This window comes from Littorina saxatilis, linkage group LG4 (assembly GCF_037325665.1).
Source record: "Littorina saxatilis isolate snail1 linkage group LG4, US_GU_Lsax_2.0, whole genome shotgun sequence".
NCBI lineage: Eukaryota > Metazoa > Mollusca > Gastropoda > Littorinimorpha > Littorinidae > Littorina > Littorina saxatilis.
In genome coordinates, this window is record NC_090248.1 from 30,123,803 (window position 1) to 30,253,802 (window position 130,000).

At 41.3% G+C, this 130,000-nt stretch overlaps 7 protein-coding genes and 1 long non-coding RNA gene across 11 annotated transcripts in view; 5 read left to right on the top strand and 3 right to left on the bottom strand.

Annotated features, from left to right (window-relative positions):
* LOC138964446 (uncharacterized) overlaps positions 1–5,707 on the top strand; it is a 69,389-nt gene extending 63,682 nt beyond the window's left edge. For all 3 annotated transcript variants that reach the window (XM_070336400.1, XM_070336401.1, XM_070336403.1), the window contains 6 exons: positions 1,744–1,796; positions 2,173–2,256; positions 2,785–2,900; positions 3,643–3,892; positions 4,315–4,455; positions 4,949–5,707. In XM_070336400.1, the coding sequence (XP_070192501.1) occupies positions 1,744–1,796; positions 2,173–2,256; positions 2,785–2,900; positions 3,643–3,892; positions 4,315–4,455; positions 4,949–5,144 (840 nt within the window). In that variant the 3' untranslated portion in view covers positions 5,145–5,707. The remainder of the gene's footprint in view (positions 1–1,743; positions 1,797–2,172; positions 2,257–2,784; positions 2,901–3,642; positions 3,893–4,314; positions 4,456–4,948) is intronic.
* Positions 5,708–7,750: 2,043 nt separating this feature from the next.
* On the top strand, positions 7,751–11,312 carry LOC138964452 (uncharacterized). Its single transcript, XR_011455107.1, has 2 exons — positions 7,751–8,426; positions 9,594–11,312. It is a non-coding gene; the product is annotated as an uncharacterized lncRNA (long non-coding RNA).
* A 963-nt stretch (positions 11,313–12,275) lies between these two features.
* LOC138964450 (COMM domain-containing protein 7-like) lies at positions 12,276–18,131 on the bottom strand. Its single transcript, XM_070336410.1, has 9 exons — positions 18,028–18,131; positions 17,709–17,762; positions 16,961–17,063; positions 16,544–16,600; positions 15,040–15,077; positions 14,599–14,689; positions 13,973–14,022; positions 13,588–13,636; positions 12,276–12,966 (listed from the first exon to the last, which is right to left on the bottom strand). The coding sequence occupies exons 1-9, from the start codon at positions 18,112–18,114 to the stop codon at positions 12,890–12,892; spliced, it is 606 nt and encodes a 201-aa protein (XP_070192511.1). The 5' UTR covers positions 18,115–18,131; the 3' UTR covers positions 12,276–12,889.
* Positions 18,132–25,800: 7,669 nt separating this feature from the next.
* Positions 25,801–53,972, top strand: LOC138965560 (cytoplasmic polyadenylation element-binding protein-like). Its single transcript, XM_070337745.1, has 11 exons — positions 25,801–26,007; positions 29,456–29,813; positions 30,073–30,279; positions 31,209–31,407; positions 31,659–31,905; positions 32,192–32,305; positions 33,793–33,855; positions 34,181–34,305; positions 41,632–41,830; positions 42,196–42,290; positions 51,280–53,972. The coding sequence occupies exons 1-11, from the start codon at positions 25,875–25,877 to the stop codon at positions 51,469–51,471; spliced, it is 1,932 nt and encodes a 643-aa protein (XP_070193846.1). The 5' UTR covers positions 25,801–25,874; the 3' UTR covers positions 51,472–53,972.
* Positions 53,973–64,637: 10,665 nt separating this feature from the next.
* LOC138964464 (mitogen-activated protein kinase 14-like) lies at positions 64,638–80,658 on the bottom strand. The gene is made up of 12 exons (XM_070336431.1): positions 80,378–80,658; positions 78,899–79,028; positions 76,595–76,653; positions 74,116–74,227; positions 72,201–72,230; positions 71,853–71,900; positions 71,187–71,301; positions 70,410–70,481; positions 69,698–69,777; positions 68,252–68,330; positions 66,045–66,218; positions 64,638–64,908 (listed from the first exon to the last, which is right to left on the bottom strand). Exons 1-12 carry the CDS (start codon positions 80,497–80,499, stop codon positions 64,838–64,840), a joined length of 1,092 nt encoding a protein of 363 aa, XP_070192532.1. The 5' UTR covers positions 80,500–80,658; the 3' UTR covers positions 64,638–64,837.
* An 846-nt stretch (positions 80,659–81,504) lies between these two features.
* On the top strand, positions 81,505–102,152 carry LOC138964459 (DNA repair protein complementing XP-C cells homolog). Of its 2 annotated transcripts, none has more exons than XM_070336424.1 (22): positions 81,505–81,619; positions 82,707–84,265; positions 85,445–85,538; positions 85,750–85,834; positions 86,412–86,624; positions 86,974–87,042; positions 87,416–87,514; positions 87,905–88,410; positions 89,049–89,191; positions 89,624–89,674; positions 90,972–91,064; positions 91,962–92,117; positions 92,458–92,515; positions 92,908–93,019; positions 93,576–93,620; positions 94,038–94,082; positions 94,596–94,691; positions 95,512–95,593; positions 95,965–96,058; positions 97,820–97,913; positions 98,835–98,924; positions 99,564–102,152. In XM_070336424.1, exons 1-22 carry the CDS (start codon positions 81,603–81,605, stop codon positions 99,726–99,728), a joined length of 3,966 nt encoding a protein of 1,321 aa, XP_070192525.1. In that variant the 5' UTR covers positions 81,505–81,602; the 3' UTR covers positions 99,729–102,152. The 2 variants fall into 2 exon arrangements, with proteins under 2 accessions (XP_070192525.1, XP_070192526.1); XM_070336425.1 differs by having other exon boundaries at positions 89,052–89,191.
* A 15,508-nt stretch (positions 102,153–117,660) lies between these two features.
* Positions 117,661–125,628, top strand: LOC138964463 (G/T mismatch-specific thymine DNA glycosylase-like). The gene is made up of 8 exons (XM_070336430.1): positions 117,661–117,809; positions 118,362–118,500; positions 118,974–119,136; positions 120,560–120,629; positions 120,941–121,073; positions 121,893–121,975; positions 122,611–122,687; positions 123,333–125,628. The coding sequence occupies exons 2-8, from the start codon at positions 118,397–118,399 to the stop codon at positions 124,188–124,190; spliced, it is 1,488 nt and encodes a 495-aa protein (XP_070192531.1). The 5' UTR covers positions 117,661–117,809; positions 118,362–118,396; the 3' UTR covers positions 124,191–125,628.
* A 383-nt stretch (positions 125,629–126,011) lies between these two features.
* LOC138964461 (acid phosphatase type 7-like) overlaps positions 126,012–130,000 on the bottom strand; it is a 5,944-nt gene continuing 1,955 nt past the window's right edge. The window contains exon 2 of the mRNA XM_070336429.1: positions 126,012–128,261. Coding sequence (XP_070192530.1) covers positions 127,367–128,261 — 895 coding nt within the window. The 3' untranslated portion in view covers positions 126,012–127,366. The remainder of the gene's footprint in view (positions 128,262–130,000) is intronic.

A 130,000-nucleotide genomic window follows, 5' to 3' on the forward strand; every position in this document is an offset into this window, starting at 1 on the left:
GTTTGTGCCACTGTTTGTCTGTCTGTCTATCTGTCTGTGAGTCTGTCCACAGTCTTTAGTGTGTCTGTGTGGGCTAACCTGCTGATGCAGGAATGCTCACGAGCCTACACATTTGTGTTTCTTCAGTGTGATTATTAAAATCTGTATGATTTATTTTTATGTCAGTTTAGAATTATCTCCCTTGATGCACAGTGGTACCTGTGAACAGAGCAAGATCAAAGTGTATTTTCTGTTGTGATGCTGGATGTATCTTTGTTTCTTCCCAGCTTGAGCTCTCCTTTTATCTGTATATTGTGTTTCTGGTAGGAGTAGAAACAACTAAGATACTGGTTCATGGTTTGGCAGTTTATTGTCTCCCCTGATATGAGAAAAACTTTCATTATGTCAAAATTATAAATCCTGTCTTTGTTTGAAAACTCTATGCAAAATGTACTTTCATCAATGGGTAATACTAATACTCAAAAAGTTATACATTGGTGCAGAACTCTGAATTTCCGTATGCATATACTGACAGCAACAGAGCAGGAATCTGCTAGAAAATTGAAATTAATTTTCCAATAATTTGGTGCACAACTAGGAGCATTCTTTTTTCTCGTTATGTTTGGGGCAGAACGAAAGAGTTCTTTTTTCTTTATGTCAGTTGACTATGTTCTCTCTCTCTCTCTCTCTCTCTCTCTCTCTCTCTCTCTCTCTCTCTCTCTCTCTCTCTCTCTCTCTCTCTCTCTCTCTCTCTCTCTCTCTCTCTCTTCTCTCTCCTTTTTCCCCCGTCTTTTTCTTATTCATTATTGCATTTCCTGATTGTATTAATGCTGCCCTACATGCTAACCAGCATAACGGGCAGTAAGTGATTGTATTAAGCTTAGTTTTGACATCTCATTCTGCCTCTTAAAGTGAAAGTAAATGTGAGATGATTCAGTTGATTTGTCACATCCTTGCAATGAAATTTCTTCTGTTTTCTAGACCGTTTAACAAGTTTGTTTTTTTACCTGAGCATGCTATTACATTTGATCATAAAGCACACCATGTACTCTATTTTTTGTTTTTCTTTACCTTTTGTTATTGTATTTGGGTTTTTTGTTTGTTTGTGTGTGTGTGTGTGTGTGTGTGTGTGTTGTTGTTTGTTTGTTGTTGTTTTTGTATTTTTTGGTCTGTATTTTGCAAACGAACGAACGAAACGAAAATTAAGGGGCTTATTGTCCGTCAGGGCTTGAAATGCCTATATTGGACATGAAATTTTATACGATAGGAGAAAAAAAAGAAAAAAAAAAGTGAGGGGGGCAGGCGAGGATGACGGGAGTGGGTGAGATAAATGGTTAAAGGTTACAATTAAGACTTCGTAAAATAAGTGTCATGTATCACCATGTTTTTCATAAGTTTCTTGGGGTCCACATACGTATTTTGAGGGGAGGGACGATAAAACAGCAGTTTATTTCAAGAATCACAATATTTTTAAAAATTGTAAGAGAAATATTTATAATATTTCCTTTATATACGTTGACTTCCTAGGGGAAGGACCATTAAAAACATGGACTTTAATTCAATTTTAGTTTTGTTAAAAATTGATAAAACTCAGGACCACCTGTTGAAAAGTTTAACAGCTGTATTTTGCTCTCCCTCTTTTCACTTTTGTACCTTTTTGTATGACACGTGTCGGTATTGTCTCTGGCTGACGCAAATGTGGTAAAAACAACAAAATCAGTTTTGAGGTTTGATATTTCACAGCAACTGTGTGTTATTTTGCAGGAACTGAAATCAGTGTTTGAGACAGCATTGCACCGATATCAGCAAATCCATGGGTAAGCATGATTTGAATAGTGGGTGCAATGAACTGAACATGCAAAAATATAAAATAGAAGGCACACTAAATAGTGCCAGTGTGAATGTGGCTGGAAAGGTAACAGGGGGAAAAACAAGGAAGGGGAAAGCAGCAGTGGAACTACTCGCTCCTTTTATTGATCTCCCTGTTTTGACTCCTTTAACATGTGTTAATTTATTTGTATTGTCCATTTTCTCTCTGTTTCTCTCTCTCCCCCCCCCCCCCCCCCCCCCCCACCCCTTTTGCACTTTTGTCTGTGATTAACATTCCAATAACTTATCTTTCTTGTCTTTACAGCAGATTTAGTATGGAAATGACTGTCACTGTTAACGTTGTGATGTTTCGTTTGTATTCAGTGATCTTCCTGGTGAAGGGGAGAAACTTTACCGTAACACAGGAGTCCACTTCGAAGACAAGTGGTATGAGAGAGTCTTGGAAAGGTAACGATCACCAGTCCTACTCTCTGTGTGTTGGGGGGGGGGATGGGGATGTGTGTGTATTTGTGTTAGTATGTGCACTCCCTTCTGTGTGTACTTGAATGGGTGCAGGGATAGTGTCTTTTGTCAGTAAATTTGAGGAAATTGGCAGAAACGCTGTGTCAATTTGTGGAGATTTTATGCAGTTCTTTGCATCACCTTTGCCATATCATGGGAAAAGTTTGACAATTCCGTTGAAATGACAGCAAACTTTTTGAGCGATTCAAACAAAGTTTCAGGGTTTTTTGACTGCTGATGCCAAACAACATCCTTGGTGTGTATGTATTTGCGTGTATGCTTGCAAAACTTTTTCTCCCTCTGACCCTTCACATGTAATTTATAGAGGGTATCTTAAAGCAAATAAACCATACATACATGCAACCAACCTATTCATTTTATGGTCACAGGTCAGTTAATTAATAAAGTTAAAACATTCTGAGCAGTATTTTAAATTTTGTGTGTGATACTTAACCTTTTGTAATTTACCAACAGGCACATGTTGCTGCGCATGCAGCGATTGCTGCGCGCCCATGCAGCACAGCAGCGTCGACAGATGCTGTTACAGCAGCGAGTCAAGTCTGCTCCACAGCACAAAGCAGGATTTCCAGGTATTCCACTCGTTCTTATTACAGTGAATACCCTCTTGCAAGACCCCTGACTTTAGACCTTTCCTTACACCCCGCGGGTTAGGGGGAAGAATTTACCCGATGCTCCCCAGCATGTCGTAAGAGGCGACTAACGGATTCTGTTTCTCTTTTTACCCTTGTTAAGTGTTTCTTGTATAGAATATAGTCAATTTTTGTAAAGATTTTAGTCAAGCAGTATGTAAGAAATGTTAAGTCCTTTGTACTGGAAACTTGCATTCTCCCAGTAAGGTAATACATTGTACTACTTTGCAAGCCCCTGGAGCAAATTTTTGATTAGTGCTTTTGTGAACAAGAAACAATTGACAAGTGGCTCTATTCCATCTCCACCCTTTCCCCGTCGCGATATAACCTTCGTGGTTGAAAACGACGTTAAACACCAAATAAAGAGAGAAAAGACCTTTCCTTTTCATGATGCGGCTTTCAAGCCCTGCGTTTGTTTTCTTGAGATATTTTCAAATAATTGTGTGGTTATGTCATCAAAGAAAAGTTGAATTTTCGGTTTGACTTATTTGATTATTATTTTAGTTTATTCAAACTGCTGCATGTGTGACCTGCCTATCTTCAAAACAGATACACTGCTACAAGTCCGAACCAAGAACCAAATAACAAGAAAAATAAATTAATGAAATGTTTGTTTAAGATTAAATGAAAACTTACGTTGGTTTCTTTTTTGTTTTTTATTCTTTTTCTTTTTCTGTCACAGGTGGACTGCAGCAGCAAGAGATGCCAAGCAAATTGTCACGCCCCAAAACAGCCCACCCGTCGATACTTCGTACCCAAACACCCACTCCTGCGGCACCCTCCTCTAGTCCTGCTGGCAGCCGACCCCAAACCGCAGCTGTTGGAGATCGCGTTCCGTCCATGAGTCAGCAGCGGCAGATAGTCCAGGAGACAAAACAACAGATGTTGGCCCAGAGAGAGAAACAGCAGCTGGGAGAGGAGGTGCCGTTCAGGTGTGTTCAAAAGATGAGAGTGTGTTTGTGTGTGAGTTTAGAGAGTTTGATTCTCTTGATTTTGTGTTGATTAGTGCTATATTATTTGAAAAACTTCTTTTTGAAAGGATGGGGTGGTATTTTGGCATTTTGCAATAATCCTCAGCTTTACAGAATTCATGTCTCTTTACTTTATTTGAAGATGTCAGATATTTTATTGTACCTTGCACCACTAAATATGAGCTTGGTTCCAGGTAATTGGCACTCATTTTGACTTTTATTCTAGGGATTTCTTTCTGTTTATTTTATCAGAAAATGCAATGTATAATCATATTTCTTTCTTCTTCATTTAAAGAAAAATGCTCCACTGAGAGCAAACTCAACATTTTTATATTTCAGAATTTACATGTTCTTTGATAAAAATGTGTATTTTTTTTATACAGGTTACGACTGACAGAACCTGAAGAAAATTCCCCTCGGACACCAAGGGAAAAGAAAGTAGCCATAGACCCATGGCTCCTAGACCCGCGCAATCCCTCCGCTGTGCGACCAAGATCCAGCAAATCTATACCCAGCAAATGCAGGTATGTTGTAACGCACCTCCAATTTTGAAGCTAAGATTTTTTAGGTAGAAGTTTGGTGATTGCAAAATACATGTATTCACTCAAAGTGTAGCAACATCCCACCTTGAGTTTTCCGAGACCTCCATGCAGGTATAAAACAGCGTTGAGATTTTCTTTTATACTTAGGTAAAATGTAAAGAAAGCCTGTTGGTACGGAAATGAGAGTTTTGTTTGTGTAAACTTGTGACAATAATCTTGAGTATGTACAAATATGTGTGTTTATATGTTTTTGTTGGGTTGTTTTATGTGTGTGTGCATGCGTGTGTGTGTGTGGTTAACCTTGCAGCAATAATCTGTTAGTCTGAGAAACAAACTTATCTGAACTTGCAGAAGTAAAGCCTTCATTATAGTCTAACGTGCATACGCAACCTCTCAATCTATCAAAATTTGCCGACATAATCTTTTTTCTCCCTCTGTTGAATCCATTGATCTAATTATTTGTGTGAACTTGCAGTCGCTACGTGTTGCTGAGCCGCCCTCGCACTGCGGCAGACGTACCAACCCCTTCACCCTTGGAGGAGGAGCTTCTGGCTACTCGCTTCCCGGAACAAAGCGTGCGGTTGCTGCAGAGTGCTGGTTCGGCCATACGACCCACACCGCCTCACACAAGCTATGGCATCACCTACACTCCCTTTTCAATGTATGGATGAAGAATGTGGCTTAGTTGAGTACAGTACACCATTTTCAACAGTGTACAAGAAAAGAACAACCCCAAGGCAGAGACAGTAAACTAGTGACTACTGCATATTGATTTGCCGTTTTTAACGTCCTCGACAAACCTTTAAAGCTATTGGGAACATTAACTGAGAATGACATTCCAGACGAAAGAAGGTTTCAAGAAGTGAAGGCAGAGACCAGCTTGCTTCCCCTACTATCCCTTAGATACGTCTAGAGTACTTGAAAGTGTAGCTGCTGGAGTATATAACTTGCAGCGTTATATCAGTTCAATGTGTGCATGCTACAACACCACTGATTTGCTGATGGAAGTATCATATGTGAAACTTTAAACACCTCAAAAATATGCTGAGGTATCATTCATCTATACTGCCCATGAAAATAATAGATGAACTGGTGAGCAAGCAACTCTTTCTCCATGAAATAGATGACATACACTCCATTGACAACGAATAGATGATGTCTGCCTTGTAACTGTTGACAGAACTGCTGTATTACTTAGGTGTACTATTTTAATAATGTATTATGTATACTACTGTATTTTAATAATGTATTATTGAATTGTCTTTGACAAACTGTCACCATTTCAATTTTGTATCAAGTGTTTTGTTCATATGTTATGACGCATGAGGAATTTGTTACTTCACAGAATGGTTTGATTTTTGATTTCCGTACTATACTGTTCAAAAAAAGAAACGCATAGTTGCTACTTGCCAAATTTGTTTTATTTTTCGAAAAAATTAACAGAAAATCCAATATTTAGATTATTTGTTTGAAATTTGGTATGGACACAGTTGAATGCACACACAGTTCATTTGCATCTTCAAATCAATTAGTCAATCAATACGATTGGGTGCCGAGTCAGTAGGGGGTGTGACTGCCTTGAGCAGCAACAACTGCCCGGCACCTTCTGGGCATGGACTGGATCAGATGCCGGATATCTTGCTGTGGGATGGTGTCCCACTCCTCCTGAAGTGCCTGCAATAGATCGCGGTGATTTGCCGGCGCTTCTTCTCGCCTGCGCACACGTCTGTCCAATTCATCCCAGAGGTGTTCTATCGGGTTCATGTCTGGCGACATGGATGGCCAGGGAAGCACCTGGACATGGTGGTCGGTGAGGAACTGGGTGGTGAGTCGTGCTGTGTGCGGGCGAGCGTTGTCCTGCTGGAATATGGCATCCTGGTCAGCCAGAAGAGGAAGGGCGTGTGGGCGCAGAATTTCCTCCACGTATCGCTGGGCAGTTATGCGCCCTTGGACGTGCACCAGGGTGTTCCTTCCAGCGGTATTGATCGCCCCCCACACCATGACGCCTCCACCACCATGAACGGGTGCCTCATCCACACAGTTGGGCGCGTAACGTTCGTTTACTCTCCGGTAGACCCTCCTCCGACCATCATGTCGCTGGAGCAGGAAGTAGGACTCGTCGCTGAACCACACGTGTCTCCAGTGATTCCAGACGGTCCAGCGAAGGTGCTGGTTGCCCCACTGCACTCGGTTCTGGCGATGGCGATAGGTGAGGACAGCTCCTCTGTGAGGTCTGCGAGCTCTCAAACCAGCTTCATGCAGGCGGTTCCGCACGGTCTGGTCCGATAATCGGTGTGGCCCGGGGAGAGCCTGGACAGAAGATGAGGCCGACAGGAAACGATTCCGGAGGTGGCGGAGCCGTATGAAGCGGTCGTGAGCAGCAGTTGTCGCCCTTGGTCTTCCCGCTCGTGGCAAGTCAGCAACGGAGCCAGTGGCTTGAAACCTGACCCACAGTCTACTGATGGTGCTCTGGGACACGTGGAAGTGCCTGGCGATTGCACTTTGACTTTGGCCTGCTTGTAAACGACCCAATGCAATTTGGCGGTCTTCTCTGCTCAATCGGGCCATCTTTCGTCGCTGAATTGTCGTCTGATTTCTTTGTGGCGAACAATCCGCTTTTATGGGTTTTGGAAGACATGGTGAGAGCTCAATATTCCCCGAGTTTCACGACATTACACTGAAGCATGACGAGTGGTCATGCCAAATGAGCAATTTTGACATTGTAGCCACTGATAACGCATGCGTCACGTGCAGAGCTCACTTGTGGCAATGGACGAAAGGTCGACGACCAGATAAACATTTTCTGCAGTTTGGTGGATATCCTTGTAGCCATATAACTAAATTAACCAAATATTACAAGCTATGCGTTTCTTTTTTTGAACAGTATAGGTTTTGAACTTTTTGCAGTTAACTGTAAACTAAGTGAAGTTGTGGTTTTGACGTACTTGTTAATCTACTAGGATGTGCCATCAGTAGTCTACCTTCGGTATTTGTTATTTCTTGAAGAGAAAGTGTGTGTGTGTGTGTGTGTGTGCACTTTCCTGAGTGCATGCTTGCTTGAATGACTGCATGCTCTTGTATGTGCAGGTATTGTACATGCACAAGTGTGCATGTATGTCTGTGTGCATTTGTGGTATTACACATTTCACTTAATCTATTTTTGACAGACTGGATATCAGTTCTTCACTTTATGATTAAATGTTTCAACTTGTTACATAAATTTTGCAGACAATACGGTGGAACCCCCTTTTCAGACCTCAACAAATCTGAGAAAATCAGGACTTAAGGGCAGACCGGGTAGGCAAAATGAGTTATTTTTGGTCTCATACACCTTTTTGGGGTTGTTGCATTTTTCACACCTTTGAACATCCTGGAATGCATTCAATAATCTGCTTTTGTCATTTTAGACATGTATTCATGTAAATAAAACCATTTTCAAACCGATGTTTTGTTGTTTTTGTCTGTGTTTTATCAAAAAAATCGAAAAAATGGTCAACTTTGGATACTCCGTGCTGGTAAATGTGCGCACATGACATGACCCTTCGCTGTTCAAACTGTGTGGAAATTTCCGTTCTTCAAGATGACGTCATCACCGTTGGGGAATTTCCGTTGACATAGGCACAAAGAGAGAGAATCCGTTCCAACCGAAACCCCGGAATTAATATATGCAAATATATGTAGGTCAAAGGCATTTGGCGCAAGCGCAGTAGACAACTTATCAGTCCCCCGGTGTCAACAAATCCATGACGTTTTCACCGATTCAGCAGCATTTTTCAAAGTTTTGAGCTGCGGAGAACAACCCTAACATTGGAAATGTTCGGCATAGTGGCTAGAAATATCAGAGAAAGATGAACTAGCAGCAGCGAACAGTAGAAGGAAGTAACAACACTCCGAAATGAACCAACATGATCGTATTTGAGCAGACGACATTCTAAGATTCTTGACTCGACGAGGTGGGTTTTGCTTCTTTCTCTTTTCGATCTTGTTTGTTTGACAACGTCATTTATTGCACATCGTTATGTTGTTGTTGTTGTAAGAATGTGTTAGGGTTTGCAGGTAAATGATAAACAGTTTGTGTCTGAAGTATTTTGCGGGTTTCTTGATCCAATTTACTGACCATGCCGCCGCCGCACACCCCCCCCCCCCGCCCTCCCTCGATCATCTCTGTGATATCGTCTTCACAACCCCTATTTTATTGTTCTTCGCTGGCCAGTCCTTGAGAGCTTACTATGGTGTAACATGTCATCAGTATTCTTTGTCTGGGGTCAAACTGAGAAGCAGCATCTGAGCGATGTACGACTGACACAGTTTCTGTTTCTGGTCATTGACCGTAGGAAAATAAGTACCCTACTAGAGAGCGTTCTCTAATTCTAAAGCCGTGTGGTTTACACCAGCATGGCTGACCAACCTATCATTGATAGCAATATTGTTGTCAAATCTTTTCCATTAACTAAGGAATAAAAAAAATAGATCCAATTTACTTCACCAAAGAAAAAAAAAGAGTTAAACTAAAGGACTGGGGATGCAACTCATGAATCAAAAGCATAAAGATCACCTGCAAACAGTGCTAGGTTTAGGAAATCTGAAAATGTATACACACACACAGAACACACACACACACACAAAACAGACAACAGACAAGAAACAAGCAAATACATAGCAAGTGTGATGAAATAAATTAATTTTAAAAGAAAAATATGAAAAGAAAGAAAGAAAGAAAATAATTCAGCTAGTTTCAGTATTAGTTCCTGTGTGTATGTGATTGTGTGGTTACTCAAATCCCATAGTAAACTTGACATGTACATTTTGTGATAGGGGCCAATTAATGAATGTCTTTTGTGTGTGTGTGTGTGTTCGTCAACCGACATATATGTGGGTACGAGCCGCTGAGGTGGTTGTAAGAAAACCCGCCTGGTTCAGTGGTTGGGGGCTGATTGGGATTTCTGATTTACCAGCCTAGCCAAAAAGTTGAGGTACACCCCATGTAACATGGTCATTTGCAAAATAAAGTACAAGCACTTGTTGACGTTTATATTGAGTCTTAAAATTTGCAGCTTATTACAAACAAAAACCATGGACAGTTGTATCAAATATTAAATCAGTGTTTGTGTATTTATTAGGTTGGAGCAAGGGGAGAGCCAGTCCTCCTGTGGTGGCATCGAGGAGAAAGATTGACCTGATGGAAAAGTTTGCTAAACCGGAACTACCCTCTTCCACAGCAGAAACATCAGCTTTGCCATCTTCTGACCAACCATAAGAAGATACAGATACTTTGCCATCTTCTGACCCATCACAAGCAGATATGGATACTGGTACTGTGCAACATCACTCCGCTGACATGTGTTGGGCTTTTGTCAACATTGATCAGCTCAATATATTGCTGAAAGGTTTATATCCTGTACTGAATGCTTGTCTGATAGCAGTCTGATTATGAAAGAAGGTGATGCATCAGCCCAAGGATTTGCACAGGCCCTGCATCTGGAGTGCATATGAGTGTCCATTCAAGTCTGCAGTTGTTTACTCTTCTCCCGGTGTTTGCAACGCTTCGGGTGGTAAAGTTGCATTTTAAATAATCCGCGTATGACCAAGTTGGTACATGGAAAGGGACATTCAGCTTTACAGAAATTTGCTGCAGTGTTAGGATTGAGCACAGAAATACTGTAATTAAAATGTTGCAACTTTTGAATGGCTTGATAGCTTTGTTCCATTTGTGTATATATAATTATGTAATGTTGTTGATGATTTGTGAAGCATCATTTCTATGCAATGGAATAAGAAATCAGTGCATCCGTTGGGTTTTTATGAGTCTGACAGTTTGGTTCTGATCAATATTTTCATATCAGCACAAACACAGATAATTGACTTTTTTAATGTTTTCATATACTTTTTTTTTAAATCAAAAAAATCTGATAATTTGATTATCAAATCATTTCCCCTTCATAGTTAAAGTGTTATTCTGGTTAAAAAAAACCAACACCCCATTAATTCAAGCTCTACTGTGGTACTAGTTTACCGGGGTACTAGTGAGACTCTCTTACATGCTGTTTTCTCTACATGTAATTTGAGACAAAATGTGGTAATTAAAATGTTGTAACTTTTGAATGGCAAGATGGATTTGTTCCAATTTTGTATATGTTGTTTATGATTTGTGAAGCACCATTTCTGTGCATGGAATAAGAATACAGTGGATTCCTTGTGTTTTTATGAGTCCGACAGTTTCGTTTTGATTCATATCTGCACTAACATAGATGAGTTTTCAAATGATTTTTTAAAAAAAGTCTGGATAATTTGATCGTCAAATCATTTCCCCATCATAGTAAAGTGGTTATTCTTATAAAAACATATCAATTCAGGCTGCACTGTGCTACTAGTTTGAGGTACTGGTTGGAATCTTTCAAATGCTGTTTTCTCTGAATGTAATTTTCAGACAAACATCTGTAATTAAAATGTTGCAACTTTTGAATGGCTTGATGGATTTGTTTCATTTTTGTTTATGTTGTTTATGATTTGTAAAGCGTCAGTTTTGTGTATGGAATAAGAGTTAAGTGCATTGGTTGGGTTTTTATGAGTCTGACAGTTTGGTTCTGATTCATGTTTTCATATCGGTACAAACAAAGATGGCTGTTTTCATATGATGTATATAAAAAAAATCCTGATAATTTGATTGTCAAATCCTTTTCCCTACATAGTAAAGTGGTCATTCTGATAAAAACATATGAATTCAGGGTGCACTGTGCTACTGGTTTTTTTATGTACTGGTTCAAATCTTTAAAATGCTGTTTTCTCTTAATGTAATTTTCAGACAAAACGCTACAATTAAAATGTTGCAACTTTTGAAAGGCTTGATGGATTTGTTCAGTTTTTGTATATGTTGTTTATGAGTTGTACAGCATCAGTTCTGTGTATGGAATAAGAGTTCAGTGCATTGGTTGGGTTTTTATGAGTCTGACAGTTAGGATTTCATGTATTTTTCTTATCAAAACTGAACCGGTAACTGAAAATGCTAAATTAAAATAATATATTGCTCAGAAATGCTTTTCGATACACAGAATTATTAAACACACACATATTGCTGCAAAGAAGAAAAATTGGATCAAAACATGCACTGGTTCACAAACTGCAACATTTTAAAAAAAGCACATTTTATAACGTTTTTCTCACATTTTGGTGAATAAAACCCCCAAAAATTGCTTTTCACTCAAAATTTAAAATGGTTTCCCTTAATTAGGTTATTCTGCTTGCAAAAATCAAACAAGCAGCAAGCTGTTTCCAAAATAAAAAAAAAAAGTGCTTGCCTACCCTGTCCCCCCTTAAAAAAGGGGATGTCTTAAAAGGGAGGTAAATTTACAGCGGCTGAACAGAAAATTTGAGAAAACAAAGTCTTAAAATGGAGGGAGTCTTAAATTGGGGAGGGGGGTGGGGGTGTCTTAAAAGGGGTGTTCCATTGTAAACGTTTGCTCTGAGAAGTGGCTGTGAGTTTCAAGGAACATCATAAAACTGTGATAAAGAAGGTTATCTTCGCATTGGTATGTTAACAGTAATGCCACATGTTTTTGACAATGCATTCAAATGTGCATGTATATTTTACACATTGGCAGGTTTTGTTTTGCTTTTCATCCATCAGCATTATGAATCAACGTTGTTATTTATTGTTATTTAGCTGAAGATGGGATGCTGGGATACATTAAATGGTTTGCTATGAAAAGTATAATTGAAACTATTTTCTGAACATGTTTGTATACTCGAAAAAAATTTGCCTTTTTTGCAGGGTGAATTATAGAAGAATAAACAAATCTCAAACATTTGTCAAGTGTGTCAGTTTGTATTAATTAGGATAAGCTGGAACACAAATTCATTGCTCACAATACAGTTGAGCTGAACCTCATGCCAAAATGGTGCAATGATCTCACAGTGTAGAATCTCTCTCCCTCTCTCTCACACACACACAAACACTCACACAAACATCCACATCATGCACAAATCTACACATAGATGATAATGTTTACAATGTTCATTCCAAAACAAACATAACCTACTTGAATCTAAAAATTACACAGTCTCTCCGATTCACTCACAAATGCACGCACACACACACCACCTGTATCAATTAACCGTATCAATCCTAAAAACGACTGTCTCACTCTCCTCTCTAGTCACACACACACACCAATTAACCATATCACAATCCTAAAAATTGCACTCTCTTTTAAACACATAATCATCACAGCAAACACTTCAACACCACCAATTCAGCTTCAGAATTCTAAACACTTGTTTGGTGGCTTTGAACCCTTACTCTCGCAAGATTCAAAGTAAATGATCTCACAAAACAAAAAGCAACAATGTTTTATAAAAGCACAGTATTATAAAAATGACACTGTAGGAATGCAAATGTGTGCGAGTATAAAGATGTCGACTAGCTGAGGTATTCAAGGCTGGCTTTGGCCTTTTCCATTTCGTGCAGGAAGGAGTAGAACTGTGGTAAACTCAGCTCTGGAACAAAAAAAATACAATGAGCGCTTCTGGGGTGATAACGAGAGACAACTCCTGTGATCTTGCCGGGAGGTTCCGCCTGTTACCATTGTCTTTTTACCGTATAAAATGCACGACTTACACACGAACTGTTAGCAAAGCGACATGCTATTTGGGACCAATGCACGTTTTTTTCCTTTCTCGTGTGTTCTTGCCGCGAGGTTCCGCCTGTTACCAGCCGAAAGAAAGAAGGGGCATAACCTCACCAGAACCGCCCATTGATCTTTTTTATTAAGTTGTTCATATGTTTAAACATTTTAACTTATTTTCATTTTTGAAACTTCAGCTTCAAACTCATTGCCACTAATAGTAAGAAAGGTGTGCGAAAGAAAAACCAAGTAACAAACTTTTATTCATAGATTACTAGTAAGGAGATCATAATTATGTGCACTGTAAACAATTTTTGTTTCTAATTCTAGAAGAGGCTTAAAAATGCTGATTTGTGTCCGAAAGTACAATTATCAACAAGTGATCATCCAAACCAAAGCCCAATCGAATTTAGTATTGGGAGGATTTACACAAAATATATTTGTTACTGTTTTCTATTCTTACTGCACAATGATGAATTCTGCTGAAGCTTACCCATGTAGACGTTCTTGGTTCCATTTCCTGTATTGATAACCAGCTTCAACTGGAATAAAACAAGAAGCAAATGTAGGGGAAGCTTTAAAATAAAAACACATTGAAGAACAAAAAAGCACAATTATGCCAAACTTGTAAACACTGATTACTAAGCAATAGATATACTCACTTATACATTTTTTAATAGCAGGTGCTTCAAAGAAAATGATGTATAAAACGGCATTAGTCAGAATCTTCACGAATGAAGATTCTGTGACAAAACTAATGTACTTAAAATAAGCACCACACCAATACAGACAATTTACAGCACTAAAAGTCTGTATTTTAAAGGCTTATCAAAATGTAACAAATTAAATTACTTTCAATCTGACAATACAGTTCTTACCTGCAGAAATGTATTGCCGACTCTGTCGAGTTCACTACTGGAGGCAGTCACTGCAATTCCAAACAAAAAAAACTTAGAAGGGTCTAAAAAAAAAAAAGAGTAAAAAACAGATACAAAACCTTTACACACACACAACACACACACATACACACACAACTGTGGGTCAGAATCAGTAAAATTGTATAACTCACTTTCAAAATGAATAGGTCAATCTATTCCACTCTTGACCAGCATGTCAAAAACTTGATGGACCTATTGACCAACTCTCAGACAAACTAACTGGTCAGTTCTAATGTAAATGCCCAATGGCGGACACCAGGGCCGAGGTCCACCTGAAAGTTACCATCCAGTTTGGAGCCGACTGCAGTGTTGGATTGGTTGAAATTCAGATTTGTTTGATTTCAACGAATCAGACCTCGCGGTTTGTTCTCTCCGGTTTGTATGGCACCCACTTTCGGTTCGTGCACGCTTAGGCACCCTATACATCTATAACTGCACACAGGTACAAGTGCATTTACCACTTTCGGTTCGTGCACGCTTAGGCACCCTATACATCTATAACTGCACACAGGTACAAGTGCATTTACACAAACCAACTCGCGTTCAAAGAGAAAAATATCACAAACCTCCAAATTTCCATTCCATGTCCACAAGCTGATTGACCATCAGCGTCAGGTCCAGAGCACCTTTGGACAGAGCTGCCTGGTTGGCCTGAAACTGACAATGGAAAAAAAAGACTCATCAGAACACTAAAAAAAGACAGCCTTCCCAGGTTTGTAACAAGAAATATGGGCCACCCTACAAGCACTTACAGCAAACAGAAGACACTCCAACAGCTGCTTATCTCTTACTCAAATCAAGTTCTACAGAGTGTAAAATAAAGGAGTAGGGTACATCATATTTCTGACACAAGGATCCTCACTAGACTATACTTTGTATATGCATTTACATAGAAGGGAGGTAACAACACACACACACACATGTAAACACACTTTATGTATATCCCAGGGAATGCATTTTCAGTAATTTGCTTGTTTTAGTCATGTAGCTGCTTTCAATGTACACACCTGCTCTGTGAAGTATGCTGCCTTGTCATCAGAGAGTCCTGACGAAAAAAAGCTCAAATAATAATGGACGAAACAATAATTAGAAACAAACTCAGTCTCACAGCTTTATTTCTTATCAGGAACAAACAATCATACATGTACATGTACTTCTTCTTCTTTGTTCATTGGGCAGAAACTCCCACGTGCACTTGTGTTGGTTTTTTTGCACGAGTGGGCTTTAATGTGTATGAATGCTTTTACCCCACCATTTAGGCAGCCATACACCGCTTTTGAGGAATGCATGCTTGGTATTTTCGTGTTTTCATAACCAACCCAAATAACCAACCCAATTCTGACATAGATTAAAGGATCTTTTCCATGCGCACTTGGTCTTGTGCTTGTGTGTTCACACTAGCAAGGCACTAGCAGGTCTGCACATAAGTCGACCTGGGAAATCAGAAAAATCTCCTCGCTTAACCCACCAGGCACAGCTGGGATTCGAACACTCCACATTCCACTTGGGAAGCCGGAGTCTTGTCCACTAGGCCATTGCGCCTGTCCCATACATGTACAAGACTTATTACTTTAAAATGCATTAATCACCTGAAACACACACAACAAAACCTGATGGGGTTTCCCCTGGTATTTCTTCTTCTTTTTCGTTCATGGGCTTAGACTCCCATGTTCACTCATATTTTTAGCACGAGTGGATTTTTACGTGTATGACCGTTTTTACCCCGCCATTCAGGCAGCATACGCCGATTTCAGGGGAGGCATGCTGGGTATTTTCGTGTTTCTATAACCCACTGAACTCGGACATGGGTTACAGGATCTTTTCCGTGCACACTTGGTCTTGTGCTTGCGTGTACACACGAAGGGGGATAAGGCACTAGCAGGTCTGCACATAAGTTGACCTGGAAGATTGAAAAAATCTCCACTCTTAACCCACCAGGCTGCAGCGACCGGGATTCAAACTCCCGACCTCCCGATTAGGAGGCTGATGTCTTACCACCATGCCACTGCGCCTGTCGGCCCCTGGTATTTAACATTTGAAAGCATCACTAAGGCCTAAAAAAAAAATAGATGTGGTTACGGTAACCTGACGTACCCTATTTTTGGGGGCCGACCCAATAACTTTTTATTACATTTGTCATAAAAAAAAAAAATGAAAACAAGAAAACGAGTGCAGAAAACGCAATGAAAGCGAAAGCGCTCGAGTCGTCATGCAGACGACAGACGATGCAAGGGAAATAACTCCTTCTACTAAAAAGGCCCAACAGACGCTTGCCATGACAAAAATGGCGGCATCTTCTTCGGTTGTGAGTGCTACACGCTTGGTTGTTCTGCTATTATAGAAAAAAAGTAAAAATAAAAAAAAAGTGATTGCCTATCTTCCTACCCTATTTTTTTTGGCTATGTTACCTTAACCACACCTATTTTTGGGGGGGGCCTAAACTAGAAAGTTTGTCTGCTCATCAGAAGTATGCTGTTCCTTTTTCTGCAAGTTTGCACATGTTCTTCATACCTAGGTTTCCCAGGTCTTCTGAAAGTTGACCAGGAGTCAGACTCTTCTTCAGTGCATCTGAAAATAAAACCATCCTTTGTGAGAATAAGAAAAATACATATTTAGACAAAATCTCCTTGCTTATATGTTTATGTTGTGTATTGTAACTCGCAGTTTGATATTGTGAATTAAGCGTGGAGAGCACAAAACATTATTATTATTAAAAAAAAACTTTTATCAGTACACAACTAAAACCATCAATAAAATGACACGAACCTGTGAGAAAGGTCTGTCAACATACAAACAGATATTTAAAAGTTTTTGTAGAAATGCGGGGGAGGGGGGGAGGAAGACATTTTTAGATTTCAACTTAAACTAACAACATTTCAGTGAAGGCAACCCTTGACCTTGAATTTATAAAAGACTCAAAAATCTTACAGTTGGGAAGTGCAATGAGACTTTTGATGACATTTTTCAGAGGCCCCACACCCACTCCATTTTGCTGAGCAAACTCTTCCAGCTGTGTCATCAGTCGACTGGACTGAAAATGTCAAAAGATAAGAGATGTCATGAATCAGTCTAGCTGCTGGGTAAAACCAGTGCATAGACAAGATTAAAAACAAACAAACTGAAGAATACTTAGTAGAACAGTCCACTTCGTAATACTATAAATGGTACTTGCACAAAAATAATAATAATAAAAAGAGACAGCGAGAGTTTCTAATTTGTAGGCATTTTCTGATACAGAAGTTCATACACTCTGGCAATGATTAACTCTCTATTACTTAGGAGAAGAAAAGCAGTTGTTGATCTGTCTATAAAATTTACTTGTATCCACCTTTCCCAATTACCTACTTGAGGCTTGCAGGGCAAACTAACACAAATGAAGGCACACCCATCAAGTTATATCAATTATCGTGACAAGAAAAGATAGTCGCAAGGTATGCTGAGAAAAGGCCTCAAACAGTGAGCTTTGATAGTGTAACTGACTCTCACAAACCTGCACAATTGGTGTGTGATGTCAAATGACGGTACTTTGGGAGAGAAGTGTTTCTCCGTGTGTGTGTGTGTGTGCGCATGTGTGTTTGCTTGTTTGTGTGGTTGTTAACCATACATATAACGTGAAGTTACAGACTCTTTCTGAACAAAATAAAATGTAACTTGACCAAACTGTGTGCATGTTTACCTTGGATGGTTCTGTGAGGAACAGGAACACATACTGTGTAAGTTCACTGAACTGCTGCAAACACAAGAGACATGAAAAGATTAATATTTTAATGTACTCCTTAAAATCACGATTGATGAAATTAACGACAGTATTATATATATATATCAAAGAGGCTCAACAAGCTTCTGCAGTAGAAGTCAATTTTCGTGAGTTCAAAAAGTGCATCACATGACAACTGATGGGTACGAGCAATGGTTACTTTCGGGGCAACTGGTGCATGCAAACGTCTCGTAAAACATTAAAACAAAACAAAATATAGATCTTAAGTGTTTCAAACCTCAGTTTGAAATTTGTTCAGTGCCTGGAAATCACTGAACATAGAATCTGGGGGCGTCTCCCTGCTGAAATGGAAAGTGGTCGCCATTTTGACGCCGGAAGTGTCACGCCGTTTCAGAATTTCGCATTTTAAGGAAAAGGTGAAGTTTGAAAAGGCGGCCGTGCACAAAAAGCGGACACGAGAAACTTTCATTGCCCATTGACAAATATTCATTCCAAAAAGTAAAAGAAGTTTTTCATTCTTTACGCTTGAACATATTCAGTGGTACATGTAACAATGAACCCCGCTTTTTTACATTTAGTCAAGTTTTGACTAAATGTTTTAACATCGAGGGGGAATCGAAACGAGGGTCGTGGTGTATGTGTGTGCGTGTGTGCGTGCGTGTGTGCGTGCGTGCGTGCGTGTAGAGCGATTCAGACCAAACTACTGGACCGATCTTTATGAAATTTGACATGAGAGTTCCTGGGTATGATATCCCCGAACGTTTTTTTCCTTTTTTTGATAAATGTCTTTGATGACGTCATATCCGGCTTTTCGTGAAAGTTGAGGCGGCACTGTCACGCCCTCATTTTTTTTATAAAACGATCCAAATTTACGTTCATCTTATTCTCCATCATTTGCTGATTCCAAAAACATATAAATATCTTATATTCGGATTAAAAACAAGCTCTGAAAATTAAATATATAAAAATTATTATCAAAATTAAATTTTTGAAATCAATTTAAAAACACTTTCATCTTATTCCTTGTCGGTTCCTGATTCCAAAAACATATAGATATGATATGTTTGGATTAAAAACACGCTCAGAAAGTTAAAACAAAGAGAGGTACAGAAAAGCGTGCTATCCTTCTCAGCGCAAGTACTACCCCGCTCTTCCTGTCAATTTCACTGCCTTTGCCGTGCGCGGTGGACTGACGATGCTACGAGTATACGGTCTTGCTGCGTTGCGTTGCGTTCAGTTTCATTCTGTGAGTTCGACAGCGACTTGACTAAATGTTGTATTTTCGCCTTACGCGACTTGTTTACTAAATATTTTAATACTGATTGACTGGGAATCAGTCGAGACGAGGTTCGTGGTGTATGTGTGTGTGTGCGTGTGTGTGTGTAGATCGGTTCCGAGAAAACTTCTGGACCGATCTTCATGAAATTTCACGTGAGAGTTCCTGGGTATGATATTCCCGGACGATTTTTTCTTTTATTCGATAAATGTCTTCGATGACGTCATATCCGGCACATAATTTTGTGAAACTTGAGGCGGCACCACGTGGGCGGCACTGCCACGCCCTCATTTTTCAACCAAATTGGTTGACATTTTGGTCAAGTAATCTTTAACGAAGCCCGGACTTTGGTATTGCATTTCAGCGTGGAGGCCGCTTAAAAAATAATTAATTAGTTTGCTAAATAAAGTTGTCATTAAAATCAAATGTTCGCCGCAAACAGATTTAAATATGATTGCATCGTATTCTTCATCAAATCATGTTCTGAACCTAAAAATACATACATATGTCATGTTTACTCTTAAAATGTGATCACAATTAACGAAAATAGGTTAATTAATTAGTACTACGATTAAAATGTAAGAAATCGATCCAAAAGGGTTTCATCTTATTCTTTATTATTTCCTGAGTTCCAAAAACATATAGATATAATATGTTTTATTTAAACTAGCTGAGAAAGTTGTTGTTTTTAAGCGCGCTTTCCTATTTAACGCAGTACGCTATTGCGCTATTCTGCCTTGTCAATTTCACTTCGTGTTGCACGGGAAATGTGCCGCAGGGATTGACGAAGCTGTAGCCTATTGTCTCGGTGAAAAAAATGCAGTCCGTTTAGTTTCATTCTGAGAGTTCAACAGCTTGACTAAATGTAGTAATTTCGCCTTACGCGACTTGTTATATTTAGTCAAGTTTTGACTAAATATTTTAACATCGAGGGGGAATCGAAACGAGGGTCGTGGTGTATGTGCGTATGTGTGTGCGTGCGTGTGTGTGTGTGTGTGTGTAGAGCGATTCAGACTAAACTACTGGACCGATCTTTATGAAATTTGACATGAGAGTTCCTGGGTATGAAATCCCCGAACGTTTTTTTCATTTTTTTTATAAATGTCTTTGATGACGTCATATCCGGCTTTTCGTGAAAGTTGAGGCGGCACTGTCACGCCCTCATTTTTCAACCAAATTGGTTGAAATTTTGGTCAAGTACTCTTCAACGAAGCCCGGGGTTCGGTATTGCATTTCAGCTTGGTGGCTTAAAAATTAATTAATGACTTTGGTCATTAAAAATCTGAAAATTGTAAAAAAAAATAAAAATTTATAAAACGATCCAAATTTACGTTTATCTTATTCTCCATCATTTGCTGATTCCAAAAACATATAAATATGTTATATTCGGATTAAAAACAAGCTCTGAAAATTAAATATATAAAAATTATTATCAAATTTTTTTTTTCGAAATCAATTTAAAAACACTTTCATCTTATTCCTTGTCCGTTCCTGATTCCAAAAATATATAGATATGATATGTTTGGATTAAAAACACGCTCAGAAAGTTAAAACAAAGAGAGGTACAGAAAAGCGTGCTATCCTTCTCAGCGCAACGAATACCCCGCTCTTCTTGTCAATTCCACGTGCACTGCCTTTGCCACGGGCGGTGGAGTGACGATGCTACGAGTATACGGTCTTGCTGCGTTGCGTTGCGTTCAGTTTCATTCTGTGAGTTCGACAGCTACTTGACTAAATATTGTATTTTCGCCTTACGCGACTTGTTTTTCTTTTTACATTTAGTCAAGTTTTGACTTAATGTTTTAACATAGAGGGGGAATCGAAACGAGGGTCGTGGTGTATGTGTGTCTGTCTGTCTGTCTGTCTGTGTGTGTGTGTAGAGCGATTCAGACTAAACTACTGGACCGATCTTTATGAAATTTGACATGAGAGTTCCTGGTTTTTATATTTAGTCAAGTTTTGACTAAATATTTTAACATCGAGGGGGAATCGAAACGAGGGTCGTGGTGTATGTGCGTGCGTGTGTGCGTGTGTGCGTGCGTGCGTGTGTGTGTGTGTGTGTGTGTGTGTGTGTGTGTGTGTGTGTGTGTGTGTGTGTAGAGCGATTCAGACTAAACTACTGGACCGATCTTTATGAAATTTGACATGAGAGTTCCTGGGTATGAAATCCCCGAACGTTTTTTTCATTTTTTTTATAAATGTCTTTGATGACGTCATATCCGGCTTTTCGTGAAAGTTGAGGCGGCACTGTCACGCCCTCATTTTTCAACCAAATTGGTTCAAATTTTGGTCAAGTAATCTTCGACGAAGCCCGGACTTCGGTATTGCATTTCAGCTTGGTGGCTTAAAAATTAATTAATGACTTTGGTCATTAAAAATCGGAAAATTGTAAAAAAAAATAAAAATTTATAAAACGATCCAAATTTACGTTTATCTTATTCTCCATCATTTGCTGATTCCAAAATCATATAAATATGTTATATTCGGATTAAAAACAAGCTCTGAAAATTAAATATATAAAAATTATTATCAAAATTAAATTGTCCAAATCAATCTAAAAACACTTTCATCTTATTCCTTGTCGGTTCCTGATTCCAAAAACATATAGATATGATATGTTTGGATTAAAAACACGCTCAGAAAGTTAAAACAAAGAGAGGTACAGAAAAGCGTGCTATCCTTCTTAGCGCAACTACTACCCCGCTCTTCTTGTCAATTTCACTGCCTTTGCCATGAGCGGTGGACTGACGATGCTACGAGTATACGGTCTTGCTGAAAAATGGCAGCTACTTGACTAAATATTGTATTTTCGCCTTACGCGACTTGTTTTCCTTTTTTTGATAAATGTCTTTGATGACGTCATATCCGGCTTTTCGTGAAAGTTGAGGCGGCACTGTCACGCTCTCATTTTTCAACCAAATTGGTTGAAATTTTGGTCAAGTAATCTCCGACGAAGCCCGGACTTCGGTATTGCATTTCAGCTTGGTGGCTTAAAAATTAATTAATGACTTTGGTCATTAAAAATCTGAAAATTGTAAAAAAAAAAAAATTTTTATAAAACGATCCAAATTTACGTTCATCTTATTCTCCATCATTTTCTGATTCCAAAAACATATAAATATGTTATATGTGGATTAAAAACAAGCTCTGAAAATTAAAAATATAAACATTATTATCAAAATTAAATTTTCGAAATCAATTTAAAAACACTTTCATCTTATTCCTTGTCGGTTCCTGATTCCAAAAACATATAGATATGATATGTTTGGATTGAAAACACGCTCAGAAAGTTAAAACGAAGAGAGGTACAGAAAAGCGTGCTATTCTTCTCAGCGCAACTACTACCCCGCTCTTCTTGTCAATTTCACTGCCTTTGCCATGAGCGGTGGACTGACGATGCTACGAGTATACGGTCTTGCTGCGTTGCATTGCGTTCAGTTTCTTTCTGTGACTGAGTTCGACAGCTACTTGACTAAATGTAGTAATTTCGCCTTACGCGACTTGGTTTTCTTTTTGTCATCTTCTTTTTACTCAAGTGTTTGTTTGTTTGCTTGCTTGTTTGCACGTGTGAAAATGTGTGAGTATTTTGTTTATTTGTTTGTTTTTCTTCAGTTTTTGTGTCAACACGCAGATAAAGTTATTTCCCTTGACTTGTTCCCGCGATGATATTTGAAACGCAACAGGAGCCACCGTGGATCCAGAAACTCAAGACGTGACATGCGCATCGTGACTGACGAGAAATTTAATGTCAAATTTGCTCCTTCATTTTATTTACACCCCCGGTATAGGGGTGTGTATAGGTTTCGGTCGATGTGTTTGTTTGTTTGTTTGTGTGTTTGTGTTCGCATATAGATCTCAAGAATGAACGGACCGATCGTCACCAAACTTGGTGAACAGGTTCTATACATTCCTGAGACGGTCCTTGCAAAAATTGGGACCAGTCAAACACACGGTTATGGAGTTATTGGTGGATTAAGATTCTACAAGGACTTATAGAGAAACATATTCATGGTCAAAGGGAAATAACCTTCTCAGTTGGTGGCAGTAAGAATGGGTGCAGTGAGAATGGTTATTTCCCTTTGACCAACGGGGGTGTTTTTCCTACCTCGAAGGAATTTCTTGTTTAGTTAGAGATACAATTGTTTAGCACCGTAGCTCTTTGCTGCATTGTTTTAATGACTATAATTGACCTTCGAGAATCTGGGTTTTTTTTAGATTTAAAAGATAATGGCGGGGGGGGGGGGGGGGGGGGTGGGGGGATGGGGGTTGCGGGCTGTGAAAGCATAAGGTTTGGCCGGTGTTCCACACTCTGTCACGGAACGTTGGATCCGGCGTAACTTACTCGGTCAATTTGTTCGGAATTTTTATTACGTATTCGTTCCGGCCAAACAAGTAGGCCTACCCTTTTCTGGGTTTTTAAAATATGTGTAAGGTAAAGACCTATTTACCCTCTAATTTGCCAACCACTTGATGACGGTTTAAGTTATATTTTGGAAAGCTCCTTCAAAAACAGAAAGTGAAGAACAAGGTTCAGTCTCGGATTTCCAAGATACTAATGATTCAACTGGCTGCCACGTCAGTGGGAAAAGCCGCTTGGTTTCATCCTGTAGGCGAGGTGCAGGTAGTTTTACCGAAGGATCACTACACCTGCTGTTCACTTTTAACAAAGTTACAAGCTTTTTTTTTCCGTCACGGACGATATAAGTGTTACTTTTTTTTCTTCGTCTGCTTTTCTCGGCTTTGCCTCGCTTGTCCGTGTACATTTCTCAGTGACTCAGTCTAGATGTTTAAGTTTATTCTCAATGATCAGTTACATATCGTGACGAGTATTTGCGTGAATGTTATTAGTCTTTTCAGTGGTTTTCCGTTTTTAAATTCCGACATTTCCCTTTTGTTTTCTTTTGTGTATACCCGTCCTTTACTCTTCCTTTCATTCATGTTTTCAAAAGCGCAGTCAACTGACTTACACAATGTATCCGATTACTTCAACGAGAAAGAAAGAAAGGAAGAAAAGAGTGTTGTTGTTTTATTTTACTAGAATTCAAAAAGGCCATACACAAATTCAAAACAAAAACACGAAAGATGTGTCGATTTCAAAAAGTTCACGAGTCAGTCGTTTAGTTTGCGGATCAGTGCATGGAGGCTGATATCAGTCAGAGGGGGGTCTTTTCTTACTAGAAATCATGAATTTCATGTTATTCAATGAGTTCAAGTTCATGGTCAAAATGTCTTGATATTTGTGTTTGTTTACATACAATCAACAACAACAAAGTCCAAAAAAACTGACACAATTTCTACTGCACGTGCTTTACACACGGATCGTCTGTGACGTCACCATTTCTGTCGTCTGCTTTGTCAGCTGGGCTAGTGCATTGCAAGGTGCTCTCAGATTCGGTTCATATGCAAATAGCCCGTGCAAAGTTCGTGATTCGCAAGGTGGTTTTGCTTGAGTTGACAAGGATGACATTGATAAGGGTAGCATCCTGTGACTATAGTTCAGTCAGCGCTCGGACAGCGCTCGGTAGAAAAAGACAGACAGAACTTGATTCATATGAGTTTCCGTCAGACGATAGCTTCTACAGAGCGCAGACGGGTGCAGACGACAGCTACTACAACAGTCTTCTTCTACTAGAGCAACACAGACTGTTGAACGCGGACGACCACATGGCCACTGCAAACGTAAGGAGTTTTTCGTTTTCAGTTCAATTTTCCGTTCGTTTTTCACAATATTCTGGGTTGGGTTGTTGTTTTTCCGGAAGAAGCTATTTCACTAGAGAAACTGTCCATTTTCAGCGTGTTCTACTTGTTTGTATGAAGGTGCGGCCGTTGTATTGTGTGCAATTAAAAAACAACACTTTTGACCCCGAAATTGAGCCGAGGCCGTCGATCGACGTAAACTGTCAAGTTTCACGATGGAATACTTTGTTGGGGTTTTGTGAGAGGGCAATGCACATGTATGCATAATTGAAGAGAAGACAAAATACACAAAAGGGGAAGGCATTTAGATAGTAAAACAGTAAATTCTATTAAAGTAGGTGATACTAACTGTGATGTTGAAAGAAAAGTTTCCGTACTTGTAGAAAGTAAAATAAAATACAAAATATTCAATGTCTGTTTTATTTGTAACCTGTGAACATTTGTAGATACATTTTTGAGTCACTTGAGAAAAAGTGACTCTATGTAATCGGTCAGTGTTAGTCTGTCCGGCCGGCCGGCCGGCCGTCCGGCCGGCCGTCCGGCCGGCCGGCCGTCCGTAGACACCACCTTAACGTTGGACTTTTCTCGGAAACTATCAAAGCGATCGGGCTCATATTTTGTTTAGTCGTGACCTCCAATGACCTCTACACTTTAACGATGGTTTCGTTGACCTTTGACCTTTTTCAAGGTCACAGGTCAGCGTCAAAGGAAAAATTAGACATTTTATATCTTTGACAAAGTTCATCGGATGTGATTGAAACTATGTAGGATTATTCTTTACATCAAAGTATTTACATCTGTAGCCTTTTACGAACGTTATCAGAAAAACAAGGGAGATAACTAGCCTTTTCTGTTCGGCAACACACAACTTAACGTTGGGCTTTTCTCGGAAACTATAAAAGTGACCGGGCTCAAATTTTATGTGAACGTGACTCCCAGTGACCTCTACACTTTGACGTCTGCTTTGGTGACCTTTGACCTTTTTCAAGGTCACAGGTATGTCTTGAAGGAAAAATTGCCTCATATAATATTCAGAACTGCGAAAGTGACTCGATCGAGCATTTGCTCTTCTTGTTTCTCTAAGTACTGTGTCAAAGTTTGTGTTGCATTTGTCTTTTTTTCTCCATTTCTAGCCAATCAATGTCCCCCCAATGAAGGTGGAAGACTATGAAGCCAGCCACTACCCAACTAACCCTGACATCTTCAAACACATCAATGCACTTCTGGATCACACACTGGACATTGGGATGGCACAAACTCTACAAGGGCAAGACAGAAAACAAGGTACAGTGGAACACCCTCCCCCCCCCCCCCGGTTTTTTTAGACTCCCCAATTTAAGACTCCTTATTTTCTGTTCATAATCTATGTACATTTACTTCCATTTTAAAACTCCTGCTCTGAGAGCTGATTTTTTTCTCAGATGTTTGAATTAAAGGGGGTTCCACTGGACAGTGCAGTATGTTTCCCTTACATACTCCAGAATTAGCTCCATACTGAAAAGAGAGGGACAGTTTATGAGATTCATTCAGTGCGATGACTTTAGCTCACAAGGATCCCCCGAGGGTTAGGGGGAAGAATTTACCCGATGCTCCCCAGCATGTCGTAAGAGGCGACTAACGGATTCTGTTTCTCCTTATACCCTTGTTAAGTGTTTTTTGTATAGAATATAGTCAATGTTTGTAAAGATTTTAGTCAAGCAGTATGTAAGAAATGTTAAGTCCTTTGTACTGGAAACTTGCATTCTCCCAGTAAGGTCATATATTGTACTACGTTGCAAGCCCCTGGAGCAATTTTTTGATTAGCGCTTTTGTGAACAAGAAACAATTAACAAGTGGCTCTATTCCATCCCCCCCCCCTTTCCCCGTCGCAATATTACCTTGAACGGTTGAAAACGATGTTAAACACCAAATAAAGAAAGAAAGCTCACAAGGGGCTTAATCTGAATATTGCATTCTTGATGTGGCCAAAACAAGAGCTTTTCTGTGAAGTCCTGAAAAAAAGATCATGTGAAGTGAAGCCAGTTTAGGATACTGGTGCATTTGTTTGTTATACTTCTTCTCTTCTTGTCGTTCGCCTAAGTTACACTTGGAGTTCAGCTCTGGTTATGAAGCTGGTGGTCTTATGTAGAGCCTCCTCAGGTCCATGCAGCTTGTTTATTACGAGACAACAACCATGCAACACAAAACCACCCTTGGCATCACAAATGACATTCTATCCCAATCACTATCCTACCACTGATCCTCCAGTTGTGGTCTCACACATAACCTTTTTTCAACTGGGCGATCGCAGTTAGGATACCAATCCAAATAACCGTTACAGTTATGCTGGGCCAATTATACTTTGTCAATGCAATTACAAAAGTGATGATCAGCAATTCGCTCTACTATGCCAAGGGAGGTAAGTTGAAGACACAAGAGGTATGAACAGTTCAATTCACATTTATTCATGTTTTCCACATGTTGCAATCTTTGTATTATACATATTTGGCATATGAATGGGCACGGATAGGTAGCAGATAGACATGGTTAAAGTGAACACTATTAGCAACCCCTTCCCCCCCAGTTAGCTGGCCCCAGATTGACTGACCAGCAACAGGTCTTTCTGACCATCCTAGCACTACCTCAGCTAGCATGTGGGTGATGTAAACCAACCCAGTGCTTTCTTTAGGCATACATGCTGCTGCTTTTGTAAGTGCGCTGCTCCCAGCTCCTCACAGAGGAATTCTAGGCTTTCAGGCTATCTGGAGGTGACAGGACCCCGAACCGCACCACATCCCGTGGCTTGTTAGGGCTCACACTGGGGTCCTGCAGTACAGCTACGAAAAGCTCTAAAAAGGTTTCATTTTCACTAGAAATTACATGTTTTAAAACTTTAACAAACTGAAATAGACAGACATGTAAAGTGTTCCCCTTTTCCATGCCTATCTTCCGCCATTCGTGCCGAGCAGACAACATACACACACGCGCGCACGCAAAAAACATGATGATACGCTAAAGGACGACAAATTATACATTTCTACAACACGTGTTAAAGCAATTAAGTAAATATTACCACCAAGACAAGACAAAGGGGATGGAGGGTGGGCTTTTTCATTCAAACTATGCATATTTATCCAAATGAGTGTTAAACTAAGTACGCAACTCTTACACATTACTACATGACAAAGGGGATGGAGGGTGGGCTTTTTCCTTGTAGCAAATTTGTTTAGCGTTGTTCTCTGTGTAGACTCAGGATCCGAAGAGGCTAAAGCTAGACTCTTCCCACGTGACACTGAGTCTGCATACAACTGAACCGTTTAGGGATAAGTGTGTTCTTTAGCCTCCATCGAATGTTAGGCTAAAAGATGGTTGTAGCTCGTCATAAAATCATTTATGGCAGAAGCCGAAATGTATTTATTACGAGACAACAACCATGCAACACAAAACCACCCTTGGCATCACAAATGACATTCTATCCCAATCACTATCCTACCACTGATCCTCCAGTTGTGGTCTCACACATAACCTTTTTTCAACTGGGCGATCGCAGTTAGGATACCAATCCAAATAACCGTTACAGTTATGCTGGGCCAATTATACTTTGTCAATGCAATTACAAAAGTGATGATCAGCAATTCGCTCTACTATGCCAAGGGAGGTAAGTTGAAGACACAAGAGGTATGAACAGTTCAATTCACATTTATTCATGTTTTCCACATGTTGCAATCTTTGTATTATACATATTTGGCATATGAATGGGCACGGATAGGTAGCAGATAGACATGGTTAAAGTGAACACTATTAGCAACCCCTTCCCCCCCAGTTAGCTGGCCCCAGATTGACTGACCAGCAACAGGTCTTTCTGACCATCCTAGCACTACCTCAGCTAGCATGTGGGTGATGTAAACCAACCCAGTGCTTTCTTTAGGCATACATGCTGCTGCTTTTGTAAGTGCGCTGCTCCCAGCTCCTCACAGAGGAATTCTAGGCTTTCAGGCTATCTGGAGGTGACAGGACCCCGAACCGCACCACATCCCGTGGCTTGTTAGGGCTCACACTGGGGTCCTGCAGTACAGCTACGAAAAGCTCTAAAAAGGTTTCATTTTCACTAGAAATTACATGTTTTACAACTTTAACAAACTGAAATAGACAGACATGTAAAGTGTTCCCCTTTTCCATGCCTATCTTCCGCCATTCGTGCCGAGCAGACAACATAGCAAATTCGTTTAGCGTTGTTCTCTGTGTAGACTCAGGATCCGAAGAGGCTAAAGCTAGACTCTTCCCACGTGACCCTGAGTCTGCATACAACTGAACCGTTTAGGGATAAGTGTGTTCTTTAGCCTCCATCGAACGTTAGGCTAAAAGATGGTTGTAGCTCGTCATAAAATCATTTATGGCAGAAGCCGAAATGTATTTGTTATACTTATTTGCCTTGAATTTCACCAGAATACCTTGAATGAGCGGTTGAAATCTTTCTGTGTGTTATTGCATTTCATGACATATATATATGCTATATGTTGTTGTTGTTGTATATGTTGTTGTTGTTGTTGCCCTTGATTTAAGTCAAGATTTTCCGTAAGTCAAGACTGTCCATTTTTACACAAGTATTCTGTGATGCCCCTGAATTCAGCTGAGATTGTTTGTTTAAACAAGTGAGCTTTCTTAACAGGATGCTTGAAGGACATTTATAGAAAATAGTCTTTATCTGTGGGTGTCATTGCATCAAAGGGTTCTATGCATTGATATTTTTTGCATACATGTACTTCCTCTCCAGCAGATGAGTACGCCAATCAACAGCGAGCTTCAGGACAACTTTCCCACGAGCTCCAATCTGTCCTGAGCTATGCGAACGTGCCCTTATCACAGTCGGCTGCCTACAGCAACCCTAACGGCAATATCTACAATGCCGCCTCAACTTCAGCGTATGGTGCACCAGGACAGGCTATGAACGCTGCATCTGGATATGCCAATGCCATGGCGGCTGGCCATTCTGGGCAACAGATTTATTCTGGTGAGTTTGAGAAAATGAGGGTTCTTTGTGTGTTTGAAGGGGCACAGATTGGTATTGACAAGAAGAGGGATAGAAAGGACACTGTGGCATTAGGAAGATGGTAATGATTGCGTGGAGAGAACACAAATTGACAAATTGCATTTATATCTACAAAACAAGACAACAGTTTAGCCAAAAAGACAATCTGTTGAACAAACTTTTTTTTGTTGAAAGAGCTGAGGTTGGTGAGACTTATTTCACAGAAACTGTGCAGATTTGCAGACAAAAATAATTGGTGAGACATCACAAAGAAAAAAGCATTGGTGAGACAAGATTTCCTTAGTCTTTTAGGCTCAAGTTTTCACTTGTACATGTTACAGGCTTTGCACCCTTTATTCTGTGATACTTTTCTGTCCTTTTCCAGGCTTTCAGCTGTTCTCCCCCACCAATGTAAATGGGAACCACAGCACCTCAAGTGGAGTGAGCTCCCAGCAGTGGAACATGTTTGACAACGGCAGCTACAACACTTCTCCACAGCGCCAGGCTCGCGCGATCAAGGGGGAGTCGCCTGTGCATCTCCACTCTAGGTTTGGGACTATATTTGTGTGTAGATTTTAAGTGAGTGGCAGGTTTTTTTCCTCCAGCATCAAGTGCTGGAAATAATGCGTTACTTGTTAATGATCCCTATTGGTATGTAGCATTCCATAGAGGATCCTGTTGCATGTTGCGGATCCTTCTCAGACCTGTTACTAGCTTTTCTCAGTTTTTTTTCTGCTGTGAAATCAATAATCAAAGATGCAGCTTCTGTGGATGTTTCTAGAAAATAATTCAGCCAAGGGTAAATCTGTGCAAAAAAGTGCCAACAAGCGGTGCCCAGTCCCTGGAGATGTCATTAGTTAGAACTGAGGTTGAAGGGCCAGGGTGCAGTGGCCTAGTGGATAAGACATCTGCCTCCCAAGCGGAAGATCGTGTGTTTGAATCCTGGCCGCACCTGGTGGGTTAAAGCCTGTCGTTAATTGAGCGAAGTCGAATATATGTGAAGTATACTTCGTGAAGTTGACTTGGGGCTCAATTAAGGACCGTCTTAAGGGTGGAGATTTTCCCCATCTCCCAGGTCAACTTAAGTGCAGATCTGCTAGTGCCTTATCCCCTTCATGTGTACACGCAAGCACAAGACAGAGTGCGCACGGAAAAGATCCTGTAATCCATGTCAAAGTTGGATGGGTTATAGAAACACAAAAATACCCAGCATGCTTCCCCCGAAAGCAGTGTATGGCTGCCTAAAGGGCGAGGTAAAAACTGTCATGCACGTTAAACCCACTCGTGCAATAAACATGAGTGTCCGTTGGAGTTTCAGCCCATGAACGCAGAACAAGAAGAAAAAGAAGTCTTTCATATAGTCCTGTGCAAGAATGTTTTTATAATGTAAATTGTTACATTGTATGAGTGTTTTATATGTCGACAAAACAAAAGCTTGGATGTGGGTCCTTGATCACTTTTCTATTTCTATTTTCAGTGATTATAGCTCAATGTCACCAGTGAGCCCTCTCACGGATTCTTCGCTGTCTCCCATTGAAAAGATCTTGTACTCGAACCTGCTCCAGCGTCAGTCTGCTTCCCCTGTGAGGCCCACCTCAGCACCCCCTGAGGTGGAGAGGCCAGGTGCTGGTACTCCATATGAAACGGTTGACAACAGTGGACTGGACAATGTAATGGTGAGCTCTTGAATTTACTTTTATGTTTTGAATACAGTGGAACCCCCCTTTTAAGACCTCCAAAAATCTGAGAAAATCAGGAAAAAAAGGAAGTCTTAAAATGGGGGTTAATTTACAGAGGTTATGATCAGAAAGTGTGAGAAAATATAGGGTCTTAAAAGGGGGTTCCACTGTTTAGCTGAATAGACTTCTGCTGACCAGAATTGCACTGAAAACTATATTCCTAAATTCCATAATGCATTCAATTTCAGCGAGCTCTGAGCCTGACAGAGCGTCAGCAAAGCAACGCCACAGAACTGGCCAATCAGCTGTACCAGGCCTACCAGTCAGGTGCACCGGTGTACCAAAACGTTGGCAACATGGAGCTCATGTCGACCGCTACGGGGGAGGTCACACTGGGTGATCGATCATGGAACGCTCCTGTCGGACCCCACTACATGACTAATGTGGACCCCTACGCCATTGACCGAGCTGCTCGCCTCCACAGAAATGCTGCTTGTAAGTGCTTGTGTGTGTGTGTGTGTGTGTGTGTGTGTGTGTGTGCTTGGGTTGTGATAATATTGTGTGTGCGTGTCTTTCTGTCTTTGTGTGTTTGCATGTTTCTGTGTTTTTATGTGGCCTTTGTGTGTGTTTGTCAGTCTGTGTGTGTGTCTGTCTGTGTGTGTGTGTCAGTCTGTTGGTGTGTGTCTTGTCTGTCTCGCGTGTCTGTGTGTTTATGTGGCCTTTTGTGTGTCTGCTGCAAGTTTTGTTTAGTTTCAATAAGAACTGACTTTATTTCATGCAGCTGTGAGTGAAGCAACCTGTACATGGAGCGGTCAGCTTCCCCCTCGCACTCACAAGAACCCAGTCTACTCGCAGAAAGTCTTTGTTGGTGGGGTGCCCTGGGACATCACTGAGGGTGGGTACATGTGCAACGGATCTTTGGGCCTGCTGGTAGTACAGGGGTACCTCTGTTTTAAAATCTCCCAGAATTTAAGAAATGTGGGTCTCTAAAGCATAAGGCCAACAAAAAAAATAGGTGTGGTTAAGGTAACATAGCCAACAAAAATAAGGTAGGAAGGTAGGCAATCGCTTTTTTTTTCTAAATAGCAGAGCAACCAAGCGTGTATAGCACTCGCAACCGAAGAAGATTCTGCCATTTTTGTCATGGCAAGCGTTTGTTGGGCCTTTTTAGTAGTAGTTATTTCTCTTGCATCGTCTGTCGTCTGCATGACGACTTGAGCGCTTTCACTTTCATTGGACATTGCGTTTTCTGCACTCGTTTTCTTGTTTTTTGTGTTTTTTTGAAATGTAATAAAAAGTTATAGGGTCGGCCCCTAAAAATAGGGTAGGTCGGGTTACCGTAACCACACCTATTTTGTTTTTTAGGCCTAATGAAGGTAAATTTAGTGACGCTATGAAGAAAAGTCTGAGAGAATGAGGTCTTATCGTAGAGGGAGTCTTAAAAGAGGTTCTACTGTATTGCATTTCTTTGTGGGTTGGAAAGATTTAACTCGGAAAACCAAAAGATAAGATTTTTTCCATTGTGTGTCTTTGATGAGCTTAAAGTTTGAGCAAGTATGCAACACGCTGAAGCAATTATTATATTTTTTGAGTCACTTGAGAAAAAGTGACTCTATGTAATCGGTCAGTGTTAGTCTGGCCGGCCGGACGGACGGCCGGCCGTCCGTAGACACCACCTTAACGTTGGACTTTTCTCGGAAACTATCAAAGCGATCGGGCTCATATTTTGTTTAGTCGTGACCTCCAATGACCTCTACACTTTAACGATGGTTTCGTTGACCTTTGACCTTTTTCAAGGTCACAGGTCAGCGTCAAAGGAAAAATTAGACATTTTATATCTTTGACAAAGTTCATCGGATGTGATTGAAACTTTGTAGGATTATTCTTTACATCAAAGTATTTACATCTGTAGCCTTTTACGAACGTTATCAGAAAAACAAGGGAGATAACTAGCCTTTTCTGTTCGGCAACACACAACTTAACGTTGGGCTTTTCTCGGAAACTAAAAGTGACCGGGCTCAAATTTTATGTGAACGTGACTCATTGTGTTGTGAATAGCAATTTCTTCCTGTCCATCTGATGCCTCATATAATATTCAGAACTGCGAAAGTGACTCGATCGAGCGTTTGCTCTTCTTGTTTGTTAGAAAGGGAGGAGTGTTTTCAGCAGTTAGACCCTGTACATTTTATGTGATTTTCATTTAGAAATGGCAACAAATTATGTCGGTTTGTGTGTGTGTTTGATTGGGGGAGCACTAATTTCATTTTGTTGTGCATTTGAATGTATGCAAATGAGGCAATATTCCTAGCGACTATTGCACATGGTTGAAATAAAATCTTTTTTCATGTCTTGTTAATTCTGACTTGTTTATTATTTTTTTAGCTGGACTTCAGGCTGCCTTCAACCGATTCGGAACTCTCAAGATCGAGTGGCCAGGAAAAGATGGTGAGAAAGGTCAAGTGACATGTCTGTCTGTTCACACAATTTGTTCAGCTCAAGTAATGGGGGTAGAAGAGAAGACATAGACAGCGATAGAGAAGTCTCCTTTACTTTCATAAGTTATGATTTCTGATGACAAAGCCCAACACAGCAAATAATGCAAGTTTGATTTGTTTTATGTGGTTTGTTGCTTCTTTACAGTTTCTTGTGATAGAAGATAAAGAAAAGAAAAGAGCAAAATATCGGCGGTTTGAGTGTCTCTTATTTGTATGGTATGATTTTCTGGTCTGCATGAGCAACTAGTATTTGATGCAACATGTTTTTCTTCAAGGCTACGTGTACCTGCTGTTTGACGTTGAGAAGTCAGTGCGCTCCCTTCTCCAGTCCTGCACCCATGATTTCAGCAGCGGTGACTACTACTACAAGATCTCCAGTCGCAGGATGAGGTCAAAAGAGGTATGTGCTGTGGGTCGGTAACTGTTAGCTCAAAGCTAATTTCTGTTGTGTTAGTGTTTTCAGACATTTTTTTTTTCTGTGTGTGTTATTTAAGTACAGTAGAAATCCCCTTCTAAGACCGCTAAACAGGTGGATTCCAGTGAACAAATGAATACTCTTACTGTGAACCCCTGTGCAAAGAGTTTAAGTTCATTATTTGCATCACATTATAGGAAAACAAATTTGAGGATGCTCGGGAAGTACAGACTAGTTCGCTATATGATATTACTCTGTTAAAGTTTACACTAATTGTGTTCACAGCTAGTCCTCACCGTGATAGCCTCCCTTACAGAAAAGAAAAGTCGCTGCGACCTCGCTGCGACCTCGTTGCGAGGTCGCAGCGATCTAAACACATCGCAGCAACTAGTCGCAGCTGGTCACGGCTAGCCGCGATGTTGGCGCGAGCCTCGCAACAACATCGCGGCTAGCCGCGACCTTGGCGCGAGCCTCGCGACAACATCGCGGCTAGCCGCGACCTTGGCGCGAGCCTCGCGACAACATCGCGGCTAGCTGTGACCCTGGCGCGAGGCTCGCGACAAGAGCGCGGCTAGCTGCGACCATGGTGCGAGGCTCGCGCCAACATCGCGGGTAGCTGCGACCTTGGCGCGAGCCTCGCAACAACATCGCAGGTAGCTGCAACCTTGGCGCGAGCCTCACAACAACATCAAAGTTAGCTGCGACAATTGGCGCGAACCTCGCAACAACATCGCGGGTAGCTGCGACCTTGACGCGAGCCTCGCAGGTAGCTGCGATCTTGGCGTAAGTTTCCGAACAACATCACAGCTAGCCGCGACCTTAATGGAGGCTTTTTCAACATCATATGGAGGGGCCTGCTTATAGAGCGATTATTGTGTCTGACTCTCTGAGTGGCCCTATTTGCAAATATTCTTACCATCTTGGCACAAGAATGAGACATGGTGGCAGCAAATATTATTCAGAAACATAACTCAGCTTGCTTCATGTTTTAAAAAACTGTATGAAATATGTTTCATATCACAAAGAAATATTTTCTTTTGTTTTTAAGCAAAAAGTGTATTTTGGCATTAATTCTTCTGTTAAAGGGATGTATAAATCAGCAGCCCGAAATTCTTGTTTGTTTACCAACTGCCAGAGACTTTTATTCTGTAGTTTCACACAAAATGTTGTTGAAGCAAAATTCAAGGCTTAAAGGTCGTCTACATTTCTGCTTTTTTTTCAATAATCTTATGGTTAGATTTCGCTAAAAAGTTATGTCAGATGATGAAGCATGGGGAAATTTTGTTATCAAAATAAAAATAAATGTAAAAAAAGTTTTTATTTTTGAGAAGTACAGTATAACACTTCCAATGTTTTGATTTCCATGTGGAGAGAGCATGTGTTTTAACTATAAATATCGACCAATCAAATTCATGTCACTATGCTGACAGCCACACCCACACAATCACAGCAACAGTTTGACACAGTGTATTAGATTTAGAGCGCTGTCCACGATGTTTTGTTAAACGCACGGAATGCATGGTATTTGAGAGGACTTTTGCCCTTGGCATTTGCCAAATAAGGATATCGTACTACGCTGCATTACTTTCATGAATTTTCAATCGGCTACCCTGGCTTCGTCCTTCCTGATCGAAGGGGAGTGTATTTTTGATATTTGTAGGGAATAGCTAGACTTAGTATTTGATGCCGATTTCTGTATAAAAATGTAGACAAACACCTTTAAACTCGAGTATTATATTTTCACAAAGATGGTCGCAACCGTTTATATGGCATGTTGCATTTCCATTTAAAAATCAGGTAAAGTGTTATCTTGTGCTTCTTTAAAATTTGGGAGCTAGAAAGTACCATGGTGATGTGTTGCTAACTGCATTTAGCTTAGGGAGTTTACTATTGCCCATTAAACTCAAAGTGTACAACCAGCCTATATTATAAAGACTTAACAGAAATGATCAGATTCAGAGCTATATGACAGCACACGAATGGAAGCACTATATATAGCTTGCACACCAACAAACAAGAGAAATTTTAACTTACTGGCAGTGTGACGTTCAAACAATTCCATTAAAAAATATAGCTGGAACCCTAGCTGTTTTGCGCTTGGAGTATTCTCAAACAAATTTGGCATATATTATATATATATTTTCAGGAAAAAAAAGGTGTACTCCATACATTTGACCGTTGCAACATTAAAAAGTTTAATTACCAAAACATTAAACCAAATGCTTCTTCAATGTGTAATGACAAAAGCGGTTACCATTGATCAAATGCAGAGTTGTAAAGTTGTTATAATCATTAAACCATACTGATCGTATTTTTAGACAAACAAGCATACATAGTCTAATACGGCAATAATTATGTGTTCCCAGGTCTTGATCACAGGCGGAAGGTATCGTCCACTGGTCAAACCTTCTTTGTATCACTTAGCTCCTAGCCGCAATCGGGATTTTTTCCACCCCATTTCAAAGGACCAGACCATGCTGTTTTAAAGGTTATTAGAACCACTAACCGATGACTGAAGGTTAGAGAATGCACCTGAAGATGCCAAAAATGTAAAATTCACGGAATAAAATAAAAAAAATGTATACCACATCAAAATACATACCATTTTCGTTAGTTAATTTGTGTTTACTATGTGATTTTGTATGAATATTTTATTGAAGTACCGTTCAGCTTCACACAGCCTCCGCGCGCTGTGATGCGCAACATTTTTCAGTTCGGTCGTCGTACTTTACGCTCTCTTGCTCCGCGTCAAAGAAACTACAATGGGTGTTTTGAAAGAGCAGAGCTAGCTCTATAATTTCGTATATTTTGAGAACTGGAAAACAAAGTGACCAAAAATTGCGGTTGAAGTTTTCAAAATCAAACTACCGACAACTTTATCACACTGCCAAATGAAATACACCATTCGATTCAGCTCGAATTTTTCTTTAAACAAGCAAAAAATGAAGTCAGTCCGACATGTGTCCTCCGAGCAAGACGCCCAAAACGAGGCTCGAATAGCTTTGCCTGCAGTTTTGAAAATGGCGCCCGGTGGCTCAAGCCGCGATTACCGACTCAACAAATTCGACCCAAGCATTCTTTTCGTCCGGCACATCGATTCAAGATGTTCTGTTCGGTAAGTTTAGACATATTAAAGTATTGATTGAATGTTTTTAATGGCGGATGTTGTGTTACGAACCGCTTTCGTTTTTTTCTCTAACCCAATAGAATCTAATGACGAAAATAATCATTGACAATGTATCTAAAGATATAAAAAAAAACTATTTCTGGTGCATCTACGAAATGAAAACATTGCATATTGTTCAAAAACTGATTTTATTCAGGTCACGTAACTTCTTCTTTTCTTGCACCAGCTGAGTGGAAACCAAAAGTAGAATTCACCAGCTGACTCAGTCTGAGAACGTTTTGCGGACTCGCAATGTTTCGCACATGTATGTCGACTTATTTCGTGTGAGAAAACAGATATTACAGATATATTTTTATAAAATACTGGTAGCTGCTTTTTCATTTATTGAAAATGAAATAACTGACTTTTCTTCTTTGAGTTTGAATGGTGTTTTTCTTTCTGCAGAAGTAGTGTTTGATGTTATTGTTATAACTTACTTTTTGTTCTTTTCTCCAGATGACACACATGCACCAACAACTTGCTAACTATTTTCTTGCCTCTGGCCGTGGCAGACCTCCAAATCCACCAAACAAGGTTTTGCTGCAGTTACAGAGGCAAAGTGGCAAGCCCTCTTCAGTGGTAAGTACTCGGTTGATCACAACTCTTTTTTGTCTTATAGATATGCTTATGTATTTATAAACAGGCTAGCAATCCTTTGCGTCTTTTCTTTATCCACTAAAATTAATTACAAAATAATAATAGACATTGATAATTTGTATTTATTTCTTTGGCTGTCCCTTTTACTATACTGCAGCATAGTTCATGCACTGGTATATTGCTATTTCATATGTTACGTGGATTTCCATTGGTCAATTGGGCAAAACTGAGCTCAGTGCAAAAGTGATATCGACGACATTTCCGTTGATATCAGTTTTGATATCGACGACCTCTTTATTGCTTCCCCACTTCAAAAACAAAAACACCTAAATTTTAAAACAAACAAATATATATAAAAATGTAATTATCCCAGAATTTAGTTGAGCAAGTGACTAAAGACTTTTTGAAAGAAAAAACATTTTGAAAAACTGAAAAGTACAAGAAAAGAGTGAACAAAAAGAAATGATAATCAGAGGGAGGGATATGGAACAGCCAAAACTGAGATAAATACTTTTGTAATTTCTTTACAATAAATACAAAATGTCCCGAGAATTAGCAATATATCTAACATTGACTGACTGTGTGTCGATATCTTCTGCTATTGGTCTGTTTCGACAGTGATATCAAAATCTCAACCTCCAGTCTCGATTTTGATATCACTGTCTCAACAGACCATAGCAGAAGATGATCATCACACAGTCCGTCAATATTGGGTAATATTATCTTTTGGAACACAGACTGATATTGACTTTTTTTCAGGTCCACTCCTGGTTTGAGAAGCTCTTCCCAGAAGTTACCTTTCCTGTGGATCGGATTGGTGGTGTCATTGATCGCACGGAGAAGCAATTCAAGGAGCACCTCAGTGGGGAGACAGGAACAACAGCATTTCTTCAGGTTGTCAGAGATCTTGATTCAGAGATGAGATTCCCAAATTTTGACATAAGAGGGTAAAGGAAGTTTGGCCCTTTGCGTTGCCCCTTGTGGGAGTCAGGGGGCTGAAGCTGATGCGTTTTTAGCATTTACATAAAAAAAAATTGCTCAGAAATGAGTCTTAGCAGCAGAATATTTTGATTAGAACTTTGGGCATTGTTCATGCATTTCTAGAATGAATCTCACAAATAAACAACAGTCACTGAAAATAACATCAGACTGACAAACACAAGTGTGCACACAAGGACAAATATGTGGTCAAATGGTCTTTCAACACGCTCTTGCCTCTCTATTTGTAGCCCAGTACTTTATTACACCACGTGCATTGTGCCTTCCCCGAACATTCAACTTTTGAACCGAATCTCCGAGACGGATGGAAAGTTTTCGTCCCTTCACTTCGGTAGTTATAATTTCGTCTTTCCACGCCCAAACCCATTTGTTCTTTAGCCCTTTATCAATCTCAGAAGCTAAAGCATGTTCTGTTTCTGCCAACAATCGCATTGACGACGCCATCTTGCAAAAGTGGCTAAAGTCAACAACTAAATCAGCCCATTTAGGAACTTCCGCGATGAAGACACTGATGATGAGGAGAAATTTGTTCCCAAATGGACAGTTCGTACACGGGTCTAAAGTTCATTTCGTAGATTTTTGGTTTTGAGCTCGGCGGAGATTTTTTTGTCGGAGGTATTGTCGGTCCGGACAATCAAAAACCGGACTAGTCTTTTGGGCGATTCAGTCATTGGCAGGTCAGATTTTTGATAATCAACCTCTACCCCCCCCCCCCCTTTTTTTTTCTCAAGGGATCTGGACGATTCAGGAAAACGGTCCTGGGGATCAACTTTTGAGCAGAATTCCGCGAAAAAGGGGAAGAATCTCATCTCTGTTGATTTTGTTTCTGATGCACTCAGCCACCTTGGGTTAAGAAGGGGAGAACTTCTTGGAGAGTGCATACACTACTTGGTAGGTATGCAACATATTATGTACTGGTTAGCCTGTAATGTACTGTCTTGATTTCATTTTTGAAATATAGTTTTTCATAATAACTATATCGCTGATAGCTCTACACTTTTACTTTTAGGGTGTATTGCAATTAACTTTGGAAAAAAGGTTAAGCAGCTGTTTATGTTTAAACAAAAAATTACTCACGAGACCTTTAGCTAAACCCATGTGACATTGGTAAAAAAACCCAGCATGAGCGATTGCTAGTGCTGGCGATCTTGTATTTCGGCAAAAAATTGTGAACTCTGATGAACTTGTTCGTCCTGATCGCAGGATACAGCTTGCTCTATTTAATCTGAATTTATGCCAAATGAGCTTTTATTAAATAATTTGAATTTAAACCAATTGTTTGTTTTACATTTGAGAATATGCGTCTGCATGTGTTGAACTGCTTCTGTCTCTAGTCAATTTAGAATGTATGTAGCACAATGGCCTGTCAGTGCGAAAGGATTTGCATGCACCCACAAGCTGGTTGCAGCATTTTTCTGGGAGGGTTTAGGTATATTTTAACTGGGACTTTAAACCATCTAAACAATGTTCAGGGTTTGGTAAAGCATTTCCTCCTGCATAACTGCAGTAAGTTATCACTCATCACTAGGTTGCAGCTCACTTGCTGTGAAATTTGAAGGTCGTTGCTTGATGATTTCATGGACATCGCAGTAAACCGTGACAACTGCACAGGTAGCTGCAGCTGGCTCAAGGAAAGCTTGTACGTGGTAAGAATTTGGAGGACAGGCCAGGTCGTTGCTAGCTATAGCTGTGACATGGTCGCGGATATATAGCTGTGACTACCACATATGGGTCCGGGTAATCGCGGCTAGCTGCGAGGTAATCGCGGCTAGCTGCGACCTAATCGCGGTATATAGCTGTGACTATCAGGAACAGGTCCGGGTTACCGCGGCTAGCTGCGACCTGGTCGCGGCTAGCTGTAACCTGCTTGGGTCTATAAGATAATAATTCATCGTGGCTTGCCACGACTAGATCGCAGCTAACTGCGACTAGATCACAGCTAGCTGCGACTACATCACAGCTAGCTGCGACTAGATCACGGCAAGCCGCAGCATGATCCCAGGAACATCGCGGCTAGCTGTGACCTGGTCGCGGCTAGCTGTGACCTGGTCGCAGCTAGCTGTGACCTGGTCGCGGCTAGCTGTGACCTGGTCGCGGCAAGCTCACAGTAAGGGGTCCAGGACATCGCGGCTAGCTGCTGCTAGGTCGCGGCAAGCTCGCAGGGAACATCGCAGCTAGCCGCGACCTCATCACATCAAGCTCGCGGGTGGGATCTCCATATAAGGATATATAACTACATCGCAGCTAGCTGCGACTTAGTCGCAGCAAACTTAATTTGCATGGTAAATTACGGCCTCGCAGCGACCTCGCAGCGAGGCTCGCTGCGACCTCGCTGCGAGGCTCGCCACAGGGCCTTTTTTTCTGTAAGGGCTAGTGCAGAATAGCTCAACGCACTTGTACCTTTTTTTGAGATGTTGGAAAGACTAAAAAAACAAACTTACACATGCAGACTTTAGAATCATCTTCAGATAAAAGTGATTGATATTTGTAGATGCATGATACAAGAATTGAGAGCTGGTAATATAATATTGTTTGTGAACATGAAACAGGTTCAGATCATCCCTTGGGTGTTGGCTGACAGCAACCATGTGCGACAACCCTCACAGCGCCTCGACTCGGGCAAGACTGTGTTTGTTGGGGCCCTGCATGGGATGATTACTGCTGAAATTCTGGGCAATATCATGAATGATTTGTTTGGCAACGTAGTCTATGCTGGAATTGACACTGACAAGCACAAGTACCCTATTGGTGAGTATATGCAAGTTGATCATTCTTTTGAACAAAATAAAATGTAAGTGCATGACCTTGATCTTATGATGGCTGATCTTTAACTTGGGTGCTTAAAAGCAAGATATGTTTGAGGCGAAAGCTTTTGAGAAGAAAAGTTCATGATCTCTATCTCTGCGTATGAATTAAAACTACATGGATTTTGTTTCCTTGTGAGTATAGAAATATTCTTTAAAAAAAAGGTATATGCAGGTCCTATAAACTCATGTCAAAGTCATAGCAGTTTTAGATGTATTTAAGTTTTGCACAACAGAATGATATGTATGCTGTACACAGAACAGTAGAAACTGAAGTCAGTTAATTCCTACGTTTTCCTCATTGAACAGGTTCAGGTCGTGTGACCTTCAGCAACAAGAAAAGCTACATGCGTGCCGTGCAGGCTGCCTTCATTGAGATCAAGACACCAAAGTTCACCAAGAAGGTGAGCCGTTTAAGCAAGTTTTGTTAACTCCTTGATAGATCAGTTGTCCTTTGAGAACACAAGATGATACCGCATCACTTCATCTACATCAGCCATTGTTATACTGTGCGAGAAAAAAGAAATTTGTTTCTCTCTACCGAAAGTTTATTCTACCTGAATGTTTGTGGGTTCCTAATTCTATTCAGGGTTGGGGAGATGTGATGGTAGCAATTAAGGGAGAGAAATTAACCTTCATAAAGCCAGCCCTTTTTGAACTTGATCTTTTCCCCATGGACAAATAAAAAACGCTCGCGCTGGACCCGAGTACTCTTCAGACTGGCTCGCTCAATAAATGGGTTGGGTTGGGTGATTTGTACATAAACGTCTTCCTCGCGATAGATTCGCTTATTATTTTGTCTTATGAAGCCGTCATCAACACGAACACAATGATTGCAGAAGCAAACTCTGTACCTACACGACCGAGACACAAGACTGATTATTTCACAGCTGCAATGAGAATAGAGAACAAAGACATTTTGGGTAAGCTTACTCACGTCAGGTCTTCACTGACAAGCTAGGAACAGACGGAAAATTCCGAACAAAAGTAAATGACGTCAAAGTCTCTTTTGCTTTGCGTGTAACTTTGTCATGACGTATTTTTGTGTGACGCGTTCGGCTGTTCTATCAGGTCAATGGCTGCGTGTTGCCCCGCCGGTGTGAACTCCTCCTACGGCCAAGTCGTTTTTGTGGTTTATTTCGCATTTAGGTCCCAGGTAACATTATGAAGTTTTAATACGATCAATCGGACCTATTATCAAGTTAGTGTATCACAGGGTTCGTACAGGTCATGGAAAACCTGGAAAGTCATGGAATTTGATTTTTAATTTTCCAGGCCTGGAAAGTCATGGAATTTCAATTCAAGTCATGGAAAGTCATGGAATTTTACAAAAATAAGAAAGAAAAAAAAAATTAACCTTTAGCACGCCAGCGGCGATTTTCGTTGCCCAGCCATTGCCCGCCCCCCCCCCCCCCTCCCTTTGCCAGCCAGCAGCGATTTGCGTCGCCAGCACAAGGCTTGTTCGTATGACCAACTTCTCGTTCGTATTTGCATACGAGAATAACGGTATTTTTAACGGCACTTGAGCCAAAGCCAGGCTCACTTCCTTCCGTTATCTCGTCGTGTTGTCTGCGCTGCATTTGAGTCGGTTTCGTCTAAGTTTTCTGCTTTTGTTTTTGCATCGATAAAGTACTTTAGCGCTTCGACAAGCAAGATGGAGGATGATGAGTTTGAAACTTTCTTTCGATTTGTTTCTTGACAAAAAAAAAGTATGCGGAATTGGAACGAATTACCGAGGAAGTAATGAACTGTGTATCGCGGTGAAAAAAATGACAGTTCGTCAAGTCACAGTGACGGTTACGAAACGGAATGTACGAAAGTGCAGATGGATACAAACAGTGGCTGGTCCAGTTTAGTGAAATGACAGGACCAGCAAACATTACCGATAATCTGACTGCGTAGCAAATGCTTGACTTGCTTGTCGAAGAGACACTGCGTAGAAACTGACTCAAATTCAGTGCAAAGCAAGCCAGTGTCAAAACTGGCAGTGACAAGACGTAAAAAGTTTGCGTGTTCGGAAATGGCGACCTGTGGATCTAGTCATGGAAAATGTTATTGAGGCTCATGGAAAGTCATGGAAAAGTCATGGAATTTTGTTTCTAAAAACCAGTGGGGACCCTGGTATCAACTTTTGAACGAACTGCGCCCAGTAGTTTCCCAGCAATAAGCTGTTAAGTGGAGAAAGACAGACAGACACACAATTAAAGTCTGCTGAGCCCTAGTACTAGCGTACTCAGGGATAAAGTTTTGAGACTACCTAAGTGAGCGTGTCATCAGGGGCAGTGGCCTGAACCAGTGTGTCACTATCGGCATGGGTTCGACTCCCACGGTCACCAAGGGATTAAATTACATATTATTACCCAACTCACATATAGCAATTAACTCTAGTTCAGTGCTGGTAACGCTGTACGCGTTCCCCTTGGTAACAAGGGAGACCACCCTAAAAAAGAGTGATCCATCCCATAATATCAGACCGATGTCCGGTCCAACATCCGTATGCGTGCGCATACGCCGCCATTTGTATCATTCTCTCTCAGCGGTTCAACTGGGAAGGACGCTTCTGATGTACGCTCCTGCTGTTTGCAGTTTTTCGCCTTAGTCCTTGGCTTTGGCATCTCCCCTTGGTCGTCGCCTATCTGTTCACCTTTACCTAGCTGTGTGGTGAGATCTTTCCGTTTTGTTATAACTTTAGCGACGTTTTCGTCGCTCGTTTTGTACTTGTGAAATTTTTCTGAAATTGTTTTTCTTTGAAATTTTTCGTGAGTTATTTTGCTATGGCGGAGGCTGCGCTTGTTGATAGCGTGAAAAGGAAGCCGAGTTCGAGGCAGGTGCCTGACGATTCGCCTCCTAAACGAAGCTCGAGGAGAGAGAAGGGCGCAGGAAAATCCGCGTCTGTTTCTTCCGATTCAACTTCTGTTAAATCTCCCGTGTTAGCAGACGTCAGTTTAACTTCCGGTCAGGCTTGTTTACGTTCTGGCAAGAGTGGTGTTTCGGGCAAAGCTTCTTCTTCTTCTGCTTCTGCTTCTGCTTCAACTTCAGATGGCTGCCCTGGGTTAGCGCCAACTGAAGTTGCGTCTTTATTGTTGACTTTGAGCGCTCAAGTTTCGACACTTGCGTCGGAATTATCTTCCACTAGGGAGGAATTACGAGCGCTTCCGTCTGGTGTTTCTGATGTTCTCTCCTTAGCACAGGTACGGCAGTCTCCTGCAGTTCCGGCTTCGACTTCCGCTAAGCCTTCGGCGACTGTGACTCGGGCGGATGTCCATGCTTCGCAGGATGGGGGTACCAAGTTGGTGTCTCTTCTGAATGTGACACCAGTTCAAGGTATGTCTACACCGCTTGCCGGTGTGCGAGCTCAGGGGGCTCTCTCGTGCGTTGGAGGCCGTGAGAGTTCTTATGAGCAGCGAAAGGACGAGCGCCTCCGTACGTCTCTTTATGAGAATATCGGGGACCGTTTTAGTCCTCTTCCGCCCGGGGGGCAGGAAGTGGTCGGTACTGCCGACGATAAACAGTCTGATGTTCTGCCTCCTGGCTCCGAGCTTGATCTCGAGTCGGAGGGTAGGGCGGAAGACGGGGATGCCTCAGTGGTAGAGGATTCCCAACTGAATTTGCCCGTGAAGCTGTCAGCCGCAGTGGCGCTGGCGGCGGAAACGGCGTTCAGATATTTTCCGGAAGGGGTGGTGAAGGACAAGGCTCAGCTTCACCCACCTCGGTCTGCTTTTGACGATTTCCGGAGTGCACAGGAGCAACGGCCTCGCTTCCGCTTCCGGGAATCGTCAACTATTGCCTATGAAATGGCGAACGTCTTGTGTGGTAAACGCAAACCGGCGGTGCCGTTGTTGGTTCAGCACGGCGATGCTCCGGAAGACGTTGTCTCTTGGCTGGCTCAACCTGGGGCCCGAGCAGCTTCCGGTGTTCCGAAGTTCAAGCTCAACCCTTATCCTGTGAGTCTGATTGACACTTTTGCTCTGCCGTCAGGGGCACTTCCGGTGACGCCGGAACTTGCTGCTTTGAGAGAAGATGGGTACAATAGGGATAGAGTTGTCCCATGTACTGACGGTTCTCTCTCAGCCTTGGAGGAAGTTGGAAGGTCTTTGCTGGAGCTCACGTCCTTGTCGGAGTCTCTGCAAAGATCTTTGTCCAGATCGATTGCCACATCTCTTGATCCTTTTGAATTTCGGTTTGATGCGTCGCCGACAGATGTTTCGACACTGCTGGCTACTCTGGGCAAGGTGACTAGAGAACAGGTTGCTTTGTCTGCCCGGCTGTATACGCACACAGTTCTTTCAAGGAGGTCAGCCTTCTTGACGGGGTCCAGATTTCGGGACACCGCGACTGTGGAGAGGCTGAAGGTCTCCCCTTTTGCTGAGGGGTCTCTCTTAGGGCAGGCGTCTTTCGATGCACTCCAGAAAGAGACGCAGGACGCGCGGGATGTAGCGATCGCGCGTCTGGCTTCACAGGGCTTCCAGAAGCCTCAGGGCAAGTCTCAGACTCAGGCGTTTTCTTCTGCTAAGCCTCAGACGTCTTCGTCAGGTGGTGGGAAGGCCCAGAAGCAGTCATTCTCCTCCAGGGGTAGGGGGCGTGGAGCTCCATACCCTAAGAGGGGTCAGTCTTTCGGGGGTTCTAGGGGGTCGGGGCGTAAGCCTCACCCCCAATGAAACTTCCCCGAACAACACATCCCGGTGGCCCCCGCGCTAGTTGTAGCGGGCGGCCCGTCCAGGGCCCTTTCTTCCTGGCTGCAACTGGTGGCCAGCAAGTGGGTCACGGGGATAGTGTGTTCGGGGTTCCGGCTTCTCTGGTCAGGGCAGAAGGCTCCCCTGGTCAGGATAATCCCGCCCTGCAGGGCGCCAAAGGATTTGGTGGCACGGAACGCGGTCCAGGAGGAGGTCTCGGCTCTGCTGCTCAAGGAAGCTATAGAGGAGGTCTTGGACGCGCGGTCACCGGGGTTTTACGGCAGACTTTTCGTAGTGCCGAAAGCCTCGGGGGCGTGGAGGCCGGTGTTAGATCTTTCTCCTTTGAACAAGTTTCTGAGAGTAATCAAGTTTACCATGGAAACTCCAACTTCGGTTCGGGAGGCCTTACGGCCGGGAGATTGGGCAACGTCGATCGATCTTACAGACGCTTACTTTCACGTCCTCATACATGTCGCGGACAGGAAGTGGCTTCGCTTCCCTTGGGGCGGCAAAGCTTACCAGGTCAGGGCTCTGCCGTTCGGCCTGTCTTTAGCCCCGTGGATTTTCACGATTGTGGTCAGGCAGCTTTGCGCTCTTGTGAGACAGGAAGGCATCCGTCTCAGAGCATACCTGGACGATTGGTTAATCCTTCACCAGAACAGGGGGCTTTGCGAGGCTCATACGCACAGGGTGCTGAGCCGGGCGGCACAGCTGGGTTTCTCTGTCAACCTGACAAAATCCGAGTTGGAACCATCCCAGACGTTTACTTACCTGGGCATGGAATTCGACACACTTCGGTGGTCTGTCCGTCCGTCTCAAAGGCGGATCGACAAGCTTCAGGGTCTGATTCGGTCTCTCTACGGAGAGAATCACGCCAGTGCAAGGGTTCTGACTTCGGTTCTGGGTCAGATGGAATCCATGGCTTCCCTCATTCCGTTGGGCAGGGTTCACAAGAGGCCTTTTCAGGCCTCCCTGCAGTCAAGGTGGGATCAGACATCCCAGGACTGGAGTGTTCCGATCGCTCTGGGAACTTGGTTTCAGCAGACCACAGGGGTTTGGCTTCTTCCGGATTTGTTCCGGGGTGTTCCCATTGTTCGTCCACCGCCGGAGAGAGAGTTGTTTACGGACGCATCTCTGACGGGGTGGGGTGCTCATCTGGACGAGCACATGGTTTCGGGACTTTGGGATTGCTCTCAGGCCTCCCTACATATCAATGTACTGGAGTTGGAGGCCGTTTCCCTGGCGCTTCTAGCGTTCAAGCCTTTCCTGGAGGGCAGTCATGTACGTCTTCACACCGACAACATGTCTGTGGCGTCGTATGTGAACAAGCAGGGGGGGACTCGGTCTCACAGTCTTTCCGACATTGCATGTCGCATTCTCAAGTGGTGTCACGCCCAGCACATTCTGTTGTCAGCAGTGTACTTGAAGGGCAGTCTGAACGTCCTTGCAGACACTTTGAGCAGAGGGGACAGGATTGTTCATTCAGAGTGGACTCTCACACACCAGTCCTTGCAGCGGCTTTGGTCGCAGATCGACAAGCCCAAGATAGATCTCTTTGCGACGAGGTTTTCGGCGAGACTTCCTCTCTTTGTGTCCCCCTTCCCGGATCCTCTGGCCTGGAAGGTGAATGCGCTGGAAGTGGATTGGTCAAATCTTCCGGCGTACGCTTTCCCTCCGTTCTGCCTCTTAGGCAAAGTCCTCAGGAAAGTGGACTTAGAGAAACCAACGCTGGTTCTGGTCGCTCCTCTGTGGCCAAGCCAGCACTGGTTTCCCGACCTACTGCGTCTAGCAGTTCGGCCCCCGATCCCTCTCGCCCTGAAAAGAGGAGATCTCGTGCAGCCTCGGTCAGGCGTTCAGCACGAGAACCCACAGATCCTGGCCCTCCACGCGTGGATTCTGTCCGAAGCGCTTTGCGTAGGGCAGGGGCCTCTTCCCCTACTCTGAGATTCGTTGGACATGCACATAGAAAATCGACGTCTTCGGTTTACTCATCGCACTGGGCCTCTTGGTCTAGGTGGTGCGCGCTTAACGGGGTTAAACCTCTTTCACCTAGGTCTATTCATGTAGCCAACCATCTGTCTTGGTTGGCTGATCAGGGGGCTTCTCCCTCTTCTATTAGGGTCCGGAGGTCGGCGATCTCTTCGACCCTCGCGCAATTAGGCCACAAAATTTCGCTCGGAGGGGTTATCGCTAGTGTTATTAAGGGGGCTGCCCTTTTAGCAGCTCGTTCAAAATCGCTTCTCCCTGCATGGGATTTGTTCCTGGTCTTACGTTTCTTAGCCTCGGATGAGTTCGAGCCTCTTTTGTCAGCCAGTTTGGCCGATTTGACGCGTAAGACTGTGTTTTTAACGCTTCTCTCTACTTCGAGGAGAGGTAGTGAGGTGCACTCTTTGTCGGGTTTAGACAAGGATATTGCGTTCGAGAAGGATGGTTCCATTTCTCTCAAATTTGTTCCCGGTTTTCTCGCGAAAAACCAGAAACCTGGCCAGCTTTCTCCAATCTTGCGCATCCCACCCTTGAGCAAGATTTTGGCTCCTGGAGATCCCGATATTGCAAATTGTCCTGTGAGAGCTCTCCGATGTTACCTGTCTCGAACTCGGCCTGTTAGGTCAGAAGGTCAAAAGCTTCTTTTCATATCTTTAAACACGGCTAGGTGTAAGGATATAGCTAAGGTGACTCTGGCCAAATGGATCTCCACTCTGATCAAACGAGCATATGCCTGGTGGCAAGTGCAGTCGGGTGATATTAGGGCAGTGTTGCCTCTCACCGCGGCTAGAACCCATGAGGCGAGAGCCTGGGCATCCTCAGTGGCAGTTCTTCGGTCCGGCAAGCTAGCCGAGGTACTGGAAGCTGCGTACTGGCGCTCTGAGGACATCTTCGTCAATTTTTACCTCAGAGACGTCGCTTCTGTAAGACAGGATGGGAGCTCCGCGCTGCCTGCCATGGTAGCGGCGGGACAAGTCCTGCATGCCTAGTTTTTGGTAAGTACCCACCACCTATAGTAGCAATCTGCTATATGTGAGTTGGGTAATAATATGTAATTTAATCCAAAATTTTAATAATAAATTTTCATTTAATTAATATACTTACCCAACTCACATCGTTTAACACTATTGTGACTAGCACTGCCACGGCGTTAACGTCCTGCCTGCCCAAGCTTGCCACCAAGAAACTTCCCAAAAATCAGTAACTGTAAAGAAATCTGTCTAGCAAGCTTGAATTAAGTCCAATCACCACCAAATTTTGTGTACTAATTCAAAAATGGATGCCCCGTTCAGTCGTGCTATTTATAAGTTTGTCACGCGATTTGTTTTAGCAAAGGGGGGTGAAAGGGGGGTGAAAGGGGGATAATTTGTGTTTTTTAACGTTTTTTTGTGTGTGTTTTATTTTCCACTGCTTTTTTTAAAAGTTATTTTTTAACAGAAAGTATTATTAATAATGTTATAACCAAACAAGGTGTAAAACCTATGAATTAGCTGAAATATTGTTAACATTGTACACAGAAATAAGGAGACAGTACAAAGAAAAAAACAAGCAAATCACGCATTCACTCACAGCATCCTGACTCAAATGAAACAAAACTGTAACACTCACCAAATGATGTCTAGGTAATCCATATTGAATATAAGTCACATTTTCACAACAAAGTACCAACTGTCCACCTATGAACAATTCCAAAAGGATTTGAAGGCTCCAGCCATCCATTGTTATCAGTGCTGCCACGCCCCCATAGCTCCTGCACGATTCCGAGATACATGTTCGTCTAGCAGTATCACCCCCTACCACGTGTAGTTGCCGACTCGTACTAGCAACAACGGGACTGTTTCTTCCTCAATATCACTGCTATTATCGCTTTCTTGAGGCTAAAACGACACGATGTATCATGATCTACAGGATCCTCAAGATCCAACATCCGGAGAATCTCCTCCCGTGACAAGGCTCGCCTTCGATTCATTTTTTTTGTTCGAAAACACCACGCAAATCTGCATTAATTTGATCAAGCCGGAAGAGAAAACCACGTGTATCAAGGGAAACAACTCAATTTACTGCAAGCTTCAAAAACCGGGAAGCAATCACGAGTCGTGTACCTTGTATGTCTAATACTAAAATAGTCGCTTCCCGTCCGTGGGCGTTGCAGCGTTATTACTAATATAGTCGCCTCCCGTCACGAAAGTGTTAAACCCTCCCGCCTCCCCGCTGTGGTGGTATTGGGTTCTAAAAAAGTAGTGAGTTGGGCTTCGTTCGAATGATACAAATGGCGGCGTATGCGCACGCATACGGATGTTGGACCGGACATCGGTCTGATATTATGGGATGGATCACTCTTTTTTAGGGTGGTCTCCCTTGTTACCAAGGGGAACGCGTACAGCGTTACCAGCACTGAACTAGAGTTAATTGCTATATGTGAGTTGGGTAAGTATATTAATTAAATGAAAATTTATTATTAAAATTTTGGATTTATTTCCTAGAGTCAACTTTGTGCAGACTCTCCTCGGTGTGTCTGAACATCTGGGTGTGCAAGCATATGCATGATGAAGATCCCAAGTTCACAGCTAAAGTCTCAAGGATTGGAAACAAGCTTGCAGAAAAAAATAAATATTTGGTAGCACTGTACTGTAAGGCAGCTCACTTTCCCCAGTGAGAAAGCAGCCCAAATTTCAGTGAGGATAACCTCACAGGACGATGCAATACCTTATCCTTATCCTGACCTACTCTGCAGATTCAAGTGGATCCGTACCTAGAAGATGCCATCTGCAGCCTATGTGCCATCCAGCAAGGGCCGTACTTCTGCCGTGAGCTGCAGTGTTTCCGCTACTTCTGCCGCACCTGCTGGTACTGGCAGCACAACCTGGACACCATGCGACACCACAAACCGCTCACACGCAACACCAAGAACTCCGTCCCCATGTGACGTCCCTGCTCTGGTGGCACAACTTCCTGGACACCATGCGACACCACAAACCGCTCACACGCAACACCAAGAACACCGTCCCCATGTAACGTCCCTGCTCTGGTGGCACAACTTCCTGGACACCATGCGACACCACAAACCGCTCGCATGCAACATCAAGAACACCGTCCCCATGTAACGTCCCTGCTCTGGTGGCACAACTTCCTGGACACCATGCGACACCACAAACCGCTCGCATGCAACATCAAGAACACCGTCCCCATGTAACGTCCCTGCTCTGGTGGCACAACTTCCTGGACACCATGCGACACCACAAACCGCTCACACGCAACATTAAGAACACCGTCCCCATGTAACGTCTCTGTTCTGGTGGCAAAACCTGGACACCACAAACCACTCACACGCAACATCAAGAACACCGTCCCCATGTAACGTCCCTGCTCTGGTGGCACAACTTCCTGGACACCATGCGACACCACAAACCGCTCACACGCAACATCAAGAACACCGTCCCCATGTAACGTCCCTGCTCTGGTGGCACAACTTCCTGGACACCATGCGACACCACAAACCGCTCACACGCAACATTAAGAACACCGTCCCCAAGTAACGTCTCTGTTCTGGTGGCAAAACCTGCACACCACAAACCACTCACACGCAACATCAAGAACACCGTCCCCATGTAACGTCCCTGCTCTGGTGGCACAACTTCCTGGACACCATGCGACACCACAAACCGCTCACACGCAACACCAAGAACACTGTCCCCATGTAACGTCCTTGCTCTGGTGGCACAACTTCCTGGACACCATGCGACACCACAAACCGCTCACACGCAACATCAAGAACACCGTCCCCATGTAACGTCCCTGCTCTGGTGGCAAAACCTGGACACCATGCAACACCACAAACCGCTCACACGCAACACCAAGAACACCGTCCCCATGTGCTTTAAAAACTTCTACTGGCAGCCCAGTTGGGAACCAGGTGACACCACGAACAGTGCATTTGGAAACCAATAACTCCGTCCGAATGTAATATGTCCCTGCTCTGGTCGCAAAGCCTGGACAATGTACGACCCCTCAAACTGTTCAGATGGAACACCAAGAACTCTGTTCCAATGTAATGTTCCTGCTTTGGTGGCAAAGCCTGGACACTGTGTGACCCCTCAAACTTTTCAGATGGAACACCAAGAACTCTGTTCCAATGTAATGTTCCTGCTCTGATGGCGAAGCCCCCTGGACACTGTGTGACCCCTCAAACTTTTCAGATGGAACACCAAGAACTCAGTTCCAATGTAATGTTCCTGCTTTGGTGGTAAAGCCCCCTGGACACTGTGACCTCTCAAACTTTTCAGATGGAACACCAAGAACTCCGTCCCGGTGTACAGTTACTGCTTCAAAAGCTGGTAAACTGTACCAACAGCATAAACCTGTGAACACTGACTGACAGCGAGAACTGCCTACACAGAACTCTTTAAGAACTCCTGCTCAGTGCAATAATGTCAATGCTTTTGTGGCCCAGCCTGGATATTGTGACAACAAAATCCACTCCCCTCAAGCATCAAGACGACTGTATGTGTGAAATGACACTGCTTTAAAGATGTGTGGCACTTAATTCCCACCATGGGACACTGTACCCTTGTAGTAACATTGCTCAGAAAACCTGAACAACTATTAGGCATTTACATCCCTTTGTGTTCTCAAACTCAGGAATTGTGATATTTCATAATATTTTGTTGCAACTGAATTATTGCTGTGTGAAATATATTCACACAACCGGATCCCAAGTGCCTGTAAAAGAGACTCAGTGCCATTATACATTTCAGAACTGCAGTAATACTTACGTTATACTCTACTTTTTAAATGGCATGAAGAGAAGTGTCAACCTGATGCTATAGATACAAATGGTCGAATTAAGTGCAACGAGTTTCTTAGTCTTCTGGCATGTTCGGTGCTTTCTAGTGCTTTTTTTCCCTGTAGAAGTTTCTGGTGATCTGCAAGAGTAAAAAGAAAAAAAAAGTAAAGGGCAAAATGTTTTTCACCCATTTACTACCAAAGTTGCAGAAGAAATCAGTGAGGAGGATAACTCACCATTGTTTTTGTAGTGTATAGCTCTGTTGCTGCAGCAGAGGGTTGTTTGTTACCTAGATTCTCCATGGATTTGTTCAGAACTGACAGAAGGAAAAAATATTCTTGTTTATGAGGAAATGACCGACATTTTTGTGGCCAATTTTGTGTTCTTGCCTCCATTGTGCATATTTACAGTTTGTGATAATTGACCTATTTTGAACTTTTCAGGAAACTTCCACTATATCACGTTCCACTACATAACAAATTCGGCTATATCGCAATGACATTTTTTGAACCTGCCAAAAAACGAGACTGACCGTTTTTCAATGTCAGCGATTTTTTTTCTTGTTAACTTGTCTACTGTCAAGGTTTCAAGAACCTGTCCTCCGTCACATATCAAACTTGACACTTACACCCCTCTGCCTGTTACTAGACTCGGAGGACAAAAAGTCAGTTGGAATCATCTCCCCCCCCCTCTCTCTCCCTCCCTCCCTCTCCCTTCCCCCCTCTCTCCCTCCCCCTAACGTGTATATCACGGTGCGATTCTTTGGACCCCAAATACCACGATATAGTGGAAGATCACTGTTGTAAAATTCCCTACTCATTGTTAAGTTCTGCTTTTGTTTTTTTTAGAGCAAGATGTTTATACCTTGTTAATGATTTGTCTTTCTATTTATTTTCTTTACAAATGTTATTGTTGGTCAATGCTCATTAGCCAACAGTGAAATGAAATCGAAAGCATTTACAATTGAGTATTTTTGAAGTGAAAAAAAGGTTTTCTTTGCAAATCATTGTTTTTGTGTCCTACATTGTACATTATTTGTTTTTACCTGATTCCTTTTGAATGCAATTGCAAAGTCTGTTTGAGGTTGGTTTATTCTATGTAATATTGTCCTCACAACTATCTGTGCAACGTAAATTGTCATTCCTGCTTTTTTTCTTCTCTTGGCGTATAGTGCCTACCTCTAAAAATGGAATTTGATAGTTTACCTTTTGATACAGAGTAAACATTGGACATTGTATATAATTTGATTCAGATTTTTTTGTCGGTGAAGAATTTAAAACAGCAAGCAAAATGAATGAAGTGCTGTTGAAGCTAACAAACCTTTCCAATTATTTATTTTTTAATGGAAAAGCTGGACTTTTTTCTTATATGCTTCTCGTATCTTACTCTTTTATTCTGTATGTGTCTCATTGTTTTACACTTTTGAACTTGATGTCTTTCAATTATTTATTTGTGACCATTAGGTTGACTACCTCCCGCGGGTTAGGGGGAAGAATTTACCCGATGCTCCCCAGCATGTCGTAAGAGGCGACTAACGGATTCTGTTTCTCCTTTTACCCTTGTTAAGTGTTTCTTGTATAGAATATAGTCAATGTTTGTAAAGATTTTAGTCAAGCAGTATGTAAGAAATGTTAAGTCCTTTGTACTGGAAACTTGCATTCTCCCAGTAAGGTAATATATTGTACTACGTTGCAAGCCCCTGGAGCAAATTTTTGATTAGTGCTTTTGTGAACAAGAAACAATTGACAAGTGGCTCTATCCCATCTCCCCCCTTTCCCCGTCGCGATATAACCTTCGTGGTTGAAAATGACGTTAAACACCAAATAAAGAAATAAAGAAAGAACCATTAGGTTGACTAATTTGTTTCAGTCTGTTTGATGTTCTTTTGCTTATTACTTTCATATGTGAAGAATTTGCAAAACGTACATGTTTACATTATACATGTACAGGCCTTTTTTGTTTGTGTGTCATTACTGTTTTGTACTTTTTCTTCCTATTCTCTTCCACAGTTTGTCATAAAAATGCACTTTTTTTTATTTTGTACAAAATAAATGTGTCTAGTTTTCAGTTGACTGCAGTTACGTGTGTTTTTTCCCGCTGAACTTGACAGAATTTGTCTTCAGTGCACCCCCCCAATCTCATTGACACCTGTTTCTTTGATTATAGTTCTGTGAGCTTTATTTCTTTTTCTCCTGAATGCAAGATAACTGAATCATAGTGATTAATATCAGAGATATTTGTGTTAAATTTGTTGCCATTTGACAACGAAATGGCTTTTGCACCAGTACGAGGTCCGAGTTCTTGGAAACTTTCTTTTAGAGTTGTAGTACTGCATGCTTATCACTACTTTTTATCTGCTTCGCTTCTGTTTTACATGTCATCTTGATGATTTTGCCATTTCTTTTTACATTCAAGAACAGTAGAACAGCCACTTGCTTTTACTCACGGAGCCTGCATGAACACATGGAAAATTTTTACATCCTACACTAAAGGGCACAAAAGGCATTGCACATTGCAAAATGTTTGCAAAATGTTTGCAAAGTTTACTGTAATAGTCATGTCTGCATGTAAATTTACAAGGTTTTACAGACTATCTTCAGTGCATGAAATGTACATTTATTACTGCAACGAATCAGCTTTTAATTTTAACTTATAGCGTCAGTATTTATTGCCCTTCAAATAAGCATTCCAAATGCTGTATTTGAACAGTTCATGCCCACTTTTTATTTATGAACCGTCAAAAAACGAATGTGGAATGGCCATTTTAATTAATGTTTTAAGTCTGCATGATCAAAGACTCCGACAGCCACAGCCTCTGGTGAAAGGAACTGAAACAGCCTTAGCCTAGTTGGTATGGCTAAGCTAAGTTTTTTTTAAACAAAACCAACATAGATTCTTATTCTGTAGGTTACTTTTGTTTTACAATGTTTAATTCAGTGAAATGCAATGAGCAGAGTTTATAATCATTTTCAGTTTTCACATGGGCAATAGACTACATTCTCATGGTAAATTTTCAGTTTTTCATGCAAGTAAAAGATGGTATTCTCATGATAAATGTGTGCCTAGTTTATAATCCTTTTGAGTTTCACATTGGTAAGGAGTACCTGTTAATGACTACATGTAGCTTACTATTTCATTTTAAAGATCTAGTTTGCTGAGTCAAGTCTGATCAGGCAAAGCTTCAAACTGTCCATGTTTTTTCCTTTCTTGGAATACAATGTATTTTGTGAGTACTAAATAAGTACACTGATTTGATTTTGTTTTGTCTTGGTTTGACAGTTTGTTGATTTATTTCCTTTGAATTTTGATTTGCTCTTTTTTGGCATTTGTACTCTTTGTTTGAAAAATAAAGCATCAGAAAACGCACAACTTTGAAGAAGTTAGATTTCGGTAAGGGTTCGCTCTAAAAATTAGATTAATTCCTGGTGATGTGAAATGGATGACAGAAGGTTGTGATATCAGCCAGGAGCTGTGCTATTCTGAAAGTCCTTAGAATCTCATATCGCACAGTTCACCGTTAATTTGATCACGCCATTTTCCTGAAGGATCCTTCCAGAGCTGCGATACACTTTGACCTTTTGAAGAAATCCCTTTCAAACACGTTGGCCAGAGTGTTTTTGCCGATACCCTAAATGAACCTCGCTAACACTTGGACAGCAGCATCCGGGCTCTCATTACAGGTTCCTTGGAGCTTTTTCTTTACATAAAAAAACCCAGGAAAACGTAATGGGCCAATTAAGCTGAAAATATGAAGCTGTTAGAAATTTGATTTGGAAGATATGTAAAATGGGACATTGCCATGGTGTTCAGGCATCAACCCTCAAGTACCCGTGTTCGGCACCAAGCTTTAAACACCATGGGCAGGAAAGGATGCATGTACATGTACATCTCTAAGGTAACTGTACGCTGCTTCCCTACTAGAACTGTGGCGATAGCTAGTTGTCCTTATAAGTGTTCCAAGATCATCAATATTTAATAGAGGTGGAGCTGTTCAGGAACATCCAAACGGCTGTCCGGGGGTCAGATTTGATAGACCCAAATCCCCATTGTCTGACAGCCTTTCCAAAAGCCTTACTCTCTATAGTGACACTTGGAGAGCATTTGTATGCACCATTCAAGATGTACCCTCATTTGTACACCAGGAAGAGCATCAGGGCACCCACCTTAGATGCTTGTGCTGTTTCAATTATCGATGTGTCTTTTACATGCATCAACTCTTGAAAACTTTTCAACAGCAGCAACATTTGTTGCAGTAACATCAATCCCCTGTCGGTCTGGGCGGGTGTCCTCTTTGAAGATCTGTCGACCCAATTTTATTTGATTGTACCAGTTCTAAGTACTCGTTTTGGAAGCTATCTTTACAAAACATTAATCCCACAATGTGCAGTAGATGTGAGAAACATAACAACCCTTTGAGATTTGTTTACATCATGGCTCTAAACTCCCTTTTTCCGAGCTCCATGACAGGCAAGTAAACATGCACGGGTACAAGTGTTCTTTAAAGCTGTCGTTTATTTATAACTATCCTGGGCTACTAGTTTGAAAATATAGAGCTGAGAATCCTGTACAGCAGAGGCGGCCTGAAACTCGACCTACGCTGCAAGGATGCCCTTCGCTGTACAGATATCTGTACAGGATTTTGAGCCCTATCTAGTCAAACACATAGCCCCGTATAGTCATAAATAGACGACAGCTTTAAGAGCTCTTTTCATTGCCGAGGAAACTTAGAGATGCATGGAATTCTGTGTCTTTGCCAATGAAAGATTGCAGTATGCATATGTCATTGTAATAGTCTCCTGTCCGCCCAGCGACCTTCCCCTTGACCCTGCTTGTGACCTCGATGTTTTATGCCCCCGCAAGGGGCACGGTACTCTAAGCACCCAAAACCTCGAAGAGAGATAACTGGCGGAAACCTTCCTATTGTAGTCTCCTGTATGACGGCTTACTAGTGCCAAAACCTCATTGTAATTATCAAGGGAAAAATAGTAATTTTCCCTTGATAATTACCATTTTCACGTGTTAATTACTAATTTTCCCGGGAAAATTACTAATTTTTCCGGAAAAATTACTAACTTTCACCTGTTAATTACTAATTTTTAGTTTTGGCTCACTTCCTGACGGATTGCTAGTGCCAACACTAAAAATTAGTAATTTTCCCGTGGAAATGAGTAACTAACAGATGAAAACAGTAACTGACAGCGTTAATTAGTAATTATCACGTGATAATGGGTAACACCAGGTTTTGGCACTAGTAAGCCGTCATACTCCTGTCCGCCCAGCCGACCTTCCCCTTGACCCTGCTTGTGACCTCGATGTTTTATGCCCCCGCAAGGGGCAAGGTACTCTCTAAGCACCCAAAACCTCAGAGATAACTGGCGGAAACCTTCCTATTATGAGACATTGCCAGAAGCTTGAAGTCGAAGCACTTCCACAACCCCCCTTGTATTTAAAACAAAGTGCAATGTACTTGCATTGTGTCACTTTCATGCCGGTATTCACACTTTACTTGAAACGCCAAACCAATGCACATTTTGAAAATATATTCTGTTTTACACTACATGTTTAATGAAGTAAAAATGCATTCACTCATGTCTTTTTCAATGCACAATGTACAAAGATATATGTTCAAAAACATTGCTTGATCCAACTAAAGTATCACGCCAACTTGTATCAACAGCAAATATGTACAAAGATGATCTGATTTAACAAAAATCAAAGGTACAGTTTAAGTGTTGAATACAATGAACTCAAAACGTTCCTCGCTCTGCATGTGTACACTCCTAATGCTGAATGAGAACATGAAACTGTACACTAACAATATACAAAACCTCTGTCTTAAGAAATATGAGTGTTTAACTCTTCCCCCAACCCCAATGAAGGAAGACCCCTTGTGATATGTATAACGAATATCTTGCTGAAAGGTGATTAAAAATAGCTTGGAAATGGGAACTGCGGTGCATGAAAATGACAAGTTTTACTTTCACTTTCAAAGATGCTATGGCAGTATCGATCCTTTCTAAAACTGAGCTCGTGAATACAAGAAATGTACAAGAAAATGGAGCTATCATCTTCTGTAATTTGTGTGATACTGTGTATTTGTTGAGGCAAGGAAGGATATGTCCATTTTTTGCCATTTTGTATTTAAGATCCCCATATTTTTAATGAGCAGAGGATGTTTTTTTGTGTTTTCTACAGCATTCCTTTACAGAGAGGTTGGGCAAGAGAACAAATATGTCACACCACCATCTAGCATAAGTACAACAAAAGTTACAAGACTCATTCGGGAAACATTTGGCTTTAGCGACAAAATAGCAAACAAGGCCTCAAAAAGATGTCAACAAAACAGCGCACCACTGCTTACAAATCAACCCAAGACAACAAAAGTTTCACACAACAACATTTTCCAGACCTGTTATTATGAGAACAGATTCTTCAAATCCACACATCCTTCTGTTTGCTATCACCGAAACACTGTAACGTTTTAATGATGCATGTACATACTATGCAAGGTGTTAATCTCACAAGCCTCGGACATTTTTAGCATCCAATTGATCCTGCTGAAATAATAATAATAATAATTAATCACTTTTCTATAGCACAAAGCCTGATAACGGCTCCACCCACTTGTAAGGAATGAAAAGACTATTTTTTCATAAGACTTCTTTCCTCTCTGTGTAACCCTTAACCCATCATGTAAGCTGTCAAAAATCTAATCAAATTTTTATTCACGCTACAGTAATCATTCAACTTAAACACAGAATCTGAACATCCTGGCTGCTTTCTGAGAGAGTGAGAATAGCAGAATTCTGGAAATAACTCTGGAGTTTTTTTTTTGGGGGGGGGGGGGGGGGGGGGGGGGGGGTGGAGGAAGAGGAAAACAAACCCTAGTAACATTGTAGGCCGGTCCTTAGCAAGCAGCATGTCTCCACAGGTGGACAGCAATCGGTCCACTGAGGGACGCAATCACATCGGCCATGGTAGTCAGCTCTGATTGTGCAAACTTGTGCACGAAAAAGCATAATACTGAGTGGACAGTGCAGAAAAAACAGAGCTAATTTTTACTCCGATGTCACACGATTTTACTGCCACGTGGGTTTGTTTGCCACAGTATTTCCAAGGGTGAGCAACATTACCATAACCCAACCGACAGTTATTTTTAAGCATCGTCTATTGACTAAATATTTCATCATGAATTTCTTATTCTTGAAAACAATGACGAGCTTAAATCACTACCTTCTTAAAAGATAGGCACTCAGCTTGAAATAGACGGAAGGAAGAGAACAAATGTGTTAAGACTATAGTTGTAAAAACCTAAAGAAAAAGTAAATTTTAACCCCAAAAAATTGGGTGCTTACAATCTATAAGGAATGTGAAACTATGTACCAAAATCTGTCAAAAATATGAACAAATGAACAGAAGGCAGCATGAATGCAAGAGTTGTCTTTTATCACTTCTGAAGGTGCAAACAAGCAACACAATAAAAATGATTTTCGCCTAACAACAGAACATACCATTGATTTGTATACACATCATACCAGTCAGCTTTATAAAGTGCAGAAGTTCAAAAATAGAGTGAAGAAGAAAACACACTCATACTAGTTACTACTAGTTACCATAAAACCTTGCAGCAGTATGTGGCCTGAAAAATGTATTATCAAATCTATCTACATTCCTTGATAAACTTGTTAATGCACAAAGTTAAAATGAAGAAACAAATAATTTGATAAATAAATCGGAGAAATTAAATATGTATTATAAATACAAGTCTCAGAACACTGTGTCTCTAAGCCTCTCCAAGCCAATAGGATAAAGAATGATATAGTCTGAAAAAAATTAGTACATGTGTATGTCTTATTTCACAAACGTCAAAAAACCCATACAGGTTTCTGTTTTTAATTTAATGACTTACACAGGTAGTATGATTTAAATTTTGATTATCAAGGAATTGTGATATTGACAATGTTCAGGTCAAGAAATGCTGAGTTAATTAAACACAGGTGAAACACTGTTACCAATAATAACTGTACACCAATGAAAGACTACATGAAAGATAATGAATAGAACAATACAAAAAGGCTTAACTCATCACGCATTGAAAAAGACACAGGCACATACACACATGCGTACACATACACACATTCACAAACTGTCCAACTGCTCAATTTAATGTTACGTCCAAAGTCTCCTTCTTCGTTCATGGGCTTAGACTCCCACGTTCACTCATGTTTTTAGCACGAGTGGATTTTTACGTGTATGACCGTTTTTACCCCGCCATACGCCGCTTTCGGAGGAAGCATGCAGGGTATTTTCGTGTTTCTATAACCCACCGAACTCTGACATGGATTACAGGATCTTTTCCATGCGCACTTGGTCTTGTGCTTGCGTGTACACACGAAGGGAGTTAAGTAACTAGCAGGTCTGCACATAAGTTGACCTGGGAGATCGGAAAAATCTCCACTCTTAACCCACCAGGCGGCAGCGACCGGGATTCAAACTCACGACCTCCCGATTAGGAGGCCGACGTCTTACCACCACGCCACTGCGCCTGTCACGTCCAAAGTAACTTCCACTGTCATCTCGCCAACAGCCCTCAAAAAGAATACAAAATTCTCACGAAAAACTCTTTCCTCTGAACTGTTTATATTCTGATATCATTTATAAATTTAAAATCAACCCATCATTGGTTAAAACATTTTTTAAAAAGGAATTAAAAGGTTGAAATTCTGATAAAATCTGTAACAACTTGACTGTTTGCAAATATGTAGATAGGAACTGAATAAGCCTAACAAGATGTTTTTTGTTAGTATTCTGGCAACCCTCATGAACAAGTGTGACATAGTTGTTTCAGCTTTTACCCCTCTTTTTACATTTAGTCAAGTTTTGACTAAATGTTTTAACATAGAGGGGGAATCGAGACGAGGGTCGTGGTGTGTGTGTGTGTGTGTGTGTGTAGAGCGATTGAGACTAAACCACTTGACCGATCTTTATGAAATTTTACATGAGAGTTCCTGGGAATGATATCCCCGGACGTTTTTTTCTTTTTTTCGATAAATGTCTTTGATGACGTCATATCCGGCTTTTTGTAAAAGTTGAGGCGGCACTGTCACACCCTCATTTTTCAATCAAATTGATTGAAATTTTGGCCAAGCAATCTTCGACAAAGGCCGGACTTCGGTATTGCATTTCAGCTTGGTGGCTTTAAAATTAATTAATGACTTTGGTCATTAAAAATCTGAAAATTGTAAAAAAAAAATTTTTTATAAAACGATCCAAATTTACGTTCATCTTATTCTTCATCATTTTCTGATTCCAAAAACATATAAATATGTTATATTTGGATTAAAAACAAGCTCTGAAAATTAAAAATATAAAAATCATGATCAAAATTAAATTTTTGAAATCAATTTAAAATTCGTATTCCTTGTCGGTTCCCGATTCCAAAAACATATGGATATGATATGTTTGGATTAAAAACACGCTCAGGAAGTTAAAACGAAGAGAGGTACAGAAAAGCGTGCTATCCTTCTCAGCGCAACTACTACCCCGCTCTTCTTGTCAATTTCACTGCCTTTGCCACGAGCGGTGGACTGACGATGCTACGAGTATACGGTCTTGCTGAAAAATTGCAGTGCCTTCAGTTTCATTCTGTGAGTTCGACAGCTTGACTAAATGTCGTATTTTCGCCTTACGCGACTTGTTTTGTCATAATTTTGACTTACTTTGCATATATTATTATATTGTATTATGAGGGAAAAAAATGTGCTTGCCTTTAAAACAATTTTTAAAAATATTTGCTGGACATACTGCATCAACAGACAATGGAAAAAAATTGCCGTAAATCAAAATTTTACATCGTAGATGTACCTTTCTCTTCTGTGATTGCATGGCAGACAAAATTTCCGCAGGAAAAAAAAAGATGTACACTGAAAATATGTGGTAATTATACAACGTGGGAATCATCAAATATTTGAAACAATTCAATAACACTCTACAGCTATCTCTTCTGTAGCACAAACAGATGAAGAGTTTCTCCTCACATAAAACAAATGCCGGAGTGCCTGAGCTCAGTAAGTAATTCATATGTTAAAAAAAGCATCTATCTCCAATAAAAACAAAGCCATTCGATTAACTAAAAATGCAGAATCCAGATTTCTATTAAAAAAGTCAAAATACGTTTATTTTTCAAGATCATGTTCATAAATCAAGATCAAAATGACTGGGTATGTTTATTCCCAGCAGTATGTTCAACTAAAAAAGGCAAACATGACATTTTTGAAACATATCAAAACCTTTGTCACGCTGACATAAGCTGAAGTGACTGGATTTGAGCAAAAGCAAGATTCGGAAAAGCACAAATTGCGACAACTTCTCAGGTAACTTAACCGTTTAAGGTATGATCATGTCAGAAACACCACAATCCAATGGTTGTGTAAACATATAAATCACATTTGCCTGTGTGTACAGGCCATGCAAAATGAAGCAAAAATGAGACAAAATCAATTAAACATTCCAAAGGATGATCCAGCCATTGAAGACTCTGATTAAATATACAAAGATGAATGAACCAATACAAAGAAAAGAGCAACCACAAAACAGCAAATTGACGATAAGGACAAGTTTGAACAATAACAAAAGTGATACTAATACCCAGGGCAGAGGAACATCCCTGTATAATTTTTTCTATTTTATTTTTAACTCATGGACATACTTAACCAGTCATTCTAATAAAAACAAACAAAAAAAGACAGAATAGCTGACCAATAGGCATGCAAAAACAGACAACAAAGCACATCATCACACATTCTTTTTGGTTTCTTTCTCTTTCCATTTTTTTTACTCATCTTCATTTCTCACGCAGTTGTCACAATTTTTTACCCTACTACGTTTTCATAGCAAGAACGCCCTTGAGTATGCAAGGCGTTGTACCATTTTGTCATTATTGCCACACTTCTGTATCTGGCTGTGCAAAAAAAGGGACAAGTGCATGTTGACAGTGGAGGGGGGGGGGGGGGGGGGGGAAATGGGCAGTGTGGGGGCGATAGAATTCAGGACGGAGAAAGGAGGAAAACTGAAGTGGTCAAGTTTACAAGCAAGAAAAGGAATGGAGAACACAGGTAGGGGTGGTGATGGGGGGTGGGGTGAGGGTATGTGATGGGAAGGCTGGTGGTGGTCAGGTGAGCAAATCAAAGAGAGGTATGAGGCAATGATAGTTTAGATTTAGTGACAAGGGTGGGGTGGGGTAGGGGTCGGGGGTATTTTTTTTCGGGGGGGGGGGGGGGGGGGGGGAACTCAGAAAGAGAGAAAGAAAGAGAGAAAGAAAGAGAGAAAGAGAGAGAGAGGGGAAGAAACAAAGAGACAGGTATGAGTTAAAAGAAGATGAGATTTCATGACTTTGTCAGCAACTGTGCGAAAGCTGCTTTGCCCAGGTGGGGAGGAAAAGGCAAAGGATGGGCCATGCTCTAAGTGAGGTGGGATGAAGGATAAAGGCAGCGATGTAGAGCTAAGAGCGTCAATCTCCACTTGGAACCATGCTGGGGTCAGGCAATGGGACGAAATTCACCACCTCATCGTACACCAGACCTGCAATGACAAAATACACAACCCTTCAAAAACCAGAACACACTTAACCCTTACAGCTCCAATGTTTAATTTTAATTTTTAGCAGCAGTGTATCTGAGCCCTAAACACTTTCTACCCCACCTATGTTGACCAAGTTTGTTTTCGCCGAGACCAGCTGTGCTGCAGCAGGTCACTCAGAATTGTAGAAACTGTGTAGTAACTGTGTATCAACACGCTGGAATGCAGGCGTTAGATCGACGTTACAGTAAGCGACTGAAGCTAACAGTCTGATCGGATATATCCGTACCTGGTCAGATAGAGCCATATGAGTGGGTACAGATATATCCGTACCTGGGAGACAATGAGTTGAGTCACTTGATTTACTTGTCAAACTAGAATGGCTTTTCAGCTTTCATTAAAAAAAAAATTAAATTGTGTGAAACAAAATTACTACATGTAGTCCACCTGTCGAACTCACAGCACTTTTTTAAGACCACCAAAATTCTGAGAAAAACAGATCTTAAAAAGCCTTAAAATGGAGGTAATTTTACAGACCATATGAACATCAAGTCTGTGAAAGCAGGATCTTAAAAAGAAGGGAGTCTTGAAATTGGGGGGTCTTAAAAGTGGGGTTCCATTGTTTTTTAAACAATTTATTCAGATAATTACATCAAGGGCGGGGATGTAGCTCAGTCGGTAGCGCGCTGGATTTGTATCCAGTTGGCCGCTGTCAGCGTGAGTTCGTCCCCACGTTCGGCGAGAGATTTATTTCTCAGAGTCAACTTTGTGTGCAGACTCTCCTCGGTGTCCGCCGAACACCCCCGTGTGTACACGCAAGCACAAGACCAAGTGCGCACGAAAAAGATCCTGTAATCCATGTCAGAGTTCGGTGGGTTATAGAAACACGAAAATACCCAGCATGCTTCCTTCGAAAACGGCGTATGGCTGCCTAAATGGCGGGGTAAAAAACGGTCATACACGTAAAATTCCACTCGTGCAAAAAACACGAGTGTACGTGGGAGTTTCAGCCCACGAACGCAGAAGAAGAAGAAGAAGATAATTACATATCTATCACAATGCCACATACAATCAATTTGATAAATGGAGCAAAGCTTATACACGTGCTCGGGTTTCATTGTCCTAAGAGGCATACTCACGTTTCCATTCAGGTATGGACAGCTCGTAATTCTCAAAGGACTGATCGTAAGGCAGAGCGGTGGGCTCGTCCTGTGGGTCAGCGTACTGCTTCAGGTAAGGGTGGGCCAAGGCCTCTGTGGCTGAGATGCGTCGCTCCGTGTCCAGGTCCAACATCCGCTCCAGTAAATGGATCGCTGTAACATAACACACACATAGTATTGAAGTTGGTAAAGATGCATGTGCTGGGTGTGCATGGCTGGAGTGCATGTTTCTTAACCGCAATGTCAAGACAAATTCCCAACCTTGGGCAACTAAAGATTCTGTATTCTGTTTCCAAGTCCAACATCCACTCCAGTAAATCAATAGCAGCACCAAAACACACCTATCATGTTTTACAAATATGACTAATCTTCTTTTGTACATTTGTGATGGCTTTTTTCTGCCCCAATCAATTTGCTTCTTGCTGTCTTTTTTCCTTTCTGCCTTGAAGTAATATGAAACCTTATTTTAGGTTATCATGTGAATAACAAATGTTGTCACTGAGGCTCTGTAATTGAAGGGAAAATGTTTCTTTAAAAATCCTTACCAGATGTACAGAACAAAACTACAGCTTTCACGATAAATCAGTTTTTACGTATAGCTAGAACTCTTATTCCTCATTAACTTTTCCGCTCATTTCAAGAACTGGGTGGCCGAGTGGTAACGCACTTACGCTCGGAAGCGAGAGGTTGCGAGTTCGACCCTGGGTCAGGGCGTTAGCAATTTTCTCCCCCCTTTCCTAACCTAGGTGGTGGGTTCAAGTGCTAGTCTTTCGGATGAGACGAAAAACTGAGGTCCCTTCGTGTACACTACATTGGGGTGTGCATGTTAAAGATCCCACGATTGACAAAAGGGTCTTTCCTGGCAAAATTGTATAGGCACAGATAAAAATGTCCACCAAAATACCCGTGTGACTTGGAATAATAGGCCGTGAAAAGTAGGATATGCGCCGAAATGGCTGCGATCTGCTGGCCGATGTGAATGCGTGATGTATTGTGTAAAAAAAATTCCATCTCACACGGCATAAATAAATCCCTGCGCCTTGAATATGTGCGCCATATAAATTGCATAAAATAAAAATATAAAAAAAACAAATCCCTGCGCTTAGAACTGTACCCACGGAATACGCGTGATATAAGCCTCATATTGATATTGATAAGAATGCGGTACACTATTCACCCCCTCCCCCTGCCTTTTTTTGTTTATTTAACTCATTCGCTGCGCGTCGGAACTGGAATTCCGACACCTGTGTTTAGCGTTGGCTGCGTGCCGGCACTTGAGTTCCGACGGATATCACGAATTTTTAACAGTGTAAACGGTCCTGCTGACCAAGGGAAACAACCCCTGCAATGAACTTCTATCTGTCTACAGTGGTACCATTCACTGTAAACAGTTCCTTCCCTTAAATTGTTGGGATTAATAAAAATTTTGTTGACGGTGTGCGACCCACGTGTTTTGACTTTTCCAAGATGGCGGATCGTTCTGCTGAGACGTAGTAACTTGAAAAGAGTGCTAGAACGTGTTATTCAGTACGGTTCTGATCTTGACCTCAGTGATGATGATAGTGGAGATGATATTTTAGATTCTGGTGACGATTTTGTGCCAATGGACGATCATTTGGGTGATGATTCGGGCAATGCAAGTGTCGATCATGACATTGTGTATGATGAACCCATGACGTAGAAAGTTTTTTTGTTTTGCTTCAAATTGGATATTTTGCGTGGATATGAAGACAACAAAAGGTATGTACTTTCAAATGTTTCATATATTTTCTAAAAGAGTAAGTTTCAAACTTTGCAAAAACATAAGGTATGTAAGGTTATCTTGTGTTGTTGATTTTTAATATTTTTTTCAAAATGGCTCTAAATCGCGCGTTGGCAGGGAACACAGGGGAAATTTAGCTGCGCAGCGAATGAGTTAAACCTCCACAATTCTGTGAAACTTACTTTCTTAAAAAGGAGAGTGTTAAAATGGAGGTAAAATTACAGGTTATAAACAAAATATCTGAAAAAAGCGAGATCTCAAAATGAAAGGTCTTTAAAAGGGGATCCACTGTAACAAAAAGGCAGCAGTTTCAACGCAAATCCATTGAATTTAAAAAAATTAAAGCATTAAAAAATCTAAGCAAAACTGCTTTTATGAGAAGGTCTGTGCCTTTGAAATATAATGCATATTTTAATTCCTTTACCTTCTGGGTTGGCGCCAGCGAAAACGTCTTTGAAGTCCTTTTTCCTCATGATTGGCATGGATCGAATGAACTTTTTGGCCTGCAAAACAAACATACAGATGAAACTCCATAATCAAAACCAAAGTATGGGTGGGGATGTAGCTCAGTCGGTAGCGCGCTGGATTTGTATCCAGTTGGCCGCTGTCAGCGTGAGTTTGTCCCCACGTTCGGCGAGAGATTTATTTCTCAGAGTCAACTTTGTGTGCAGACTCTCCTCAGTGTCCGAACACCCCCGTGTGTACACGCAAGCACAAGACCAAGAGCGCACAAAAAAGATCCTGTAATCCATGTCAGAGTTTGGTGGGTTATAGAAACACGAAAATACCCAGCATGCTTCCTCCAAAAACGGCGTATGGCTGCCTAAATGGCGGGGTAAAAAACGGTCATACACGTAAAATTCCACTCGTGCAAAAAAACATGAGTGTACGTGGGAGTTTCAGCCCACGAACGCAGAAGAAGAAGAAGAAAAAACTCCATAATCAAAAGCAAAGTATGTATGTACTAATAATGAAGCACAAATTCATCTTGTGAACTGACAGAACAGTTATCTCTGCATCAAAAAAGACAGTGACATTACCCCCTAATTCTAAAGACCCTAAATATTAAAAAATAAGTGGAAACTAACAAAAAAACAAGAGGCGAAGCCTTCAAGGCTCACGTAAGAAATCGACAAACAGTAACACAAACTCAATCACTCCGTCACACATACAGTACACACACACACACACACACACACAGAAAGAGCATCTAGGTGAAACTGTGCAAGAAAGCGAGACACTAGATCTAGATCTGTCTGTCTGCATGTAGCCTACTTACATGGACACGACTGCCAAATAGTCTCGGCCCGCTCAAAATAACAATCACCGAGACTTTCAGTAATTCCATCGCGTGACGTCTAACCCTCGTACGTCATAATGTGACGTCAATGTAATATGACGTCTTCAAATGTTAGAGTTTCTACCACAGACATACACACATACATACGCACGCACGCACAGACAGACAAAAGTTAGCATCGCATAGGCTACACTTACGTGAGCCAATTAGACTTGAAATTGAAAAAGGCATCCAATGATTTAAATCATTCGGTTTGAGGTGGGTGGGATGGCGAATATATTTCAGTAGACTTTTGTTGTTGGGAAATATCTTCAATAAAATTTGGTAGCTTTTTTCAATAAACAGTATGCAGTAAACCAATAGGCCGCCAAAATATTGGTTTCTGCTTAGCTGGAAAAATTATTTTATTAAGAGTAAGACCATACAAATCTTTTCTGCTGAAGTTAGGTGACCGGCTGAAGATTTCCACATACTTAGACGAGAGCGAGAGAGAGAGAGCGAGAGAGAGCGAGAGCGAGAGAGAGAGAGAGAGAGAGAGAGAGAGAGAGAGAGAGAGAGAGAGAGACTCACATCTTCACTTGAGATCTTGTCGAAAAGGTGCTCATCCGGTGACCCCACCAGCTGAAGTATTCTCGTCAGCTGATCAATGTCTTTATACCGTCAAGAATTCATAAGACTTGTTTTTTGTACTTTATGTTTTTGAACATACACAAATTAAAAGAATGTAATAATAATGGCACAGTGGTATCAGTGATATGAGGCCCTTCAACGAAAGATCACTTGTTGTCTCTGTCCTTTATGAACATGACAAGCCACATGCAATATAGGGAAGCTTTTGGGTGGTCCCAAGTACGGCTTTACAAGTTAATGATCATAAAACACACACTGAAAAACCAAAAAGTTGCCGCCACTTAATATGACTAAGCAAACCTACATGGATTTTGATCAGATGATGGCCATCCATCTTTGACGCATCAAAATGGGAGACTATTCTGACTGAAAGTTAGTCAAGTTCTGAAGTAGCCTACTGAATATCTGACCTGCTAAACTGACATTTTTGTCAAAATCTAATTTTAATCAGCACACTTACCATTACTTACTTATTGCCTTACGCAGGACGGTTGGGCCAGATCCCAACCCGAAAATTCAAATATCTGGTTATATTTCTGTACTTTTTCAGCATTCCAGCAGTAGGATAGCGTGCCAAGACTATCAAATTCTGATGTAATCGTCCTCTTTTACCTTTAAGTTAAAAATCCAAACAATTGGAAAGAAAGGATACGATCTGTGCCAGGGAACAGAGGTTTGCCCGTGATCATCTCCGCCATTATGCACCCAACTGACCAAATGTCCACTGAAAAATAATACACATAGTTCTAAATAAAACATTCTTCTTCAGCGCTTATCACCATCAAAAGACAGTTTCATTATGCATTAAACATGTACATTAAACAAGCAAAAGATGCAAATTTCACATTTCGACATACTGCACAAAAAAGTAATGTTTGAAATCCGCTTACTGTAGTGACCTGTCAAACCCAGACATAACCATAGACATATGTAAAATATGTTTGAGTAAAATAATTTGAGAAATTAACACACACTGCATTCTTTAGCAACAGTAAACTTGCACTCAAATACATATTTTGTGCTTGAAGTTGACTCACATTGCCCCATATAAATTATTTGTTTAGAATGACACGAAACTAACAATGTTGCCATGCAAAAGGACCCCAGACTGGTTATAAATTCTTGATTTAGTGAAAAACGAAATATCAAATCTGTAGCGCTATTACTGAAACAATTCATCCTATGTCTTTTCATATCCAGGAATACTACAAATCTTAAACCATGCAAACCGGGGGTGGTGTGCATGCGATAGAGCTCAACTGGGTGGGATTCAAGCACATGGTTAGATTGGTTGAAAACAATTTGCAGTTTCAGCCAATCTGACCCCGCGTTTGGTTCCCAAAGAATTAGGCACTTTCTCCCTCAGACCTCAGTAGTGACCACTCTTTATATGTTTATTCTACACCCTCAGTTACACAAACTTGCTTACCTGTGTTGTTGTATTTCATCCAGTTGAGCATGATTTCTGGTGCCCTGTACCACCTTGTCGCCACGTAACCTGTCATCTCGTCTTCTGCATGTCGAGCCAGTCCAAAGTCCAAAATCTAGCATAGCAACCATAAATGGCATTTTAACTGCTAATCACTGTCCCGAATATATATAATATTTATCATATACCATGGAACCTCCCTTTTAAGACCTCCCCAAAACAGAAGAAATTTTTTCTTATAAAGGAAGGAGTCTTTAAATAAAATTGAGGTAAATTTACAGACACCACGAACAGAAAATCTGAAGAAAAAACAAGGTGTTAACAGGAGAGAGGTCTCCTATGCAGTGGGGGAGGGGTTGGGGTTCAATCGTAAGCAATTAAGGGAAATACATATATATATATATATCAACACAAAATCCACTCACAAGCAAATAAAAATATAAAAATAAAATAAAGAACAAGATGCAGAAGAAGAGAAAGAAAAAGCAGAAGGCATGAAAGTTACACATACTGACTTGTATGCCACGACAGAAACCAAAAAACATTTTTCTTGTTAGTGAGTGGGTGTGCGAGATCTGATCAAGTCAGATTATGAAGGCCAATATTTTTTAGTTTTATAACAATGTACATTTTGTCAAAATAAAATAAAACATAAAGCATCCTCACCTTCAGCTCACAATCCTCGTTGACTGCAATGTTACTTGGTTTGAGATCCTGCAATAAAGTGCAAATACAAATTTAAGTAAAGTAGCATTGAAATAAATAATAGGCAATCCTTTGGTAGGAAAACGCCACGATGCCTGAATAAAACCATAAAAATACCCCTAAACCCCCCATGAATGCAAAGGAGAGCGTTTCAGTTAATGAATACATTTATTAGATCATACATTATTAAACAAATACAAAAAGTAAGACACACACTCATACCCACAACAACATGCACACACATACATATTTACAAACATTTTTACCCAAAACAAAGCAGATATTTCAGAAATTAAAATCTGTACTTACTCTGTGAATAATGCCCGCAGAATGAATGTACTGAAACAGAAAAGGCAGTAAGGATATCAACAAATCTTTTATTATATATTATATATATATAAGCACAGAACAATGAATTCAGTGTCATACAACTAAGTATGGGCAGGTTCATAGCATAGCAGACTTCTGTGATGAAAATATCAGTATCATACCAAGTTTATGCAGTGTCCACTCTAACTGATGACTTTCGTTTCCAAAACACAGTGATGTTCCGAGGCGTCGGTCATCGGTCATAGACCGATTTAGGTTGTAAAATGACCGATTGCAAACACCTCTGTCCCGTCAAATGTCCGATCCGATCGCGAAGTCAGCGGTCATTGTCCGATAGTATTACGTCTAGAGCGGTCACTGCAAGAAGAATCTGTACAAACTGAAGTATCAAACCCCGTTAAAACAAGTTCGAATCGGGGCCTACTTGAACTTTAATTTTCACTCTCGGTCGAACAATAACACAAGGGACGCAACTCTCGACCGAACAATATTACAAGAGCCACAACTCTCGCTACTTTTGACAGCGACACTTTACTTCCGCCGCCACATTTCTGCAAAGATGCCGCCGAAGAAAAAGGTTTGCGTGGGAAAAGGGCAGACACTTTTGAGTGGCTTTGTTAAAAAAAAGGACGACACGGACAGTCAAGTTGCAGGGCCTTCGGCCCCGTCGGAGACTGAAGCCTCAGAAGGTGAGCCAATAGATCTACAACCTCAGGAAGAGACGCAGGAAGAGGCGCAAGAAACGAAAGTAGGGGCGACCAGAAATCGCACTCGTCTTGCCAGTCCATACAGCTGATGTGGAAAGAGGCTTCAGTGCCCAGAACAATATCTTGACCGCGAAGAGAAACCGCCTGCTCACTGAGACACAGAACATGTTGTTGAAGCAGAAGATAGAGGGGGAGAAGGAGAGGGATGATCAATCCTTTTTGACATTGTTTGCAGATGGAAGTTAAAGAAGGATAGAAAGCTGTTCAAGCTCACTGAAAATGATCACGTGTGACATTCTGAAGTGTGTGAAAGATCACTTGTCACTTGTGACATTAATTCTGAAGCATAGTGTGTGTGAGTGTGAGTGAGTGTGTGTGTGTGTGTGTGTGTGTGTGTGTGTGTGTGTGTGTGTGTGTGTGTGTGTGTGTGTGAAAGATCACTTATGACATTCTGAAGCATGTGTCTGTGTGTGTGAAAGTAACCCTACTGAACACTGTTGCATTTAAAATATTAAAATAAATTTGGAACTGTTCAGTTTTTATTTGCCTTTAGGGCCTATTCATATATTCTCAGTCATCTAAAAAGGTTAGGTGCCATGATTGGTTCGCTTGATCTGAATGTCCTATTGTGTTTTTGTAGTCAGGACATGATGTCCTATTAGTTTTTTTTATTCAGGACATTTTGTCCTGTTGCCCTCCAGTCCTAGGAACATCACTGAAAACATGCTCATTGGCATGGTTCAGTTTACCAACCATAACATGTCATTGGCCCATAAAATCTGAAAATGACCCTTTAGAATCCCCTTCAAGAATACTTCTGCGCCACTCTTGCCTCTGAGATTAAAACACTCACACTATTTGTTAACATGATTCAATAGCATGCCCCTAGACTAGCTTCAAAAGTTTGACTATTTCCCATCAGACTTTGGTTGTGGGGGTCAAATTTCACTGTGACACCATGGTTGCTTGTCTTGGAATCAAAACACGCAAATCTTGCAGATTCCATAAAGAAATGACAGAGTTATTTAATAAAATTCTCTGTTACTGAGTCACGTCTTTGCTGTTTTACCAATACTTGTACTTTTAATTTAATAAAAATGCATGACACTTCTTCTAGCAGTGGCACACTCTACTTTGCCAAAGGGTTTTTAAGCACCATAACTGCAGGCCATAGAATCTATACCAACCTTTAGACCCCGGAGTATCTGATACACAAGGAACTGTACATGGTCGTCGCTAAGACGTTGTGTTTTGAAAATGTTGTTCAAGTCTGCGCCCATCAAGGATGTTACCATGTACCTGAAAAATAACACACGCATGAGCACACACATCGAAACTATCCTAATTTTATGTGCAACATTCTTATTGCAAATAAAAAAGTTATTTATTTTTTCCCATGATGTATTTGCTTACTATAAATGAATTTGCAAAGAATAGGAAGAGAGTGTGTGAGAGAGAGAGAACTAAGAACTTTATTAAACATAAATGAAGGTTTTAGGCAAAGCCTTATCTTACAACCTGTCCCTTATACAAACAGGAGAGAGAGAGAGAGAGAGAGAGAGAGAGAGAGAGAGAGAGAGAGAGAGAGAGAGAGAGAGAGAGAAAATCTTTATTATTGAGGGTAATCAGGGATGTTGCCACAAATTCATACCTATAGGACAATTGTCCTGAGCTCTTCGGCATCAACAGGACATTTGACTGCTTTCAGACATTTTAATACATAATAGGAGATGACAATTTTGTGCAAAACACAAAATTATGATCACACACACACACACATCAATATATGCACCAACATTGTGTGCGTATGTTGTTTTATTACTTTTGTTTCAAACAGGGCACACACAAAAAAGAAACAAACAAAACTAAAAAGCAACCAAACACTTCAGCACTCTTACTTTGATTGGCACACAAACTGCATGATTTCCTGACAGAGCTTTTTCTTGACATATTCGACAAAACAGTTTACCTATATAGATGGTCTCTTTGCTGTCAAATTCTAACCAACTAGTACTAAACAGGGTCAGCCATGAATAGTTAACATTATTAAAAGACCGTCTGTGCGAATGTCCTGTTGTACCGACACGTACATCTTCAAGTCACGAAACTTTACTTTCCGTGATTGTGGAGGTTTCAGCGGCGACACTGTCATTGGCGCTGTCATTTTCCGGAATGATGCTATTGCTAGCCGTGTTTTCCCATGTTCTTCTTGGCCCTTATGTAGCACACGATGCCGTTGAAACGCCAAACGTGTTCAAGTTTTTTGTTTGTTTGGCAGGCTTTAGTTTTTTTCGGTGGCATAATTCAGTGCCGTGCGCTTCAACTCTAACCGAAAGCAAATTAAAGCATACACGAGCCTTGGTCAGTTGGAGTTGTCTCCCGTACTCCTAACTTTAGTGCTGTAGACGGATGTACGCAAACAGCTCATACCGCAAACGGTTCGAAAAACCCAAGATCTGCACTGCACAACTTCAGTGCACCTGTACGCGAGAGCGCTTGGTCACTTTTTGAAGATTATTATCATGAAAGGAAAATTATCAAATAACGCGCTGTCCGAAGGAATGGAGTTCTTATCGGACAATGACCGCGCTCAGTTGAAAACGATAGGACATCTGACCGCCATGCGGCTAAGTGAATCGGACATTTGAGCCTTTTAATCGGTCTATGTCCAGGGTCCCCACTGGTTATTAGAAAAAAAATTCCATGACTTTTCCATGAGCCTCAATAACATTTTCCATGACTAGATCCACAGGTCGCCATTTCCGAACACGCAAACTTTTTACGTCTTGTCACTGGCTTGCTTTGCACTGAATTTGAGTCAGTTTCTACGCAGTGTCTCTTCGACAAGCAAGTCAAGCATTTGCTACGCAGTCAGATTATCGGTAATGTTTGCTGGTCCTGTCATTTCACTAAACTGGACCAGCCACTGTTTGTATCCATCTGCACTTTCGTAAATTCCGTTTCGTAACCGTCACTGTGACTTGACGAACTGTCATTTTTTTCACCGCGATACACAGTTCATTGCGAAGATCTTCCTCGGTAATTTGTTCCAATTCCGCATACTTTTTGTTGTCAAGAAACAACTCGAATGAAAGTTTCAAACTCATCATCCTCCATCTTGCTTGTCGAAGCGCTAAAGTACTTTATCGATGCAAAAACAAAAGCAGAAAACTTCGACGAAACCGACTCAAATGCAGCGCAGACGACACGACGAGATAACGGAAGGAAGTGAGCCTGGCTTTGGCTCAAGTGCCGTTAAAAATACCGTTATTCTCGTATGCAAATACGAACGAGAAGTTGGTCATACGAACAAGCCTTGTGCTGGCGATGCAAATCGGGGAATGGCTGGGCAACGAAAATCGCCGCTGGCGTGCTAAAGGTTAATTTTTTTTTCTTCTTTCTTATTTTTGTTAAATTCTATGACTTTCCATGACTTGAATTGAAATTCCATGACTTTCCAGGCCTGGAAAATTAAAAATCAAATTCCATGACTTTCCAGGTTTTCCATGACCTGTACGAACCCTGTATGTCCGATGTCCGACGCCTAACGACATCCCCGGGTAATAGATAAGCAAGAATATATATTACATCCAGCCCTCAATGAGAGAGAGAGAGAGAGAGAGCGCAGAATATTATAATTTTTGGAATTAATGAATGTCTACTTACACATCACTGAATTCCTCCAGTGTAAAGCATGGGGTGAAACAGTCTAGGAGATTTATAACCTGCACACAGAAACAAAAGAATCTGATGTATTCAAATTTCAACGTACCATTCTTTTAATATCAATGACAAAACTCTCCTCTCTTCTGAACAAAGGCATGTTGCTTCAAAGTGGTAGGGAGAGAGACATGTATACACACATACAAAGAGAGAATCAATCACTTCTCTGCATGATCGCGTCAGTGAAGTTTGAAGGTGAGTAGTGTAGTGAGCTGAATTACTCAACTCAGTTGACAGTCCGCAGTGCAATTATGTCCCTTGAAGGAACGAGTCAAGTTTCATCGTGAAAATTAGTTTTTCGCTACAAATTTACATCAGTTTCAATACATTGCCGCCGTTCTTTACATCTGCAAAGGGCAATAAGTTCCGTACCTTGCGTTTGGGACACTGTTCTTTGTTTATAACCCAATCTTTTATGGATATCGTATCACTATGAGTAGTAAAGTTCTAGTATCAGCATCAATGTGCATGCTTTCGTTTCAACCTCTGTGTCTTTATTGCAAACCTTAAATTTGACGACTAGTTTAAACAAGCAAAAAAACTATATGTTGGTAAACGATTTTATAGTCAACTGGTTAGTAAGAAAAGAAAATCATCAACATTTTGCAGGCGACATCAAGCAATATTGCTATTTCATATGTTACGTGGATTTCCATTGGTCAATTGGGCAAAACTGAGCTCAGTGCAAAAGTGATATCGACGACATTTCCGTCGATATCAAAACTGATATCGACGACCTCTTTATTGCTTCCCCACTTCAAAAACAAAAACGCCTAAATTTAAAAACAAACAAATATATATGAAAATGTAATTATCCCAGAATTTAGTTGAGCAAGTGACTAGAGACTTTTTGAAAGAAAAGACATTTTAAAAAAACTGAAAAGTACAAGAAAAGAGTAAACAACAAGTCGCGTAAGGCGAAAATACAATATTTAGTCAAGTAGCTGTCGAACTCACAGAATGAAACTGAACGCAATGCAACGCAGCAAGACCGTATACTCGTGGTCCACCGCTCACGGCATAGGCAGTGAAATTGACAAGAAGAGCGGGGTAGTGGTTACGCTATGCTGCATAGCACGCTTTTCTGTACCTCTCTTCGTTTTAACTTTCTGAGCGTGTTTTTAATCCAAACATATCATATCTATATATTTTTGGAATCAGGAACCGACAAGGAATAAGATGAAAGTGTTTTTAAATTGATTTCGAAAAAAAAAAAATTGATAATAATTTTTATATATTTAATTTTCAGAGCTTGTTTTTAATCCGAATATAACATATTTATATGTTTTTGAAATCAGCAAATGATGGAGAATAAGATAAACGTAAATTTGGATCGTTTTATAATTTTTTATTTTTTTTTACAATTTTCAGATTTTTAATGACCAAAGTCATTAATTAATTTTTAAGCCACCAAGCTGAAATGCAATACCGAACCCCGGGCTTCGTCGAAGAGTACTTGACCAAAATTTCAACCAATTTGGTTGAAAAATGAGGGCGTGACAGTGCCGCCTCAACTTTCACGAAAAGCCGGATATGACGTCATCAAAGACATTTATCAAAAAAATGAAAAAAACGTTCCGAGATTTCATACCCAGGAACTCTCATGTCAAATTTCATAAAGATCGGTCCTGTAGTTTAGTCTGAATCGCTCTACACACACACACACACACACACACACGCACGCACACACACACATACACCACGACCCTCGTTTCGATTCCCCCTCGATGTTAAAATATTTAGTCAAAACTTGACTAAATATAAAAAGGAATAATAATCAGAGGGAGGGATATGGAACAGCCAAAACTGAGACAAATACGTTTGTAATTTCTTTACAGTAAATACAAAATGTCCAGAGAATTAGCAATATATATCTAACATTGACTGACTGTGTGATGATATCTTCTGCTATTGGTCTGTTTCGACAGTGATATCAAAATCGAGACCGGACAGATCATAGCAGAAGATATCATCACACAGTCCGTCAATATTGGGTAAAACTCCCATGTCATTCTGGATCATTGACGGACCCGGACCTGGACATAAGAAACCAAAACTCTATATTACGACCCCATCATATAACGACCGAATTTTCAAAGTCCATAGACAGAAGTACCACTGTACAAGTAATTAACAACAGCAGAATTGTGTTGAAGTGATTGACAATACTGTGCAAATATATATAAAATTAATATGAACACTACAAGTCTGTATGCATAACATTTCATTTCATTGCATCAAACTTACGTTTTCATGGTTCATGTGTTTCAGCATCCTGAGTTCCCTGTATGTTCGTTTGGCGTGTATGGCTGTCTGGAACGGACGGGCTAGTTTCTTGATGGCCACCTTTGTATCACTTTCCTGGTCGTATGACGACCTGAAATAACAAGTCTCATGAAATATTTCCAAGTGAACATTCACAGTGATAATGTTCAACAACTAACCTAGGTACAGAAATAAGAAAAATGCTCTGGGTGACTCCTGATCAGATGTGCTGAACTGTACTTTATCAGTTTAACCTGCCTTTACCTTTTCTTTGCAAATCGATGCTTCACCCACTTAAAAAAAAAAAAATACCGTACTTGATGTAAGAGGAAAAGCTTGCACAGTATAGTTTCATTTAAAAGATCTGCACACACAATATGACATGCACTAGCATGCCCAGCATGTGCATTCATACTGAAGAGTTTGGAACCATAAAAAAAACATATGTAGATTCATACCATGTACATAAAAATCAAAGCATACTGCTCTCATTTGCGCAGTGCTTGATTAAGCTCTTCTCTCATTACATTTATCTTTACACTCGGTGTAATTTACAGTTCGAGGAAAACACTGTCCTCAAATCCAAAAACAATAAAGTTATGAACAGACACCCTACACATGAGTCATGATACAACTTGCAAGACTGAAAATCAGTTAAATGCAATGATGCAGAAATATCAAAGATCCTGAATGTTTAACTTAATTGACAATAAAACTAAAAGGGCTATCTCTCGATTTAAATAGCCTCATGGAAGTAAATAATAGTAATACAAACATCACAATTCACATGCTGAAAGAAGAGTGAACATCAATCAAACAATATGAGGCTTATATCGCGCGTATTCCGTGGGTACAGTTCTAAGCGCAGGGATTTATTTATTTTTATTTTTTATGCAATTTATATCGCGCACATATTCAAGGCGCAGGGATTTATTTATGAGACCTCTCAGAGGGCTACATCAAGAGATTCATTCAGTGTTCACACAAAAGCATGAACCAGGATCCAAAAATACTCAGAAGAAAAAAGGGTCATGTACTAGTTGAATCTTTTCCTAGAAAAAAAAAGAAGTTCCTCAGTCTGACTAGTTATTGATTTAGATAGAACAGAATGCACCATGGTAACTCTAACACTAGTAACAGAATGCAAGCATCTGATCCCACTAACAGTAACATCACTCTACCCTTGGATTCACTGTCTTTCCAAACCCTCGTGTCCCTTCGAGAATGATGCTTTTGTCTACTGTATGCGACTGTGACCGAGCAATTTACTGAGGGCAATCGCCTAACTTGAATAAGGTCAGAACTCAAAGACTTCCTCCCACAACGGATGCAGGAACACGGAAATGTGTCACTTATACGGCAATCGATCTATTTTACTGTCAATTGTGTGAGCAAAAAGAATGAAACATAAATCCAGCAATCATTTAAAATGCGTTCTATGCGAACAGGTCATTCACTCACACGACTTGGCCGTAAGCTCCTACACCGATGGGAGACAGCATTTGGTAGCGAGCAGGAACCTCCCATACTGTTTTGTTCAGCTCCACGCGGTGAAACCCGTCTTTCTGCTTGGGACCAGACATTTTTAGGTGGTGTGCATAGAAGACACGAGTAAAATGCAAACCAAACGCTTCTTCTTCGAGAAGCGTGGGCTGACGCCAGACACTTTCCAAATCGGTCACCAGGATTTTGCAAGTCGACTACCTCGATGTTTGCGAGGCGAATTTCCGGATACAGCCACTAGTGAAGAAAAAAGTAGGAATGGGAATTGAACGAAGCCTCATTTTGGGTGCTAGTGAACCAGTAAAAACAGAACTTTCCGTGTTGACGTCCGCTTATACCGACATCGCTAAGGCTACAAGGAATTAAAAGGTTGATGGTTATGACAAAATGAATAAAGAACAAAGCATTTACTGACTGACTGATAGTAAGCAACAGAATTTGACAACATTTTTTTGTATGAATCACCCATGTGAAAGCCTTTTGACAGAAGTGCTTTTGATCATTTAAAGTTGTGGAATGTTAATCGGTTTTTATTTTGCACCTTTGAAAAACAAAGAAATAAACAAACAAAACCAAAGAAATAAACACACGCATTGCAAAGAATGATGTTGCAAACCAGTGCAAGTATCAAAACGAAGTGATCAGTCTTTCGGCAGTACAATGATGAAAAATCCTAAGTTTGACCTATTTCAAATATAGGTCAAATGCATTTGCTTTAGTCTTCTATAAATCTCTCTATTCTAATACTTAAACAGATAATGGACAAATATTGTTTATAATCGGATTCGCAGTATTTCCGATTATCGTGACCCCCCCCCTACTGAAGATGCATTATGCAATCAGCTGCGGTCAAATCGCTGGCGACAGTGATCGTCTGCTACGTCGCCATGGCTGCCAGTTAGTATTTTCTCTCTTGTTTTTTCTTGTTTGTCCAATTGAAAATAGAAAAATCAAAACAACAAAGCAATTATATATTTAATTCAAATTAAGTTGAGAATTTATTTGAAAATTGCTGGTAGCAGTTTGATTGCTCTTGTCTGCGGTTTTGATTTTGGAGAGTATGTGCTCGTTTACGTAAATAGATCATGGCGGGAGTTCATACTGTATGCTGATGGTAAAGTACATCGCAAGGTGTGCATGCTGCATCATGGTTACTTCGTGACGCCAGACCTTTATATTGCTGATGAATGTCAAGATCAGGTTTTGAACTTTAGTTTTGTTTCTTAGGTTGGTTGCATATGCTTTTAGATGCGCCACAAAACTGCAACTGCAAGCTATATTTCTGCCAAAGGCAAACCAAATAAGGTACACGACTGTCCCTACTAATATAGTATTAGTAGTACTACCCTAATTCGAGTTTCTCGCCGATCTCGTTTTCTGTGAAGTTTACACAGTTATGCACTCAAACGCACAGACGCGCGTGGTGGGGACCCCCCGCGGGTTAGGGGGAAGAATTTACCCGATGCTCCCCAGCATGTCGTAAGAGGCGACTGACGGATTCTGTTTCTCCTTTTACCCTTGTTAAGTGTTTCTTGTATAGAATATAGTCAATTTTTGTAAATATTTTAGTCAAGCAGTATGTAAGAAATGTTAAGTCCTTTGTACTGGAAACTTGCATTCTCCCAGTAAGGTCATATATTGTACTACGTTGCAAGCCCCTGGAGCAAATTTTTGATTAGTGCTTTTGTGAACAAGAAACAATTGACAAGTGGCTCTATCCCATCTCCCCCCTTTCCCCGTCGCGACATAACCTTCGTGGTTGAAAACGACGTTAAACACCAAATAAAGAAAGAAAGAAAGAAAGCGTGGTGGGACGTAGGAATGGAGTAAGCGTTGGCAGGGCTGGGGGGTCGATCAGTAACTTACGTGCAGCTAAAAGTAAAACAGCAATATTTTTGTCAGTTAACGGGATCCATGAAAGAGTTAGACCATCACTGGGTTGTGTATCGGGATGCATGTGTCCCTTCATTATTACTCTTACAGTGCCTGGTTTCTGCAATGCTAGGCCCCTCTTCTGTCTCTGTGTCTCACTGTCTGTATACATTAACAAATCTTACCTTTCCTGTCATCACAGTTCACACTCACTTATAAATTGCCACCTGCGATTTATGTAGCCCTGGACACTTTCGCCTGGTCCCATGGGTTTCCTTTTGATCACAGGTACCATTGCATTGTGGTCTCAAGAAGAAAATTATATTCTGTACGTGCTCGAAAGAAATAAAAATAAAAAACACACACAACACAGGATATAATTATGCAATATGATGGTTTTCTTTTCTGTTATCAGGTGGAACAAGATGCCAGGAACAAGAATAACCAGGGCCCGGAGAAAAGCAGAGACTCCTGCTGAAACTGCAAACATTGAAACAGTTATCAACTCAGGATTTGTACCCATGACTAAAAAATCAGTTTCCAACAGATCAGGCAGAAATGGCTCTAAGTCTGGGAAAGTTACAGAAGACATTTTCTCAAAGTCAGAACCTGAGAAAGCTGATGTTGGAAGTGGAACCTACCTGAAGAAGACAGGAAAGTCAAAGGATGTTAAGAACCAGAGAAAAGTTCCAGCAAAGCAAAAATATACAGATACCCGTACTGAAGAAGAAACAGGCAACAACAATCAAGACAAGGATGGAAACACTGCAGCATCTGTTGCCATAGAAACATGCCTTGACCCTGATTCTGTCTGTGGGAAAAAGAGAAAGTCTGATGGAGGATTACCAGAGAAGACTCTGAAGAAGTCGAGGCAAACAAAGGAAACTATGGGAAATGGAGAAAGTGTAAGTGACAATGAAATGAAGCACCCATCTACAAGTGCCCAGGATACAAAAGCAGCCAGAACAGTACAAAAGCAGCACAAGTTTAGTGAAGATGAATTTAATAACCTCAGGAAAATACAGACCAAAGAACGTGAGGTGGAAATTCGACCAGATAACAAAATCAGCAGCAAAACAAGTGCAGAAAAATTCAGTTCCTTATCTCGCGTTACAACTTTGAAAAATGACGCACTCATGAGCCCTTCAGGGTATTCAACAGACAGCGTTTTGATCAAGACAGAAGAGTCTTCAACTTCAAGCTCAGATTCAGATTTTGAAGAAGTGCAGACTCAGTACAGAACACCAGAAACTTCCAGCATGTCTAACAAACTCTCAGACTCTGGGATTTGCCGCAAACTGGAAGAGAGTTTTTCAGACTTTGAAAGCTCACCAGGACCATCATCCAGCTTCTCCAGCAGTGGGAATGTTGCAAGTTTCAACAGTCCATCATTCAGTACTTTCAGGTCAGATTCTGGCAAGTGCAGTAACAAACGTACTAAACCCGATTCGGCTAAGTGTAAGAAATCTGAAAAGGTTAAGTCGAAAGAAGCAGAAGTGAATGCCCTTAAAGTTAAATCTGATTCGGCTAAGAGTAAGAAATCTGAAAAGGTTAAGTCGAAAGAAGCAGAAGTGAAGGCCCTTAAAGTTAAATCCGATTCGGCTAAGAGAAAGAAATCTGATAAGGTTGAGTCAAAAGAAGAAGCAGTGAGTGGCCACAAGACCAACAAAAACAAAGAAAGCAGCAAACGAGCTGCCTCTCACAAGAGATCAGACAAGAGCAAGGCGAAAGCAGCATTATCTTCAAAAAAAGAAACCAAGATGGAAACTAATGAAGATGACATCATGGCGTTGCTCATGCAGATGGAAGGAAAGCTACCCAAAACTGCAAAGACTGAGGAAGAAAATGTTCCTTCCACTTCTGGACAGTCGTCGTCTTCATCGCGAAAGAAAACATCGGGAAAGAGGAAAAATGCACCTGCCCGTGTAATGCACACTGACTGTAATGAGGAGTCCGACTGGGAAGAGGTTGAGGGTGAGTATGCAGTGCATCCCCCTTCCTCCTATTCATTTGAGTCCTTGAACCCTTCCTCTTAGTCATTGGCCCATGGGTGTGAGTAATGAAAGAAATCTTTCAGTCAAAATCAACATTATTTGTTTTGAATACATCTTTGATCATCAGTATTATAATTTGTGATAACTTTACCATTAATAATAATAGTTTGATAATTAATACAGACTAATACAGTGAACTGAATAGATTAAAAACAAGTCGCGTAAGGCGAAAATACAATATTTAGTCAAGTAGCTGTCGAACTCACAGAATGAAACTGAACGCAATGCCATTTTTCAGCAAGACCGTATACTCGTAGCATCGTCAGTCCACCGCTCATGGCAAAGGCAGTGAAATTGACAAGAAGAGCGGGGTAGTAGTTGCGCTAAGAAGGATAGCACGCTTTTCTGTACCTCTCTTTGTTTTAACTTTCTGAGCGTGTTTTTAATCCAAAGATATCATATCTATATGTTTTTGGAATCAGAAAACGACAAGGAATAAGATGAAAGTGTTTTTAAATTGATTTGGACAATTTAATTTTGATAATAATTTTTATATATTTAATTTTCAGAGCTTGTTTTTAATCCGAATATAACATATTTATATGTTTTTGGAATCAGCAAATGATGGAGAATAAGATAAACGTAAATTTAGATCGTTTTATAAATTTTTTTTTTTTTTTACAATTTTCAGATTTTTAATGACCAAAGTCATTAATTAATTTTTAAGCCACCAAGCTGAAATGCAATACCGAACCCCGGGCTTCGTCGAAGATTACTTGACCAAAATTTCAACCAATTTGGTTGAAAAATGAGGGCGTGACAGTGCCGCCTCAACTTTCACGAAAAGCCGGATATGACGTCATCAAAGACATTTATCAAAAAAATGAAAAAAACGTTCGGGGATTTCATACCCAGGAACTCTCATGTCAAATTTCATAAAGATCGGTCCAGTAGTTTAGTCTGAATCGCTCTACACACACACACACACAGACAGACAGACAGACGCACATACACCACGACCCTCGTTTCGATTCCCCCTCGATGTTAAAATATTTAGTCAAAACTTGACTAAATATAAAAACCATGTAAACGTTAAAGGCTGTTGATGCAATTTTTCACAGGTGTGAATTCATGTGAATGTTGACTTGTGCTGTTTCAGATTACAAGCACAGTCCCTTTAAGTCCCAGATTCCTGATGCTCCGGTGCAGATCACAATTGATGACCCAGGCATGCTGCTTAAGAATAAGAAAAGGTGATCTGACACAAGATATTTTGTTTTGTATTTAACAATACAGTAGAACCCCCCCCCCCCCCTTTTAGACCTATATAATAACAAGTTAATACAAGACCTGATTTTCTCAGATTTATTTTGAGGCTTGAAAAGAGTATTGCAAAAGCATCCATTTGAATGTGTGTTTTTGTTTTGTTTTTTAATTGTCTTTGCTTTCAACCATTTTGTTCAGGAAGAAGAAAGAGTTTGACTGGCAGGCATACGTCCAAAGAAAGATTAATAGGCTGGCCAGAGAAATCCAAGTGGATATGCACAAGGTAGGATTTCTAAATTATGCCGTTAATGAGGGATTGTGTCTGTGAGGACAAAATGTTGTAAAAATGTATTAGGAGCAGGGATTGAGGTGGGTGACAGAAACAGAAATGCGCATAAAGTATAATTTTGATGAACAAGTAGGGCGGGGATGTAGCTCAGTCGGTAGCGCGCTGGATTTGTATCGAGTTGGCCGCTGTCAGCGTGAGTTCGTCCCCACGTTCGGCGAGAGATTTATTTCTCAGAGTCAACTTTGTGTGCAGACTCTCCTCGGTGTCCGAACACCCCCTGTGTGTACACGCAAGCACAAGACCAAGTGCGCACGAAAAAGATCCTGTAATCCATGTCAGAGTTCGGTGGGTTATAGAAACATGAAAATACCCAGCATGCTTCCTCCGAAAACAGCGTATGGCTGCCTCAATGGCGGGGTAAAAAACGGTCATACACGTAAAATTCCACTGGTGCAAAAAACACGAGTGTACGTGGGAGTTTCAGCCCACGAACGCAGAAGAAGAAGAAGATGAAAAAGTTTTTGTTTGAACAGAAAACAGGACCTTGACTTTGCCAGTATTTTTGTTTCAGACGCACCTTCTGTGCTTGCTTTCCCATAGCATGCAGCAGAACTCCATTTGCTGTGATGAGATCCTGTGTGCTACAGCATTTTCCATTGTGCCTATGGAGCGACTGAAGAAGAACATAGCACGCTATGATCAAGCCAATCTACTTGAACTGGTGAAATGGTTCAAATCTGTAATTTGCTTAGCAAAAGCTCCGGCAGAGGAATCTCGTGCCTTGGTATGTCTTTTTACATTTAGTCAAGTTTTGATTTTATTTCGTGTTTGCATAAGCCTTGTAGATTATTGGAGAAGGTAGAGAAAGACCTGTTAAACTAAAGAACAAAGCTCGCAAAACTGTGCGACCCTGTGTAGTGTACGTACTAGAAGCTGAAAATAACGTACCAGAAGAGTCAAGTTGATTATCATTTTTGTTGTTACTAAATGTTAAATCATCTACTTCTTGCAAGGGTAGCCACTTTGCTATGTGCTGGTGTGGATGTTCATAGACACGCCTACAACACTCGGCATCTGAAAAGTTATTTTTGTTTATTTCGGGTGAATAATCCAGGATATATTTGTCTTCACAGGTCAGTGCAACCCAGCTTTCAGACGTGATCAGAGACAGATCAGTACATGAAGCCAGGCAGCTTGTAATGGTAAGGTGAAATCTGTTAAACAAGTAGAGAGAGACATTTTCAGTTTGTAGATACATTTGTATTTGTTTGTGCGAAGGAACCAAGATGCAAAGCTTTATATGGTTTACCTCTATCTGTGAGATTGCTACAAATCTGATTTTTTTTTTATTGTTGTACATGTAGTTTCAACAAACACTTTTTTTTAGCTCCTTGCACCCACAAAAAAGAGATTTTGCACATGTCATTTGTCAGTCCATGAGCGCAGTTGGTATTGTAAGATCTTCACGTTGTCACACCCTTAAAAATGCTTTAACTTAGTCACTTTGATGCACTTATTTTCTCTGTATACCCATTTCAAATATTACAAGGACTTTCATTTGTCTTCAATGACCAGGGTTTTATTGCTGTGCTGCGTGCAATGGGGTTCAATGTGCGTCTTGTGATGTCACTGCATCCACTGCCTCTCAAAGCCTCTCATGCTTCAGCAAGCAAGGTGAGCCCCCCCCCCCCCCCCCTCCCCCATTGTTTTTTTTTTATGACAAGGCCACAGAAATTAGGGTAAGGGTCAGTTACTTTAAAAAAAAAAAGTATGGAAGTTTTTATTTTATTTACACAGGCATCCAGTGGATGTTTATTAGCCGGAATGCGTGCCAGCTGTGAAGTTACATTTCCTTTTAAAGCTTGCAAGATTGAGTTTTGTTATTTTTAATAGATTTTGTTTTTTGTTTTTTGAAGGGACAAAAAATAATTCTAGGGTCGGGAGGATAAAAAAGAGGTGGCTATAAAGACTCCCTCCTTTTTCAGACCTGATTTTCTCAGATTTCTAGTGGTCTTACGTGGGAGGTTCCACTGTGTTAGTCTGTGAACCTATGCCCTTTTTAAGTCTGCATCAGCAGGGAAGAAGAGGGACAGCACAGAGACTAAAGCCACAACCTCCAAGAAGCCGAACCAGTCAGCAGAGAAGCAGAAAACCTCCAAAACTGCAAACCCCAAATCAGCACAGCCCAAAGCAAAACCTACAAGCAAAACCACAAAAGCCGCAAAACCTGCCGACAAGCCAGAAAGGAAAAGCAAACAGCCTCCGAAGAAAACAAAACCTGACACCGACTTTTCAAGCAGTGACAGTGAAAGCGAGGAAGAGGACAGAGGGCCTCGTCCTAAAAGATGTGCACCTGCCAGGCCGAAGAAAGTGGTAAAACCTTCTGCGTCCAAGAAAAAAGATGTTGATGATAATGATGAGTCTGGTGATGATGTCCAACCCAGCAGTGATGATGATGGAAGTAACTTTTCTGAAGAAGAGGAGGTTGTGAAGAAAAAGGCGAGACGAAGCAGTAAAGGAAAGGGAAAGAAGTCTTCAGAGAAGAGCTCTCCCAAGAGTGATGTTGAAGGGTAAGAGTAAGTAAAGAAAGAGAGTGTGTTCGTGAGTGTGTCTTTTCTGTGGGTTAGATATTTGCAGTCACAAAAGAAGAAAGGTTAATTTATGGAACGTTTTATTTTAGACAAAGCTCAACTTTTAGTTTTGTCTAAAATGGAATGTTCGATAAACAAAACTTTCAAACAAAAATTATTCCAGATTTTGGAATGTCAGCAGCCTGTCTGTTCCTGATTTCATTTTAAATATTCAGGTTTTTGTTTTAATCTTTTTTTGTAATACTTTTTTTTTCTACTGTCTTAGTGTTTCGACTATACATTCAGAATGTATACGCAGTACAGATCCCCAATTTAACTTTTAAGACTCCCCCTCCCCCAATGCTCTTAAGACCTTGCCTTTTTCAGATTTGTTGCTCACATCCTCTAAATTTACCTCCATTTTGAGACTCATTCCTTTACAAGAACTGGTTTTGTCAGTTTTTCAAAGTCTTAAAAGAGGGGATTCACTGTACCAGAGGCATTTTGTTATGTTAATAGATGAATGTGCATGAGTTCGTGTGTCATATCTGAGCGTGGTTGTGCATGTGTTTGCACTGTAGTGTAGCATATTTTACTATGTGCATAAACTCTTTGATTGTGTTGTCTTTTTTTTCTAGCAGATCAGATTCTGAATTTGACGACAGCTTCAATGCAAAGTCACTGGTAGTCGAGGAAGGAAAACACAAGAAAAAAGCCAACCGAAAAGTCCTGTCAGATGATAGCAGTGCTGAGAGAATGACAGAGCACAAGGTTAAGTCAGGTGAGGAAGAGTAATTCAACTGCATCCAATGTGTAAGGACAATGATATAAGAGTGACAGGGTGAGGCAGTAGTCCCCCTTTCACAGCAGCTGCTCTGCACAGTTGTCTGCCCGCCGTGAGTGTGAGCTTTTTATAGATATGTTTGAGAAGGGGTGGAGTGGAGCTGGTGTTTGCAGGGGAGCGGGGAGAAGAGAGGGTGTGATTGTGTTTGCTTATGTGAGGAAGCAGGAATGACGGTATCTGAATGAGGAACATAAGACTAATGCCTGTGCACTACCTATTCCCTGTGCATGTAGAACATTGCATTGTTTGCCCAATCTAGTTGATACTTTTTTGAAACGTAGAAACAATTATTTTGCCTCTTTTCTTTATGCTGTTTTTTTTTTATTAAAACACTATCATCACTTTTTTAAAAATGCAACTCTTTTGCAGGCAGGGACTATTGGCTTGAGGTCTTCTTACCTGCAGAGGGCAGGTGGATTTGTAAGTACTGTATGCTGCTGTCTTGTCTAATATGTTTAGATACTGTTGGAACCCCTTTTAAGACCCCCCTTGTTTGTTTGTTCGTTCATGGGCTGAAACTCCCACGGCTTTTACGTGTATGACCGTTTTTACCCCGCCATTTAGGCAGCCATACGCCGCTTTCGGAGGAAGCATGCTGGGTATTTTCGTGTTTCTATAACCCACCGAACTCTGACATGGATTACCGGATCTTTTTCGTGCGCACTTGGTCTTGTGCTTGCGTGTACACACGGGGGGTGTTCGGACACCGAGGAGAGTCTGCACACAAAGTTGACTGAGAAATAAATCTCTCGCCGAACGTGGGGACGAACTCACACTGACAGCGGCCAACTGGATACAAATCCAGCGCGCTACCGACTGAGCTACATCCCCGCCCTAAGACCCCCTAATTTAAGACATCTTCACTTTTCAGACCTTGCTTGTTCATATTTCTGTTCACAACCTCTGTACATTTACCCCCATTTCTGGCGGGGATGTAGCTCAGTCGGTAGCGCGCTGGATTTGTATCCAGTTGGCCGCTGTCAGCGTGAGTTCGTCCCCACGTTTGGCGAGAGATTTATTTCTCAGAGTCAACTTTGTGTGCAGACTCTCCTCGGTGTCCGAACACCCCCCGTGTGTACACGCAAGCACAGGACCAAGTGCGCACGAAAAAGATCCTGTAATCCATGTCAGAGTTCGGTGGGTTATAGAAACACGAAAATACCCAGCATGCTTCCACCGAAAGCGGCGTATGGCTGCCTAAATGGCGGGGTAAAAACGGTCATACACGTAAAAGGCGTGGGAGTTTCAGCCCATGAATGAACGAACAAACAAACAAACAAACAAACAAACAAACCCCCATTTCAAGACTCCTTACCTTTTAAGGCCTGGTTTTTTTTCAAATTTCTTGAGATCTTAAAAGAGGAGTTCTACTGTACAAACAAGCGTTCATTTTCTACAATGAAGTATTTGTTTCTGTTATCATTAAGAAAAAACTTGCATTGAACATGAATGCTTGTTAGTGGAAGTAGATGTAGCAAATGCAATGGTACCTGAATGGAGGATGCCTTGTGTTTGCAATGAATATAAAGCATACCCAAGTGAATCTTTTGTATTGTCTATAAATAAAATGTTACATAAGCTCAGCTTTTTTCCTTCTTTTTATATAAACTGACATGAAAGTGGAGCTGTAATATAGGGACACTTATGGCTGATCCAAAGCTTGTTCTCACGTCATAAGTGCTGCTGTTTTATTCTTTTCTTTCTTTTTTTGCAACAGGTGTGGACTGTGTTAGGACTGAGGTGAACAAACCCTACGACATCTGTGGTGCAGCTTCACAACCACTCTTGTACGTCCTTGGCTTTGAAAATGGTAAGATCTTTTCCTTTCGGAATTCTTCTTTTTTATTGAGAGGTTTGGTTGTCTGTTTATTATTTACTAGATGAATACCCGCTTCGCCGGGTACGGCTTCGCCGGGAAGAAGTCGAGCCGAATACCCGGCTGTGCCAGGGACCCGGCTGTGCCGGCGCACCGCACGAAGGAAGGGAGATAAACGCGCAAAACACTAGAGAAGAGTAAAAATAGTATAACGGGAATATGGATTGAGCGTTGTCGACAGTGACCTTCTAAAACTAGAAACGGGAATATGGATTGACGCCACACGAAGGAAGGGAGATAAACGCTGAAAACACCGGAGAAGATAAGGAAGAGTTACTGGGAATGGATCCAGAGAAAAACCAAAATCGGTTCAGCGCTGCGCGCTGAGAGCACGTGTTGAAATATCTCATCGAGCAGGTTGTGTCCGGGGTGTACCTGAATATGGGCACCAAATTTGAAACAGATCCATCGAGAACCTTGGGCGTGCATCGCGGACACACACACACACACACAGACACAAGTCGTATATATATATAGATAGTTCTGCAAATTTTTTTCTTGTGTGTCTTTCATCTAAATCAATCTAATTGATAATGAAGTGGTTTTGGGGTTGGCAGAAGTGTGTTGACATTCACATCAAGCTAACAGCTTACGGATGCATGCATTCGTAGGAAAGAACCACTAAGTCATTGAATAAACATGGAACGTTTACTGAGGTCGTTGCAGTAAGGTGCGCATGTCATAAACGTCATAGATGGGGTTTACACAAACACTGGCACGGGTGTCTATTTACAGAACACCATGACAAGAAGTGGGGATAATTTCATTGGTTAATCTATCACTCTGAAGTTACTGTGTACTTTATTAAAGCGGCCATTTTACTGCTTGCAGACGGCAGTGTCAAGGACATCACAGCCAGGTACGCGCCTCAGTGGTTGACACACACAAGGAAACAGAGAGTGGATTCTGAGTGGTGGAGAGAATCCCTCGAGCCGTTTGGTACCTCCAATGAAGCACGTGATGATCAAGAGAATAAAAGCATCAAAGGTGTGTGGCCTGTGTATCTTTGAAGGCTTTTTACACAGTGAATTACATGCTGTTCTGTGTGACAGAGATGAGATTCTTCCTCCTTCTGGAGAAATTTGTATCTCTTTAACTCCTCCTCGTTCTCACTTTATATATGAGAAATTGAGAATAAATGAGTATGCTGTTTGGTTACAATAGTTCAGAAGCTGTGTGAATTGATCTGGACATTCCGTCTATACCCCCCCCCCCCTCTCCCAAAGAAGTGGCTGGTATGATTATTTGAAAGGACATTTATCTAGTTCTTTGGTTAAAATTAGAGATGGTAACTAGGTGTATGAACTGTGTGTCATAATTGTTTCAGCTCACCTGACACAGCGTCCTCTTCCAACAAGCATTGGAGAGTTCAAAAACCATCCAATGTGAGTGTCTTTTTCATCTCTTGTTTTCATGTCTAGTTGACTGTTTCTGAGGGTAAAATGCAGTTCCATTGTGTTACTGTAGTGAGTTAGTTACAGAGTTTAATCCTGTTGCATTCAACTCAAGGACTCAACATTTCCACTGGTGATGATGATATACCTACCGTTTTAGTTCTTGGCAGAGAGTAATTTTTAACTTTGGTCTTAAAAGACAAGTAAATGGCTGGCATATTTGATGAAAATGTGAAGAAGTGAAGAGTGTTGGTACAGTGAAATCCCCCTTTGAAGACCCTCTGATTTAAGATTTTCCTCTTTGAGACATTGCTTTTTCAGCTTTTCATCTCAAATTGTAAGACCTGATTTTCTCAGATATTTACTGTTTTTCCTGTTCTCAGGTATGCTCTTCGACGCCATTTGTTGAAGTACGAGGCGCTGTATCCAGAAAGTTCCATCCCTGTGGGTTACATTCGCAAGGAGCCTGTGTATGCCAGGGAGTGTGTGCACACGGTGTGTTTTGCTCTGCCGTCAACTCTGGCTTGGTTTATAGTTCTTTTTACACTATTCTGTACATTTTGTGATATTTGTGTGTACATTGTAGCACTGAATTAGTGGTACATTTTGTAACTTTTGCTTTTTTTATGTACATTGTAGCACTGGATTTGTGTTACATTCTATACAGTTTCAGGGTGTGGTTTCCCAAGCAGAGTATGTTAACTAACAAATCTTTTACACTTTATGTACTCTACAGTTGAACCTGTCTGTAACGACCACCCAATGGGCCGGCCAAAAGAGGTTGTTAGAGACAGATGGTCACAATGGAAAGGTTAATTATTTGGAATACAAACTCATCAGGGATTCTTTGAGGAAATGGAAATATGGTCGTATCAAGAGGTGGTTGCTAGGACAGAATCGACTGCATTATATTTTGTGCAACTTGAACTGAATTTTATGCTATGGCTCTTCATATGGTAAGGAGGCATTGGAGCATAAGGAAAGAACAGGCTGTTGGAAGAATGCTCAAGTGATATTTATGTAATGTCTATGTGATTGTGTGTGTGTGCAGCTGCATTCAAGAGATAACTGGCTGAAAGAGGCAAGATTGGTCAGAGTAAGTATGCCACTGTCAGATTTTGATCATGAAAATACTGTAATGTTCACACTTCAAGGCGCTAACAGGGGGGGAGGGGGGGGGGGGGGGGGGGGCTTGGTATAGTAGATCAGTTGGTAGAGCGCTGGATGTGTGATTCTTGGGACTTACTTTTGAATCCAGGTTGGGTGAAAAAAGACTTGCATTATCTGCTTTGATACGTGAATAATTTGTAATGTATTGCTGAAAGAGTCTTTTATCCTTAGTATTTCTCTATGATGTATGTTGTTGGTCTAGTTTAAGGATAGGTTCGATCAAGGGTCTAGTAAATGTTTTTTGTTTTTGTTTTTCACTGATTAAATGTTCCATAAACTTACCTGTGTGCTTTTCTTTTAATGGTTAAAAAAAAAATCTAACTAATGATTGCTATCTTTTCAGCTTGGAGAAACTGCCTACAAGAGAGTCAAGTCCATAAAAAGATGGGTAGGTTTTTGTAATCAATTTTAAACTTATCAAAGTTTAAACTTATCAGTGTATTTAAAAAAAAAAATTCTTTTTACTGATATACATCATTTTAGTCTGAAACGTAGAGTTTGTGGGGTTGGCTATATGATTGGAGCGGGGATTGATGTGTTTACCTGAATTTTCTGCTTTCTGAGAATTTGATTTGGATAATTCGTCGTGATTAGGCTGTGTGTTGTTGTTCACTGTTACCTTTTTTTCTGAACTATTTACTGTCACGTTTACTTTTAGAAGTTTATTGTTCTAGTGTTGTTAGAATTTAGGTGCAATGGGTGTTGAAATAGTGTTGTTATTTGTAGGTGATAGGTACATTATGTAAAGCGCAGAGAGTATAGAACTGTACTTTGGGTTGCACTTTATAAGCTCTCATTTTTAATTTTCATTACTTTTATCCCTAAATCTTCTTCAATTTACTCCAAAAAGAGAGCCTGTCACTGCAGAAATAAATGTCGCAATTTTTTGTACTGTGTTCAGAATCGAGGTAGAGACATGATCAACCCTGAGGAACTGGATCTGGAGCTGTTTGGATACTGGCAGACGGAAGAGTACATCCCTCCCATTGCTGTTAATGTAAGTACAGTGTTACCTGTGATAAAAATACACTCTTGGGACCAAACGAAAGTGTTACTGTCTTGCAGGTGGCCTCTAATGTTTTTAGAATCATAAGCAAGTGGGGCAGAGAGGTAATGACAAGATCTAAGTCCTCCGAAAGCGGCGTATGGCTGCCCAAATGGCGGGGTAAAAACTCATACACGTAAAAGCCGTGGGAGTTTCAGCCCATGAACGAACAAACAAACAAACAAACACAAGATCTAAGAAACAATTTGTTTTTGATGTTTACTTGTCAAGATGATAGATAAAGGAAGACAAAAGGTGTCCTCTCATCAAAGGGATCCTCTATCAAGGGGATCACTGTATGTTGTAAAGATATGGATTTTTGTCATGTCTGTCTTCTTTCAGAAGCTGTCTTGAAAAATAGGATAAGTGTGATTCTTTGTATTACAAAAGCATCAAATTTGTGGGTGTGGCTTTTGATGATTTTTGTTTGGCCAGACAATGATTAGGCTTCAGTGCACTAAGCTGGATTGTGGTGTAGGATTGTTACTTTGACATGCAGCCTCCTCTGATGCCTTCTACACACACACGGACACACACACACACACAATCACGCATGCATGCATGCTCGCTCGCTCACTCATGCCCGCACACACACACATACACACACTCGCTCGCATGCATGCATGCACACAAACACACACACTCACGCGCACACACACTTCTGTAGACTGAAGTTGTTTGGATTGGGAATTCCCCTTCCGTTCCCCTGTGGAGATGTACCAGAATCAGTCTGATCTGTGCATTTGATCATATTGTTTTATCCGCTTTTCAGGGCAAAGTACCCAAGAATGAGTATGGAAATGTGGAAATGTTCCAGCCTTCCATGCTACCAGGGGGTACAGTACACCTGAAAGGTAAGTTTGAAGCCGATGGTTGTTACATACACCTCCATAAGAATGCAGTAGAACCCCCCTTTGATGACTTTTACGAATATCAGAAAATTAGGTCCTAAAACAAAGGTAAATTTAGAGAGGTTATGAGCAGAAAATCTGGAAAAATAAGGGGGGGGGGGGGGGGGAGTCACTATAATCAAACTGATCCCTGTCATGTTAGCATTTGGGGTGCTTTGATTTGAAGGCATGTGGGTTTCAAAGATGAAGCAATATTGAGGTTAACATTTTTGACGACTTGCTGGAAATTCACATTTAAATGTTTAGATGATAACCTCATTGTAGTTTTTAACATGGACCTGCATGTTCACAGATACCTTGTTTTACTTTTGCAGTCCCAGCCTTGAACAGAGTGGCCAAAAAACTTGGCATCGACATTGCCGCTGCTTTTACAGGATGGGACAATCACTGTGGATTCTCTCACCCCCTGTAAGTGTTTTCTGTATACAGATCTGCCAACCCTTGTGAAGCCTCAAGTGTAGCAATTTAATTTTTGTTGTTGAATTTTCAGCGCAGCAAATGGTGTTTAAGTTTAGCATTTTCTAAAATGTATTCCCACGTCCGCATTGATGCCATCTTGCATAAGAGTAGACATTTTAAATAAAGTTTCATTAGAATGAAGGTACATAAAATGCCCATAAGAGAGTATTTGCGGTGCCACTTTTCAGTGTAGACAATGTTTTCTGACCCATTTTGTGGCCACTACTCGGAATGGGAAGCAGAAAAGAGTACCAGGACTCACAGAAAAGAGGAAACTGCTTGAGATTATTTGTTTAAGCGAAGCAACCTGAAACTTGGCGTAGCAATTGCTCTTAAAACGTAGCATGCTATGCTGAAAATGTAGCCGTTGGCAGCTCTATAAACAGTCGAATCTGCTGTTGCGACCACCTATTGAAAGCGACCACCTGCCCACAAAGACCATCCCAAGGATCCCAGACAAGCTTTTCTTCTACGCAATTCACCTTTCCATAGCGGCCACCTTTGTACAACGACCACTTTTAGTTGGTCCCTTGGCTGTGCGTTGTTGACAAGTTTGGCTGTAGATTCATTTGTCCAGTCAAAGTCTTCCATGTGATGATGGATTCTCTAAGTCAGGGTCAATGTTTTTGCATCTGGGTTGATATTCTCACACAAAATTCATGCGATTTGTATGAAGATAATTCTACCACTCAAAGTCAGTATTCTGTGTTTGTAAGGGTTTTCTCGCCCAGTGTAATTGCTATGGATTATGATGGATTCTCTCATCTACTGTAGGTATTTTGTGTTTAAAAGGGTGGTCACACCCACCAAAAGTTTTGTACGTAGCAGGGGTTAAAACAGAGTAAGCAAACAATTGGCATTTTCATTATAAACCCCATGGGCCAGCCTTGGTCAGTCTTGACCGTTATGTAAAAAAGTTAATGTCACTTGACCGTTTCTTTCCAAATGATTGTTTCAAGTTGCAATGTGCTGAGTGCAGGTGGCCTGAATCCTGATGTAGGTTATGGTACTGTTAGCTAGTGGGTGTTTTATGTGCCATTGCAAACTTGCAGAGAGCTGTTCCTGTGCCTCGCGCCCCCTAATTGGCGTAGAGGCGCGTCCCCCGGGTGGTGGATGGGGGAGCCTTCTCTACTAACTTCTGAGAGAAGGTCGCATCACTCTCGATGCCGTGAACCTAATTAGGATCTTTTTCTTGTTTCTTCTCTATTTCTGCCTCCCCAAAGTCCTTTTACTTTCCTTTTCTCACCCATAAAATTCTTCACTTATTACCCTTGTTAAGTGGTTCTTGTATAGAATATAGTCAATGTTTGTAAAGATTTTAGTCAAGCAGTATGTAAGAAATGTTTAGTCCTTTGTACTGGAAACTTGCATTCTCCCAGTAAGGTCATATATTGTACTACGTTGCAAGCCCCTGGAGCAATTTTTTGATTAGTGCTTTTGTGAACAAGAAACACTTAACAAGTGGCTCTATCCCATCTCCCCCCTTTCCCCTATCCCATCTCCCCCCTTTCCCTCGTCGCGATATAACCTTCGTGGTTGAAAACGACGTTAAACACCAAATAAAGAAAGAAAGATGTTCCTGTGCATTGTTCAGGTTGTAAACAACATCCTTAATGAATTGCATGCATCTGTCTGTCTGTGTAGTTAACCTTCACAAAACCAATTCATTATATAAGTTGTTTGACCCAATGTATTGTTTCTCACTGACAGACTTGATGGGTGGATTGTGTGTGAGGAACACAAGGACATCTTGCTTGCTGCTTGGGAGGAAGACCAGGAGATACAAAGGCAAAAGGAAGAAGAGGTAGAGTAAATCATTGATAAATGCATTATCATCTGGCATGCATAAAGACTGATGCGCAGGTTAAAGATCCCACGTTTCCAGTTTGTTTGTTCGTTCATGGGCTGAAACTCCCACGGCTTTTACGTGTATGACCGTTTTTACCCCGCCATACGCCGCTTTCGGAGGAAGCATGCTGGGTATTTTCGTGTTTCTATAACCCACCGAACTCTGACATGGATTACATGATCTTTTTCGTGCGCACTTGGTCTTGTGCTTGCGTGTACACACGGGGGTGTTCGGACACCGAGGAGAGTCTGCACACAAAGTTGACTCTGAGAAATAAATCTCTCGCCAAACGTGGGGACGAACTCACGCTGACAGCGGCCAACTGGATACAAATCCAGCGCGCTACGGACTGAGCTACATCCCCGCCCCACGTTTCCAGTGAAAGACTAGAGACTTGGAAACAGTGTCATGCTGCCCAGGTGGTGGGGTAAAAACAAAATTTGGCACACAAAACTCTCACCATAAGGTGAAGCTGAGAGTGAAAAAAGCTCAGGAATGCAGACGAAGATTATTTAGCTGCCTTTCTTTGCAGGAACCTAAGTTTGGATGTGGTGTTGGTGAAAGACAATGATTGTTTTATCTTATTGCCTTTTATATTTTTCCTCTCGAGAGTTTTTTCTTCTGATTTCTCTTTGTTTTGTGGCAGTATCTAGAAAATTTTAGTATGTAAAGCACTTCACCAGATGAGAGGAATGTTGTCTGTATGTGTCTCTTGCAAAGTTTTCTCTGTGAGAAATTGGTTATGGCTAAGTAGATGAAAGAGTCGGAACAGAGTGTCAAAAGGGAGATGATCAAAAAAATGATCTGCTTTGATAGGGGACAGGTGGGTTTAAAGAAGTTTGTGGTAATTACAATATTCTACTCTGATGATTGCAGAAACGTGAAAAGCGAGTGCTGACCAACTGGACCACCTTGGTAAAAGGCCTGCTCATCAAGGAGAGGTTGAAGAAGAAGTTCAATCTTGAGGTCAGTTAATTAATTTCTAGGCAGATTGGTGCTTCAGGTGTAATTGCGACTAAATAAATACAAATATGAATTTGTACACATGTGTGTGCACAGTAACACTCACACACACACATTGACGCATGTGGTGTATGAAAAGTCTGCTGGAACATTAATCAGAGCCACTTATGCCAGGACATAATAGTTTCTCTTCCTTGCTTTAAACCTGTTGTTTTCTTTTTTCCTGAAAACAACGCCTGCCATTATACTTTTCAAATTACTTGAATTGCAGCTTCGGATGTTGCTATTTGTTCCTCTCATTCACACACATTCACATTCAAAACATATGAACTGCGTATGTTTGGAGTAAAGGGGTGTTGTTTATCGTCTGCAGTCGGTGAAAGACTGAAACTTACTTTGCATCGCCAAAAGATTTGCCTTCATTTGGGCAGAATTGCCAAATTTTTGCATGGCAAGGAAATTTGATGCCAAGCCAACATCCAAAATTTGCAGAAAATTGCAGAAACTTTTATCATTTGCTGAAGAAAATAAATCCTAACAACATCCCAGAGAGTACATGCAGTAAAGAGGACTTGTAAGTCAAGCAATCATTGTATTCTCTACGTTTCTGTTTTTGCTGTAAAGTTTGTTCCTGACTTGCAGGATAAGGTGCCGGAGCCAGAAAAGAAGAAATCGGTGAAAGAGAAGAAGGGAGAAAAGGCCACGGATGTCCAGCATGCCTGGCCAGCTAAACAGCAGCACGGGAAGAAAACCAAGAAAGACAACCCACCGCCTCCACCATCCCATTACACTGTTGAAACTATGTAAAATTTGATCTATGTGGACAACGATCTTAGAAATAAAGAGAAGTAAGCACTCTAAATGCATTCAACATGTGCTGTAGAGTCACTGAGAGGTACGCGGAACCAGTCTCCTGGCACCTGAGAGAATAACAAGCGACTTTCATTCTCAATGAGTGATGAAATGGCCGACAAGAAAAACAAAATGTGCATGAATAATCAGATGTGGTATATTCAAGAATGTTCAAAGGATATAGGACACATTTCTGTCTTTCCAAATTCAGGAATGCCTATGGAACACATTTTTGTCTTCCAGTCTTTGTCAGATAGCGGGTGTGCGTTTGTGCATAGACCAAATAGCCTGGACCGCCAACTCGTCACGTGAGCCTTCGAGGTTACGACTCTCGACTTTCAGGGGCGCGTCGCGTCCGGTTTGAAAGGCCAGCGATTCGAAGACAGTGAAAAGAAAGTACGCTCCAGTTATTTGTGACAATGGGAGGTGACAATGAACTGGATTTTCCAAAACTCCAAACTAAACTTAACAAAACTCATCGAAAAACATGTTCCATATGCACTTTTGCTGAGTTTATTTTAGCATTTTCAGAACTTACCTCGGCAACTTCGTCCATGTTTACAATCGACACCGGATATCACGTCCCCCTGATTTCTGAAAGGCTTGTAAGCGTAGGTTCCTAAATGCGAGAGGCCGCTACCTCGTAATAGAGAGAAAGAGCGGAGAGAGAGCTAGTTGGCGGTCCAGGATAAATGGTCTATGGTTTGTGTGAGTGTCCTTTTACAGACCTACACAGACTACTTTTCTTGAAGTACATTGCAGCATATACAGTTTATTAATGACAGGGTGTGGGGAAGGTATTTTACACACTTCAGGATGTATAGTTTAGTAAACTTGTTGCCCTGCCAGTTAAGTTCTCAGGAAAATACTGTTTATAGGAGATAATAAATGCTTGTGTATGTGATCCCAAAAAATCACGCAATAAGTAAAAGGTGTTTGTGCATGCAGTAAAATATTTCTACAATCTGTTCGATGGGTGGAAGCGAGAGGGTGTTCTGGTAAACATTTGTATTGTTATCCTTTTGTGCGAGTTGTTGAACAAATGTCTCCCTGGCGTATATTTTTTCCAGGGTTTGTAGACTTTTTGAATCTCTAATAGTGTTTGAATACCCTTCAAAATAAATTATCACTTGTGGAGATCACCTCCTTGAAAATACTTCAGAAACAGATGAGGGCTTTTGCATGTTTGGTTTTTTTGCTTTTGTAAAATGTGTGACATTTAAAATCGTTGTGTGGTTGAATGCATTAAATGTTGGCACTGAAGAGTGTAACAGATCCAGAAAGAAAACTGAAGTTTCATTCCACAACTGCAGAGAGCAATTTTGCTGCATGTGGTTTGAACATCAGATATTGAATTTCAACTTTGATGTTGCAGTTGTGCAAATATTTTTGCTTTCAGAGCACTTTTGTTTACAATTATTGTAGGTAAGCGGTGTTTTTGAGACTTTAAAATTACCTTTGAATTTGTCTGCTCAAATTATGTGCGACTCCTGCAAAACCTAAATGTTTACTAAAGCCAAACAATGATGTTTGAACGAACAGACATGAGACATTCAGGGTCATGGGACATACAATGTACCTACAACAGTCAGGTAAATATGTTCTGGTTACACATTGGTAAAATGTACACATTTGTGTTGTTATTGCTGTTCTGTGTATTTTGTTTTGAGAGTTTATGGATGTTTAACTTGTATCGAAAGAGCTTGTTTTACTGTAGGCAGGATCATTAGCTTGTGAATAAAAGCAGATCCAGTGTGCTTGTTGACAAACATGATAACACTGCCGGTGATTTTAGTGTTGTATTTACTCTGTAACCATGAATGTAAATACTCTGTCAATTGCCATAGTTCATACCAGGTATCTCAGCTGAACTAATTAAAAGTGTCATCTACTGGCAAGATTATGCATCCGCTTATGCACAAGTCAGACTAGCATGAAGGCTGACAAACAACCAGCCAAGTACCTGCGCTATTCATGTGCAGGAACATTTACCAGAGGTAAACATACTTGCTGCAAGCATGTATAATTGAGAATATGTAATAAACAGATTATATTTTTTCATTGTGAATTTATACTTTTTTGTGATGTGTGTATGATATATGTGTGAAGAAGAGATAGAGAACAGACAAAGGCCATTTTGATTACATATATCTACAGCTCGGTGAGATTTAAAAATGCTAATAAGCACTGCAACAGGACCAGCATAAGATTCATTCGTAATAAAGCAGCAGAAGCAATTTTTGCAAACATATTTATTCACGATCACAGATGTTAAATACCACAATCATATTCCACAGCTGTCAATCACCACAATCATATTCGATTACGCAGAGTCCATCTCATTCCTCTCTGTACATGTACAATCCAACCATACTGCAACTATCATTCTACATACAGTAAACAGACACTGAGGCATGCACACACAGAGAGCCACTGTCAATGTCATGTTTTCTCCGATGAAGTAGCAGACTCTTCTTGGCGCAGCCTCACCTTTTCTCTCTCCACCCATTCAGCCATGTCCTGTAAACAGAAAATAGAATAAATCATCACTGTAAGTAAACACAAAAGGTCAGGTACATAAAAGAGGGTGGGGGATTCGGGGGTCAAGGATCAAGTTTTTATGTTTCTGTACAGGTTATTGCTGGGTATCTTGTTGCTTGTACAGTAGAATACCCCGTTAAAGATCCTAATAAATCAGGTCTTAAAATGTAGGTAAATGTACAGAAGCTTCTTCTTCTTCTTCTGCGTTCGTTGGCTGAAACTCCCACATTCACTCGTGCAAAAAACACGAGTGGAATTTTACGTGTATGACCATTTAGGCAGTCATACGCCGTTTTCGGAGGAAGTACAGAAGCTATTTACAGGAAGCCTGGCAAACAGGGGTCTTAAGGGAGATGCATGGTCTAAAAAAAAGAGGGGTTCCACTGTATTGCCATTTAACTTCTTTCAAATCAGATTCATCATTTAAACTGCTGCAGTATCTCTTTCTGGGTAGGATTTTCATTTTCTTTCCTTTCCTTTCATATATCTATATATTCAAAAGCTGGGAAATTTGGATTGCTTCCTCCCAGTGGATAGCTTGCAGCAACATGTGTCACGCGTTTAGGTAACTTGCACTTCTGGCAGAATGACTGAAGTCTTTTACGTGCCACTGGTGACACAGGGGTGGGACATGGATACTGTCTCTGAATCTATATATATCTATATATATATACGACTTGTGTCTGTCTGTGTATCTGTGTGTTTGTGTATTTGTGTATTCGCCATGCACGGCCAAAGTTCTCGATGGATCTGCTTCAAATTTGGTGGGCTTATTCAGAGAGACCCCGGACACAACCTCATCGATGAGATATTTCAACACGTGCTCTCAGCGCGCAGCGCTGAACCGATTTTGGTTCCACCTCAGCTATTTTGGTTCCACCTCAGCTACCCGGGCCCCCATACCGACACACCAAAGCCAAAGTTCTCGGTGGATCTTTTTCAAATTTGGACACCGTATTCAGCTACACCCCGGACACAATATCATCGATGAGATATTTCAACACGTGCTCTCAGCGCGCAGCGCTGAATCGATTTTGGTTTTTGTGTTCATTTCACCATTATAAGTAACTCTTCCTTATCTTCTCATATTCTCCAGGTTTTCAGCGTTTACCTCCCTTCCTTCGTAATGGTGCACTATAGTGTGAGTGGAGCGTCTTCGGATATTCCCGGCGTTCTGTTACTGTTACTATTTTTAGAAGGTCAACGCAGTATCCAGAACGTAAATTGGACCCGTAAATTATCCTCACTGTAAAAGTGCAAAGGTCGAATCAATTTATAGCCACGCGAAAAATACACTGTCATCTATCTCTCTATAGATACGGCTTCTCTGTGTTTTTGTGTGTGTGTGTGTGTGTGTGTGTGTCTCTATGTGAGCAACACCTGTGCATTGTTCAGTTCTGTTTGTGATGTGGTCTGGCGGCTTTTGTGTAAATTTATGTATTGGCCTTCCTTTTAGAAGCCATAACTTGCTCAGTCCTGTTAGAGTGGAGTTCGCCTCCAAAGGTGATTAACACGGTTACATTCGTCGACAAGGATGGGACTCGATATGGTCAGGAATGGCATTATGGCCACTGAATCATTTTCGTGCTGTTCCCATTCCACGAATCTGGGAGGGACCTAAGCTTGGCGGGTCCATTGTTCGGACCCGGCGAAGCCGGCGTACGGCTCTAAGTACTTCTTCCCGGCGAAGCCGGCTACCCGGCGAAGCGGGTATTCATTCTAGTATACATATATATGTATACGGCTTGTGTCTGTCTGTGTGTGTGTGTGTTCGCGATGCACGGCCAAAGTTCTCGATGGATCTGCTTCACATTTGGTGGGCATATTCAGGTAGACCCCGGACACAACCTGGTCGATGAGAATTTTCAACACGTGCTCTCAGCGCACAGCGCTGAACCAATTTTGGTTTTTCTGTTCATCTTCCCAGATCCATTCCCAGTAACTCTTCCTTATCTTCTCCAGCGTTTTGCGTTTATCTCCCTTCCTTCGTGTGGCGTCAATCCATATTCCCGTTACTATTTTTAGAAGGTCACTGTCCACAACGCTTTTATCCCGGCGAAGCCGGATATTCCCGTTACTATTTTTAGAAGATCACTGTCCACAACACTTTCATCCCGGCAAAGCCGGGTATTCCTTTACTTCTTCCCGGCGAAGCCGGGTACCCGGCGAAACCAGGTATTCGGCTCTACTTCTTCCCGGCTTATCCCGGCGAAGCCGGTACCCGGCAAAGCGGGTAATCATCTAGTCTGCACATAAATTTGACCTGTGTCTGTCCTGGCCAGCATTCGAACCCGTCACCCTAGGATCACAAGTCCAGTGCTCTACCAACTGAGCTACCGGGGCCCCATATAGAGCATCATTGTAAAGTTATGATGTTGCGCTATACAAATGCTCATTTAATTATCCCAGCGAAGCTGGAGGTATCCCGTGAACGCTATACTGTAATCGACTTGAGAAATGTGCATACCGAATAATACATGATAAAGAAGGATTCTTTGTGCCCGGCTACGTGCTACAGTTGGAGATGGAAGTTCACCAAAACTTGGGACCATGCTAACAAAAATACGGTGGGTGCAATAGTCGCCCCCATTTTTTCAGCAAACGCCACCCAAGGCCGTTTTGGACGGGTAGAAATTCCGTAGTTTCCAAGTCTATGGATAAAGCTCGCGTAAGAAGAATACGTCACGGTCGAAAGCCTTTGACGTCAATTAATGCATCATGACGTCATGCCTCCCTGAAGTCTTTCTCACTCGCGCAGTGTGTGTGTTTGTGTTCATTTTGTGCACATGTGTTAGTGTTACTGTGTGTGTGTGTGTGTGTGTGTGTGTGTGTGTGTGTGTGTGTGTGTGTGTGTGTGTGTGTGTGTGCGCACGCGTGCATGAGTCTGTACTCGTATGTGTGTGGTGTGTGTGTGTGTGTGTGTGTGTTGTGTGTGTGTGGGTGTGTGTGTGTGTGTGTGAGTGTGTGCGCGCGCACGCGTGCATGAGTCTGTATAAGTGTGTGTGTGGGCACAAGTGTATGTGTGTGCGTGTATGTGTGTTTGTTTGTAAAGGTGTGTATGTCCGTCTGTCCATATGTGCGTATGGGTGTGTGTTTTGTGTGTATGACGTTTTTTTGTGAGAGAGTGAGTGAGTGCGTGTTAGTGAGTGTGTGTATGTGTGTGTGTGTGTGACTTGGGGTGTGTGTGTGTGTGTGTGCGTGTGTGTGTGTGTGTGTGTGTTTGAGAGAGAGAGAGAGAGAGAATGAGAGAGTGTGTGTGTGTGTGAATGTGTGTGTGCATGAGTTTGTGTGTATGTTTGTGTGTGTATGAGTGTGTATATGTGTTTGTAAAGGTGTGTGTGTCCGTCTGTCTATGTGCGTATTTGTTTGTTTGCTTAACGCCCAGCCGACCACGAAGGGCCATATCAGGGCGGTGCTGCTTTGACATATAACGTGCGCCACACACAAGACAGAAGTCGCAGCACAGGCTTCATGTCTCACCCAGTCACATTATTCATACACCGGACCAACCAGTCCTAGCACTAACCCCATAATGCCAGACGCCAGGCGGAGCAGCCACTAGATTGCCAATTTTAAAGTCTTAGGTATGACCCGGCCGGGGTTCGAACCTACGACCTCCCGATCACGGGGCGGACGCCTTACCACTAGGCCAACCGTGCCGGTCTATGTGCGTATAAGTGTGTGTTTTGTGTGTATGAGATTTGTGTGAGTCAATGTGTGTGTGGTTGTGTGTGTGTGTGTGTGTGTGCGTGTGTGTGCGTGCGTATGTACAGTGTGTGTGTGTGGGTGTGTGTCTGTATAAGAGAGAGAGAGAGAGAGAGAGAGAGTGGGTGGGTGTGTGTATGTGCGTGTTTTAAAGAGAGATTTAAAGTCTTAGGTATGACCCGGCCTGGGTTCAAACCCACGACCTCCCGATCACGGGGCGGACGCCTTACCACTAGGCCAACCGTGTATGTGCGTATGAGTGTGTGTTTTGTGTGTATGAGATGTGTGTGTGTGTGTGTGTGTGTGTGTGTGTGTGTGTGTGTGTGTGTGTGTGTGTGCGTGCGTACATGCGTGCGTATGTACATGTGTGTGTGTGTGTGTGTGTGTGTATCTGTGGGTGTGTGCGTGCGTACATGCGTGCGTATGTACATGTGTGTGTGTGTGTGGGGGTGTGTGTCTGTTTGTATAAGAGAGAAAGAGAGAGAGAAAGAGAGAGAGAGAGAGAGTGGGTGTATGTGTGTGTGTGTATGTGTGTTTGTTTGTAAAGGTGTGTATGTCCCTCTGTCTATATGTGCGTATGGGGGTGTGTTTTGTGTGTATGAAGTGTGTGTGAGAGAGTGAGTGAGTGAGTGTGAGTGAGTGTGTGTGTGTGTTCGTGTGTGTGTGTGTTTGAGAGAGAGAGAGAGAGAGAGAGAGGTTTGTCTTTCGCTGGGGTATGCAGTGCCTTGGCGTTGCACATCTACTTAATTATTATTATTATTATTATATCATACTTACATCGAGAGGTTTGAAAAAGACGTGGACAGTCTGTGCCCCAGCGAACATGGACAGCATGGCAGCAGTCATAAACTTCAGATAGGTTCCCCAGGTCACACCCGCAGGCATTGTTGCAGTCAACAGATGAAAAGTCACCTCACCAAGAAAATGCTTTGTAGTCGTGCAAGCTTCTCTTCGTCTGTTGGTACGTGTTAGTGTGACTCTGAAGCTACATGTTGCTCCGTGCTTGGGCTATCCACTGTGGCCAATCTTTCAGCTTGGCGCCTCTTGTACACTCGGTCTGAGAAGTAAAATGGAGAACATGACGTGAGTACAGTGGAACCCCCCTTTTAAGAACACCAACAATCTGAGAAAATCAGGTCTTAGAAAGGAGGGAGTCTTAAAATAGGGGTAAATTTACACAGCATATGAACAGAAAATCTAACAAGTCGCGTAAGGCGAAAATACAACATTTAGTCAAGTAGCTGTCGAACTGACAGAATGAAACTAAACGCAATGCAACGCAGCAAGACCGTATACTCGTAACATCGTCAGTCCACCGCTCACGGCAAAGGCAGTGAAACTGACAAGAAGAGCGGGGTAGTAGTTGCGCTGAGAACGATAGCACGCTTTTCTGTACCTCTCTTCGTTTTAACTTTCTGAGCGTGTTTTTAATCCAAACATATCATATCTATATGTTTTTGGAATCAGGAACCGACAAGGAATAAGATGAAAGTGTTTTTAAATTGATTTGGACAATTTAATTTTGATAATAATTTTTATATATTTAATTTTCAGAGCTTGTTTTTAATACAAATATAACATATTTATATGTTTTTGGAATCAGCAAATGATGGAGAATAAGATAAACGTAAATTTGGATCGTTTTATAAAAGAAATAAATTTTTTACAATTTTCCAATTTTTAATGACCAAAGTCATTAATTAATTTTTAAGCCACCACGCTGAAATGCAATACCGAAGTCCGGGCTTCGTCGAACAATACTTGACCAACATTTCAACCAATTTGGTTGAAAAATGAGGGCGTGACAGTGCCGCCTCAACTTTCACGAAAATCCGGATATGACGTCATCAAAGACATTTATCAAAAAAATGAAAAAAACGTATGGGGATATCATACCCAGGAACTTTCATGTCAAATTTCATAAAGATCGGTCCAGTAGTTTGGTCTGAATCGCTCTACACGCACGCACACACACACACACACACATACACACACACATACACACACACATACACCACGACCCTCGTCTCGATTCCCCCCTCGATGTTAAAACATTTAGTCATAACTTGACTAAATGTAAAAAGGAAGGTCTTAAAAGGGGGTCTTAAAAGGGGGGTTCCACTGTACAGATATGGGTAGATTGGCACATTCTTTAATTACAAAGACACCGGGCAGAAAGCGCAAAGATAAACAATATAGATCGATGGATATATATATATATATACTGTTCAAAAAAAGAAACGCATAGCTTGTAATATTTGGTTAATTTAGTTATATGGCTACAAGGATATCCACCAAACTGCAGAAAATGTTTATCTGGTCGTCGACCTTTCGTCCATTGCCACAAGTGAGCTCTGCACGTGACGCATGCGTTATCAGTGGCTACAATGTCAAAATTGCTCATTTGGCATGACCAGTCGTCATGCTTCAGTGTAATCTCGTGAAACTCGGGGAATATTGAGCTCTCACCATGTCTTCCAAAACCCATAAAAGCGGATTGTTCGCCACAAAGAAATCAGACGACAATTCAGCGACGAAAGATGGCCCGATTGAGCAGAGAAGACCGCCAAATTGCATTGGGTCGTTTACAAGCAGGCCAAAGTCAAAGTGCAATCGCCAGGCACTTCCACGTGTCCCAGAGCACCATCAGTAGACTGTGGGTCAGGTTTCAAGCCACTGGCTCCGTTGCTGACTTGCCACAAGCGGGAAGACCAAGGGCGACAACTGCTGCTCACGACCGCTTCATACGGCTCCGCCACCTCCGGAATCGTTTCCTGTCGGCCTCATCTTCTGTCCAGGCTCTCCCCGGGCCACACCGATTATCGGACCAGACCGTGCGGAACCGCCTGCATGAAGCTGGTTTGAGAGCTCGCAGACCTCACAGAGGAGCTGTCCTCACCCGCCGCCATCGCCAGAACCGAGTGCAGTGGGGCAACCAGCACCTTCGCTGGACCGTCCGGAATCACTGGAGACACGTGTGGTTCAGCGACGAGTCCTACTTCCTGCTCCAGCGACATGATGGTCGGAGGAGGGTCTACCGGAGAGTAAACGAACGTTACGCGCCCAACTGTGTGGATGAGGCACCCGTTCATGGTGGTGGAGGCGTCATGGTGTGGGGGGCGATCAATACCGCTGGAAGGAGCACCCTGGTGCACGTCCAAGGGCGCATAACTGCCCAGCGATACGTGGAGGAAATTCTGCGCCCACACGCCCTTCCTCTTCTGGCTGACCAGGATGCCATATTCCAGCAGGACAACGCTCGCCCGCACACAGCACGACTCACCACCCAGTTCCTCACCGACCACCATGTCCAGGTGCTTCCCTGGCCATCCATGTCGCCAGACATGAACCCGATAGAACACCTCTGGGATGAATTGGACAGACGTGTGCGCAGGCGAGAAGAAGCGCCGGCAAATCACCGCGATCTATTGCAGGCACTTCAGGAGGAGTGGGACACCATCCCACAGCAAGATATCCGGCATCTGATCCAGTCCATGCCCAGAAGGTGCCGGGCAGTTGTTGCTGCTCAAGGCAGTCACACCCCCTACTGACTTGACAGCCTCGGCACCCAATCGTATTGATTGACTGATTGATTTGAAGATGTAAATGAACTGTGTGTGCATTCAACTGTGTCCATACCAAATTTCAAACAAATAATCTAAATATTGGATTTTCTGTTAATTTTTTCGAAAAATAAAAAAAAATTAGCAAGTAGCAACTATGCGTTTCTTTTTTTGAACAGTATATATGAGCCAATGTCAAAAGGTGCTGTCTGACAGCTTCGAAAATCAAAGTACATCCAAAGTAAAGTGACTGGTGTTTTGAGTTGCTTAACACATTCAGTATATAGTTTCTAAAGGAGAAAAGGGAAAATTTTTCACAACGGCTGTGTTATTTGGCCGTTAAGTTGAGGCTTGACGAGTGTCTCTTGTGGCATGTAAGGACATAAACCTGATTTTTTCCATTTTTTTTCTAGAACTTTCATTTCTACTGAGCTCGCATATGAGTATTGGGGTGTAGATTAAACATAATCAAGGTAAAAGCGCATAAAAGAAAGAAATTAAAAATTTTGTGGAAAAAAAATGAAATTTGATAAAAAAAAGTGTCTAGTGTGACATTGTGACGACAAAGCTTAAATTAGCCAGAAACGGTACCAAACTTCAAAATATAGTGGTTATTTTCATTGTTTTTCCTTTTCACCGACAGTTTTTGTTCAAAACTGGTTCTTTTGTGTATCTAGTTGAACAACAACATTTTTTGGAAGCTTTTTTAAAGTTTGAATTTTTGTGACGCAAAGAGTCACGCTAGACACGCAATTTTCAAACTTTAATAATTTCTTTAAAAAGCGGACAAATGGGACGAAAAACACACAGAACTATGTATTGGGGTTCATGCAATCATTTGGTTTAAATCCAACTGCCCAGAAAAAAGCTTATTAGCATTTTTTTCTAAAACTATCGAGAGTACTCAAACACCTTGTCAAAATACGTCCCTAAAAAGCACTAATTTGCGTAATGAATGAGGAGCAGAATTTTAACTGTTTATAGTTAGTCTTTGGTTTTTCTCTGCGATCATCTTTATTCATTAATCTCTCAGAAAAACCAAAAGTTCCATCTGAGTGTACATTCAGTAAATAGTTACAGAACTTATAAAATACCTAGCGTACCCACAGCACCTTTTGACATTGGCTCATATATAAACTCAGAGGCAAAAGAAACGCAAATGCTGCAGTGAAGATGGCTTACCCATGAATTTTAATGTCGAATTAATTATTTCGGGTTAACAATAACAAGGAAACGAATTGACCGATACAAAAACCATACGGAAAAGTGTATTGGGATGAGAGCATGACGTGCCATGTTCCACTGAACACTGTTTGAAGACTGTTGAAAGTCAAAAGCGTGTTGCTCCTCCCTGGGCGTTGATGACTGTGGCGCACCTCCGGTACATGGAGAGGACGAGGTGATTAATTTGCTGCTGAGGGACCTGAGCCCACACCTGGGTCACGGCAGCACGCAGTTCTGCTGCTGTGCGGGGTCTCCGGGCAAGGGCATTAATCCTTCTTTGCATGATGTCCCAAAAGTGTTCGATTGGGTTGAGATCCGGAGATCGAGCAGGATGAGGCAGAATGTTCACGCTGTTGTGACGCAACCTGTCCTGGGTAGCACGTGCAGTATGGGGACGGGCATTGTCTTGCTGGAACAGGCAGTTCTGGTACCTCTGGACAAATGGAACCACATAGGGACGCAGGACTTGATTGATGTAGCGGTCTGCATTGACACCATTCCCACGACCTTGGCCGACGTTCTGAAAGACGACAGGTCCCACTCGCTAATTGACACCAATGGCGCCCCATATCATGACGCTGGCACCTCCCCATCGATCATGCTGCAGGATGTTATTGTTAGCAAACCGCTGTCCAGGTCTTCGCCAGATCCGGACACGCCCATCGCCAGGTTCCAGGCAAAAGCGCTTCTCGTCCGAAAAAAGAACCCTCCGCCAGTCCCGATGGCGCCAGTGGGCATGCTGCTGGGCCCAGGCTAGACGATCCAGGCGATGCTGAGCTGTCAAGACGGGACGTCGAGCAGGACGCCGATTTACCAGGTTCTGCCCACCAAGGCGTCGGCGTAGAGTTCTGGCACTGACGGGTTGTCCATGCACCCCAAATGTGTTACGGGCTGTGTTGGCGGCAGTTTCGAATGCATCTCGCTGGTGTTGATGGACAAGATGGCGATCTTGTCGGGCTGTTGTTACCCGGGGTCTGCCACGTCCTGGTAAGTCTCCGGGACTGTTATTGGCATGAAAACGTTGCTGCAGGCGATAAACCGTGGTGACATTTACTCCAAATGCCCTAGCAACTTGCTGAACTGATTGTCTGGCATCAAGTCTCCCGATCGCCTGTTGGCGCTGATCTGGTGATAGTCTCGGCATCGCGCCTGTGTCGCAGAAATGAATGTTGTAACAGTTTTGTGAGTATGGTACAGCTTGCCTGAACACTCTGAACACGAAAAGCTGCTTTTCCACATTGTGCATGTGCTGAAAGTGGTCCCCATGACGGTTTGGGATCCCCGTCAACAAGACCTCACGTGTGACCCAGATAACGGCAAACACGGTTCTGACAAGATAAGACCGCTAAAACAACACGTGCAGAACATGCTAGTATCATTATTTTCTTTTTATTTCAAGTCCATAAAGGTTTAATTAACGCATCCTTTATTTGCGTTTCTTTTGCCTCCGAGTATACTATTGTCTGAACACAACTATTTTAATTTTCGAAGAAAAATTCTGAAAGCACCAGTCAAATTCCCTCTCTGAAGTTTAAAATGGCAACGTTTGGAAGTTAAAAATGCCAAAGTTTGGTACCCTCAGAGTTTATACTGTAAGAGAAACCGTGACTATCAAAAGGGTTGTGAATACCAAGACAGCAGATGTAAATAATATAGGGAAGGAATGACGCAATGGAAATGACGTGCAGATTCTCGACTAAGGAAAGTTCGCAGTTAATCAGAGAAATCACACCAGACAGAAATGTAAGAGGAACTGTAGGAGTTGGGTTGGAATAGTTATAATCATTCGTAATTAAAGGGGTCTTTGATAAAACGGGGAGGAATGTAAGAGAAACCGTGACTATCAAAAGGGTTGTGAATACCAAGACAGCAGACGTAAATAATATAGGGAAGGAATGACGCAATGGAAATGACGTGCAGATTCTCGACTAAGGAAAGTTCGCAGTTTATCAGAGAAATCACACCAGAAAGACGTAAAGTCGCCCCGCAAGGGATCCTCCGTATCAAGTAAGTCTCTTGGTAGAACATGGTCGCCAGTGCTTAGCTTGCCGTTCCAGTAGAAAATGGTCGCTAGGAACGGACGGCCATACTAGTCAAGGACTCTATATGGGGCAATCCCGTATAACCCGTGTAAACTTTACAATACTTAAAATGGACATTTTCAGGAAATAACTCTGTCAAGATTTTCAAGCAGTGGGGCAGAGTAAGCACACCAGACTTCGAGGCAAGCTAGTCAAAGCGAGGCCAAGCGACAACACGCTGCTGACTGTTCCTTCTTTTTATATTTAGTCAAGTTTTGACTAAATATTTTAACATCGAGGGGGAATCGAAACGAGGGTCGTGGTGTATGTGCGTGTGTGTGTGTGTGTGTGTGTGTGTGTGTGTGTGTAGAGCGATTCAGACTAAACTACTGGACCGATCTTTATGAAATTTGACATGAGAGTTCCTGGGTATGAAATCCCCGAACGTTTTTTTTCATTTTTTTGATAAATGTCTTTGATGACGTCATATCCGGCTTTTCGTGAAAGTTGAGGCGGCACTGTCACGCCCTCATTTTTCAACCAAATTGGTTGAAATTTTGGTCAAGTAATCTTTGACGAAGCCCGGACTTCGGTATTGCATTTCAGCTTGGTGGCTTAAAAATTAATTAATGACTTTGGTCATTAAAAATCTGAAAATTGTAAAAAAAAATTAAAATTTATAAAACGATCCAAATTTACGTTTATCTTATTCTCCATCATTTGCTGATTCCAAAAACATATAAATATGTTATATTCGGATTAAAAACAAGCTCTGAAAATTAAATATATAAAAATTATTATCAAAATTAAATTGTCCAAATCAATTTAAAAACACTTTCATCTTATTCCTTGTCGGTTCCTGATTCCAAAAACTTATAGATATGATATGTTTGGATTAAAAACACGCTCAGAAAGTTAAAACAAAGAGAGGTACAGAAAAGCGTGCTATCCTTCTTAGCGCAACTACTACCCCGCTCTTCTTGTCAATTTCACTGCCTTTGCCATGAGCGGTGGACTGACGATGCTACGAGTATACGGTCTTGCTGAAAAATGGCATTGCGTTCAGTTTCATTCTGTGAGTTCGACAGCTACTTGACTAAATATTGTATTTTCGCCTTACGCGACTTGTTCTTCTTCCAATAGACGCCCAGGGTCAACATTCTGACTATTAATGGCGCTTGAGTAGGCATGCTGGGTATTTTCGTGTTTCTATAACCCACTGAACTCTGACATGGATTACAGGATCTTTTCCGTGCGCATTTGGTCTTGTGCTTGCGTGTACACACGAAGGGGGTTCAGTCACTAGCAGGTCTGCACATAAGTTGACCTGGGAGATTGGACAAATCTCCACTTTTAACCCACCGGGCGGCAGCGACCGGGATTCGAACTCAGGACCTTCCGATTAGGAGGCCGACATCTTACCACCACGCCACTGCGCCCTTAGACCTGCCATCGCGACGCACAATTAACAGATTGCTCTACTGAAAATAAGCAACGACATACTGACTGCACTCGACAACAACGACGTCTGCCTTCTCTCTCTGCTGGACCTGAGTGCGGCATTTGATACTATTGATCATGCCGTGCTCTTGTCCCGCCTTCAAAACTCTTTTGGCATCTCTCAGTCTGTCCTTTCTTGGTTTCAGTCCTATCTCACCGATCGCTACCAGTCTGTCTCTGTGAACGGCCTATCTTCTTCTGCTTCTCCTCTACAGTACGGTGTGCCCCAGGGCTCCGTCCTGGGGCCTATTCTGTTCGTCCTTTACACCCAACCCATCCCTTCAATTGCTGCTCACCACTTTCTCTCTCACCACAGCTTCTCCGACGACAACCAACTCTATCTCTCTGGACCTATCTCTGACCTCCCTCGCCTCATTGCCTCCACCCAGTCTTGCATCACCGACCTCAAGGCGTGGATGGACCTGAACAAGCTGAAGCTTAATGAGGAGAAAACCGAAATGATTCTTGTCTCTCCCAAAAAACATCTCAATCATCCTTCTCTTCCCTCGTCTGTCGATCTGAATGGTTCTTCTATTGCTCTTTCTCCTGCTGTCCGCAACCTAGGTGTCACTCTTGACCAGTCCCTGTCCTTCCATCAGCATGTTGCCAATGTCTGTCGCACTTGCTTCTTTGAAATCCGCCGCATCTCCTCCATCCGTCATCTCCTCACTGAGGATGCCACTAAAACTCTGCTCTGTGCCTTTGTCCTATCCCGACTCGATTATTGCAATTCCATTCTTTCTGGCTCTCCCAACTACATCATCGAAAAGCTTCAGCGTGTTCAGAATCATGCCGCCCGCCTCATCTTTCGCTCTTCCAAGCACGACCACATCACCCCTCTTCTTCAAACCCTACACTGGCTGCCTGTTCAACAGAGGATTCAGTTCAAGATCTCCACACTCTGCCTTAGAAACTTTGATCTATTGTCCCCTAGCTATCTTTCTGACCTTCTTGATGTCTACTCCCCCTCTCGCTCCCTAAGATCCTCCGCAGACACCCGCCTTTTTAGGATACCATCAGCACGCACCAAAACATACGGCCAGCGCACCTTCTCTTACCAGGCCCCATCCATCTGGAACCAACTCCCGTACTCACTCAGGCACTCCACATCCATGCAATCATTCAAAACCTCACTCAAAACACACCTCTTCCCTCACTAGTCTGTTAATGACCACCCATCCCCCTCTCCTGCTGGTCCTTAATCTGTCTCCTTCTCTCTCCTTCTTCTTCCCTTTCCAGCTCTATTCTTCTTCTCTCAACTAACTTTATGTATCCAATAATTTATTTATTTATTTATGACTGTTTTTCCGTCTTCAGAATGCATGTGCCTGTAGTTGGTATGAGTGAGTGCGTCGCGTTCTCGCTGTGCGTCTGTCTGCGAGTGTATGAGTCCGAGTGTCTTGGTCCTTGTCGATTTGTGTTTCGTATAATGTTCACTATGTATTGTATATTTTGTAAGCGCCTAGGGCTATATTTAGATTAGGCGCACAAATGTTCATAATAATAATAATAATAATAATAATGTGTACGTAATGCAGTGTGCGTATGCTTAATATACCTTTTTCTTTCGAAAATATTCTCAGAATTCACGATTCATTGCCAAAATGAGCGCTGGCCCTGGGTGTTCGCTGACAACGCGTTTTCACAGAGGTACGTCTTGTGGGTTTCACTTCAGGTCTTGTGAGTTCAGAAAAACACACATGCTTCGCGCTCACTGCAGCGAATCGTGGCTCTGATGTGCATATTTTCGAAAGAAAAGGTATATCGAGCGCGCATGGGTAACAAACACATGCAGAGTTATATATATAGGTTGTGGCTATATCCACGGATCCGTGTCTCTAGTCCCCAGGCTATATCCACGTCACTGTCGCCATTGTCGCACGGGAAGCCTCGCGTTGGCACTCTTATTAAGCGCCATTTTGTTTTTACCACGAAACAATCAACTCTTTTGACAACCTGCAAACTAAACTGAAAGCCTTTCAGGAGTACACTCATGTGCAACTTTCGAAACGTTCGTCGAGATCGATAGCAGTCATCAGGAATATCGCACAAAATATAGATTCCTATTTTTCCCTCCCGGGCATGTTGTCTCCGTAGCTCAGACGGTAGTTAATTGTCCATGAGGTCCCCGGTTCGAGCCTGGACCTAGTCTTTTTAAATAAATTTGTTGACTTATTTTTTCCCCCTCTAAACGTTCCTTTCTTTTATTTTGCTCTACTCTTCTTTTCTCCAAAGCATTTCGTTGATAGAACTGAGACTGCAACAAAAAAGCTCACGAAAGGGGACTGCAATTTTCACCGGTCACAATTAACGGTAGGACGGCAGCCGGCTTTGTTTACATTTTACTTTGGACCCTGTATTCCACTCATGGAGTCCAAATTTTGACTTTTAAAATTTGACAGCTGACGTCGGTCATCAGTGAAGTGCTCAACCGAAAGCAGGAAAATATAAGGCGAGCGTAGCGTCCCTTTAGTATGATGACGTCAGTGACGTGGATATAGCATTGAGTCTAGAGACACGGACCCGTGGATATAGCCATAGCCAAATATATATACAGCTGTGGCAGGTGTAAGACGGTCAGCAGCGTGTTGTCGCTTGACCAAGCTTTGACTACCTTGCCTGGATGTCTGGGGCGCTTAACTCTGCCACACCACTTGAAAATCCTGGCAGATATTTTCGAAAATCGTCTTTTGACATGAAAAGAAATGCGATAATACAATCACACAGCGGACCGGCACGGTTGGCCTAGTGGTAAGGCGTCCGCCCCGTGATCGGGAGGTCGTGGGTTCGAACCCGGGCCGGGTCATACCTAAGACTTTAAAATTGGCAATCTAGTGGCTGCTCCGCCTGGCGTCTGGCATTATGGGGTTAGTGCTAGGACTGGTTGGTCCGGTGTCAGAATAATGTGACTGGGTAAGACATGAAGCCTGTGCTGCGACTTCTGTCTTGTGTGTGGCGCACGTTATATATGTCAAAGCAGCACCGCCCTGATATGGCCCTTCGTGGTCGGCTGGGCGTTAAGCAAACAAACAAACAAACAAACAAAAATCACACAGCGTATACTGTAGCAGACGACTTACAGAAGTTTACTTCTCCAACTTGCCAGTTGATCATTGAAAACTCCAGAGCTGCCCCCAACACGAAAAACAGTGGCAAGAATCTGTAGATGCCAAACCGTTGCCCAGGCCAAATTTCCACCAACTTCTTAACAGTTTTGCTGTAATATGGCATTGTTTACTTCGCAGTCAAGTCATGCATTATCAAACCAAGGGCGCAGCCATTTTGATCGAGCTAGCGGAAGTGTGCGCAAGACGTCTTTTGATTGGATCCATCTTGGACACATTTGTCAAATCAGAGTGTTTGTAATAGACAACGCTTAGGCGATCGAAGCAAGCAGAAGCACATTTCCGCTTCTCTGTTTATTGTGAATTTGTAGCGTCGGTTCTGGCATTTTTTTGTGGATCATCAGGATCTGTCTTACAGTGAGTATTTTCACCCCTTGAAAAACATGTGTTTCACTGTGAAGTATTTGTGCAAACAGCAATGGCCACGTCTGTGAGTAAATATATCGACGTGGGCCTTTGATTGTGGATCTCTCTCTCTGAGTCTCTCTCTCTCTCTCTCTCTCTCTCTCTCTCTCTCTCTCTCTGAGTCTCTCTCTCTCTCTCTCTCCCTCTCTCTCTCTCTCTCTCTCTCTCTCTCTCTCTCTCTCTCTCTCTCTCTCTCTCTCTCTCTCTCTCTCTCTCTCTTCAGTCGTTTAGCATAGCACACCACAGCAAATACTGGAATTTGTTGTTGTAAAACTCAGAATGATCACCCTGGCAGATTCTGCGACCACTGCAAAGTATACTATGACTATGACGTATGAGTATGACCAGAGATGATAATTACGTGATGTGTAGGATGTATGGCTCAATCTTCTCATTGTTAGGCAGCCAACTTCGGTATACTACATATGGTTAGGTATGACTGACTAAAGGTGGTCTATACATGTTCACAAACACTAAATCATTCTTTTTTTGCATTTGGAGCAGGTACGTTGCAAGACACCAGCTAGTGCAGCATTGAAATGAGCCACAATGGACACATCAAAATGGAAGCAGATACTGCACAAGATACACAAATACAGCAGAAAAAAGGACGGAAAAAGAAGACCATAAAAGGATGTGACAAGTGAGTTCAATTAATTTGATTGAAAAATTAAAAGCAATACAATGTACCAACACAAATCATCTGCTACTTTCCTGAGAAAAAAAATTGTTTTGAAGTAGACAGCTGTGCAGCCCTTTCAATTTCATGTCGGGGGAATATAATATCATTATGGTGTGTTTATTCAATCTCTCGGGTGTGTACTTTATATTCTGTTGTGATGTCCCCTCCCACCCAAAAATAGTAAAATTCTGCAATGCAGAGATATTGTTAAAAATTAAGCATTGAGGAAGTGCTCTTGAAGTTGAACAATTTAAGAGATTGATTTTTGTTAGACGTAGTTGCTTTAACACCCAAAGAAACATACATGAGAATATGTTTCAGAGATATATAATAATATATATATGTAGAACATATGGAATCAGTCTGTACATGGCTGTAATGTACTTTAACACCTTTCAATGTTTCATTCACTTCTTCTGCAATGTTTATAACAGAGATGTTAAAGATAAAACAGTCCTGAAGCAGGAGAAAATCACGGATCACATGCCAGTGGAGAAGAAGAGACGGAAGATAGATCGATTTAATGGAATGCCAGAAGAAGAAGTGATCCTGAAGTTGCTTCCAGACAGACTAACGCCAAACCTCGACATTCTCATTGTGAGTATTGCTGATTCTACCGTCAGTGTCATTTTGTTATTAGACTTGGAGTAAGTGTGTGGGCTGAAGGTTTTTAATTTTATTATTATTATTATTATTATTATTATGAACATTTGTGCGCCTAATCTAAATATAGCCCTAGGCGCTTACAAAATATAAAATACATAGTGAACATTATACGAAACACAAATCGACAAGGACTCATACACTCACAGACAGGCGCACAGCGAGAACGCGACGCACTCACTCATACCAACTACAGGCACATGCATTCTAGACGGAAAAACAGTCGTAAATAAATAAATAAAGTATTGGATACATAAAGTTTGTTGAGAGAAGAAGAATAGAGCTGGAAAGGGAAGAAGAAGGAGAAAGAAAGAGACAGATCAAGGACCAGCAGGAGAGGGTGATGTGTGGTCATTAACGGACTAGTGAGGGAAGAGGTGTGTTTTGAGTGAGGTTTTGAATGATTGCATAGATGTGGAGTGCCTGAGTGAATGCGGGAGTTGGTTCCAGATGGATGGGGCCTGGTAGGAGAAGGTGCGCTGGCCATATGTTTTAGTGCGTGCTGATGGTATCCTAAAAAGGCGGGTGTCTGCGGAGGATCTTAGGGAGCGAGAGGGGGAGTAGACATCAAGAAGGTCAGAAAGATAGCTAGGGGACGATAGATCAAAGTTTCTGAAGCAGAGTGTGGAGATCTTGAACTGAATCCTCTGTTGAACAGGCAGCCAGTGTAGGGTTTGAAGAAGAGGGGTGATGTGGTCATGCTTGGAAGAACGAAAGATGAGGCGGGCGGCATGATTCTGAACACGCTGAAGCTTTTCGATGATGTAGTTGGGAGAGCCAGAAAGAATGGAATTGCAATAATCGAGTCGGGATTTTATTCTTGTATATATATCGGTGCATGGAGACTTTTGAACTTGAAGATAATGTGGACAGTGTTTTGAAAAAGTGTCATGTTGTGTACAACTACATGTGCATCACTGTCATTAGTCATGTAATTTGTAAACCAGCTTTTGTCACACCAGATTTAATTGACAGATTGGTGGTTTTTTTATCTTTATCTTGGGAAGAAGCATTTGATTCTGATAATTTTGCCCATTTGCATGCTAATTCATAAATTAACCTTCATTGCTGGCACTTTAAAGCATGTCATTGTATGTATTGATTATTCTGGCACTGGCTCATATGTGCACAGTTCCCTGCCTGAACAGAAAGGAACAAATTTATTGATCCAACCTTCAGTCTTTTTTCTCTCTTCATTCTCTTCCAGTATTCAGTGATTATTTTGTGTTTGTATTTTTTTAATGTTTTTATTTTGTCAGTATTGTCAGGTGCTAAGAACTATAGAAGGATTTGCGTTATAGAAATATTGTTTTTATGATGATAATGATGATGATGATGATGATGCATTTTTTCTCAGGTTGGGATCAACCCAGGGCTGTATGCGGCTTACATTGGTCACCATTATGCTGGGCCTGGGAATCACTTCTGTGAGTTATTTGTGCTTTTATATATGTGTGTGTGTGTGTGTCGGGTTGTCTGTCTGAGTTTGTGTGTGCGAAAAAAGGAAGAAGAGGAAAGAGGCTTTGTGTGTTTTCTTTGTAAGTTTGAAGTCAAAACTACATATTAAGCCAGTCATATCAGTTCTTCTGTATCTCTTAGGGGTCCATATATAAATTCTGACCTAATTCATGCTGTACTGATAGCGATAGATGGGAGCACAAACAAAATGTCTTTGAAAATATTCAATATTTTGTGTTTCTATAGTAACAGAGTATCATGTTCAGCATACACTTTGCAGGGAAATGCCTGTACCTGTCAGGGCTGGTTCCAGAGCCCATGAACTGCTATGACGACATCAAGCTTCAGGAGTTTGGCATTGGCTTCACCAACATGTGTGCCAGGACAACCAGGGGCAGTGTTGACCTCAAGAAGTAAGAAAAGGAATTTATGGTGGTACAGTGAAAGCCTCCTTTTAAGACATAAACAAGTCTGAAAAAATCAGGTCTTAAAATGGAGGGGGTCTTAAAATGGGGGTAAATTAACAGAGGTTATGACCTACAAAAAATCTGAGAAAACGGTGTCTTAAAAGGAAGGAAGTCTTAAATTGGGGATCTTAAAAAAAGAAAATATGGGAAGCGGATACCTCGTTGGGTATGAAAAACAGGACAAAATAGTTTCGACTGCTGGACAATGAAAACAAAAAAGCGGACACCTCCCAATTTCAGACTTCCCAAGTGTAAGGCCCAGGTTTTTCATATTTTCTCTTCATTAAGTCTGTAGCACATGTATTTAGGTCCATTTTAAGTCACCCTATGAAGACCTGATTTTCTCATTTTTTGGGCGGACTTACAAGTTGCAAGGGTGGTTTCGCTTCATGAGAAGCAGATACTAGTATACGGTATCTTCTTCTTGTCGTTCGCTGTTAGATCGCCAGTCCGGACTGCAGGGCGAAACGTGCTGTCCTCTCCAAGTCCTCTCTGGGGCCGTATAGCTTCTTTTGTAGCGCTGTCTCCTGTGGCCAGATGGTGTCCCTGGTGCAAGGTATGAAATAGAGGAGGAAATTATTGTGACAGCTTGGCCATCAAAAGAAATAGTCTAAAATATATTCAAAGACTGAAACATTAGAGAGTGGAGAAAGGCATATAATTCATTTTGTGTGTTTAAAAAAACCACCCAAAACAAAAACAAAAAACAACGACAACAAAGAACTGTGTTTATGTTATGGCTGATTATCTTATGGCTCATTTCAGACAAGAAGTACAAGAGGGTGGACAGATCCTCGTTGAAAAGCTGAAAGAGCACAAGCCCAAAATTGCAGTTTTCAATGGCAAAGGTGAGTATTGGATTGTTACCACACATTTGTAATGAAAATCATTGCCAAAATAAGCCTGGAGCACTAATAACAATATCAATCAGCAAAAGGACAAAGGAGCTTTAGTAGTATGTACTAGTAGATGGACTGATGATGTCATTTGTATGGAGTCGACGCACGTGCGAGGATATGTATGTGTGGGAGGGGGGGGGGGGGGGGGCGCGGGAGATGGAAGCTTGCTGTATGTTATGTAATGTATATATTGTGTGTGATACGTGGAAATGTGATACTATTTATTTGCATGTATGATACAGGTACAAATGTGATAATTGTAGGCTTATACTAGTGATTACTGTGTGTGATACATGAAATGTGATATGAATGCTGTTTTTATATGTTATACTCTTACTTTCTCCCAAGCGCAAGACAAATTCTTCTATGAAAATTGAAGCCAATAAAATTTGAGTTGAGTTGAGTTGAGTTGAGTTGAGTGAGTGAGAGCTTGCATTTAAATTCCCTTTGTTTATTTATGAATTTAGAACCAATGACATGCTTTTGTTGATTTCCTGCTGCCGTTCGGGGGAACTTTGACTGGATATCAAAATTGGCAGCTTTTATTTTCATATTTTAATTCTGATGTAACCATTCCGTTCCAGGTATTTATGAAATCTTCTCAGGAAAAAAGAAGTTCACCTTTGGAAAACAGCCAGAGCTGATAGAAGGAACAGACACAGTGAGTGAATAAATTAAACATTGAAGATGCATTTTTCAAATATACTGTTCTCTGTTTGGGTGTGTACGTGTGTTTATATTCTTTCTTTTCTTAAAGAACCTTAGGTTAACTTTAGATTGATGTGTTGGAAATGAGACGCATTTGTTAACTATAAAAAGAGGATGTTTGGAAGTAACTCTTTGAGGGTTTGTATGAGCTATCAAGGTGATGTGCCATTCTAATCCAAGGCAAGAGACCAATGCCTCACAAAGTGAACTATGAACTCTGATGCACGTTTTCAAAAGAAAACGCAGAATATTAAACAGACACTGCATATATTAAATGGTGTGTTAAAGCCACACACAAAAATCAAAGCGGAGTCAGAGAGAAGAGAGTTGAAAACACATGTCATGGTTCTTACCTCAGATTTAAGTGGCCGAAGTCTTTCACAGCTGAAAAAACTCCCAAGAGGGGTCTTCTTCTCTTTTTTACCTTTATTATTAAAGACACATCAAATAATAATGATGATAATAATAATAAGGGTATGTATATGGCGCAAATCCTAATACAGTTCTAAGCACCTTAGAATCAATCTTCATTATAAAAATCTTCATTACAGCAACAATACACATTTTTGTGTCTTAATGCTTCTCTTTCTCCCACCAGATTGCATATGTGATGCCGTCATCCAGTGCCAGATGTGCCCAGCTGCCCAGAGCCATTGACAAGGTCCCATTTTACGAGGCTCTTCGCAAACTCAGAGACTATGTCACTGGACGCATCCCTCACATTGATGAGGCAGATGTAACTTTTCCCACACTGGAGCTGAAGAACGTTAAAAAAGAGGATCCAGGATTGAAGGAAGAAATAAAAGCAGCTGCTGGTTTGATAGCTTCTCAAGGTGATATGCAACAAAATGGGTCAGATTTGAGCGTTCAGGTAACAGTGAAACAAGAAGGAAAGAAACCACGAGGTCGTCCTGCAAAAGGGAAGGGGAAAAAGAAGAAAGAGGAGGTGGAGGTGGAGGAGGAGGAAAATGGAGAGGACGAGGTTGTCATAGGCGAGTCCTTCCACCAACAAAACCAGTTTCAGGGAATAGTGCCTCAGGTAACAGCACAACAACTACCTCAACAACATCCACAGATGTTTCAGAACTTCTTTCATCCCCGGCAAGGTTTAGCCCCACAGCCACAGAGCGCAGCCACTCTGCCTCTGAATCAGTTCTCTTCCGCAGACTTCGCTTCGCTTCTACCTGCAGGAAGCGCATCGCAGCACAACTTTCCACAGTCATTCCAAGCTCCGTTCATGTCTTTTCCCGGAATGGCTCCTGCTGCTGCATATGGAGTGGCTCCTCAATCTCAACTGCCTCCGGACTTTTTGTCAGGATTTGATTCAGGGTCGCAACAGTTTGGCATGGTGGGTGGTCCAACTGTTGTTTCTTCCATGCAGAATATGAACCCGCCCTTGACTAATGATCTCACAGGTCAGCAGTCTGTTCAAATCAAATCTGAACCAGCAGAGTAAGAGGTGCGCATTTAAAAGTGCAATAGATGTCTGCTAGCAAGTGGTCTGTGTGTGTTATAGTCACTGCATGTTATTTGGTTTTTAGGTATAATGTTAAAATGGTTAATTAATCATATTTTTCTGAATGCTTTGTTTTGGATGGTATTTTATTTTATTTTGTTGATGACGATGTTGATGATCATGACTGCTTTTTTTGGTATGCCTAATGAATGTTGTGGATGATGTGCATGTAGTATGCTCCTTTTGCTCACTAAATAGATTTTGATAGTTCAAGTATTTTTGTTGTTGACCAATTTCAGTGCAATTATTATTCATCAGGAACCGTCTGTGACCTTTTGAAGTAAGATTATTTGTTGGGTTACAGTCTGTTTTATTTTTATTTTTGGTTGAACTAAATAACATGTGAATCAAATGTGTTCTTACAATATCTTTACATACCTTGTTTTGTTTTTGTCGTTGTTGTTTTAAAGTATTTCCTGCAGAATAGTTTCTGGGTGTTATGTTGTTTAAACATGTTAGGAGCAGATGATGAAAATACAGAGGTAGTGAATAGGCTTCAAGTGAAATGCAAGTGTGTAATCATTGGGATCATTGATATTTTTTTTATTAAGTGCAGATGGAGTGTCAACAAACTAACAAACAGTTCACATTAATTTGATAATTGTTTTTCTCTCTCTCGTTTAGTCTAGATACTTATACATTTTTCATGTGAAATAAAGTGCTCTAGCTGTATTTCCATGATAGTTTTTATTTCTTAATTTAATTCTAAGTTTTTTTGGCTACTGACTTACTCAGGACACAAATAACATTGTCATTTTACAGTATTTGAAAATTTGATAGAACTTAGAAGGCAGCAAATAATGAATACATGTATGAGCCAGATTTTTCTCTTCGTTTTTGCTTGCTCATGTATTTATTGGATTTAATAGTGGTGTGTGCATTGAATTTGATAGATGTTTGTGTTTTCCTTTTATGGAAGTGCCTTTGTGAATAGAGTAAATGGAAAATGAGTGTGATGTGCATCTGTGTGTAGGTAAGCCTATGTGTGTGTTTGTATGTGTCCATGCGTGTGTGTTTTTCTGCTTGGTTTGAAAAGAGGAAGATTATAGGGATGATGATGAATTATATGCAGTCTGTTTTGAACATTGCGTGACACCAGATCACTCTTTTAGAGTTTGTTGTTGTTGTCAATCTGGACATCAAGCTTATATTTCCAGGACTGATATTGATATTTTAATCATGTTTAGTAAATCTTGTTTCAGTGAATGTTTTGTTTATGTATACGGTCTTTTTTGATCTATGGATTGTATTAGCTTGTTTGTGTGTATGTTGGTTTGGTTTGTGTTTATAAGGCTATTTATGGTATGATTGATGTGGTTGCTTCTTGCATCATGTTGTGAATGAAATTATGTAAATTGTATAAAATAATTGACATCTTTGTGTTTTGTTTGTGTTCTAAGTCTGAGAGCCTGTGACATATTTCTGAATGCAGGTGAAAATCGTGTCTGTGGTTTTGACACTGAGGATTTTTAGAATAAACATTTGTATTCAAACTCAAGTCCACATGTAGGCAATATATATTTAAAATATTGGTATTACTCAGTTAATGTTAAGATTACACTTAACCTGCCTTGTGCTAGCTCATGTTTGATTCTATTTTCTTATGCATTTAAAAACAAAACAGACAGTACAGATAGACACACACACACACAGACATATATATACACATCAACAACAAACCACAATATGGATAAACCTGAAACTTTGCTGTAACATGAATGGACAGGGAAACTCACACAAATACTGAACAGAAGGCAAAACAAATCAAATTCTTGTTTATTATGCTTTACAAAATAAATATTTCATAATTCACAATTTAGACAGATTAAAATCATTATTTTCTGAACGTGAACAATATCTGTACCTCAAAACTATGGCAAACAAATGATTATGCTGTACAGTCCAATCCTGGATCTTCTTCTTCTTCTGCGTTCGTGGGCTGAAACTCCCAAGTACACTCGTGTTTTTACACAAGTGGAATTTTACGTGTATGACCGTTTTTACCCCGCCATTAAGGCAGCCATACGCCGCTTTCGGAGGACAATCCTGGATTATTATGTTTTTCAATTTTCATCACCTTTTTAAGGCGCTCATTACACATACGTAGACATTATGCACAACCAATTAAATGCTCTTGTTTAGAAAAAAACACACATTAAGAAACACATAGATTCTCTCTTAACTTCTTTTTCACACACCCTGATCAGCAAATACAGTGAAACCCCTCTTGTAAGGCCTCAAGAAATCTGATTAATTAAAGTCTTAAAAGGTGGAGGGGGAGGGGGATGGAGGCTAGTCTTGCAAGGGGGGTTCCGCTGTACACACACGCAAAAGGAGAAAATTGACTTTATGCATGACCAATTATAATCCAGAAATCCTTTCTTTCTTTCTTCTTTATTTGGTGTTTAACATCGTTTTCAACCATTCAAGGTTATATCGCGATGGGGAAAGGGGGGAGATGGGATAGAGCCACTTGTCAATTGTTTCTTGTTCACAAAAGCACTAATCAAAAATTTGCTCATGGGGCTTGCAACGTAGTACAATATATTACCTTACTGGGAGAATGCAAGTTTCCAGTAAATCCAGAAATAACTCGAGGCAAACTTTCCTACATGCTCCTTCCACACATGTGTAATGTCAAGTGGGAAACTGCCTCAATAAAAGCAAGAGTATTCACTCTTTCATAACCCATACAAACCTGACAGAGTTATTTCCAAACATTGTCAAGGAAAATGCTCTAATTTCTTTAACACAAATACAGACTGTCTCTCTCACACACGCACCCAGATCAGTAAATAATACAAAGCAGTCATGGAATGTATGAAAACAAAGCAGCACATAAACATTTAGATTTATGATATTTTCATGCTTTTATATTAAGGCAACCAGACATCCAGTAAAATCAAAGAAGCTATTAAAAGTCATGGAATGCATTAAAGTAATGAAAGAAAACAAAAACACCTTACTCCGAGGTAGGTAAAATAATTTTTTTTTAAATGGAACACAACAATATTATGATTTCAGCAACATAACAAAACAATGATTTTATTAACAGAACAAAATAATGATTTCAACAACAGAACAAAACAATGATTTCAGCAAAAACAACCAAATCATCATCGTTTTGAATTCCTGCAAAGTTTTCGCCTGCATCGAGGGATACATAGCAAACAAATCACAAGGCTGAGGAGCGTACAACAAAGAGAGACAAGATACAGTTTTCGAGTGGCAGACGGCAAGCCATAAAAAGCATGAAACAGGGGCTGGGAATCCGACGTCTCCGCAGGTGGCTGCCAATGAAACGGTGCGGGATGAAGCTGCTGCAACTTGACCAACTGTTCATAGGCATCATCTCCTGCTTTTCCAAACGGACCATGTCTCTGCTGAACCAGGAGAATGGAGTCGATGTCTTCGTTGTTACTGGCGTCATACACGTCCCACATCAGGTGTGAACTGTTCAGAACTTCAAGCTTGCCGTATAGCTCTTTTCTCGGGTCTGAAGAACTAAACGCACTCCAGCTCTTCGCTTTGACAATAGTTTCTGCAATATACTGGTAGCCCATTGCTCCGTTAACTATGTGGACGGGGGCTTTCGGGTTCTTATAGCCTTGCTGAAAAGCTTTGCCTCGGTACAGCGGCCAGCTCCTTTCATAATTGTGCTGGTGTCCACTGATGTAAAGATCCACACCCTCTTCATAAAACAAGTCTTCCAGTTTAGATCTTATGGCGCACGTAGTGTCACTAACACAATCTGCCTCATCGCTGAAATCTGTTGGCGAGCAGTACATGGGTCTGTGACCTAAAACGATAATCCATGGATGTTCGCTTCGTTTGGCGTTGGCCTTTTGGAGGTCATCATGTAGCCAATCCATCTGCTTGTCCTGCTGATCAGTGACCGAGTAGAATACCTCTGTGTTGAGAGTTATGAAATGAACAGGGCCGACATCCAGGCTGTACCACAGCTGGTCTACCGGCATGGGCCATCGTGACTTGGGCATGGAAAATCTGTACCTAAACAAATATATATGCATAAGATAATCAAAAGAAGTCAACTCCTGTGACAATTAATGTACCATGCTGACAGTGTTCGAAATGAACCTTGCATTAAATGACATGATTTGAGAGAGATTAGAGGTTTGATATGAGCACCTTGTGTATTCAGGCATGGTACTGAAGGAATGGCAGTTTCAGCTGAAATAAAGCCGGGGGTCCAGGGGGCTGCTCAGGCCCCCTGGCGGGGTCAAGGGGCAGCCCCCCTTTGTGGGGGTCAGGGGGCAACGCCCCCTGAAGCTGACGACTTTTTACTAATCCAAATGTGTTTAGTGCCCTCTCCTTGAAGCTGAGAGGGATATAAGTGAAAGATAACAAGGCTTGAGTAAGAAAAAATAATAATCTCAAGTCAATCAGCAGATTTGTTTTTTTTTTTGGGGGGGGGGGGGATTTTTTTTTTTTTTTTTTTTTTTGATTTTCGTTTTCGGCGGATTTCCGCCGATCGGCGGAAGAGTACCATGCCTGGTATTACCGTGATAACTATTAGCAGTGTAGTTCCTGGTCAAAGATGACAATTAAGAGGTCAGAAGGACCTGGAATGAAATCAGTTATTTCAGTCCAAATGTCCAGGCTATAAAAATAAAACAAGAATATGTTTCTCAGAAGACCTTCCTGCATGACAAAACTATCGGGCAGATGACCGTGAGGTTTAATGGCGTCAGATTAAAATAGTCTGCCTTAATGACCGAAGACCGAGGCCTGAGAGTGAGAACAACACTGCCTGAGAACAACACTGCCTATTAAGTAGGGTCCACTCAGAAGATAGCACACCCCTTAACAAGGGACATACTTCCTTGCATGCTCCCAAGTCTATTAAATTAACCAAAATGTCCCTGTCCTGAGAGTACACCTGCACTAAAGGAACATTTGTTGCTGGTTACATGGGTGTCCTCTCATAACAGGTACAACTCTTCTACGGTGGAACCCCCCCATTTAAGACCTCCAAAAATATGATAAATCAATTGTTATCAGTAAGGCCCCCCCAAAAAATAGGTGTGGTTAAGGTAACATAGCTACACAAAAATTTCTAATGTGTACAAATTAAACCTACTTGACAGGGAAATAAGTGTGCGACTCGAGCGCTTTCGCTTTCATTGCGTTTTCTGCACTCGTTTTTTTGTGTTTTTGTTTTGTTTTGACAAATGTATAAAGTTATAGGGTCGGCCCCTAAAAATAGGGTAGGTCAGGTTACCGTAACCACACCTATTTTTTTTTTAGGCCTAAGGAGCAATGTATTAAAAAGGAGGTACATTTACAGACATTCTCATAACAAACAAGAAGGGCAAAGCCCATACGACTCACATGCTTTACACATTTGGTCATCCAAGGTCATGCAACACAAAGCTGTTAATTCAAGACATAGGAAGTACAATGGTGCTTATTGGCTCTTTCTACCATGAGATATGGTCACTTTTGGTGGTTCACTACCTTATTTTGGTCACATTTCATAAGGGTCAAAGTGACCTTGACCTTGATCATATGTGACCAAATGTGTCTCATGATGAAAGCATAACATGTGCCCCACATAATTTTTAAGTTTGAAACAGTTATCTTCCATAGTTCAGGGTCAAGGTCACTTCAAAATATGTATACAATCCAACTTTGAAGAGCTCCTGTGACCTTGACCTTGAAGCAAGGTAAACCAAACTGGTATCAAAAGATGGGGCTTACTTTGCCCTATATATCATATATAGGTGAGG

What these genes read in the sequence shown, in the direction of transcription:
- LOC138964450 (XM_070336410.1), bottom strand. Translation starts at nt 18,114, where the DNA reads ATGGCGACCACTTTCCATTTCAGCAGGGAGACGCCCCCAGATTCTATG. An exon ending in TCTCATTGCACTTCCCAACT is followed by an intron (nt 16,601 to 16,960) that starts GTAAGATTTTTG and finishes TTTTATTTTCAG; the next exon opens with ATGCACTGAAGAAGAGTCTG. An exon ending in AACCAAGAACGTCTACATGG is followed by an intron (nt 12,967 to 13,587) that starts GTAAGCTTCAGC and finishes TTTTTGTTCCAG; the next exon opens with AGCTGAGTTTACCACAGTTC.
- LOC138965560 (XM_070337745.1), top strand. Translation starts at nt 25,875, where the DNA reads ATGAAGGTGGAAGACTATGAAGCCAGCCACTACCCAACTAACCCTGAC. An exon ending in CCTGTGCATCTCCACTCTAG is followed by an intron (nt 30,280 to 31,208) that starts GTTTGGGACTAT and finishes TTCTATTTTCAG; the next exon opens with TGATTATAGCTCAATGTCAC. An exon ending in GTGGACTGGACAATGTAATG is followed by an intron (nt 31,408 to 31,658) that starts GTGAGCTCTTGA and finishes ATTCAATTTCAG; the next exon opens with CGAGCTCTGAGCCTGACAGA.
- LOC138964464 (XM_070336431.1), bottom strand. Translation starts at nt 80,499, where the DNA reads ATGTCTGGTCCCAAGCAGAAAGACGGGTTTCACCGCGTGGAGCTGAAC. An exon ending in CTGGAGGAATTCAGTGATGT is followed by an intron (nt 74,228 to 76,594) that starts GTAAGTAGACAT and finishes GTTATTTTTCAG; the next exon opens with GTACATGGTAACATCCTTGA. An exon ending in GTCCATACCTGAATGGAAAC is followed by an intron (nt 64,909 to 66,044) that starts GTGAGTATGCCT and finishes TTGTCATTGCAG; the next exon opens with GTCTGGTGTACGATGAGGTG.
- LOC138964459 (XM_070336424.1), top strand. An exon ending in AAGCCAGGCAGCTTGTAATG is followed by an intron (nt 87,043 to 87,415) that starts GTAAGGTGAAAT and finishes TTCAATGACCAG; the next exon opens with GGTTTTATTGCTGTGCTGCG. An exon ending in TGTGGATTCTCTCACCCCCT is followed by an intron (nt 96,059 to 97,819) that starts GTAAGTGTTTTC and finishes TCTCACTGACAG; the next exon opens with ACTTGATGGGTGGATTGTGT.
- LOC138964463 (XM_070336430.1), top strand. Translation starts at nt 118,397, where the DNA reads ATGAGCCACAATGGACACATCAAAATGGAAGCAGATACTGCACAAGAT. An exon ending in GGCAGTGTTGACCTCAAGAA is followed by an intron (nt 121,074 to 121,892) that starts GTAAGAAAAGGA and finishes GGCTCATTTCAG; the next exon opens with ACAAGAAGTACAAGAGGGTG. An exon ending in TGCAGTTTTCAATGGCAAAG is followed by an intron (nt 121,976 to 122,610) that starts GTGAGTATTGGA and finishes ATTCCGTTCCAG; the next exon opens with GTATTTATGAAATCTTCTCA.